The sequence below is a fragment of the Coregonus lavaretus genome (genome assembly GCF_964263955.1).
Source record: "Coregonus lavaretus genome assembly, chromosome: 5".
In the NCBI taxonomy this organism is placed as follows: Eukaryota; Metazoa; Chordata; class Actinopteri; order Salmoniformes; family Salmonidae; genus Coregonus; species Coregonus lavaretus.
Window position 1 is genome coordinate 42,970,075 of NC_139992.1, and position 144,179 is coordinate 43,114,253.

The window sequence follows — 144,179 nt, forward strand, 5'->3', positions numbered from 1 at the left end:
ATTATGGGGAATGTGTTTATTTACTGGTTGTAAACCATTTCCCCTCACCCATCAGCACCTGTGTTTTCACTTGCCACAAACCGCAACTATATAGAACTTTCACAGAGCTATGGTATCCACCTTTTTCAATACAAACAGGAGGTGTGTGTGTGTGTTTGTGTGTGGTTTGTGGAGTATGTAGAGTGTGGGTGAGAGAAGGAGCGATGGAGAGGAGAGAGAAAGAGGGCGCGAGAGGGGGGAGGGAAGGAACGTGTGTGGACATGAAGACTCAGTTAGGGCCGCGGGTCATAGAGAGAGAAAAACATTAGTGATTCAACAGGAATCGGATGACAGATCTACACACATGTACATGTACCTCTTTCACACACACACACACACACACACACACACACACTCACCTTTCACTCACTCACACACCTGTGGTACTGCTGAAAGCTAAGCCCTTCTCCATATCAGAGACGGATCAGTGAGAGGGACATTGATCATACAAGTGTGTGTGTGTGTGTGTGTGTGTGTGTGTGTGTGTGTGTGTGTGTGAGGGAAAAAAGTAGTTGATCCCCTGCTGATTTTGTACGTTTGCCCACTGACAAAGACATGATCAGTCTATAATTTTAATGGTAGGTTTATTTGAACAGTGAGAGACAGAATAACAATAAATAAATCCAGAAAAACGCATGTCAAAAATGTTATAAATTGATTTGCATTTTAATGAGGGAAATAAGTATTTGACCCCTCTACCCCTCTGCAAAACATGACTTAGTACTTGGTCGCAAAACCCTTGTTGGCAATCACAGAGGTCAGACGTTTCTTGTAGTTGGCCACCAGGTTTGCACACATCTTTGTTGCCTTGGCCGTGTGTTTTGGGTCATTGTCATGCTGGAATACCCATCCACAACCCATTTTCAATCCCCTGGCTGAGGGAAGGAGGTTCTCACCCAAGATTTGACAGTACATGGCCCCGTCCACCGTCCCTTTGATGCGGTGAAGTTGTCCTGTCCCCTTAGCAGAAACACCCCCAAAGCATAAAGTTTCCACCTGTTCGACGGTGGGAATGGTGTTCTTGGGGTCATAGGCAGCATTCCTCCTCCTCCAAACATGGCGAGTTGAGTTGATGCCAAAGAGCTTGATTTTGGTCTCATCTGACCACAACACTTTCACCCAGTTCTCCTCTGAATCATTCAGATGTTCATTGGCAAACTTCAGACGGGCCTGTATATGTGCTTTCTTGAGCAGGGGGACCTCGCGGGCGCTGCAGGATTTCAGTCCTTCGCGGCGTAGTGTGTTACCAATTGTTTTCTTGGTGACTATGGTCCCAGCTGCCTTGAGATCATTGACAAGATCCTCCTGTGTAGTTCTGGGCTGATTCCTCACCGTTCTCATGATCATTGCAACTCCACAAGGTGAGATCTTGCATGGAGCCCCAGGCCGAGGGAGATTGACAGTTATTTTGTGTTTCTTTCATTTGCGAATAATCGCACCAACTGTTGTCACCTTATCACCAAGCTGCTTGGTGATGGTCTTGTAGCCCATTCCAGCCTTGCGTAGGTCTACAATCTTGTCCCTGACATCCTTGAAGAGCTCTTTGGTCTTGGCCATGGTGGAGAGTTTGGAATCTGATTGATTGATTGCTTCTGTGGACAGGTGTCTTTTATACAGGTAACAAACTGAGATTAGGAGCACTCCCTTTAGTGTGCTCCTAATCTCAGCTCGTTACCTGTATAAAAGACACCTGGGAGCCAGAAATCTTTCTGATTGAGAGGGGGTCAAATACTTATTTCCCTCATTAAAATGCAAATCAATTTATAACATTTTTGACATGCGTTTTTCTGGATTTTGTTGTTGTTGTTCTGTCTCTCACTGTTCAAATAAACCTACCATTACAATTATAGACTGATCATTTCTTTGTCAGTGGGCAAACGTACAAAATCAGCAGGGGATCAAATACTTTTTTCCCTCACTGTATGTGTGTGGACGTGTTTAACTATTCTTGTGGGGACCAGAAGTCCCCACAAGAATAGTACACAAACAGAAATTTGACCAATTGAGGACATTTTGTTAGTCCCCATGAGGTCAAATGCTATTTCTAGGGGGTTTAGATTTAAGGTTAGAATTAGTGTTAGAGTTAGAATTACGTTAAGGGTTAGGGTTAGGAACTAGGGTTAGGTTTAGGGTTAAGTTTAGGTTTTTGGGTTAAGGTTAGGGTTAAGGTTAGGGTAAGGGTATGAGTACGGGTTAGGGAAAATAGGATTTTGAACGGGACTGAATTGTGTGTCCCCACAAGGTTAGCTGTACAAGAGTGTGTGTGTGTGTGTGAACCCACTCACTGGTTACATGTGCATATTCTTTCATTTTTGTGTTTAGGGATCAACAATCCTCTCTCTCAGTACTCCTTTTCAGGTAGAGTGACGGTTGGCAATGTCTCTTGACTGTATCCACTCATCCTCACATTCACTGTGTCAGGACATTTTCACATGAGGCCAGAGCTGCTGACAGAGTTTGGGAACATTGGGTACATTTGAGTGAGTCAATCCTAGGCTCAGTTTGTGGTTAGCATGTCTTAGACTTAATTCTCAGGGTTCTGGGGTTTAATATTAGACACTCAGTCTGATACCATCTCTATAGCGTGTGCCATCAGCCCCCAATGCCCTCATTAACCAGCATGGAGCCCTACACCTGCATCCCCCCAACACACATACACACACACATAATAATATCTCATGTTTACAACGTATTCTCACGCACAACATGAACATTGATTGACACATCACTGCCATCTTGTGGCATTGATACGTTTTGAAAGCAATTGTTTTTCCAGAAGCAGTGATAGTAGAAAAAAGAAAAAAACTTTGTTCGTGGGTTACTTTATTAGTAGCCTTACTTGTGTAGAAAATATAAATAGGCCATTTGCAGTGCCAAACAGTAGTCTATATGTGATACTCAACACAAGCAGAATGTGCTTAATAGAATGTGAAGGGCTACTTCACTTTTATGTCAAATATTTTCTCTGATTATGTTGTGTTGGCCTGGCTTCATGAATATGACATGACAATATCCTTAACTGAGATGATGTTGCAAAATTGTGCCATCAGTACACTTGTTTGTGTCGGTCCAGGACACGCACAATAGTAGGTTAGAGGTTGCCCCTAACCACTGATACAAAGTCAGATGTTTTCTAATCACCTCAGTGATAACGTTTAGGATTGGAGTACAATAATCTGATCCTAAATCTGATGTTACGAGAGCCTCTACCTTGAGCCAGGCAACAACGACACTTGACGCTACCCTACCGCGGACGGGCTCGAGCCAACACCACGCGACAAGAGTAGATGCAAGATGGCGACCGTTTTAGTATCAGAGGAATAAGTGCGGTGAAGGATAGGTATGGTACTTTTTCCATTTTCGCCATTCTTTACAATTCGTGTCAGTTGTTATGCTGTACACATTCCTGTGAAAACTAACTAGCATGTTTGATAAACAATTAAAACCCTGACGCATTGATCCCTAACGTATTTAGACTTGGCTTGACAAGATTAGCTTGGTTGCTACTAGCCATGTTAGCTAGCTAGCTATGTTACTCACCAAGTTAGCCAACAAACTAGCTAGATACTTTATTATTTTACTAGCGATTATGTTTAGCTATCTTACGTTAGATGTTTGATTTGTGTTTATTTAGAAGATACATACCGCTAGACAGAGAAAGAAAGCACAAGGGCACCTTAGGCGCGCGCACGAGCCTTTGATATCCTCCTCGATAAGTTTACAAGGAGGTTCTTGTCATCAGTAAGGTTAGGCGTGTTATAACTATAGCTAGTTAGTGACATCACGGATAGAAGAAAGAGCTGTTAGTTACCAGTATTTTGGTGACATTGTTAGCTAGGTAATGTTGCTAACTAGATAGCTAGTTTTTAAAGTTGTCTTGCGGGGATAATTTACCATTGTCGGGTGAGTTAACGTTAGTGAAGTGGTAAACACTTTGGGAAAGCTTACTAGCTAAGTTAGCTGGCTTGAAAACACAAATATCGCGCTTTTGTTATCAGTGTTGAATGGGTCAAATGAAGCAGAAGCAAAGCAATGTCCTTGCTAGTAACTGCCCACCAGATCTAGTGTGGATAAAAAAAACTAAACAATGTATCACGAATATCGATGGTCATAAAACCACAATTGCATTGATTAAATCATATTTAAAAACAGTTGGAGTCATGGGGTACAATGTTGACAGACAGACTCAGTCAGGGCATGCCAGCCAGAAACTCCTTCAGTGGTAACAGCTACTTATTTAAATCACAGGAAGGCAGTCTGGAATGGTAAACAAACACTCGTTAGAACTTGGACCTGTGTAGTCAGGGTCAGCCTTATTACATTACATTATAGTCATTTAGCAGACGCTCTTATCCAGAGCGACTTACAGTTAGTGAGTGCATACATTTTTTTTTCATAGTGTTGCTCCTCCTACATAGACTATAGATTGGTTCATGGAGAAGGGTAACTGGTAGCCTCAGATCCCCGAGTTTAGTTTCCCTTCTGATCTTCCTATCCATCTTTCTCCATTCCCTTTCTCCTCTATCCATCTCTTCTTGCCCCTTTCTCTCTGTAAGGCTGCCTGTACACACACAAAGGGTGCTCTACCCTCCCAGCTCAGCCCCCCTTTGTTTGCCAGGCTTAAGTCTCCCTTTGGCCCCATCGGGGGGTGATGATGATGGAGCTGAGACTCTAAAACAGGAATCCCCAACCCCAGCAGTTTTCAAACTGTGCTACGGAAGTGCCTAACCCCCCAGGGTTATGCAAACTGTTTTAAAGGGTACATTAGAGGAAGGAAATCTGTAATGGCAGAAAACCACATCTGATCACCGCAGTCAACATTCAGGATATTGTCCTCTCTTCTTTGACAATAAGAACCCATGTTAGAGAGCTAACTGGTTAAATGTGTGACCACAAATGATTATAAAGACCAGAATGGGTTGTGGGTTTAAAAGGAAGACATAAGGTTTTGGTACAGTTGTTTTCACTGACGGGCATCTTTTAAACAAAGGATCTGTTCATACGATTTGGGTAAGGTCTTTACTGAGAAGAGATTATAGAAGTTTAGAAAGTGTTGTAGAACTGCCTTTCTCACTCAGTCTCTCTCTTTTCTTTCTTCCTCCCCAGATAAAGCCATGCCGTGGGAGCGCCCCGTTTCTGAGCTCGCCATGGTGATCTGAAGCCCCAGTGTGGACGTGTCACACCCACACTCGCCTACCCACAGACACACGGACTGAGCCCCCCAGCAAGTGTGTGCGATGGACAGGTGTAAGCACGTGGGGCGGCTCAGGCTGGCCCCAGACCACTCCATCCTCAACCCCCAGAAGTGGCACTGCGTGGACTGCAACACCACAGAGTCGGTGTGGGCCTGCCTGGGCTGCGCCCACGTTGCGTGCGGCCGCTACATCGAGGAGCACGCCCTGCAGCACTTTCTGCAGCATCGCCACCCGCTGGCCATGGAGGTCAATGAGCTCTATGTCTTCTGCTACCTGTGTGACGACTACGTGCTCAACGACAACGCGACGGGAGACCTCAAGCTGCTGCGCTCCACGCTCAGCGCCATCCAGAGCCAGCGCTACGAGGTCACCACGCGTTCAGGACGAACCTTGAGATTAGCTAGCGCCCCGCCCGACGCCCCCCAGCCCTGTGGCTCCAGCGAACTGCAGCTGAGGGACGAGGACCGCATGTTCACGGCGCTCTGGCACCGCCGCCGGGCGCTGATGGGTCGAGTGTTCCACACCTGGTTCAGCATGACGGAAGGGGGGAAGAGGAGGGAAGAGGAGGACAGGCAGAGAGAGGAGGAGGAGGAGAGGAGGAAGGAGTTGAGGGAGAGAAGGAAGACGTTGAAGAGGCAGCTACAAGAAGAGTTGGAGAGGGCTCCACCCAGGAAGAGCCACCGCCTGAGGAGAGCCAGTCAGAGAGCTGCTGCCGCCGCTGCTGTCACCCCCCGCCCCACACGAACACGCACCCCTCACACACCCCAGACCCCCCTCACCCCCCAACCAAGGACCCAGAGCCCCGCCACTCACCCTCCCAAGAGAATGGGCCGCCCCCCTAAAACCCCCGCGCCCAAACCCGCTCGCTACTCCACCCCCTCTTCCTCCACCAAAGGCAAAACCAGAGCCTCCTCTGCCCAAGCCCGGACAGCCCCCTCCCCGGCCCCCCGCTGTGCGCCCTCCAAACAGGGCGACTCGCCCCTCAAACGGCGGCCCACGGTCACCCCGGGCGTCACTGGCCTGCGTAACCTAGGCAACACGTGCTACATGAACTCCATCCTGCAGGTGCTGAGCCACCTTCACATCTTCAGGGAGTGTTTCCTCCAGCTGGACCTGACACAGGCCCTGGAGCTGCTGGCCTCGGCTGTCCACGGCCAGCTGGTGGTTCCCAGCCCCGGGGGCCCAGTGTCGTCCTCCCCACTGGCCCTAAGGAGAGGCCCCCTGGCTGGCGCTGGGCTAAGCGGGGGGGCCTCCAGGGCCCGAAGCATGGAGCTGATCCAGCCCAAGGAGCCCAGCTCTAAACACATCTCCCTGTGCCACGAGCTGCACACCCTCTTCCAGGTGATGTGGTCGGGCAAGTGGGCGCTGGTGTCGCCCTTCGCCATGCTGCACTCGGTGTGGCAGCTGATCCCAGCCTTCCGGGGATACGCCCAGCAGGATGCCCAGGAGTTCCTGTGTGAACTGCTGGACAAGGTGCAGCATGAGCTGGAGAGCACGGGGACACACACACCGCCCGCTGGTGTGTCAACCGGACAGAGACATCTCATCAAGCAGGTGCTCAGCGTGGTCAACACCATCTTCCATGGACAGCTCCTCAGCCAGGTGAGAAAGAGAGGAACACACTCTCACAAACACACTGATACACAGTACACACTTTTATACTGATATACACACACACTTTTGTGATTCACCAGTCTGGACTAAAATGGATTGAAAAAGGGATTAAAAGGCCTTTACATTTATTAGTAGTGATCTTACTGGAGGTATTTGGATGGGAGCTTTTACTGCATGATGTGTGTGCATGACTGTTACCACATTTTTGTCTTGATAGTAATATATATTTAAAAATAAAAAAAAAAAATATATATATATATATATATATATATATATATATATATATATATATATATATATATATATATATATACACTGCTCAAAAAAATTAAGGGAACACTTAAACAACACAATGTAACTCCAAGTCAATCACACTTCTGTGAAATCAAACTGTCCACTTAGGAAGCAACACTGATTGACAATACATTTCACATGCTGTTGTGCAAATGGAATAGACAACAGGTGGAAATTATAGGCAATTAGCAAGACACCCCAAATAAAGGACTGGTTTTACAGGTGGTGACCACAGACCACTTCTCAGTTCCTATGCTTCCTGGCTGATGTTTTGGTCACTTTTGAATGCTGGCGGTGCTTTCACTCTAGTGGTAGCATGAGACGGAGTCTACAACCCACACAAGTGGCTCAGGTAGTGCAGCTCATCCAGGATGGCACATCAATGCGAGCTGTGGCAAGAAGGTTTGCTGTGTCTGTCAGCGTAGTGTCCAGAGCATGGAGGCGCTACCAGGAGACAGGCCAGTACATCAGGAGATGTGGAGGAGGCCGTAGGAGGGCAACAACCCAGCAGCAGGACTGCTACCTCCGCCTTTGTGCAAGGAGGAGCAGGAGGAGCACTGCCAGAGCCCTGCAAAATGACCTCCAGCAGGCCACAAATGTGCATGTGTCTGCTCAAACGGTCAGAAACAGACTCCATGAGGGTGGTATGAGGGCCCGACGTCCACAGGTGGGGGTTGTGCACAGGTGGGGGTTGTGCTTACAGCCCAACACCGTGCAGGACGTTTGGCATTTGCCAGAGAACACCAAGATTGGCAAATTGCCCTGTGCTCTTCACAGATGAAAGCAGGTTCACACTGAGCACGTGACAGACGTGACAGTCTGGAGACGCCATGGAGAACGTTCTGCTGCCTGCAACACCCTCCAGCATGACCGGTTTGGCGGTGGGTCAGTCATGGTGTGGGGTGGCATTTCTTTGGGGGGCCGCACAGCCCTCCATGTGCTCGCCAGAGGTAGCCTGACTGCCATTAGGTACCGAGATGAGATCCTCAGACCCCTTGTGAGACCATATGCTGGTGCGGTTGGCCCTGGGTTCCTCCTAATGCAAGACAATGCTAGACCTCATGTGGCTGGAGTGTGTCAACAGTTCCTGCAAGAGGAAGGCATTGATGCTATGGACTGGCCCGCCCGTTCCCCAGACCTGAATCCAATTGAGCACATCTGGGACATCATGTCTCGCTCCATCCACAGACTGTCCAGGAGTTGGCGGATGCTTTAGTCCAGGTCTGGGAGGAGATCCCTCAGGAGACCATCTGCCACCTCATCAGGAGCATGCCCAGGCGTTGTAGGGAGGTCATACAGGCACGTGGAGGCCACACACACTACTGAGCCTCATTTTGACTTGTTTTAAGGACATTACATCAAAGTTGGATCAGCCTGTAGTGTGGTTTTCCACTTTAATTTTGAGGCTGACTCCAAATCCAGACCTCCATGGGTTGATAAATTTGATGTCCATTGATAATTTTTGTGTGATTTTGTTGTCAGCACATTCAACTATGTAAAGAAAAAAGTATTTAATAAGATTATTTCATTCATTCAGATCTAGGATGTGTTATTTTAGTGTTCCCTTTATTTTTTTTGAGCAGTGTGTGTGTGTGTATATATACACACACACACACACACACACACAGTGAGGGAAAAAGGTATTTGATCCCCTGCTGATTTTGTACGTTTGCCCACTGACAAAGAAATTATCAGTCTATAATTTTAATGGTAGGTTTATTTGAACAGTGAGAGATAGAATAACAACAAAAAAATCAAGAAAAACACATTTCAAAAATGTTATAAATTGATTTGCATTTTAATGAGGGAAATAAGTATTTGACCCCTCTGCAAAACATTACTTAGTACTTGGTGGCAACACCGTTGTTGGCAATCACAGAGGTCAGACGTTTCTTGTAATTGGCCACCAGGTTTGCACACATCTCAGGAGGGATTTTGTCCCACTCCTCTTTGCAGATATTCTCCAAGTCATTAAGGTTTCGAGGCTGACGTTTGGCAACTCGAACCTTCAGCTCCCTCCACAGATTTTCTATAGGATTAAGGTCTGGAGACTGGGTAGGCCACTCCAGGACCTTAATGTGCGTCTTCTTGAGGCACTCCTTTGTTGCCTTGGCCGTGTGTTTTGGGTCATTGTCATGCTGGAATACCCATCCACAACCCATTTTCAATGCCCTGGCTGAGGGAAGGAGGTTCTTACCCAAGATTTGACGGTACATGGCCCCGTCCATCGTCCCTTTGATGCGGTGAAGTTGTACTGTCCCCTTAGCAGAAAAACACCCCCAAAGCATTATGTTTCCACCTCCATGTTTGATGGTGGGGATGGTGTTCTTGGGGTCATAGGCAGCATTCCTCCTCCTCCAAACACGGCGAGTTGAGTTGATGCCAAAGAGCTCCATTTTGGTCTCATCTGCCCACAACACTTTCACCCAGTTCTCCTCTGAATCATTCAGATGTTCATTGGCAAACTTCAGACGGGCATGTATATGTGCTTTCTTGAGCAGGGGGACCTTGCAGGCGCTGCAGGATTTCAGTCCTTCATGACGTAGTGTGTTACCAATTGTTTTCTTGGTGACTATGGTCCCAGCTGCCTTGAGATCATTGACAAGATCCTCCCGTGTAGTTCTGGCCTGATTCCTCACCGTTCTCATGATCATTGCAACTCCACGAGGTGAGATCTTGCATAGAGCCCCAGGCCGAGGGAGATTGAGAGGTGTTTTGTGTTTCTTTCATGGTCTTGTAGCCCATTCCAGCCTTGTGTAGGTCTACAATCTTGTCCCTGACATCCTTGGAGAGCTCTTTGGTCTTGGCCATGGTGGAGAGTTTGAAATCTGATTGATTGATTGCTTCTGTGGACAGGTGTCTTTTATACAGGTAACAAACTGAGATTAGGAGCACTCCCTTTAAGAGTGTGCTCCTAATCTCAGCTCGTTACCTGTATAAAAGACACCTGGGAGCCAGAAATCCTTCTGATTGAGATGGGGTCAAATACTTATTTCCCTCATTAAAATGCAAATCAATTTATAACATTTTTGACATGCGTTTTTATTGATTTTTGTTGTTGTTATTCTATCTCTCACTGTTCAAATAAACCTCCCATTAAAATTATAGACTGATCATTTCTTTGTCAGTGGGCAAACGTACAAAATCAGCAGGGGATCAAATACTTTTTTCCCTCACTGTGTGTGTATATATATATATATATATATATATATATATATATATATACACAGTACCAGTCAAAGGTTTGGACACACCTACTCAATCAAGGGTTTTTCTTTATTTTTTACTATTTTCTACATTGTAGAATAATAGGGAAGACATCAAAACTATGAAATAACACATATGGAATCATGTAGTAACCAAAAACAGTGTTAAACAAATCAAAATATATTTTAGATTTTTCGAAGTAGCCACCCTTTGCCTTGTTGACAGCTTTGCACACTCCTGGCATTCTCTCAACCAGCTTCATGAGGAATGTTTTTCCAACAGTCTTGAAGGAGTTCCCACATATGCTGAGCACTTGTTGGCTGCTTTTCCTTCACTCTGCGGTCCAACTCATCCCAAACCATCTCAACTGGGTTGAGGTCGGGTGATTGTGGAGGCCAGGTGATCTGATGCAGCACTCAATCACTCTCCTTCTTGGTCAAATAGCCCTTATACAGCCTGGAGGTGTGTTGGGTCATTGTCCTGTTGAAAAACAAATGATTGTCCCACTAAGCGCAAACCAGATGGGATGGTGTATCGCTGCAGAATGCTGTGGTAGCCATGCTGGTTAAGTGTGCCTTGAATTCTAAATATATCACTGACAGTGTCACCAGCAAAGCACCATCACACCTCCTCCTCCATGCTTCACGGTGGGAACCACACATGCAGAGATCATCCGTTCACCTAATCTGCGTCTCACAAGGACACGGCGATTGGAACCAAAAATCTCAAATTTGGACTCATCAGACCAAAGGACAGATTTCCACAGGTCTAATGTCCATTGATCGTGTTTCTTGCCCCAAGCAAGTCTCTTCTTCTTATTGGTGTCCTTTAGTAGTGGTTTATTTGCAGCAATCCGACCATGAAGGCCTGATTCACGCAGTCTCCTCTGAACAGTTGATGTTGAGATGTGTCTGTTATTTGAACTCTGTGAAGCATTTATTTGGGCTGCAATCTGAGGTGCAGTTACCTCTAATTAACTTACCCTCTGCAGCAGAGGTAACTCTGGGTCTTCCTTTCCTGTGGCGGTCCTCATGAGAGCCAGTTTCATCATAGTGCTTGGTATTTTTTGCGACTGCACTTTAAGAAACGTTCAAAGTTCTTGAAATGTTCTGGATTTACTGACCTTCTTGTCTTAAAGTAATGATGCACTGTCGTTTCTCTTTGCTTATTTGAGCTGTTCTTGCAATAATATGGACATGGTCTTTTATCAATTAGGGCCATCTTCTGTATACCTTGTCACAACACAACTGATTGGCTCAAACGCATTACGAAGAAAGAAATTCCACAAATTAACTTTTAACAAGGCACACCTGTTTATTGAAATGCATTCCAGGTGACTACTTCATGAAGCTGGTTGAGAGAATGCCAAGCGTGTGCAAAGCTGTCATCAAGGCAAAGGGTGGTTACTTTGAAGAATCTCAAATATAACATATATTTTAATTGAACACTTTTTTGGTTACTACATGATTCCATATGTGTTATTTCATAGTTTTGATGTCTTCACTATTATTCTACAATGTAGAACATAGTAAAAATAAAGAAAAACCCTTAAATGAGTAGGTGTGTCCAAACTTTTGACTGGTACTGTATATATATATATATATAAAATAATACAATATGCCAAAATGTATCCATCTAAATGTACTGGACCTGAATGCCAAAACATGCAAGAGATAAGTGCTCAAAGTTGACACCTTTTGCATACCCCACCATACCATGAGACATCCATGTCTTCATCACTGGAAACGATAAATGGTTAAGGTTGATATCATTTTAAAGTTTACAAAAAGGGTTGTCAAACAGCTTTATAATTACTTGATTTATTTATTGTTTTGACATTTTTTTACCTTTAACGTCAATTATCTAAAAACGCGTAAACTCTGACTCTTTTCATATTTGCATATGTTGTAGCTTAGACCCTATTTTACCCTAAGCTACAACATATGCAAATATGAAAAGAGTCAGTCAGAGTTTACGTGTTTTTAGATAATAGACGTAAAAGGTTCCAAAAATATATATATTTTTTGTGTGGAAATTATAAAATAGTTTGACACCCTGTTTGTAAGCTTTTAAATGATATCAAACTCAACCGTTTATCTTTTCCAGTGATCCACCCTACAGGGTGGATGTCTCACCCTGTAGGGTGGGGTATGCAAAACTTTGAACACCTTTTATCTCCTAAACGTTTTGACATTGAGGTCCAAAAAGTCAATTTCTGACCACTTCTTCCATGGGCAAACATGTATGGAAAGTTTTGTTTAAATCAAAAGGAATGCTGTCTAAAAGTGATTGAACTCAAATCGATTTACCCAGAAGTGAGTGAGTGTGTGTGTGTGTGTGACTGAACGTGTGTACTTTCTGCTTTGGTCTGTGAAAGAGAGGAGTGTCTTTGAGTTCTCCTCTGAGCACACACCCACACCTGCTCTTGCCTAACAAGGGGGTGAGTGTGTGTGTGTGAAGGGGGACAGTGTTTCTAAAGCTGTGTATCTCAGACAATCCAGTTCCTGTGTGTGTGCTGCTGCATTAGCTAGCTCAGCTGGCTTTGGCTTGCCTTCACACAACTCTCTCTCCCTCTTTCATCCTCTCTTTCTCCCTCCTCTCACTCTATACCCCTTTCTCTTTATCCCTCTTCTCTTCCCCCTCCATCAGGTGACGTGTCTGGCATGTGACCACCGCTCCAACACGGTGGAACCCTTCTGGGACCTATCGCTGGAGTTCCCCGAGCGTTACCACAGCAACAGCCGGGAGAGCGCAGCGCAGGTGTCGTGCCAGCTGACGGAGATGCTGGCCAAGTTCACGGAGACCGAAGCCCTGGAGGGCAACATCTACGCCTGCGACCAGTGCAACAGTGAGTGACAGAGGCAAACATACACAAATGTTCACAGTGAGCACACACAAACACACATTCATTCAATGGTATGATTGTTAGAGGTACAATCATTTTTAACAAAGCAGTTAGTTCTCTCTCTGCATGTCAAACTACCATCCAGTACAATAGTTAGACTGAGTATTCACATTCACACAGCCCTGTCCGGAGTATGTGAGCAGAGTGGAGCATGCCCAATTTGACTGGAGCGTGGAGCGAGTTTCCCAAAGGCTGGAGCGTCGGGCGAGAGTAGCGCTCACTTCACGAGCTCAGGGCATGCCCAGCATGCATTTGTAGTTTACTTGTGTGCTGCTTTAGTTACTGTTATCTAGTATGCTAAGTATTTTCATAAACGTCTTGGGACTCGTCTGAAGTCGGTACAGCCGATCTGCTAACTTCTGTCTGTAGCATCCGAACAGTTTGGGCTACACACTAATATGACCCCTCTGTGCAAAGGTGAGACACTCACGAACACGTCGGTTGTTTTGCTCTTGGATGCACACAGGCCTCACAAGACTCGACTGAAGATCCCCCGGTACCAGTTGAAAAAATGAATGGAAGTATACACTTCAGAACAAACTTCCTTTAGATTTTCTATGGGGGGGGGGACTATCTGTTGTTCCATATAGTGAATCTGTTATTCAATGCGTTTGTATGGGCTAATAGCAGTATGGCCAAATAAAATGTTTCATCAAATAATAAATAAATACAAATGTTTTGATACTTCAAGGGGTCTTAAAATTCCAAATCAAATAGCAAACCTTCTTAAAACAATTCCATATAGCTTAGTAGAACCACACACCCAGCTTAGATAGGGTTTAGACTGTTTAGTGCCACGAATAAGGGTAAATACATGTACAAAAATAAATAAAATAACAAATGTTTCCTGATCTTTCTTATATTGCTCAGATAAAGGACAGACACTTCAGAACAAACTTCCTTTTGATAGTAAAAAATATATACAGTGGGGGAAAAAAGTATTTAGTCAGCCACCAATTGTGCAAGTTCTCCCACTTAAAAAGATGAGAGAGGCCTGTAATTTTCATCATAGGTACACGTCAACTATGACAGACAAAATTAGAAAAAAATTCCAGAAAATCACATTGTAGGATTTATAATGAATTTATTTGCAAATTATGGTGGAAAATAAGTATTTGGTCAATAACAAAAGTTTCTCAATACTTTGTTATATACCCTTTGTTGGCAATGACACAGGTCAAACGTTTTCTGTAAGTCTTCACAAGGTTTTCACACACTGTTGCTGGTATTTTGGCCCATTCCTCCATGCAGATCTCCTCTAGAGCAGTGATGTTTTGGGGCTGTCGCTGGGCAACACAGACTTTCAACTCCCTCCAAAGATTTTCTATGGGGTTGAGATCTGGAGACTGGCTAGGCCACTCCAGGACCTTGAAATGCTTCTTACGAAGCCACACCTTCGTTGCCCGGGCGGTGTGTTTGGGATCATTGTCATGCTGAAAGACCCAGCCACGTTTCATCTTCAATGCCCTTGCTGATGGAAGGAGGTTTTCACTCAAAATCTCACGATACATGGCCCCATTCATTCTTTCCTTTACACGGATCAGTCGTCCTGGTCCCTTTGCAGAAAAACAGCCCCAAAGCATGATGTTTCCACCCCCATGCTTCACAGTAGGTATGGTGTTCTTTGGATGCAACTCAGCATTCTTTGTCCTCCAAACACGACGAGTTGAGTTTTTACCAAAAAGTTATATTTTGGTTTCATCTGACATTCTCCCAATCCTCTTCTGGATCATCCAAATACACTCTAGCAAACTTCAGACGGGCCTGGACATGTACTGGCTTAAGCAGGGGGACACGTCTGGCACTGCAGGATTTGAGTCCCTGGTGGCGTAGTGTGTTACTGATGGTAGGCTTTGTTACTTTGGTCCCAGCTCTCTGTAGGTCATTCACTAGGTCCCCCTGTGTGGTTCTGGGATTTTTGCTCACCGTTCTTGTGATCATTTTGACCCCACGGGGTGAGATCTTGCGTGGAGCCCCAGATCGAGGGAGATTATCAGTGGTCTTGTATGTCTTCCATTTCTTAATAATTGCTCCCACAGTTGATTTCTTCAAACCAAGCTGCTTACCTATTGCAGATTCAGTCTTCCCAGCCTGGTGCAGGTCTACAATTTTGTTTCTGGTGTCCTTTGACAGCTCTTTGGTCTTGGCCATAGTGGAGTTTGGAGTGTGACTGTTTGAGGTTGTGGACATGTGTCTTTTATACTGATAACAAGTTCAAACAGGTGCCATTAATACAGGTAACGAGTGGAGGACAGAGGAGCCTCTTAAAGAAGAAGTTACAGGTCTGTGAGAGCCAGAAATCTTGCTTGTTTGTAGGTGACCAAATACTTATTTTCCACCATAATTTGCAAATAAATTCATTAAAAATCCTACAATGTGATTTTCTGGATTTTTTTTCTCATTTTGTCTGTCATAGTTGACGTGTACTTATGATGAAAATTACAGGCCTCTCTCATCTTTTTAAGTGGGAGAACTTGCACAATTGGTGGCTGACTAAATACTTTTTTTCCCCCACTGTATCTGTTCCATGTAGTGAATATGTTATTCAATGCGTTTGTATGGGCTAATAGCAGTAAGGCCAAAAATAATTTTTCATCAAATAATTTTGTAATATGTAATAGCTATATGATCCTTGGTATTACCTTCTTAAAACAATTCCATATAGCTTAGTAGAACCCCCGCCCCGGCTTAGAAAGGGTTTAGACTTTTAGGGCAATTACATTTTTCGTTCTATTATCTATACAATAGGCCATCATTGATTTTGGCCCAATAGGCCTGACATTTTACCTCTTTCAAGGAGCTTTCTGTTTTGATAGGGTTATTTTACCTAAAATCCTTTAGGCCTACCTACAGAAAAATAAAATAACAACTACGCATCCCTGCCCAGCCTGAGAAGAGTGGCCCGAAGGGTGTTTAGCATCCCCAGTGGCTTTGCAAGCGCTGAGAAGATTCTGGATAAGAGCGTCTGCTAAATGACTAAAATGTAAATGTAAAATGACACACACAACCTTGATACATTTTCATGGAATTTACCTACATCTAATACCCTTTCTCTCTTCTCCTTCCTCCTTGTGGTCCTCTGTAGCTCAGCTGGTAGAGCACGGCGCTTGTAACGCCAAGGTAGTGGGTTCGATCCCCGGGACCACCCATACACAAAAAAACAATGTATGCACGCATGACTGTAAGTCGCTTTGGATAAAAGTGTCTGCTAAATGGCATATTATATTATTATTATATTAAGATAGTATCTGCTTCTGGCCTGCTCTCCAAGCACCATCGCATGAGCCTGAAGCCACAGACTCTGGCCAAACTCATGTTTCTAAAAATGTATTCAAAGGCACTGTAGATGGAGCCTAATAAGGCATTTTTCGTTTAATTTGTAATTAATTCTAAGTAAGTCACAGCCTGTATGTGCAATTTATGGACTATAATGATTTCATACAAAAAAATGTTGTTTAAATGCTGAGTGCTTAATGACCCTGCCAGCCTAGTGATTCGCACTCGCAAATGCTTCTCAATTACTTTTTTTGTGGACTATAGCCTTGAAAGAATTGAAATAATATAGCATTTTCGTTCCTTCTTAGGCTCCCTGTCTGGCTGCTGACCTATTTAGTGTTTATATGCTGTTTAATATGACATGTAGCCTATTTGAAATTATGAGTGCCTTATCCTGTTTATTAAAATATTTCATTCAAATCATATGGTTTGGTTTCAATACTTCAAAACCAAATGGTAGGTCCAGGTAGTCACAAAAATAGATTGGTATTGGTTAAATTGTGATTTTAATGAATGAAGCGAATTTGGAGCTGCAGTTTTTTCCCCTTTGAGCGAGGAGTGTTTTTTAGCAGAGCGGTTGGAAAGGACGTGGAGCGCTGGGGGGTTGCGCTGGGGGGTTGTGCAAGCAGCCCAGTGACATGACATCATCAGCATCACCACCAAAACATCTCAACCCTGCCCTCTTTTATCTCGCTCTTTATTTGTGGGCATTTTATCCCCTCTGGGGGGAGAAGTTATCATTTGATCTTTTTTTTTTTTTTTGGTAGAGCACGGCGCGTGATTTCCACACGCTCAACTCCGCTCACGTACTCTGGCCCTGTCTGAGGGGTCCCTCTACTGTGCAAGTTGAGTTTTACAGTGTGGGTTAACGCTCACTCTTGTCTCTAGGTAAGCGGCGGAGGTTCTCCTCCAAACCCGTCATCTTGACTGAAGCTCAGAAACAGCTGATGGTTCACAAACTGCCTCAGGTCCTGCGCCTGCACCTCAAACGCTTCAGGTACTGACCGCATTATGACCACATAACAACCACACAATGACCATAACACACCCAAGCACCTCAAACACTGCAGGTAACCACTGAGCACATAGCAATTGCTCAAGAACCATAACACAACCATGCATTTGAAACACTCTAGCTGTCTTATTTGGTGATTGGTCTGTTGATGTGTCCTTTGAGTGTTCTGTGGTTGTGATTGGTCGTCAGGTGGTCTGGTAGGAACCACAGGGAGAAGATCGGGGTCCACGTCAGCTTTGACCAGCTCCTCAACATGGAGCCATACTGCTGCAGAGACCCCTCCCCCAAGAGCTCGCCATGCTCCAGTCCCGCCTCCGCCGGCTCCCCGCGCCCAAAACACTTCCTGTACGAGCTGTCCGCTGTGGTGATGCATCATGGGAAGGGCTTCGGCTCCGGCCACTACACTGCCTACTGCTACAACAAAGAAGGAAGTAAGAACATCTCTCACTCACACGCAAAATACATTTTTCTGTAAAAAAAATAAAATAAAATAAAATAAGATGACACGCCTCCTGTAGCTCAGTTGGTAGAGCATGGCGCTTGCAACGCCAGGGTTGTGGGTTCGATTCCCACTGGGGTTCAGTATGAAAAATGTATGCACTCACTAACTGTAAGTCGCTCTGGATAAGAGCGTCTGCTAAATGACTAAAATGTAAATGTAAAATGACACACACAACCTTGATACATTTTCATGGAATTTACCTATATCTAATACCCTTTCTCTCTTCTCCTTCCTCCCTCTCAGGGTTCTGGGTCCACTGTAATGACTCTAAGCTGAACGTGTGTTCTGTGGAGGAGGTGTGTCGCGCCCAGGCCTATATACTCTTCTACACGCAGCGCTTCACTCAGGACAAAGACAGGCCGCTATAGGACCAGGACCCACTGAGCCCCGTCCCGAACCCTCCTCTGTACCTCAGCAGCCCAGTGACATGACATCATCAGCATCACCACCAAAACATCTCAACCCTGCCCTCTTTTATCTCGCTCTTTATTTGTGGGCATTTTATCCCCTCTGGGGGGAGAAGTTATCATTTGATCATTATTTTTCTAAAAGAACAGACAAAGGACACACTCTTTATTTTTTTTGCTTTGTGAATTTCTTGTACATGGTGTTTATATGGGTTTTAAAAGAAAAGGAAAATGTGTTTGATAGTGTACAGGTTTATTTTATCAAGAGTATCAGCCAAGGTGTGCGTTGTATTATAGACACGCCTTTACAGGAGAAGACAGACACAGACTTTGGCCAGGTGTGACTGTGGAAGTTTCCTCTGTCAGTAGTTCAGATTTATTCAGGTGTCAATCTTTCTGCTTGTCTGTGCTCTGTGATTTTATTTTTCTCAATCGATTTGAATCAACTAAAATGTTTCTCACAGCCACTTTAGACAGTTGACTAAGGGATGTCACAGTCAGTCAAATTCTCAACTGGAATGTAGACTGAAACCGGTAATTCCCTCCATAAATAGTCTTTAGAGTTTAACCCCTTTAGTTTCGCCAGAGACTGAAGAGGAAGCGAGACACCTCACTCGCTCCTATTTTCTGGTTCATATACAGTCAATGAACTAAGCAGACCAGACCTAGCTGCTATTACATTGGTGCCTATGGGAGAGCCACCACTTATGTGGACTGTGACAATTTTTTAAAATGGTAAACAGCCTGAGTGGGACATCTTCATTTATCCACCGTCTTTGGTATCGCTCTCTGTAGTAAGTCCGGTCGGTCAGGAAATGGTTCATGATTGACTACTGAACTCAAGCCAAAGCACGAGGGGAAATGTTTAAAAAGTATCTCAGCTTCTCCAAAAACAATTACACAACATTTGCAGGATATATTCTTTGACTGGTTTTGGATAATCTATTTTGTAACCAGTTTCCAAAGGGATGTTTGTTTTTATCTAAATGCTGCCCTCTGTCTTCATAATGTAAATGTCTTTCCTGGTGCTGGTGTTTTTAGGCCTTTTGCCTCCTAACTTTTGATTGGTATCTCTACAGTCACAAGTGTCATAGAAAAGTGCCCTTCATATCAGAACATATCTATTTTTGTATTTCCTTTGCCAGAAGTGAATTTGGTATCAGTTCTTTGTAGCACTGTAAAATGCAGTCCCACGCAGGCCAGCATTTAGAATATTGAATGTATTTTTGTATACTCGGACATGGAGGGTTTTTCACGTTTTTTTATTTTTATAAACACGGCCACTGACTTAAGATTTTTTTTATAGTTTTGTAATTGATCCCTTCCCCCTCTAGTTGTTTGGAATCACCAGCAGGTTAGACAGTGTTGTCTTTAAAGATATCTGACCCGTCTCCTGTGTGTTTGTATACCAGCACTTGTTCACACAATATAGTTGGCTCTGTATTCTTGTGTAAAATAGCCAGACTGATGCAAGTAGATCCTTGCTGTGTGTTCGGCGAAACTGAGTGCGAAAGAAAGATATCTCCATGCTGGTACTAGCTAAACTGCTCTCAACCTAAATGCTGTTAATCTCTCTAGATTCACCTTTTGGGGAGAATTCAAAGCACATTTCCACTTCATCCTTTTTTCTGTCCGATGTTTGTTGGCATTGTGCTCATACTGCCTCAGGTGTGTGTACATTTATGGAAGTGATACTATGCAAATTCTTACCTCAATTTCTAGAGAAATTTACCTCATGAGAATATATTTTCATTTTTCTAAAAAAACACTAGTTTGTCTAATTTTTTTATCCGCACCACAGTGTGTATTAATTCAGGTAAGGTTCATACCATGCTGTATAGTGCTATAGCCCTCACACCTTAATCCCCTTCACATGACTAGTTCAGACAGCCTTACGCACTGCTTCCTCTAAATAGGGTATACGGGATGGCTGCCTCAGCTGAGTGTTCAACTAGAATCAGAGATTTGTATATAATGACGAGATACTCATGTCTCCGCCCTAACAATGGGAGTTGTTGTCCCAAAAGGCGGGAAGGCAGGCGACAAGCTTAGGTCCAAGATAAGCTCATAGAAATGCTTTGGACAGATTTTGGCGAGTGAAATCTCACTTCTTCCTCTGCTAGAATCTACTGGATGCCTGCAAGGTTGCGTAGGAACAGAGGACTCATCCTTCCAACCACCATCAGCCAATTAAGACTATCTTCTCAGTGAAGGAATACAGAGAGCAACATTTTTTATTTCAATAATTTTCTTCTTACAAAAACATTTCCAGGGAATTCAAAATTAAGTGGTACACATAGTGGCAGCAGCCATTTCAAAGATATTTTACAAATATCTAAGAAATAAATACTGGAGGAGCGGAGTGCAGAGTCCCCTCCCTGTAGCGGTATAATGAAGCCAAACATACAGCTATAGATGCATGGCTTTCTTGTCATCGTTCCCACCCAGAACTCAAAAGCGGAAGAATTGTACAATTTCAGGGTTCTGACGAGCAATCGATCCAGCCTACCACCAACCGAGTGACTGGGTCCTGACTGTTACTAATGACCAGAACACTGTAGGGTCAGGCTGAAAGACCGCAGTCTGAACCAGGAACTGTATAGCCGTAAGGGCCAGGAGTTTTTCCTGATCAGGTCACATGAGGAAACACTCCAGGCCCTGGGCATACTTAGAGGGAGAGGAGGGTACTTATTTTGGTAAGGATCTAAATACTGGGGGTTCTAAGCAGTTGAACTGTAACAGTTTATTTGATATTCTATGGCAGGTCTGGCTTCAGAAGATTGCAGAGACCCCACTGTGTCCACAGATCCCTCTAGCAAGGGGGAAAATTACGACTAAGCTTTGTGGTTCAATGTCACCAAAAGAAAAGAGGAAAAAAAGATTCAGCCGCTGCTACGTAAGCCAGTCCCTCCATGCTCGCTCTTAAGTAGCGGTAGAAATGCATTGTGGGGTACCTTACAGCAGCATTTTTCAAAGCCCTTACTGGCTGCTCTGCCAAGGCAGGAGAAAGAAGAGACCAAAGCAAGGTCCTGTATTTAGATGCTGCTTTTCTGTTAGAGTGCAGGCAGATGGTTCAGTGTGTATTCTCTGTATTGGGGGGGGGGGTGAAGGGGGAGGGGTTGTGGTGCGGTTTGAATGAGGTTGGGTTCAGTATTCAATAGTCGTCTCCTCGGCTCACCACCTCCTTGCAGGTGGGCCTAAGCAGGATGGTGTGCTCGAACTGGGCGGTGTAGGAGCCCTTGGTGTCGCAGAGCGGGGGGTAGGGGTCCACGATGCCCAGGTCGCACAGGTTCTTCAGGGCCATCAGGTACTTGCTCTCCCCCAGCCGGTCCAGCCAGCGCCGGCAGAATGCCAGCGTGCCAAAGTTCTCGTTGATCACGTTCAACAGGTGCTTCGCCCGGGGGAGTCTGGGGGGAGGAAGTGAGAGAGAGGGTACAACCTCTGTGGAATAAACAGTCTCACAGCTGCCCAACACAGTCCAGTGTTCACACAGACAACCAACTTACCTGATTGGGACGTGTCCCACATCAAAGTTTTTCATGTAATGAGAACACTCCATGTCATCATGGACCACCCCCTTCCCTGTGCTGCCAAAGGTCTCGATGGCATACACCTCTCCCTCCTGGTGGTGCAAAAGAGGTAATCAGTCAGAAAAGGACACACTTATTGGGGTAGGAAGACATTGCTGCAGTCAACCAAATACACAGGGGCAGGCAATCCTGTGTTATAGAAATTCATTGATCATCGACGACACCAATTCAGGTGTACAGGTATTGCGTTACTGGCTAATTGGACCTGGCACGGTCCTTAAGCACACCATTAACTCAGCATCATTACTCGGTCACCCTCCCACAGCACATCATTACTCAGCATCATTACTCGGTCACCCTCCCACAGCACATCATTACTCAGCATCATTACTCGGTCACCCTCCCACAGCACATCATTACTCTGCAGCCCTTTCTAGCCTCACCATCTCCCTCATTGCTCATCAAACGCTCAATTGTAGCATCAGTAAGAGATACACACCTCCATCCTGGTAGCTTCTCCTCCTTTGACGATGGGGACAGTCTTGCCGGCATGTATCCTGTACTGGCCGATTGAGTGGCCGTTCAGGTTTCGGATTGGCTTCACTGGAAATTATCAAAATTTACATTTGTGAGTGATTATCTTTGATCATAAATTACAACCACAAATTCACTGTGTGTGTGTGTTCAGTAGCTCAGTCAGTACCTTGGTATGTTTTGCCATCAATCTCCACCTCGTACGACTCCATCACTTCCTGAATTCTCTCGCCAACATCACACAGACGCACGTCGATTCCAGCACACTGCAGAATGATGAAGCATGATTGAGATGAGACTGAACATCTGAACTACACTTATGTCAAATTATATCAATGGGCCTCAGAAATGGATGGTGTGTGAATGGATGTCGGACCTTGATTCCAGTATTGGTGGCGTCTCTCACGGCCTCGAGCAGTTTGTCATACTTTGGGTTGAAGGTGACGGTGAAGGCACAGTCAATGATCCGACCTGAAAACACAGTGGGAGTGAGCACAGCATCCTACGGGTCTGAGTGGCTAGTTGATATGTGTTTGTATATGTTTATGTGTCAAGTATGTTTTGATGCGTGTACTGTGGCATGGGTGTACCGTTGATGTGTGTTCCGAAGTCTATCTTGCAGACGTCGTCGTACTGCAGCACGGTGGGGTCTCCGGCGTTAGGGGTGTAGTGAGCTGCACAGTTGTTCAGAGAGCAGCCGGTAGGGAAGGCCAGGCCTGCACTCAGACCATTCTCCTTGATCAACTTCCTAGAACAGTTCTCCAACCGCTCACTGAAACACACACACAGAGAAATTAGTTATACAGAAAGAGATGGGATGAAAGCGCAAGAACGGATGTATGCAAAAGAGAGATGGAATGCAAGGGGAAAAGACTGACAAATAGAAAGAGAATAGGAAGCAACATCTCAGCTGTGATGATGATGAAGGCTCACCAGATGTCGATCATGGTCATGCCAGGTTTGATGAAGCTGCGGACGTGCTGGCGGACCTGTCTGTGGGCCTCAGCAGCCTGTCTGAAGTCGCTCCACACCTCCTCATTGGCCTTGTCCAGAACCCGCTTCTCTTCATTGGTGGTCCTCCACGCCGCGGTACGCCTGCACCAAGGGGAATAAGCAACAAGGTTAGCGGTCAGCGCACACACACACTTCTTCCCATCACTGTGCGTGTGATTCACAAGGAGGAATCAGCAATGAGGTTAGCACACACAAACATTTTGTCATTGCACGACTACCCGGGGGATCAACAACGAAGTTAGTGTATACGCATACATCTTAATCCTGCTCCACCACCCAGGGGAATCAATGCAAGCATGACTAGATGATAAATCAAACTGTGTGTTATAGATCTGTCATTCTCATTGAAAGCAAGTCTAAGAAGCGGTAAATCTGTTCTATGTGCGCTATTTCTATGCTTCCCGGTAAGTTTCGTTTTTGCGTCTTTTACTTTCGGTTTTGTGCACCAGCTTAAAACAGCTGAAAATACAATATTTTTGGTTATGAAAATATATTTCACAGCAGTTTAGATGGTACAATGATTCTCTACACTATACTTGCTTGTTTTGTCACTAACTGAAATTAGGTGAACTTTTAGAATTTTAGCAACCAGGAAATGGCGGCGTGATTTCTGCATAGCACATCTTTAAGAGCCCTTTATGTCAATGAGTTTCACATCAGTGAAGAGATCCAAGGTGAAGAATCACCCTGTCACTTCTGTTTGATAAGCACACTGACTGATGCCAGGCAGCACTGTTTATTTCAGAACAAACTCAAACCTGAAAAGCTCCCTCCCCGGTCTCTCTGGTAGCTACCAGTTTGTGTTGCAGCTGGGACAGGTACAGCATGATGATCAGAGGAGCTGCCACTCTAGTATAACATAGTGCTTGGGAAATAAGAGGCTGGGCACCGCTACCACACTAACCAGGTATGAACCACACACTAAGCCAAGAGTAGGTGTTTGTGAGATTGTGTATGAGTGCGTGTATGAATCTTACCCATCCTGTAATGGGGGGTATTCACATTCCTGACCGATGGGGAAAACTCCACTTGGATACAACTCACAGATGGGCACAGATGGAGGGTCAGTCTGAACTTTGGCTGTGAAAGACAGGAAGAAACAATCAGTCACATAACCGTTCATTACCAGTTCATAAACTAGCTAGAAAGTTTGAGTTGTAATTCCTGAGGTGACACAGCAATATTCTGGGAAAAGCAAAGTGTGCCCATTAGCCTGAGGACCTGAGGGGGGCTGCAGGGTTATGGTAATGCTCCAGAGTGCAGCAGTATGGCAGAGAGCCAGCCAGTCATATCCATCACTAGATCATAGGCTACTCTCCCACTGCACCCTATACATGACCAGACAAAGTGAAAGTCAGAACTCTCAAGTGTCCAAGGAAATAAGACCAACTCACGTCCTTTCTTCTTTTTCTTCTTCTTCTTCTTTTTGCCTGCTGAGTTCTCCCCCTCGTCTCCATCTGAGAGAAATAGGGAGGAATTTGAAGTCATTTGTCACATGTAATGTAACACCAGAGTTTATCAGCTCCCAGCAGGCCATGTATTGGTAGACGTGTAAGTAGTTATGTGTAAGGTCATCTCTGTGCTGGAGATAGACTTACGTCCTTATGGGTCAGACATGGGATGGTTAAGGTTTAGGATTTGACAGATTTGGGTTACGGGGAGCAACGACAGGACTGAACCCAGCTCAGGTGCTCCGCAGCAGGGTGTGAAGAGCCATGGTTGGAGCTCGGCCCATGTGGTTCTAGGTCAGGGGCTGCCTAGTACTAGGCTAGAGTGGAGTACTGTTACGATGTCTTACCATCCTCCATGTCTTCTTCTTTCTCTTTGTCCTCCAGAGCCTGCTTCTCCAGCTGTTGTGTGACTTCAGCCACTCCATCGCCCTCAGCCTCAGTGCCGGCTGCTGCAGTCATAAAACGCAGAGACAGATACACACTGGTGAGCTCATCCTATACATCATACTAACCACGTCATGGCGGCCATGGCAACTACAGCTCCATCACACACAACAGCGAGCATCCAGGAGACACAGGGGAGGGGAAGATGAGAGATGTGTTATGTGCGTGCAAGGGAAGGTACTGTCCAGCGGGGAAGTGATGCTTTTGGACAGTGGACAATGATCCCATCCTGCAAAGTGCATCCCTTAGGTCTGGGACTTGGCAGGAGAGGGGAGAGTATTAACGTCTGTGTATAACCTTGGGTCCAGCACACGCAGCTAAGCCTGATTTACTTATGTAAACACGCTGTAACGAACGAGGGGACATTACAAGCTAAATGTTGTGTATGTCAATTTAAAGGGCAACCATCTGACATCCATTAGAAGAATTCATGCGAGCTGTAGCTAGTTGACGTTGTTACAAGAAGACAGGTTGCTCTAAATAGCACATGCTGAGAGGATAACGTTATGTCAGCAGTAAGTTCGCAGAGTTCAGTGAACATGCTGTCTGAATCAAACAGTTTCTTGACGTTTCATAGCTAGCTAGCCAACAGCGGGCCAATCTTGGTTGTCAATCATGCGTAACTAGTTAGTGTTAAATATATACATTATTATGAAACAGATCATAGTCTGTGATAGTTACAACCTCAAGATCGAAGTCAACCTGTATTCTGGCGTTTACCTTATGTAAGAAAGCTAACGTTAACATGACAGCATTCCACCACACATTATGAAACAAGCAAACTTGGCTTTGAAATTGCTAGCGACTTCTGGCACATGCCAGCAAAGGACTACGAACTAAGCTAGCAAGATATCTAGCTAACTAACTACTACGTTTGTTTGTATGACTACTTCCGTCTGTTTACTGACATTTCGGCCTCGTGGTCGGGTTGACAGAAGTCTCGCCCCATGCTTAGCTATCTAGCTACGGGTGTGTAATGAGAGCGAGGCGTGTTTCATAAGGCCTGGCGCATGTTTCACAAGGCACAATCATCCATACACGGCTCAGCGGTAACTGGCCTGTCCGCAACTCTTACCGGGGGCTACCGACTTCTTCTTCTTCTTTTTCTTCTTCTTCTTGGCTACCTCCTCTTTCTCTTCTGCATCTCCGTTCAGGACCGTCTCCTCTTCGAGCTTCTGCTCCGGTACCTGCTCCTGCACCACATCCGCCATGATTGCAGGCGTTAGTGGAAAAGGAAGCGCGGTGGTTTGTGGGAAACTTGCGGAATCAGCTGAGCGCGTGCTGTGCTCACTCAATGCAAAATTGATGTAGGAATTAATTCATGGATCACCATCACAATTCTCCTAAAATATGTATCTCCAGAGACAAAATATCATACACAGTGAACAGCCCGGATTCAACAAACCTGGTTTATTTGTTATAACAATATGTGAATGTATGTTGTACTATACATCTTAATAACCTTGATTTTTTATTATTACGACTAAGAAAAATATTGGCCGCTAGATGGCAGCATTGTATTAATCTTAGGTAACAAGCTATTTGGAGAAGGGCCCATATTTCCATACATTTATTCCAGGAGCAGGAGCAATTTTATAATCTTCAGTCACCACACAACAAGAACTCTATAGCTACCAGCTTCCAAATTCTCTCAAGAATTGCAGACTCCATGCTCCCTGCCCTTGGCTCCTTCCCTTCCCCGATCTGGGAGAACTGGGAAAGCCAGGTGAGGAAGCAGCAAATCCCCAGTAGTAGGCTTCCATTTCCATTTCCATTTTAGTCATTTAGCAGACGCTCTTATCCAGAGCGACTTAAAGTTAGTGAGTGCATACATTTTCCACCATTCAGTTTCACCATTCCTCTGGAGTCTCTGGACATTAGGAGAGGAAGCCAGTTCAGAGTATTGACATGCAGCCTGCTGCATGTATAAGGATGCTGAGGCTAATTCAATAAAGACATGAAGCCGTGCCTGCCTGCTCCGTGGTCAATGGTTATTTTGGGAGAGAGGAATGAAAGTACAACATTCTAAAATGATTGGACAGCTGGGTTGTTGGAGACACACACTGCTGCTCTGTTCAGTCCCAATGTGGCTTTCACAGTGTGATGATGGACGTTTTTGCTCTGCCCCTAATAATGCCTCCTTCTGTACTTCCATACCAGGGGAAACCATCCTCAGTAAGTATGTCAGACAGCCCTCTCTCTTTCTGTTCTCCTGCAGTCTGAATGGGCTGATTGGTCTTGTGTTTCACAGGGTGGCTGATACTAGAGGGGCTGTCCAAGGGAATGGTGGAACACACTCCCACAGGGGGGGAAAGGGGGACACACTCCCACAGGGGGGGAAAGGGGGACACACTCCCACAGGGGGGGAAAGGGGGGACACACTCCCACAGGGGGGGGAAAGGGGGACACACTCCCATAGGGACACACAAAAGAGCTAAGGTGCTGTTTGGTTTACCTCAGACAGACCCTTGAGGTTTCAGTTTCACACACTAATTGTATTGGACGTTAACATGGGACTATTCACAACAGCTAAATGCATTTAAATGTGTGAGAGGTACGTGTGTGTGTGTCTGTGCGCTGGGTTGGGGTCTTACATGTGGTACAGGGATCACCAGCTGTTCTAGGTCAGACAAATTTGGGACTCCACAAAATATATCAGGTAACCCTCACTACCCTGACCCTCACCCCCTACCACTCCTCTCCTCCCCCTTCCCCCTGGGGTTAGGGTCAGTCTCAGGCAGCTGAGAAAGACAGAAAGAAAGAGACCGATATGAAAAGAGAGACAAAAGACAGTCAGCTCCAGAATAGCATTTTATTTTACAAATTAAATGTAGGAGGGACAGAACTCACTTCAGGAAGGGGACATATGGTGGAGGACTGTAGGGCAAGACAAGGCAAGGCAGACACGGTGAGGGGGAAGGACGGGGAGGGGGGCACCTCAGGGTGATCAGACACCCCCTGACACACACAAGCGGAATCATCAGTGCAGTCAATAAGCACATGCTGTCCTTCGATCATCATCATCATCGATCATCACTCAAATTAATTGTAATCACCGATAGCAGCATTCCAGGACACTCCGTAATAACTGTCCCAAACTCAATCCCCAAATCAATAGAGTTGGATCACATTCTAGTGAGTGAGCGTTATGGAAACACAGATGCCGAGACAGGGGAGAGAGATACAGTGGTACAATCTCCATAGAAACATTTACAGTTATACACAAGACAGAACCAAAACGTTCTGACACAGCAGACCATTCAGATTTGAGATACATGTAGTAGGTATGGAGTTACATACCCCAGCGGAACAGATTTCATAGTAGGTGCAGTAGAGGTGGCATGAGGTAGTACAACACTTTACCTCAATAATCACCCAGTTATCATCCCCTACAGACTCTTCATTGGGGCATCATTGATCCTGTATCCTGCATCAGATGAGCATGAGAGGAGCACTTGACGAGACCATTGGGGAAATAAGCACTGTGAATGTGTTTGGTTCATTAGTGGATGGGGATGAATTTCATTTCACAGCAATCCACTGCCTGACCATATTCATCTCTCAAATAAAAACAACACTCAATATATCAAAATATTTCCAAATCTGGTAGGCTAGTCCATTTTACAAGGTCAACTATGTCCACCCTTCTCTCTGATGTCTCTGTCTGCTCATTGGTTGCTGTTGGTTGAGTGACAGGTGTTTTAGCCAACACATCTTTGCAGTTACAGGGCCATTCCTAGTGAGTTGAAGAGTGCGTATAAGTGCAGACTCAGAGAGGCAGACCAGAAATAAAACAGTGATAATAAAAATAGCTTTCCCCCTGCTCTCTTTGAAATGTACCCCTCCTTCCCCTTTTACAGTGTGGTGTGTGTGTGCAGTAACATCTGTGTGTGTGTGTGTGTGTGTGTGTATAGTAACATCTTACATTCAGCCCACGGTCAGTGATTCAGTACCTGAGCATTCTACCCTGGGCTGTCGGGCACACGTTCAACAGAGCAACCACACATCAGACTCGACTTTTCAATACAGGAGTCATATAGGAAGTGATGTGGTAAAAATAATAATAATGATTTAGCTAATTAGTCTTTTTGAATCAGACACCAATATGCTAAACTGTTAGGCAACGTTGACATATCATGGAAAGGTACTGGTCAATAGTTAGAGAAAATGTATTTGATGCTATAACCAAGTTTCTCTGCCTCTAACAGCTACAGGGGATGGATTAAACTGAACACCTTGTGACGGTGAGGTCAGAGTTTGTGTTGTGGTTCTGGTACCTGAGTAGCACAGGAGAGTGGCCACAGGGGAATTGTGGGTAAAGTATGGACGGATGGGTGGAGGAGTGTAACAGAAAGTGGTGTAGTGCTCTTCTTAAAACTCACAAACACACTCAGACATTGTATACACACAATGCTTTCTCACTCACTCACACGCAGGCACTCACCCAGTCATGCACACACACCGATGAAGACATGACAGAGACCCATGGAGCCAAGGAAACGGAAAGCCGCAATAAATAACCCTGGAGTGGGGTCAGACATAAATACAGGAACCCTGGCTGTCTATCCATATCTGTTCTGTTCAAAGCTCCGTAAAGCAGGAGGGTTTAGGCTCTAGTCCTTCTCAGCTGTCTGTCCATCAGGTAGCGAACGCCTCTCTCCCTCTACCCCTTCTTCTTCTCCGCTGTCTCCAAACGTCTGCTCCTCCATGTTGGCGAAGGTGTGCGAATGTGCCGCCACCTGGGCGGCGAGGGCGGAATTAAAGCTGAGCATCGCCGAGCCGTGTAGTTCCGTCAGCCTGTCCATCACCGTGATGGCGGGAATCCGGGGCTGCAATAGAAGGTCGGGCCCGTTCAGTCCCGCCCCCTCGTCAGGCAGCCCGTCGTATTGGTAGAGCTGCGCCCCGCCTGTCCTATCTGGGACCGAAGCCCCACCTTCACCCTCCTCCCCCTTTTCCTCCGCCTCACCACAGCAGAACTCTGTAAGTGCTTTTTCCTCTGCCTCTGTGAGGGGGCACTCGTCCCTGACCTCGTCTTCCTCCTCGTTGTTCAGCCTGTCCGATAGGTGGTTTCCCTCGGCAACACCTGGTTTGGCCATGCCCACAAGTGTCAGAGTGTCCAATGGGTCGGAGGGAGTCTGAGATTCTGTAGAAGATTCTGCTGACGTTACCCCGGAAACGATAGGCATCACCGCCGCTAGGAGACAAAAGGAAGTAAAACATCATCATTAAATGATCACACCAAATGAGAGAAAGAGAGAGAGAGACAGAGAACTAAAGGAGCGGCAGAGGCAGAGAGGTGCATTGTGGGTAGGAGGAGAGAGACCTTGGTCGTTGAAGAGCAGCTGTTTCCACTTCCTTCTCTCGCCCTCGGACGCCCGCTGGCCCAGCACGGCTTTGAGCTCCGATAGGACACGCCGAGACTCCTCCCTCTCCCGCCGCTGGCGCTCTCGTTCCTCGGGAGACAGCATGTCAACCACCGACCCCGCCCACCCGTTCTCATCCTCTGAGTCCGACACGTACGCTTCCAGCTCCTGGCCAATCAGAGGGCAGGAAAGACCCATTACACATAGACACACAATACAGGCACCTAGTTGTGTGTGTGTATGTGTGTGTAGATCCACAGTGAGGTATGAGGTTCAGTACCTGCTCCTCAGGCACAGGGTCCCTGTCCAGGATGAGGGTGTAGGTTGGGACAGGGGTGCAGGGCACAGGAGGGAGACACTGCTCTGGACCCTCAGGAGTTCCTGAAAGAGACAGGATGAATAGAACACATTACACACACATACAGGTAAGTATACACACACACACACTCAAATGCAGACATACCACTTTATACAATTATCTGTTTGTTTAAACCGTGTTCAGCTCTGTTGAGTCAGTCAACCTGCTCCCTGCTCCCAAAGAGTAGACCTCTACAATGTGCTGAAACAGTCTGTGGTGAAACTAGGTCATTGTTCCCTCCCTCCCATGCAAGCTCTAGTTCTTATCCTATATTTGAAGGAGCCACTTCCTCTCTGACTCTGAATAGTCTCTGTGCTGGGCGGGGGGGGGAGTCCTGACTAAAAATAACCCCTCCACTGTAACCATGGAAACCTGGGGGGGGGTCCAGTATTCAGACCCAACATCAGGTTCTGTCACCTCAACTGGTCAGCTGCGTTAACTACCTAAGCCTAATAAAGGTAGTGTGTGTAACACCTGCAACCTTTCTTCACCTGGGCAGGTGTTAGCTCTCCTCAGCATGCGCTCCACCTGGCCCACGGTGTCCTCCCAGCATCCGGCGCTGGCCTGCATGTGGGGCTGCAGGTGACTGAGACGCTCCTGGATGTCCTGGTAGCCCTCCACAGTCACCTCCACCGCCTCCTTGGTCACCATCAGCTTCTCCAGGTCATCCTCCAGGATAATCATCCTAGTGAGTGGAAGAGGAGATGAGATGAGGGGAGGGTTAGGGGAGGAGGGGTGAGGAGAGGATGGGAGAGGAGGATGGGGTGAGTGGGGTATGGAAAAGGGGCTAAAGGCGTCCGCATGCTTCCCAGCGGAAACAGTTCAGACAAGTTTGTGCATTTATTATGACAACATTGAGACGTTTTTGTTTGTTTTGGACTTTGGTAAGAGTTTTCTTTCCCGGCTGTTCGGGCACACAATTTTTTTTAGAGGCAAGCCGAACTTGATAGCCGAAGTCTACGCACCTTCGTCGGTGATTGGTCAACAGTAGGGATTCTTCAATAGTCTGTTGTTATTCAACGAGAGAAGACTCGTTTTCATGCACATTTCTTCATTGAGAAATACTGCACCAAACATCTTAGTTAGATGTAAAATTGCATGACTAAGATCTCCTCGACAAAAACATCCAAATTAATGACAGATTTCTGACTATTTTGATGAAGTGTATACTGGCTACTGCGTCTCAAAATGGACAAACAGTACTATTGTCGCTTTTTCAAGTTTTTCAAGTGAAGGTCTTTTAAGGGAGTATGCGAACACACTCGTTCATTTCTCGGATAGGCGCCAGCCGAACTGAAACATACTGACGCCTTTAGACTGAGGGGTGAGGAGGGTATGGAGTAACAGGTGTTAGGGTTAGGAGGGTGAGGGTTGACTAAGGGGTTAGGTTTGACTCACTCGTTGAGCAGGGCCCTGAGATGCAGCTGCAGGCTGCGTACAGACGTGTGCAGTGCGTTGAGCTCTCTGCATTTCTGTCGAGCGCGCCCCACCCTGTCCGAGCCCTGCGTCCGGTGCTGCGTCTCAAAGTACCGGTGGAACTCATAGCTACGCTGCAGGTCACCTAGGCAACTGGCCAGGGCACCGTGGAGAGGCTGTGTCACCGTGGCAACAGAGCGATGTATGGGCGGAGGAGGGGTTTCACCTTCGACCCAGTCTTCCCTGGGCTCCTCAAGTCGTCGTGACGACAGTAGCAGGGCCAATCGACGGAAACATTCTGAGCTCTGCCCCACCCACAGCTGGAACAGCACCTGGAGGACAGCAAGCCCACAGGGACAAACAGAGTAGCTAACACAATCACTCTGACAATGCCCTGAACCTATTGTCTGTCATTTCACCATCGACCTGCATCTAAATGATCGCTTCCATCTATCTTTCTTCCTTTCTTTTTCATCATGCTCTTTCCTCCACTGTCTTTATAAAAGCAAGACACTTCTGAATTTCTCACTGACTGACTCACTCACTCACTCACCTTGAGGGCAGGGAGGCTGTAGTCATCGGTGAGCTCCTGTGCCTCCTCGTCAGTCAGGTGCTCTGTCCCCAGGCCCATCCCCAGCTCCTTCAGAGGCACCGCAGACACGTAGTTGGTCACATTGTCAATCTCAGAGTTCAGGGGGTAAGTGGGTACGAGTTAAGGAGCCCATCAGCTCACAGATTGACACTCATATACTAAATGACCCGCCAATTGGTCAAACAGAATATATCCTAACACACATTCACTCAAGGGTAATACCAAAGGGTTACTGGTAGAAATCAATCTTTAGTGCTTGTATTGTTTAATTCCTGCATACGTTTAGTCTGGCAATATCCCTTCTCTATTTGAAAATGAACACCTTATCCTCTCTATCTCTGTGTGTGTGTGTGTGTGTGTGAAGGATATGCTTTGAGCATGTGGCAGGTGGCTCGGCGGGAGGCTCTGAAGGCTGAGCGGAGCGCCCGGTACACCGCCTTCCGCAGGCCAATCAGCTGCTGCCCCCGTGGCCCCGCCCCCAGCCCTGCCCTGCTAAAGGAGCTGGATGCACTCACCCTGTCGAGCAGACTTGACAAGTGAAATGTGATACAACTGTGCAGACGTCCCAGAGAGGCAGGGCAGCACTCGCAACACGACATGCTAACGACATGCTAATAATCCGTTTATGACTAACTGAGACACAACAGGACAGGCTAACAACATATGACACGGTTATGACAAAATACTATCACAAAACAAACAAGACGATAACAGATGGAGACGAATACAGTGACCATGTTGTCCTACCGACAATACTACAGAGACTGAACAGTAAAACAGACGTTAGGGTAGGGAGGAACGGGCTGTGGAACAGGCAGGGACAGGTAAAAAGTGGGCACTGCAGGTAAAGATAACCTAGGATAATAATAGGTACTAGCCTAAGTGCTAACCTTATAGTTGGGTAGATGAAAGTGCTAGTGGGTGAAAGTGGACACTAACGTTGGGGGAGGAGTATAGACTCACAGCAGGATTAGCATGCACACAATATGAGTAGGAAGGTGTGGATGCACACTACCACTATGGATGAAGTAGATAGATAGTAGATCAAATGGTCCACTTACAGGGTGAACCCTCGAGAGATGACCTCTGTTTCCTGTAGTAGTCTCAGGGACTTGCGGGCCAGGCTGGTCAGAGCCTTGCTGTTCAGCACCATGGTCTGCAGCTCGGAGGCCTGGGCGTGTGCTGCCCTCTGCATCCTCCCCTGTCTCCACAGCCCCGCCCCTCGCAGCCACACCCAGCCCATGACTGCAGCACACCACGGGATAACAGCCAGAGACCAGGCCCCGTCAGAGAGAGAGGACAGGCCTAGTAACACTGCAGCCAGGCCCACCAGCATTGCTACGTCCCTGAGAGAGAGAGAGAGAAAGAGAAAGAGAGAGAGAGAGAAAGAGCGAGAGAGAGAGAGAAAACCAAGACAGAAAGAGACGGAATGTTAGTGTCTGCTGTGTGTACATGTGGATATGTATGTGTGTGTGAGACTATGTTAGGATCTGTGTTTGGGGCGTACCATTGCGAGGGTGAGGCGAGGAGGCGCGGGCAGGGCAGGGAGTTGTCTCGTCTGGGTGAGCCGGAGGGCGAGGAGCCAAGGGTGAGCAGGCTGGGGTCTAATAGCTCGATCAGCTCCACATCCTCCTGGAGCAACACATCCTGGTCCAGGATACACCGCACCGCATACTGGCCAAACACACAGTCCTATAGGGAGGGAGAGAGAGAAAGAAAGAGGGATGGAGGGAGGGAGGGAGAGGAAGAGGACACAGAGAGAAAGAATATAAGAACGTGTCTTTGGGATGAAGTCACTTAAGGTTCTATGATTAGTCCCATGGTTTCCATGGTGACCCTTACCAGCTGCTGCTCCAGCCTATGGGCCGAGGCGGCCTGGTGGAACGGGCTCCGCCTCCACAAGGCATCAGCCAATCTCCATAGATGTCCTCCCTGCCAATAACACAGAGGAGAATGGGTCAGGCGGGGAAGAGACTGGAGCTAATAAGGGGAACAGAGTAATCAACCAGACATAATTCTGCAAATGAATAAGTCACACATCCTTCATACGAACAGCAGAAGCAGACAACACTGACTACTACATCTGTGAGAGCAAACTCACTGGGGAATGAGCTCTGGCCATCAACCACAAATTATGCTCATAACAGACACACACACATTCCTAAGAAACATGTTCTTCATTCCAGGGCATATCCCAGGAAACAGGCTCTTTGAGACACCAACAATGAGTGACTGATTGTGTGTGTGTGTGTGTGTCTCGACTTCCCCCCCAACACACAAACACCCTCCATTCCCCCCTAGTTGCTAGTCTGCCAGGCTCCAAGAGGAGATTCACTGTAAACAAACAAAGTAAACAGAATTATATTCTAATCACTAGCAAACAGAGTAATTATGAGCATTCCAACTAAATTGTACAATTTGATATGCTGCTTTTAACCAAACAATTCTCCAAAATGTCTATATTAGAAATCCTGATAATTTAACCACAATAGTGTGAAGACAGAGTGAATTAAAATGCCTACAGCGAGTGACAAAATCTAGTGATCAGAATACCTTAATTTCCTCCCAGTATTTTCTATTACTTGGGAAAGTAGCAGTACTATCCCATACAGTCATTGGTACTATCAGGCAACATCACCACTAAGGCGGCATATTTCAGGTTAGGTCCCAAATGGCAGCCTTTCTCTTTATATAGTGAACTATTTTTGACCCGGGCCTGTAAGGATTCAGTGTTCCAGCCAGCCTACAGTTGCTCATGAAGAAGTTTCCAATAGGTAAAGATCTAGGATCAGCTTACCCTCTCCCAATCCTAACCGTAACCATTATTGTGGAAAATGCAAAACTGAACCAAGATCAGCGTCTAGGGGCAATTTCACCCTTACTATAAATCCAGGCTGGCCTGGGTGTGTTTTCTACCCTGACTGACTGTTATTGGGAGTTTGGGACACAGTGTGTTATTGGCCAGCAGGCTGCAGGGCTATTGATTATGGGTCTGAGCTGTAGGACTGGGCGTTCACGCTACACTGACCGACCAACCAACAACAGCAGGAAGGGAACATGGCATCTAAACCACCCCCCAGAGAGAGGGTAGTGTGTGTGTGTGTGTGTGTGTGTGTGTGTTAGTCATGAGGGGGAGGCGGTGGCCTCAAAAACTCTTGCGAGGGCCATGTAGGCTCTTCCATTCTTTACTACTCACTCATCTCAATCTAATATCCCCTATCCAAACATTAAGGCAGGAGACAGAGACGGGCCACACAGAAAAACACACATACACACGGACAGCGGAATGCAAACACAGTGACACAAACAACCAACACATCACTAGTAAGTACAGTTCATTTCCTGGTCCCGTCTTGCTCCTGCTTTTTAGTATTCTGCTGGCGTCACCCTGGGAAACATTCCCGAGGCTTTGTGCTCCCCGTCTGCCGTGTGAGAGTCAGAGAATGGAAAAAACACTCTGCAAAGACGTGTGTGTGTGTGTGTGAGAGAGACTCAGAGAGATAGAGAGAGAGAGTTAGGGGGAGTGAAAGAGGGAGAGAGGAGGGAGAGGAAGCGAGACTGTGTGACATTATGTATGTTTTCTAAATCTTATGGCCATATTACCATAAAGCAATCCTCAACGCTTGATCTTCTCTCCATCTCACTCTCTTATGACTCCAGGACAAGAAGGAGGAGACTAGGCAGGCTGGCAGTGAAGGTTTTATTGCCAATAAACTTCAACTGACCTTGTCCTGCCTTCTCTCTCGCTCTCTTCAGTTAGCGGTCTCATTTTTGACTTATCTGACATGACACATGCAAAAAGGCAATATGTATTCCCATTGGTAGAGTCAGCAGGCAATTGTGGCACAAAGAGCCTTGTATTCAGATGGCACACTGACAGATTCCCATATTTCTCCCTTTCTCCTCACTAACCTCCTTTGATGTCATACAATGCTCTGGTCTAGTGTGACATCTATTTCTGTAAAATGACAACATCAATGTGCCCCACCTGCCATCAAACGTTTTTGAAATCCTATTTCATTCCCAAATGTGGATGATTTTCACCCCTCTGGTGGCGTTACTCTTTTGAAGAACAGGGGTGACATTTCCACAGATAATAGAAGCATTCTAAAATAGCACTTTAAATTCTACTCCACACTGTAATTCGTTTTGAAAACAACTATTATGTAACTGTAACATGCATTTGTATGGATACTGATGCCACCACTCCACAAATCTCTAGGATGTAGGCCAATGGTTCAGAAAATACTAATTTCACCTTGGGCTGATACACATCTGCTAGCAGACACATTCACCATCACATGCACACACACACATACTTGCACATGTACACACACATTTTCACTACAGATGGCCCATGATGTAACCGTATGTTAAACAGGCCCAGTGTGTGCTAAATAGGAGCAGATAACCAGTGTTGGCCTCTGACTGTCTGGAAATCAAATATACACCAAGCAATCATCCATGTTTACACGCACACACACACACAGTGTGGGTGGCTGTGTTGGCCCTGGCTGCATCTCTATCTGGGCTACAGGAAGTTGGACAAGGAATAACCATATCTTTGCCATTAACCAAAAGGAATCCCCATCCAGTTGACTACTTGACTACTTTAAAATGGTGGATGATGGCAATGCCCAATAGCAATGGCAATGTCCATGTTTAAATGGGTTATATCCATGATGAGTCCTCTATGAAAATAATTCCCAAACGCTCCTCCGAATAACAGGCTCTCGGAGAGGAAGCATGACACGGACGGACGGAAAGTTCCTGGAGGAGGCTAATGTGACATAATTTCCTGTCCTACGAGGAAAGAAATACATAAACAGGAAAAGGAACGCACTCAGAGTCATGTGACCATGGGTTGGCCAGAACCCTGTCCCCCTAAATAGAAACAGGGGTGCGTTCAAGATGTTTCAAACATTGCTTGAGGGCTCTAAATTGTTATTTAAATGTTGCTGAGTATTACTAGCGAAGCAAAGAGTTATGATTGTGCATATGTATATTATAGTACATATCACACAAGCAAGGTCCCACAGAGGCATACACATGTTCACACAAGTAAAAACACAAGGTCGGACAAATACATGTACACACCCTACAGCATGACAGTAGAAGAGTTTAATGCACTTCAGATATCAGTAATCTAATTCAGCCCCAGTGAATCAGAGAGAGAGAGAGAGAGAGAGAGAGAGAGAGAGAGAGAGAGAAAGGAGAGAATGACTTTCTTCCATTCACAGAGTTTCCTAAGCAGGACTAGGAATTCCCCTAAGCACTAATAGAGAAATCTGACCAAATAGACAGAGCATATCCCTGAAATAGGGGACAATAGTGTGTGTATGCAGAACAGACAAATACCTTGCTCTGAATCTGTTGCTCTCTTTCCTCCATGATCACTGTCTTGTCTGTCTGCCGCCAGCCGGGTATGAGTGTGAATGAGTGAGTGTGTGTGTGATATGTTTCATTGTTTGGAATCAATAGCAGATGTAATTACTTTCTGTCTGCCTGCATGAATGTACAGTGAGTTGGTCAAGCACACACACAACACCCCAAGGCTATGCGATCATAGTGGGGGTTCCTTATGGTAGCAGTGAGGGGTGTGTTTGTGGGTGGGGGGGTAACTCACTGTGGGTTTGGAGAGGCTGTCCTGGAGGGAGGCCGCCCCCCCCTTTCCTCCTCCACACTCGTCCTCCTGAGACACCGTGGGACATGCCTCAAAGTCTGTGTGTCCTAGATCCTGCAGGTAGTGGAAGAGCGGAGAGTTCTGGGAAGAGAGAGAGACGGGAAAGTGTGTAAGAGAGAGAGAGAGAGAGAGAGAGAGAGAGAGAGAGAGAGAGAGAGAGAGAAATAGGGTGAAAGGGCAGAAGGAGGATGGGGAGGAGAGAGATTTAGACAAATATCAGCTTTTTGTTCCCGCTCTTCCCAATTCTCTCTTACAGATTTCCCAATACACAGGCAGCTATTCTTGTCTGGAATCATACGCTCATTCTCCACCCTCTCTCCCGTTCATCTTGCCCAACAGTCACTCAGATGACAAGCTAGAAAATGAAATAATATATTCTCTCTGCTCAAATCTTGGTCGCCATGGTCAACTAATTGTTTTACTGTGTGCAGCTGCTTGTTTTCTTTAGATTTTTTGTGTGCTATGGCTTTGGGAAACATGTGTGAGTTAGCTAAGGGCTAAACTTCCCCTGATCAAAAATATGCTCATGTTAAAAGCCTAGATGAGAACAGAGCACCCTATATACAGTGGGGGAAAAAAGTATTTAGTCAGCCACCAATTGTGCAAGTTCTCCCACTTAAAAAGATGAGAGAGGCCTGTAATTTTCATCATAGGTACACGTCAACTATGACAGACAAAATGAGAAAAAAAATTCAGAAAATCACATTGTAGGATTTTTAATGAATTTATTTGCAAATTATGGTGGAAAATAAGTATTTGGTCACCTACAAACAAGCAAGATTTCTGGCTCTCACAGACCTGTAACTTCTTCTTTAAGAGGCTCCTCTGTCCTCCACTCGTTACCTGTATTAATGGCACCTGTTTGAACTTGTTATCAGTATAAAAGACACCTGTCCACAACCTCAAACAGTCACACTCCAAACTCCACTATGGCCAAGACCAAAGAGCTGTCAAAGGACACCAGAAACAAAATTGTAGACCTGCACCAGGCTGGGAAGACTGCATCTGCAATAGGTAAGCAGCTTGGTTTGAGGAAATCAACTGTGGGAGCAATTATTAGGAAATGGAAGACATACAAGACCACTGATAATCTCCCTCGATCTGGGGCTCCACGCAAGATCTCACCCCGTGGGGTCAAAATGATCACAAGAATGGTGAGCAAATATCACAGAACCACACGGGGGGACCTAGTGAATGACCTGCAGAGAGCTGGGACCAAAGTAACAAAGCCTACCATCAGTAACACACTACGCCGCCAGGGACTCAAATCCTGCAGTGCCAGACGTGTCCCCCTGCTTAAGCCAGTACATGTCCAGGCCCATCTGAAGTTTGCTAGAGTGCATTTGGATGATCCAGAAGTGGATTGGGAGAATGTCATATGGTCAGATGAAACCAAAATATAACTTTTTGGTAAAAACTCAACTCGTCGTGTTTGGAGGACAAAGAATGCTGAGTTGCATCCAAAGAACACCATACCTACTGTGAAGCATGGGGGTGGAAACATCATGCTTTGGGGCTGTTTTTCTGCAAAGGGACCAGGACGACTGATCCGTGTAAAGGAAAGAATGAATGGGGCCATGTATCGTGATATTTTGAGTGAAAACCTCCTTCCATCAGCAAGGGCATTGAAGATGAAACGTGGCTGGGTCTTTCAGCATGACAATGATCCCAAACACACCGCCCGGGCAACGAAGGAGTGGCTTCGTAAGAAGCATTTCAAGGTCCTGGAGTGGCCTAGCCAGTCTCCAGATCTCAAGCCCATAGAAAATCTTTGGAGGGAGTTGAAAGTCCGTGTTGCCCAGCGACAGCCCCAAAACATCACCGCTCTAGAGGAGATCTGCATGGAGGAATGGGCCAAAATACCAGCAACAGTGTGTGAAAACCTTGTGAAGACTTACAGAAAACGTTTGACCTGTGTCATTGCCAACAAAGGGCATATAACAAAGTATTGAGAAACTTTTGTTATTGACCAAATACTTATTTTCCACCATAATATGCAAATAAATTCATTAAAAATCCTACAATGTGATTTTCTGGATTTTTTTTCTCATTATGTCTGTCATAGTTGACGTGTACCTATGATGAAAATTACAGGCCTCTCTCATCTTTTTAAGTGGGAGAACCTACACAATTGGTGGCTGACTAAATACTTTTTTTCCCCACTGTATGTGCACTACAGTCCCTAAATCTCCCTCTGGCCCTAAGCATCTTGCCTCTTTCAATCCCCTTTCTTACACCTAATCTGCTCCAAAGTCCATTAGTCCAATCCAGCGACGGAATTAAACACAAACACAATAATCTAAAAACCTTGCATAAAAGAGCGTTCATCACGATCATGTGTTAAAGCTCAGCTTAAAGTGGGACTGACTGGAAGTGTGTGTGTGTCTGTCGCCAGCAGGGATGAGCAAATCACTGTCCTGCATCACAACATCCCAGGTCAGACTCCCACCTCAATCTCCCTACAATAGAGAGATGTGCAGCAGCAAAGTGCGACTTTTTATCTCTAGGATACAGTACTGGCATAACAACAATTTGCCCACAATTAAGAAAAAAGAACCAACATTATGCTCCAATTTTACCAAGGAGACACCTGACCCAATTCCCAACCAGCTGCCGACACTCCTCATCCGTAGCATGAGAGAAAACAAAACATATCCGTGCTTCTACATCTGGATAGCAAGCCATTTGCCTACCTTATAATAATATAATATAATATGCCATTTAGCAGACGCTTTTATCCAAAGCGACTTACAGTCATGCGTGCATACATTTTTTTGTGTATGGGTGGTCCCGGGGATCGAACCCACTACCTTGGCGTTACAAGCGCCGTGCTCTACCAGCTGAGCTACAGAGGACCACTACCTTGATAGAGCCACCTATAATACGTTATCATGATGACACCCCCCGATCCAAGCATGACATGATGGGCTAACCTTACTCACTTGCATGTTCGGACGGTATCGGTGGCGCACATGTTGACACATCAGGCTGTCAGATGTTTCGAACAGCTATTCCCTTCCTACGTCGCATAAAGCACCGACCAGACACACACGCTCCACGCCAGCTATGATGATGAAACAGCACACTGCCCCATGATAAGAAAAGCTACTTAACAGTCAGGTAGGATTGACTAGGCTACACGGCCAATTTTGCTCGGATTTATGTCTCAGCTACGCATAACAACAGGGGTAGCCAAACGTTGCTCATGGCCATGCTAATAAGCTAGCTAACGTTAGCGAGTCAGCTACTATGACAGTCTGGTCGACCACGCCAATTTCAGCACGCAGAATGAATCAGAAAACCTATACAAACTCGGGCTTGATACACTGCACTACGCGTTAATGGAACATATGTGCCTGAATAAAAACAAACCTCAAATACCACATCTTCATCAAACTCCTCAGTCATTGCTCTCCGCCATCGATATCCAACCGTTACGCATTCTGGGATTGTAGTCGTTTGTAAACGACAAGAAGTGAAAAATTAAAGCAGTTGCTAGCGCCTGTTAGCTGCGCAAAACAAACTCCTCGGCAAAACGACACTTCCCACAATCCAAATCGCCCAACCCTTCCTCGCGAACCGCAGTGTTCGAGCGGTAGCGACAGGATCCTCCAGTGGTCAAGCGGGGCAATGCAACGTCCTCAGCCGGGAGCAAGGGAAGGAAACACCACCGTGGACGAAGCACGAAACTCCAGAAAACTGGAAAAAGGGGGCCCAGAGGAAACAGTTTATTCACGTTTCAGTCGGTGATATAAGCGACATTTTGTTTATTTTTTTATGTTGTTTACCTGGTGTTTTTTGAGACTGACTGACAATGGCGCCTGAAAAAGAAAATTCACGAAATTCCATGCCATCCCATTGAAAGCAAGTTTACTCATGGAGTAAGGAAAGGAGCAAGTCGGGAGTCATGAGCACAGGTTTGTTTCCTGGATGGCTAAGTAGTTGCATTTTGTCGACAAAGCAGTTTATTTGAGTGCGTTTGCAGTTACCAAGCAAATCCAGAAAATAAAGTTATGTTACTTTTGCAGCAACATATATTCCCAGCTTTTTCCAGGTTATTACATTGTAATTACTGTTTTTCATAATGATTATGTTACCTCTCCGAAGGCGTTGTAGTGGAAAAGATGAGCCGTTTTCACCCGCTCATGATTTAGATTCCCCAGGTTATTACATTGTAATGACTGTTTTTCATAATGATAACGTTACCTCTCCGAAGGCGTTGTAGTGGCAAAGATTAGCAGTTTTCACCCGCTCATGATTTAGGGAGAACAGTCATTCTGGTTAGAATACTCCAACAAAAGTACATGCAACACAATTGATGCATCAGCCAAATGTGAAGAGAGATAGAGAGCGTGTATGAGAGGGCAGATACATGGAGCTCCTTTGTGTAACATCTGTCCTCCTGTTTTGATGCAGTCAGATGCGCAATGGATTTTTAAAAACTTTCAAACATGGTTATATAACCTAAAGCAGCATTTGTCAACCACGAAACCGACGAAATTTCAATCCGTTGAAGCAAAGGGGATTTGGCACTGATGTTTACAGATTTTTTCCATGAGTAGCTAGAGGGTCATTCAGGCTTCATGCACATCCGCTCGTTGACTCCGCTTCTCGTGGTGTCTCACTCTCCCGGCCAGTCAGGAGCCCTGATCCAGCCCCAGTCGAGCAGAAAACGAGGCCATATCCTTTTGGGCATCTCATTATGGATAACATATAGGACGCACATCTTTCACAACACACATACAGCCAACTTCAAAACAAGTCAGTGCCATGAAATTACTCAGCAACAGACTAGGGCAAGGAGGAAGCATGCAGCGAGGTGACACGGGATTCTACTTGGGTTGGTGCCATTGGAGCTGAGAACACATTTCCTCTACCGAAAATAAACAAGCCAACAAACTCCAGTCAACACCATGGTTCTTTCACAATTCACAGAACCTAGGGTCTAAGGTCTGAAAAAAACAGAAATGTTAATAGGCAAGGACCAAGGTAGAATACTTTTGGGTGATTCCTCACGAAACTATAACAAAACAAAAAAAATACCATGATTGTTGGAATTTTCACGAAATGTAATCCATAGAAGGGTCCTTTGGAGGAAGGATTGTTGACATATATTTGACATTTGTATCTTAAAGCATAATTGAGAAAAAATGAATTGAAGTTGGAATATATATTTTTTTTTTTCTGCTTGTCCTTTAGGACTCCATAATGTTTCATTTGTAGGTGCAACTAAGCAAAAGTTGGTGTCATATGAAGCTTTACCGCATTCACTGTAATATGAGTAGTATTTTGATTTCGATAAAACATTTCTTACATACATTTATGAATATTGAAAAATAGAAACATTCATATTGAAATAGAAACGTTTTGATTTGGCGAATTTTTTCAAAATATTGTTAAACATAATATACTCTACCTTCATATAAAAGTTCCAGAATTGGACCTCTGCTACTTTTATAGTTATGATCCAATTTGTGAATGTGAAAATGGACTCAAAATGGCTACCCTCTGTGATTTGCAGGATGTGCAATGATAGAAGTAAAGGGAGGGCTGTAATTGGATACATTGCCTACTATGCCAATTTCTCTGTATAAAATGGGCCATAACTATAAAACTATCAGTGATCCCACTCTGGAACTTTGATGTGCCCGTAGATAATATTATGTTCAACAATATATTGAAAAATGTGCCAAATCAAACATTTTTTATTTTCAATATTCATGTTTATATTTTGCAATATTCATAAATGTTTGTAAGAAATGTATTATTGAAATCAAAATACTACTCATATTACAGAGCAAGCGGTGAAGCTTCATATAACACCAACTTTTTCTTTGTAACGCCTACATGTGAAACACTATGGAGTCTTAAAGGTGGCCTGGGTAAGGCCAAAATGACTTCAATTAATTATTTCTCAATTATGTTTTAAAATACAAATGGCAAATATACAGTACCAGTCAAAAGTTTGGACACACCTACTCATTCAAGGGTTTTTCTTTATTTGTACTATTTTTTACATTGTAGAATAATAGTGAAGACATCAAAACTATGAAATAACACATATGGAATCATGTAGTAACCAGAAAAGTGTTAAACAAATCAAAATATATTTTATATTTGAGATTCTTCAAATAGCCACCCTTTGCCTTGATGACAGCTTTGCACACTCTTGGCATTCTCTCAACCAGCTTCATGAGGTAGTCACCTGGAATGCATTTCAATTAACAGGTGTGCCTTCTTAAAAGTCTTGAAGGAGTTCCCACATATGCTGAGCAATTGTTGGCTGCTTTTCCTTCACTCTGCCATCCGACTCATCCCAAACCATCTCAATTGGGTTGAAGTCGGGGGATTGTGGAGGCCAGGTCATCTGATGCAGCACTCCATCACTCTCCTTCTTGGTAAAATTGCCCTTACACAGCCTGGAGGTGTGTTGGGTCATTGTCCTGTTGAAAAACAAATGATAGTCCTGCTAAGGCCAAACCAGATGGGATGGCGTATTGCTGCAGAATGCTGTGGTAGCCATGCTGGTTAAGTGTGCCTACAATTCTAAATAAATCACAGACAGTGTCACCAGCAAAGCACCCCCACACCATAACACCTCCTCCTCCATGATTTACGGTGGGAACAACACATGCAGAGATCATCCGTTCACCCACACCGCGTCTCACAAAGACACAGCGGTTGGAACCAAAAATCTCCAATTTGGACTCCAGACCAAAGGACACATTTCCACCGGTCTAATTTCCATTGCTTAGTAGTGGTTTCTTTGCAGCGTTTCGACCATGAAGGCCTGATTCACACAGTCCCCTCTTAACAGTTGATGTTGAGATGTGTCTGTGACTTGAACTCTGTGAAGCATTTATTTGGGCTGCAATTTCTGAGGCTGGTAACTCTAATGAACTTATCCTTTGCAGCAGAGGTAACTCTGGGTCTTCCTTTCCTGTGGCGGTCCTCATGAGAGCCAGTTTCATCATAGCTCTTGATGGTTTTTGCGACTGCATTTGAAGAAACTTTAAAAGTTCTTGAAATGTTCCGTATTGACTGACCTTCATGTCTTAAAGTAATCATGGACTGTCATTTCTCTTTGCTTATTTGAGCTTGTCATAATATGGACTTGGTCTTTTACCAAATAGGTCTATCTTCTGTATACCCCCCCGCCCCTACCTTGTCACAACACAACTGATTGGCTCAAACACATTAAGAAGTAAAGAAATTCCACAAATTAACTTTTAAGAAGGCACACCTGTTAATTGAAATGCATTCCAGGTGACTACCTCATGAAGCTGGTTGAGAGAATGCCAAGAGTGTGCAAAGCTGTCATCAAGGCAAAGGGTGGCTATTTGAAGCATCTCAAATATAAAATATATTCTGATTTGTTTAACACTTTTTTAGTTACTACATGATTCCATATGTGTTATTTCATAGTTTTGATGTCTTCACTATTATTCTACAATGTAAAAAAAAATAAATAGTACAAATAAAGAAAAACCCTTGAATGAGTAGGTGTGTCCAAACTTTTGACTGGTTGTGTATGTCAATAAAACTTCCTCCAAAGGACCCTTCTATGAATTACATTTTGTGAAAAAGAAATAAGTAATCATGGTCTTCTTTTGTTCTAGTTTCGTGAGGGATCCTCCTTTATGGAGAGCTGCCTGTAAAGCTTCTCTGCAACCTCAAAGGATTTGCAGTAGCCAGGCTCTTTCCTCACTTTTAATCAGCAACTGATTTAGGATATAATCCAGGTGTGTGCACTTTCTGGGAAATCAATGGCATTAGCCTAATCATCTGATCTATTAAGTAGGCCCACTAGAACAAAAACAAAGTAAGACATTAAGACTTCTGCCCTCAATTACTTGTGCACCCATATATTAGCGAATCAGTGGATTAACTGTATATTAAGAGAACTCTTGGCAATGGCATAGATGATCATTTACTGTATGTAACATTTGTCTACCACTGACGATTCCTAACACCTTAGGAGGAGAGGTGTGGTGGTGTAGTGTTTCATAACATCATGAGGGTTGTCATTCTTCACCTGATATTGAAGGACCTTCAATGCAGGACCGAGTGTCTCATATTCAATGCAGGGGTCTGTATTCATTATCCAGTTATCCATTTAGTGCAGCTTCAGCCTGTCACAGGCATGTGTGGTGCCCGCTTTGTGACACATTCATACAGTAATTGCATTACACTGCCATCAAAATGTTTTATATGAGGGAGATGTGATGTCGCTAAGGTTATAGTTCTACAGACTGAACACAGTGAACCATTACAGTTGACTGTATTAGTCAGGCTCATGATTGGATATATGAGTACAGGAATCATTTGGTTCTTTCATTCCTTCACTTTCTGACCACTTGCGCCCAACCTTCCTTAGTGAGCTAAAAATCCCATTGACCTCTAGGGGTTGATCCTCTGACCCTTGCCCTGCCCTCTCTTACCCCACCAGCTGTCTGTGTGCTGCTGCTGGCTGGTTGGTATGTGTCGATGAGGTGGTGGGGGGGGGTCAAGGGAGATCCAGGGTAGTGCATGCATTACAGCAGGGCAGTGGAATGCGCTCTGTTTTGCTTTTTGCCTCCTGTTTGTGCCTTTAAGCAGACATAAAGGTTAAAGGGTCACTTCTTTCTTTGCCTCCTATGATGTGTGTTTTCAGCAGCCCCCCTCCCCAGCATTGTCTAATGTCTACTCCTGTCTTCCTCCTCCTCTAATTCTCTACAGGTGTGAAGAAGCCGCCAGTGGCTCCCAAACCCAAACTCTCCCTCTCGGTGAAGCTCTCACCTCCTCCCATCGCCCCCAAACCTGATCTTCTCCTCTCCCAGCCTTCCCAACCCTCCCCCCTCCTTACCCAACCCTCCCCTGCCGCGCTAAAGAGAGCCAAACCCGCTGTGGCGCCCAAACCATGCCTCTCCAAACCCTCCGCCCCTGCAGCCCCGGCTTCTCCCCCACCCCCCAGACCCAGACCCAGAGTACCCCAAACTCCTTCCCGGGAGTGCCGGGGGGCTAGGGATGACAGCCTCTCCTTCCTCAACTCCAGAAACGGGATCCTGTCGCAGCCCATCCTGCGCGACTTGGACTACATCATTCCTACGTGCTCCTGCGGACTCCAGGACTGCTCCCAATGCAAACGACTAGTGAATGGGAACGTTACAGAGGTCGGAAGCGATACACTCGGCTCCTGGCCTAACGGGAATGCCATGGAAAGCACTGGAACGCTGGTAGCCAATCGGCCGGGTAAAACAGAGAATGGAGACAGTGAGAAGAGCGGAGGAGTGACCAACAGCCTCCATCTCAGGTTCAAGGACAAACCCCAGAGACAGGAGGGGAAGAGGGATGGAGAGGGAAACAGGGATGAGGACAAGCTGCAGGGGAACAAAGAGGAGAGACAGAGGAACCAGAAAGGTCAGGGTGGTCAGGAGTATCAGACTGGGTCAGGGGACCAGTCGTGTAATGTTCTTGAGGTGGCAGAGACACTTACACAGACTGAGACTGAGACTAAAGCTCCTAATGCAGAACAGATATACACTGACAGCTGTAATATAGACAGCAATGAGAGCGACACAATTCCCACTCCCCTCATCCTCCCACTGGAAGTCTCCCCCATTCGCACCCCCCCTCAGACAGTCCCCCCCACCCACACCCCCCCTCAGACTGTCCCACCCACCCGCACCCCCCCACAGATTTTACCCCCCATCCTCACCCCCTCCCAGGTGGACAGTAAGCCTGATAGCACCCCCTCCCACACAGACAGCAGTACACAGTGTTCCAGAATATCCAGGCTACCCACTGACCTCTCGGTCCCTGCCGCCCCCAGTAAGCCCCTGCCCGTGCCGCTGCCACGCAAGCCCCGTAAGCCAGCCCTGGGAAGGCAGGACGGCCTGGAGGCCAGCACCCAGGAGGGGGAGACAAAGAACCGCACACAGGAGGGAGAGGTGGGGGAGACTGAGGGGAGTGGGGGGAGATGTCTCACCTCAGAGAAGGAAGAACACATCCAGGGAGTGTATGACAGTCCCTCACCCTCCCAGGACCCTGAAGTTGAAGAGGAGCCTCACCCTGTGCCTCCACCGAGGCAGAAGTCCCTCTCCCCCCGCCTCCACAGAGCCATCCACTGTCCCCCCTGCCCCTCCCTCAACCGAAACACCTCCCACTCTCTGGACCTGCTCTCTCAGCCTGAGCTTAACGCACTGACCTCAGAGAGAAGAGGAGGAGGAGGGGAGGAAGAAGTTGAGGACGGGTACGGAGACTTTGAGCGCTACCCCATCACCCGGAGCCTGCCCAAACAGATCAAGCTGAGCTGCCGCCCGCCCCCCGTCGGCATGACAATGAAGGCCAGCTCGGTGGAAGAGGGCGGGTCACCCAGGGCCCCACCCAGGAAGCCCCAGAGACACAGCCTGCCAGCAGGCGCCCCCCCATCCATCACCCCCCCTCCACCCCCTCCGCACCACGCCAACACCCCCATGAGGGAGCTGCCAGCCACCCCACAGGAGAAACCAGCCTGGCGCTTCCCCAGGCCATTCTTCAGCAGGCAGAGCTCCTCCAGACACAGCAGCGGCGGCAACAGCGGAGGGGCCCACCAAGGGAAAGCAGCTCTGCTGGGGGGGAAACAGAGGGCCCAGTCCTTCTCCTCAGCTGACCTGCTGGCCCGCGCCGACGGCACCAAGAGGAGTCTCTCCTTCCGAAAGCTTCTGGAGCTGCGGCTGTCTGTCAAGATGTTGCCACGGTTACTGGCCAGAAGTGGCCAGTCTCTGCATTGTACCAGCGTGGAGCCGGATGGGGGGGAGAGGACGGTGGACCAGTCCAACGGCAGCGCGGTGGTGTCTGGTGGGGATGGAGAGGGGTTGATGGAGTATGAGAACGTTCCTCTGTATGAGGAGATACCAGAGTACATGAACCTGCCTTTCCTCAGCGCACGGCTGGGCTGGCCACTCACACACAGTCTGGACCCAAGCCAACACAGACACAGTGACTCAGATGTCTATGAGGTGCAGGATCCCTACGAGAGCCACTGCGACTATAAGCGACCCCATTCCATTGACTATGAGAGGTACAGTATGTGTGTGTTTGTGCATGCGAGTGTGTGTGTGTACTGTGTCACAGTGAGACAGAAAGTATTTTAGTATTTAGGCCAGTGTTTTTAGCCCAGGTTGTGCTTGTGTGAGAGTTAGTTTTCACTTTGCAGTCTTAGTCCCACTTTAGTGCTAAAACTATGCATTTACATGGTGGTAAGTACAATGTCAGGTACAATGTAACTACAGTGTGTGTACCATATCCATTATTACACAGTACTTACAACATAGACCAACACGCTGTGTTTGTGTGAGAGTTAGCATTAGCATGCTGTGTTTGTACGAGTGTGAGAGTTAGCATTAGCAGGCTGTGCTTGTACGAGTGTGAGTTAGCTTCAGTGTTGGCCCTCCAAGCTGTGAATAGAGCATTGATGTGCAGCAGGTTCGGCTGTTTTCCTGTGGGTTATTTTCAGTGGCCAGGGCAGGAAATGTCTGAAAATCACAGAAATGCCACACTGCACTCTGAACAGGGAAAATAAACCTCCACCAACCACCAGCCTCTCTCTCTCTCTCCTTCTCCCTCCCACTCTCTTGCTCTCGCTTTCCCATCTCTTCCTGTCCCTCTCCCATATCTCTCCCTTTATCTCCCGTTCCCTCTCTCTCCCGTTCTCTCTCTGCCATCGCTCTCTCCCATCTCTCTTTCGGTTTTTCTCTCTCTCTCATTCTCAGTGAACCCTTTTAGCATGACTAAACGTAATTTAATATTTTGTTTCTGTATTGGACACGAAAATATTTGTGTGTATGGAAACCGTTCAATGAGTGGATGAGTGAATGGACTGGACACGGTCCTTGCTAACAAGAGTCAGGCCTTCCAACTCACTGTAATCACATTCTCATTCAAGTGTTCTTGTGTGTGTGTGTTTACATCATATATCAAAAGGCTTTTGTGTGTGTGCAGTGCACATGCATGCTCAGACCAGTATTTTGCTAAGGCACTCTGGGGCCATGAGGTAAAGGCAGGTCAGAGTCAGATTACAGGACAGGTATAAGGAAGGGCAGGTGAAGGGAAATATTAGACTCAGAGTTCAGCAGTAAAGAGCAGTATGCAACAGTCAGTTACACATATATCTGGTACTCCAGTTGGATAATATTAGTGTTTATCTATCACTGTGTGATTTTTGCCCATGTTTATGTGTGTTTCGTCGTTTGAAAGATGCTTGCGTTTGTGTGTGTGTGCTTGCATGCATGTGTGTATGTGTGTGCCGTTGTGGTTGTTTGAAAGAGTGTGTATGTGTGTCGTGAATCTGTAGTGTTTCCCAAGCATCTGAGCCTGTTTAGTTTATGTAACTAGCCTCAGGCAGTAAACAAGAGGTACTCTGTGCCTGACCCAGTGTGCAGGAAGGCCTGTCTATGGAGTGAGAGAGGAAGAGAAAGAGAGAGTGAAAGGGAAAAGATGGGGGGTAGGGAGGAGAAACAGGGTATAGAGGGAAGAAGGGGAGAGAAGGAGAGAGGGAAAGAGGGATAGCTGAGAGAGAGGGAAAGAGGGATAGCTGAGAGAGAGGGAAAGAGGGATAGCTGAGAGAGAGGGAAAGAGGGATAGCTGAGAGAGAGGGAAAGAGGGATAGCTGAGAAAGAGGGATAGCTGAGAGAGAGGGAAAGAGGGATAGCTGAGAGAGAGGGAAAGAGGGATAGCTGAGAGAGAGGGAAAGAGGGATAGCTGAGAGAGAGGGAAAGAGGGATAGCTGAGAGAGAGGGAAAGAGGGATAGCTGAGAGAGAGGGAAAGAGGAATAGCTGAGAGAGAGGGAAAGAGGGATAGCTGAGAGAGAGGGAAAGAGGGATAGCTGAGAGAGAGGGAAAGAGGGATAGCTGAGAAAGAGGGATAGCTGAGAGAGAGGGAAAGAGGGATAGCTGAGAGAGAGGGAAAGAGGGATAGCTGAGAGAGAGGGAAAGAAGGATAGCTGAGAGAGAGGGAAAGAGGGATAGCTGAGAGAGAGGGAAAGAGGGATAGCTGAGAGAGAGGAAGGGGACAGACAAAGTAGTCAAAATATAGAGAGTGACAGTATCTTATAAGTCCTCCAGATTAGAAAGGAGACAGGACTTTGGGTTTGTTTGGTTCAAAATCCAGCTGTGATAACATCTCCTGGGATAGGCTGTGAAGCCAGGATGAAAACATTAGTGACACAAACATGTTGCTACTTGTGCCACTCAGCAGACAGACCTGTATCAGCTGACTGGTGCACTGCTGCCAGCAGACAGGCTGGCTGTGGAGTCTCCATGGCAACTATGTTTAGCTGAGTACAGCTGTGGACAGAGTATTGACATCCGTGCTTCAGGCTGGTGATCATCTTAGTCCCATGGCTATAGAGACATCATGCCAATTACTGTTCCCATAAAACATTCAAAAGTCCATTCAGAAGTGTGTGTATGTGGTATGCTTGCATGGATATACTGTATGTGTAAGTGCACAGACACTCTGGCTGATAACCATGAGGATAATGTGGTGACCGGGACTTTCTGTTTTGCCTGTAGGGGCTGGCATGGATTGGACGATGCTCACTCTGAGGAGGAAGTCCACAGCTCTGATGAGGATGACAACAGCTCCACCTCCAGCAAGGAACACCTGGAGCTGTCAGAAGAAGACAAACAGGTAGCTGGCTTTCATACACACACACACACACATCCTTATGTGGTTGTTATTAACTGGTGATGGTGACACAATCTGCAACACTGGCTCAGGAGGACCCGCTCGTACGCACACACACACACACAAACGCACACCCCGATACACAGTGGATGTGGCGGCCTTGTCAATAAGCTTATGGTAGAGCTCTTTGGATCTGTTTGCTCTGGTAGGTCCTCCAGCCATGCAGTGAGGCGTGAGTGATAACAGAGGTGATGTTACTGAGCCAGAGTAACGACAGTGATGATAGGTGGTATAACAGGAAGGAAATTGGCAGGCGTAACACGAGTGATAACGACACTATTGGACTGGCGTCATGGGTTCTGGGCCCTGTGTGTAAAACAGGTCTGGCACAGGGCTCTATGGAGGAAAGAAGGGCAGGCGGGGGATATCACACTGTGCCTGCTTGTGATGATGGAGCTGTCATTCTGTGTGAGGGGGGTTAGGGTGTCAGACATAGAGGGTTTAGGGGGCAGAAATAACTCTGAAAATGGCTGATGGCTTTGTCCTGTCTGACCCTGTGCATGATACTCTAAAAGCCTGTGTCTCTAACAAACAAACGCACGAGCACACACACACACACACACACACACACACACAATTAGGAGCAGGAGGCCCCTTCAGTCACGCAAGGGCAAGGCCACTGTCCAAATTAAGACACCGAAATGAGACCGCCTCATTTCCATCCCAGACCTCTCACTAGCAGAGAAGATAGCTGAAGTGGATAGAGAGTAGAGAGGGAAAGAGACGTGTGAAACGGCAGCTCTGCTTTCGGACATCATCTCTGTTGAGTGTCTGTTTAGAAACAGCAAATGGCCAGATGATTGTGCCTATGCATACTATAGCAGAACAGTTGAGATGGTGGGCTGCAGTGACCTGGTACGTGGAAGTATGTCTGCACAGTTTAGAATATGGCTAGCTAGCTTTTTTCATGACATTGACTGAATGCTCTGTTTTTCTCTATCTGACTGACTGTCTGTCTGTCTGTCGTTCCAGCAGGAGGATGAGGTGAAGAGGAAAAAGGTGGTGCACATCGCCCAGGAGATCATGAGCTCCGAGAAAGTGTGAGTACCCGAGACACACACACACACACCCAATCAATGACTTTATCATGAGAATATTCCACAGAGTCGTTCTTTTGCTTAGCGGTGGGTGTCTTGTTTTGTTATATAACGATGTTTTCCACCCGTCTCCTCTCCCTCCAGGTTTGTGGACGTCCTGAAGCTTCTTCACATAGTAAGTATCAGTTAAGCCTCTGAGCTTTTGATGAGGACCATATCTGTGTGTTATCTGTGTGTTCTATGGTGTTACTCAGCAAGCCTTCGACTAGCTGAGCTGTGTTGCCTTTCTCCCCAGTCCCTGAGGCAGCAGTGTTCAGCAGTGGAGTTGTCTCTGATAGCACTGTTGTTGTTGTTGTTGTTGTTGTTGTTGTTCCTGTTAGGTATTACACTTAGCAGGGTCAGTGGCAAACACTGAGACTCTAATTTGAGACTCTAATTTTCTAAATCATAAAGGAAGCTAAGGAGTCAAGCATGTATTGCTAGTTTCAACTTTCAAGTGATGGATTTTTATGGAGTGGAAACATAGGCTAGAGTTGTTTCATTATATTTAACTACCGGCTGTGCTAGCTCGCTACTCCTGCTTGGTGGGAGGAATACCGTCCCTGCTCTCTGCCTGTTGGGGTGAAAAGTGAAGCAGGTAACCGTGACGACAGAGCTGGGTGCTTTGATGTTGGTCTCAGGGGGAGGTGACAGGTGTGTGTGGGAGCTCTGATGAGTCTAGGCTTGTTAACTCACAGTGGTGGTGTTGTGGTGATTACTGTGCTGGTCTGGTATACTGGGCTGTGCCAGGCTGAGGAGGTCAACTGTGCCAGCCAGGCCAAGCTGTCCTGGGCTTGATTTTGCAGCGGAAGGTAGACTGTGTGTTTGTTTTCTGTGTGTTTGTTTTAAAGGAAAAATGATTTAATCCAGCCTTTATTTGTCTCGCACAGCCTCTAAAATCTCTCTAAACTCACTTGAAATTTGTCTGAGATGGCTGCAGGGTCGACATCAGACTGTCAGAAAGGGGAATCCCAGGTACACACACACACACACATACTCAGGGTCAAGTGTCCCCCTGCCTGTCTGCCTTAAGTAGGACCCTCTATGGGATTCATTTTGAATATGGGGCTGGGCATGAGAGAGAGGGAGAGAGATGAGAGATTGGGTGAGAGACACAGTAGAGTGTGGAGAGGGAGACTTAAAGAAAGAAGTCAAATCACATTCTCCAGTCTCCATGGCTGCCCCTGACCACAGAACAGCTGCTTCCTGCAGTGAGAGAGTAGAGGACCCCCAGACTTAGAAATGCTTCGGCTAATCCTGTGTGTGTGTTAGTGTGTGCCTGTTGCTATGCAAAAAGTGTTTATTTTGGTTTCACACTGAAGTCCTCCCCTATAACCTATAGGATGGTTCTCATTTGATATATTGTGTACAATAATGTGATGCATTATATTTTGACTTGACTTTTGACATGTTTTCTAGGGATACATGTTTCGGTCCTTCACACACTGCAGCTGTGCGTGTATCATTGTGGGTGTGGGGCTGTGGTTGTGTGAGAGTGTTCAGCAGGACATTGGGACCCTGCCCTGGTTGTCTCACCACTTCCTTCCACCTGGATGTGTGTGTTGGCTCACTGGGCAGTGTGAGAGTGCTGACTCAGTTGTGTGTGTGTGTGTGTGTGTATGATGCAGTGGGAGGCATGTTTACGAGGTGATAACCAGGTGTTCCTGTGCTGTACTGTGTAACGTCTCTCCCTGCCCTGCAGCTGTGCGTGTGTTAATTAGTCTCCCACCACCCTGTTGTCGCTGTGTCAGTTCCCCTCATTCGTCTGTCAACATTAACCCACTCCCTCCCTGCAGGATTTCCGGGACGCAGTTGCCAAGGCGACGCGTCAGAATGGCAAGCCGGTGGTTGAAGAGCGTATTCTAACCCAGATCCTCTACTATCTGCCCCAACTATACCAGCTCAACCGAGACCTGCTCCGGGAGCTAGAGGAGAGAGTGGCCCACTGGTATGCACGTCATCATTATCAGTCACAGGCCAGCACCAGAGATATAAACCTCAACTGACCATGCCAAGCTGTGGACACCTGAACTCAGACCAGACCACAGATATGAGGTCTAACAATGACCATCTCCCACCCTCTGCCTCTCTTTCCCCTGCCCCTCTCACCGCTCTCTCTCCTGTGTAGGGGGGACCACCAGAGACTGGCAGACATCTTTGTTCAGAAGGGGCCGTACCTGAAGATGTACTCCACCTACATCCGGCAGTTTGACAACAACGTGGCTATGCTGGATGAACAGTGTAGGAAAAACCCTGGCTTCGCCGCTGTGGTCCGGGAGTTTGAGGTAAACAGCTGTGTGTGTCAGAGGAAGTTCCTCTCTGCATAGTTGATGTTAGAGTGGTAGAGTGTGTGTGAGTGTTTAGATGTAACAAGCCATAGTCTGGAGACTACATTAGCGCCAAGGACGTGGAGCTAGATTTGTGTATGTATACTGTATGCAAATTTGATTGACAATTCTCCTGTACTCTGTCCCAGATGAGTCCTCGATGTGCCAGCCTGGCTCTGAAGCACTACCTGCTGAAACCTGTACAGAGAATCCCCCAGTATCAGCTACTGCTCACAGGTACACACACATACACATACACGCACAAGGGGGGGATTGCTGGAAATGCATGAATAAAAAAATGCTGTTCTGAAGAGTCTATAAAGGCCCAATGCACTGATTGTGTGATAAAAAAAAAACTAAAAGTATTTGAGTGTTTACCAGCATTTGTAACTTGAGTCTGATAATTATCTGTACAAAACAGTTAATATGATAATACTTGTGGAATATATAAATACTTGCTTGATAAACAGTACCAGTCAAAAGTTTGGACACACCTACTCATTCAAGGGTTGTTCTTTATTTTTACTATTTTCTACATTGTAGAATAATAGTGAAGACATCAAAACTATGAAATAACACATACGGAATCATGTACTAACCAAAAAAGTGTTTAACAAATCAAAATATATTTTATATTTGAGATTCTTCAAAGTAGCCACCCTTTGCCTTGATGACAGCTTTGCACACTCTTGGCATTCTCTCAACCAGCTTCACCTGCTTTAGTCATTTAGTAGATGCTCTTATCCAGAGCGACTTACAGTTAGTGAGTGCATACATTAATTTTTTTCATAATGGAACCCACTCCCACATATGCTGAGCACTTGTTGGCTGCTTTTCCTTCACTCTGCGGTCCAACTTATCCCAAACCATCTCAATTGGATTGAGGTCGGTGATTGTGGAGGCCAGGTCATCTGATGCAGCACTCCATCACTCCTTCTTGGTCAAATTGCCCTTACACAGCCTGGAGGTGTGTTGGGTCATTGTCCTGTTGAAAAACAAATGATAGGCCCACTAAGCCCAAACCAAATGGGATGGCGTATCGCTGCAGAATGCTGTGGTAGCCATGCTGGTTAAGTGTGCCTTGAATTTTTAATAAATCACAGACAGTGTCAACAGCAAAGCATCCCCACACCATCACACCTCCTCCTCCATGCTTCATGGTGGGAACCACACATGCGGAGATCATCCGTTCACCTACTCTGTGTCTCACAAAGATATTGCGGTTGGAACCACAAATCTCAAATTTGGACTCATCAGACCAAAGGACATATTTCCAACGGTCTAATGTCCATTGCTCGTGTTTCTTGGCCCAAGCAAGTCTCTTCTTATTATTGGTGTCCTTTAGTAGTGGTTTATTTGCAGGAATTCGACCATGAAGGCCTGATTCACACAGTCTCCTCTGAACAGTTGATGTTGAAATTTGTCTGTTACTATTTTTATTTTGTTCCACCTTTATTTAACCAGGTAAGCCAGTTGAGAACAAGTTCTCATTTACAACTGTGACCTGGCCAAGATAAAGCAAAGCAGTGCGATAAAAACAACAACAACACAGAGTTACATATGGAATAAACAAAACGTACAGTCAATAACACAATAGAAAATCTATATACAGTGTGTGCAAATGTAGTAAGTTATGGAGGTAAGGCAATAAATAGGCCATAGTGCAAAATAATTACAATTTAGTATTAACACTGGAATGATAGATGTGCAGAAGATTATGTGCAAATAGAGATACTGGGGTGCAAATGAGTAAAATAAATAACAATGTAAATAACAATATGGGGGTGAGGTAGTTGGGTGGGCTAATTACAGATGGGCTGTGTACAGGTGCAGTGATCGGTAAGCTGCTCTGACAACTGATGCTTAATGTTAGTGAGGGAGATAAGTGTCTCCAGCTTCAGAGATTTTTGCAGTTCATTCCAGTCATTTGCAGCAGAGAACTGGAAGGAATGGCGGCCAAAGGAGGTGTTGGCTTTGGGGATGACCAGTGAGATATACCTGCTGGAGCGCATACTACGGGTGGGTGTTGCTATGGTGACCAATGAGCTAAGATAAGGCAGGGATTTGCCTAGAAGTGATTTATAGATGACCTGGAGCCAGTGGGTTTGGCGACGAATATGTAGTGAGGGCCAGCCAACGAGAGCGTACAGGTCACAATGGTGTGTAGTATATGGGGCTTTGGTGACAAAACGGATGGCACTATGATAGACTACATCCAATTTGCTGAGTAGAGTGTTGGAAGCTATTTTGTAAATGATATCGCCGAAGTCAAGGATCGGAAGGATAGTCAGTTTTACGAGTGAAGGAGGCTTTGTTGCGAAATAGGAAGCCGATTCTAGATTTAACTTTGGATTGGAGATGCTTAATGTGATTCTGGAAGGAGAGTTTACGGTCTAACCAGACACCTAGATATTTGTAGTTGTCGTGTCGATTCGAGTCGGGCAGGCGGGTGCAAGCAGCGTTCGATTGAAGAGCATGCATTTAGTTTTACTAGCGTTTAAGAGCAGTTGGAGGCCACGGAAGGAGTGTTGTATGGCATTGAAGCTCGTTTGGAGGTTTGTTAACACAGTGTCCAATGAAGGGCCAGATGTATACAAAATGGTGTCGTCTGCGTAGAGGTGGATCTGAGAGTCACCAGCATCAAGAGTGACATCATTGATATACACAGAGAATAGAGTCGGCCCGAGAATTGAATCCTGTGGCACCCCCATACTTGAACTCTGTGAAGCATTTATTTGGGCTGCAATCTGAGGTGCAGTTATTCGAATGAACTTATCCTCTGCAGCAGAGGTAACTCTGGGTCTTCCTTTCCTGTGGCGGTCCTCATGAGAGACAGTTTCATCATAGCTCTTGATGGTTTTTGCAACTGCACTTGAAGAAACTTTCGAAGTTCTTGAAATTTATCGGATTGACTGACCTTCATGTCTTAAACTAATAATGGACTGTCGTTTCTCTTTGCTTATTTGAGTTGTTCTTGCCATAATATGGACTTGGTCTTTTACCAAATAGGGCTATCTTCTGCATACCAACCCTACCTTGTCACAACACAACTGATTGGCTCAAACGCATTAAGAAGGAAAGAAATTCCACAAATTAACTTTTAACAAGGCACACCTGTTAATTGAAATTCATTCCAGGTGAATACCTCATGAAACTGGTTGAGAGAATGCCAAGAGTGTGCAAAGCTGTCATCAAGGCAAAGGGTGGCTATTTGAAGAATCTCAAATATAAAATATATTTTGATTTGTTTAACACTTTTTTGGTTACTACATGATTTCATATGTGTTATTTCATAGTTTTGATGTCTTTATTATTATTCTACAATGTAAATAGTAAAAATTATGAAAAACCCTTGAATGAGTAGGTGTGTCCTAACTTATGACTGGTACTGTATGTTTTCCAGTTTCTTGAAATACTTTGCAAATGCAACTTATTTCTATGTGAACCTAAATGGTCTATTCATTCCTTTTACATTTTAGTAGACGCTCTTATCCAGAGCAACTTACGGTAGTGAGTGCATATATTTTAAATTGAACCCACAATCCTGGCATTGCAAGCGCCATGCTCGACCAACTGAGTCACATTATCACATCACATCTTCACAAACCACTTGATGTTTCAATGTACTCAATTCCTGTATTGTGCATTGTTTTTCTTCATGAGATGGAAAGTCTACAGGTACAAACCTAGATGAACAGCCTATGTAAAATACAGTAATGTACATTTACATTAAGTGGTTTGTAAGGATTGTAAATTAATACTACACTAAAAGTGGTTGTTTTCCATGTTATTTGATCAATACAAATATTTAATTTGATGTGGATGTTTTGCCCATAACTTTGCACCTTTTGATGTAAATGTTTGAAGAGGGTTTTGTTATTTCTGGATTCCATTAGAATGACAATCGCAGAGAAAGGGACGGGGCACCAACTCTTACAATTCCAACGATTGAATACTACAAGATACTGTTCTTAATTTTACAACTACCTTTTTCTGCCAAAGCAGAGATGCTTAAAAAATGTTTTTGCCTGTGCTGCAGAGGTCAATATCGGTCCGCTAATACTAACAAAGGCCCAGTGCACTACTTTTGTGAAAAAATAGTTTTTTAAATTTGTATTTATATATATATATTTTTTTTAATTGTATTATTATGATTTTTCAGGGGGTGCTGCAGCACCCTCAGCACCCCTACTTCCGACTGGTATGGTGCTGTGGCATCCCATGGACCCCACTATTCAGTGCACCGGCAGCACTCTGCCACCTAGTGGACACATAGTGTAACAGCAGACACAGTTCTCTACATGTATTTTTTATTTATTTTTATATATATACTGCTTATGTAAAACATACTGTATATAGCATGATTTAGTGTGATCTGGGACTGATGTAACTTCCTGCTCTTCTACAGATTATCTGAAGAACCTTCCTGAGGACTCGTCTGACTACAAAGACACACAGGGTGAGTGGAACAATGTTGATTAGGCTGTGTGTGACAATGTCTGGTGTGATGCCATTCTCTCTCACAGACACTCTCACAGCATGTTAATCATAATGTTGGCTCTTTTGACCTTACAGCTGCTCTGGGCATAGTGAAGGAGGTGGCCAACCATGCCAACGACATCATGAAACAAGGGGTGAGACATCACACCATGTCCATCCACATGAGAATTTGGCCAAAGGCATCCCATGAAATGATCTCTGACCTTGGTCTATCTATCGCTATCTTTCAGGATAACTTTCAAAAGCTGATGCACATTCAGTACAGTCTGAACGGACAGCATGAGATTGTTCAGCCGGGCAGGGTGAGTGTCCAGCACTATGGCACACACACACACACACACACATACACACCTGTGATCTCATCTGTTGTGATCACTTCTTGTCTCCAGGTGTTCCTTAAGGAGGGTACTCTGATGAAGCTGTCCAGGAAGGTCATGCAGCCACGGATGTTCTTCCTGGTGAGTACTGACTGAGGCCCCTGGGGTAGTGGAGGTCTCAGTGTGATACCTGACCCATTACTGTTACAGCTCTGTAGTTGATTTAGAGTCAAGTCTGTAATAGTTCACTTCGAACATAGTCTGTAGACTAGAACATTGCCCCCTAAGTATCTGTATGTTGATGTGGTGTGTGTATCTGTCTCTCTCTCCCTAGTTCAATGACACTCTTCTGTACACCACTCCAGTTCAATCTGGTCAGTATAAACTCAACAGCATGCTCTCTCTGGCAGGCATGAAGGTGAGTACAGACAGGGTTGAACACACACATTGACCCTGGACAATACTCTTCTAAAGTCACATCTAAAACATTTGTCTATTGTGTTCAGGTGAGTAAGCCCAGTCAGGAGGCGTATCAGAATGAACTGAATATTGAGAGTGTGGAGCGTTCCTTCATCCTGTCTGCCAGGTGAGTACCTGCTCACTGATACACCTGAACACCTGAAGGTGCTACCTAACATTACGGACATTCTGATGAGTTAACCTGGGGAATGTTATGGAAGTTTCTGTTATTGTTTCTGCCTGGAAGCTCGGCCACAGAGAGAGATGAGTGGCTGGCGGCCATCGCCACGGCGATAGACGACCACACCAGGAAGAAGATCACCTTCATCTCCAGCCGGAGTCAAGAGGAGGTGAGGCAGTGTGCGTGTTTGTGTGAGTGAGCATGTACCGTGCTTGTAGCATGTGTTGTTCCAAAGTAGCTCATTAGACTGACTGAATATGGTTACACTCCCACTCTTTACCATAGTCAGTATAGTTTTGCTACAGTCCATTTGTAATGGCTGTAATGGTCTCTCTCTGTGTAGGCTGATGGTGTATGTGACAGTGGGGCCCCGCTGGGTTCTAAGGCCCCTATCTGGATCCCAGACCTGAGGGCCACCATGTGTATGGTCTGTACCTGTGAGTTCACCCTCACCTGGAGACGCCACCACTGCCGAGCCTGCGGGAAGGTAAGGAAAGGACATGGGCCCTAATTTACAATGGCTCACCACTGTACTCCATAGTGTGTGTATGTACGTGTGTGTGCATGTGTTTGTGTGTGTGTGTGTGTAGGGGTTTTCTCACTCACTGTGTGTGTATTGCAGGTGGTGTGTCAGACGTGCTCGTCCAATAAGTTCTATCTGGAGTACTTGAAGAACCAGCCGGCTCGTGTGTGTGACCACTGCTTCGTCAAGCTGCAGGAGAACAGTATGCGTCTTTTACATGAATACATATTAAATATTAAAGTATTTTAGCTATTTAAAATATTAAAGAAGGTAAGTAATGATTTAAACCCTATGTTGTTTGTTATTGTAAGTTCACTATGTATGTCAGAGTTTGTAAGTGCTGTGTGTTTGTGTGTTTCCTAGGTGACCGTGTTGCTTCTGGGGCGCTGTCTCCTACTGGCAGATCCGGGGGATTCTCTTTCTCCAGGAAACAGAAGAAGATCCCAGCTGCTCTCAAAGAGGTGTCTGCAAACACAGAGAACTCCTCCATGAGTGGCTACCTACAGAGGTCAAAGGGCAACAAGAAGCAATGGAAGAGGCTATGGTTCGTCATCAAGAACAAAGTCCTGTACACCTACGCCGCCAGCGAGGTAACACACTTACGCCACTCTAGTCACATTTGTGTGTGTATGTATGTGTGTGTGTGTGTGTGTGTGTGTGTGTGTGACATGTGTCTCTCTCTCTCTCTCTCTCCAGGACGTAGCCGCTCTAGAGAGCCAGCCTCTGCTAGGCTTCTTCCTGCGGGAGGAGAAGTGTGGCCCTTTCCAGAAGCTGCAGTTTAAACTGTACCACAAAAACACCCTGTTTTATATCTTCAAGGCTGACGACATCCCCACTGCACAGAGGTAATGGAAGTTCCCTTTGGTTTAGGGATCAATAAAGTATTAACCAGTCAGGAGGGGACCATGCTATAACAGATAACTCTGGAGCGTGGGAGGGGGAAAGCATTCATATAGTTATTTTATGAATATAACGTTTATTGATGAGTTTGTTTGTTTCCCAGGTGCCCTTTCAGTAAAGTTCAATAATGTTGTGTTTCTCAATTTTCTCTCAGATGGATAGAGGCTTTCCAGGAGGCCATGATTCTTTAACACCTTAACCAGTTAGCTCATGTCCTACCCCTGGAGCCAGTTGAAGGACACCTTTTGATCCTTGACCTCTAGACACATGTCAGGGGTCACCAGCTCAGGAATTACTCCCCACACCCGAGCCCTGATGAACCGGTCTGGCTGCCCAGCAGGAGACCCCAGAGTCCCAGTGGTGTGAAGAGCAGACCTCATTGTCAGTGATGTGAAGAGCAGACATCATTGTCTTTCTGATGGAAATATGGACTTTGTGTCAGCTCTACATTACATTCATTCTAAATGTTGGGATCCGTTGAAAATGTGCCCTTGGTCTAGCCTTTCAAACCACCCTGCTGTCAGTGGAGTTCTGAGTTTATGGGCGCATTGAGCCTCACAGGCTGCAGATCTATCTGCTCTGGATCTTAGATGGAACAGTTATGTGTCACAGCTGTCGGTCAAAGGTCATGTCCTGAAGCGTGTGTGTGGGTGTGGAAGTGTTAACAGAATTAATGTCTGTGGACAGCCTGCTACTTTATACAGGGGTTCCCACGGTCCACGAAAAGCCTTGAAAGTCATTAAAAATTATTTGATGTAAATTGCTATTGATTTACATTATCCTTGAAAAGTTAAAGGATTTTGTGATTTTCTTTGGGAAATGTAACATATTGTAAGAAAAGTTTAAACTGTAATATTGATGAATTATGGAAAATGGAATGGTGATTAGAGTGGGAACCTTGCATGATGGGATACCAGTTACAAAGAAGGGTGAGAAAGCAGTGTATTCTCTCTGAATAGGGAAGCTTCTCTGGTGCACTGCAGGGGGTTGGATTCAACTGTGAAAAAACAGGGTGCCACAGAGTGACACAGGAGATGAGCATTTTGCTCCTTAGAAATATAGCAAAATTACAGGGGTCGGTTTATATTGTTGTTCTCTGTTAGGCTTAACTCAGTACATCTACCACATGTATAATGCAGTATACTGGATAAAACTGGAAATGACAAATATTTTACACACAACCTATAGAACAAATGCATTTTTAAAGAGTATTTGTTAGACTCCAACCACAACAGAAGTGGTGCTTGGGTAATATGTAGAATTGGGAGAATAAAATGACCCTTTTTTTTTGTAAAAGTCGAGAGCTAATATTTATATAGAACTGTACATTTCTCACTGTCCATAATTATGTGATTTTAGAAATATGATTTATTTGATAACAGATAGTATCTTTGTCACTTTTGTAAAAAACATGAGAAGTAGCTACCTTTTTTATTGTATGCCATGATGGTTGTAAAAGCACATGTTGTAGTTTGTTTTAAACTGCCACAACAGACTTGTTGGATTCATTAGGATGAATCTTTTAATCCAGGCCTCGTTTGTAAAAAATAAAATAAAAAAATTAAGTGGACAGATTACAAAATAATGTTTGTTTTTTGAGCTAGACATGGAATGGAGAATGAAATGTATCCCTTAGGAAATGCTCCCTAGCAATAAAGTAACATCCAGACAGTGCCTTAAATATTCTCAGTTATCTTGTAATAATATAGATACAGAAAATGGTATTTAATTATGTGGTGCATTGTTTAATTCACTATTCTTTTGAATTAGGATATTCTATTATCACAGTGACTACATTGGCTGGCCATCTGATATTAAACAGTGTAAATATCCATTATGTATTTTCATTGAAACTTGTTTAGAGTTTACATTTTGTACTTCAAATGTACTAATCAGGTTGCAGTACTGCACCATTGTGACAAGTGGCCTTATGGGAAATTAAGTTTATAACACAGAGAAGGATTAGGGATAACTCAAAACAGATAATATTTTATAGTGACTAAATGTCCCTCCATTCTAAAACACAATCACTAGAAAGCCACAGTGTCTCTCGTCTGTAAACAATATATCTGCAGAACTCAGGCACCACTTTTTAATAAAACCTCTGAAAGTGACTTTGCATCTTGACTTAATTTCATGCTTTGATACATCAAGGGATGAGGGAGTTAATAAATCTTTCAGCCTCAGATTACTGTCACTGAGTAATTTTATTGCATAGTACTGATTGATGTGTGGGTGCAGGCATGTCTTTGTGGGTGTGGATCTTTGCATGTGTGTGCATGTGTGTGTGTGTTTGAGGTGTAAGTGTGTGTTTAAGTTTGACACTGATAAAGAAGTCTCCCTCTGCTGTCTTATTTCTGCTTTGAGCTCAGTGATCAAAGCGCTGTGTTGAGGGAGATAAGAGTATTTGAAAATATGACTCATATTTACCCCCAACTCCAACGCCCACTCTCTGTGGGTTTACTCAGCTCTTTTCTTCCTCTGAATAAGATAATTCTGCATATGTACAGTGCCTTCAGAAAGTATTCATACCCCTTAACTTATTTCACATTTTGTTGTGTTACAGCCTGAATTCAAAATTGATTAAATATATTTTTTCTCTCTCATACATCTACACACAATACCCCATAATGACAAAGTGAAAACGTGTGTAGACATTTTTGGAAATGTATTGAAAATGAAATACAGAAATATCTCATTTACATAAGTATTCACACCCCTGAGTCAATACATATTAGAATCACATTTGGCAGCGATTACAGCTGTGAGTCTTTCTGGGTAAGTCTTTAAGAGCTTTGCACACCTATATTGTACAATATTTGCACATTATTCTTTTTAAAATTCTTCAAGCTCTGTCAAGTTGGTTGTTGATCATTGCTAGACAGCCATTTTCAAGACTTTCCATAGATTTTCAAGCTGGTTTAAGTCAAAGCTGTAACTAGGCCACTCTGGAACATTCAATGTCGTATTGGTAAGCAATTTGTCTTTTAGGTTATTGTCCTGCTGAAAGGTGAATTTGTCTCCCAGTTTCTGTTGGAAAACAGACTGAACCAGGTTTTGCTCTAGGATTTTGCCTGTGCCTAACTCTATTCTATTTATTTGTATCTTAAAAAACTCCCTAGTCCTTGCCGCCCCTAGTCCTTGCCGATGACAAGCATACCCATAACATGCTGTAGCCACCACCATGCTTGAAAATGGGTGGTACTCAGTGATGTGTTGTGTTGGATTTTCCCCAAACATAACGCTTTGTATTCAGGACATAAAGTTAATTTATTTTTTGCAGTTTTACTTTAGTGACTTATTGCAAACAGGAGGCATGTTTTGTAATATTTTTATTCTGTACAGGCTTCCTTCTTTTCACTCTTTCATTTAGGTTAGTATTGTGGAGTAACTACAATGTTGTTGATCCATCCTTAGTTTTCTCCTATCACAGCCATTAAACTCTGTAACTGTTTTAAAGTCACCATTGGCCTCATGATGAAATCCCTGAGCAGTTAAACACTATTATTAAACACAGATTGAGTCCATGCAACTTATTATGTGACTTGTTAAGCACATTTTTACTCCTGGACTTAGGCTTGCCATAACAAAGGGGTTGAATACTTATTGACTCAAGACATTTCAGCTTTTCATTTTTAATTAATTTGTAAAAATGTCTACAAACATAATTCCACTTTGACATTGTGGTGTATTGTGTGAAGGCCAGTGACACAAAATCTGTAACACAGCAAAATGTGGAAAAAGTCAAGGGGTGTGAATACTTTCTGAAGGCACTGTATGTAAGTATTTTTTTAAATGTATTACTATTATCCATATTTTAGTAGCATGTTATTATAACTAATTGGTATGTTATTACATTTAGCTTCTAAAGAGACTTGAAACAGGACAGTTAGCTTCTTGAATGTTTCTATAATAGTCATCACATTTAGCTCCCAAGTAAGAGACACTTGAGAAAAGACTGTTAGCATGGTTGCATTATTTTTATTTATTTATTTTATTTACAATAGGTTACCCGGCCTGTCATCAAATTGTTTTCTCAATATTGAGACACTTCAAAATGGACAGTTAGGTGGTAGCATTTTCTTACTACGGTGTTCTATGTCTGTCATCACAGAATAGAAGAGAAACAGTGCTTGAAACTGCTTGAAATGCTGTTCATAGACTACTGCTTGAAACAATGGGCGGAATTGTTGTGGACCAGGGAGCGTTTCAGCACGAATGTATTTACATGTACAACAGTGTCCTATGCCCAAATCAGTCCCGTCTGAAAATGGCCGAGTATATACATGTCGTTCGAAGGGCTTTGGGACAGTTAGGAGGTCACGGTGGTGTGAAAGGCTTATTTGTTCAGTTATTCAGGTTAGTATAAGAGCAATATAACAATTATGTGCTTTGTAATCTATAGAGGTGGTTGTCGTTACTTTCAATGCATTTACTGGAGAGAAATAAGCGTGGTCCCGGTCGACAGGCAACCTGCTAACTAACTTGCCTTTCCTAACTACTGTAGCTGGCTAAATTGGTAAACAAACGGACTCACTGCTCTGTTTAAAAGCTCACGCTCTGTTGAATATTCATTTAAACGAATAAAAAAAGACCAGTGTTTTAACATGGAACTGTTTCAAGGCTACTTGATTGTGTGATCTCTGATCTCTATCCAGTCTGACAAATTAGACATAGTGCTAGTGGATGGGCTAATGGACTAGCTGGCTAGTTATCTTACTTGTGGTGACTGATTTTGTTACAGGGCAAATGATGTGAAAACGGGAGCGCTGATTGGCGTGGACAAGTATGGAAACAAGTACTTTGAGGACACACGCTACTTTTTTGGTAAGGTTAAACAGACCGAAACCTCTGCTCCCATTACCAGTAATGGCCGTAGGCTATGTATTGCAGTGAGGATCATCATATTATCTCTGAATGTAGTTAGCGTAGAACATTTTATATTTTCCATATGGGGTTGATTGGTCAGACTATGGGGAAATCAAGTAATAGAGGTGTGGTAGAGAGGGCTGTTAAAGACCTGTAGTGTACTCAGAGTAACACCTCTCCTCCCCTCCTTGTCAGGTCGTCACCGCTGGGTGATTTACACTACAGAGATGAATGGAAAGAACACCATGTGGGAGGTGGATGGCAGCATGGTGCCCGCTGAATGGTAAATACATCTTACTTAGTTTGACACAGGTAGAGTTGCCTCTATCTCAGTGACTGGGCCATTGCCATGTTGGAGATATTGGCCTTCATAGTAAAATTGCTGACCTAAAGTTATGGATATGGAATTGTAACAGATCTGGGTAGTACTCATTGAGTTGATGTACTGGTGTCTTAATGATGTTTTTACCGTCTAGGAACCTTCTATTGATGAACTAGCCTATTGATGAAATGAGTACCTGATGCTAACTCCCAATCTTATATCTCCTCAGGCATCGCTGGCTGCACTGTATGACAGACAACCCCCCCACCACACACCCCCCTACGCCCAAGAAGTTCCTGGCGGAGGTCCACCAGTTCAACGTGAGTGGTTCGGCCCAAGCATACGTGCCCTACTCCACCACCCGCAAGAAGATCCACGAGTGGGTGCCCCCCAAGGCTCAGTGACCCAGCTGTGACCCGACCTGACTTTCAACCTCTGACCCGTGACCTTGTTCTGTAAATGATGAGTGTGATTTCCTGTGTGTGCATTCACCAGCACATCTTTGCTTCTAAATAAAATCTAATCTATATGGACACTGACTCAGTCTTTGTGTGAAACTATGGGCTGTTATGTCACTAGTGACTAGTTGGCTGACTAATGACCAGCTCTCCACGAGTCTGACAAAAATGTTAGCAACATGAGTTTGTTTGAGAGGTTTTTTAAGACTGACTGAGACTGGCCCATTGCTGAGGGGCAGATTATTAGGTAATATTATTTGCAGTTTCTCTGAGGGTGTTAGTCTGATTTGTGTGTGTGTGTTGCAGACAGCAGGATATTGCTGAGCTGAGAAAAGTCTGCAGTATTTCACATGGGGTTACTAGGAGCATGTCTGTGCTGACTGGCTATCAGATGACCATCACATCAGGGTGATAGTATGGGCAGGGTGTCACATTCACACAGGCAGACAGACACTCACACCCAGCTCCTGTCCCTCTGTCCTCTCAGGGACTCTGCTGCGCTATGAGAGGTGAGTTGACTCTTCTCGGCTTGTGGCCCATTCTGGACTACTGACTGAAGGTAAAAGTTATATCATAGCCATATCCCAATATATAAGCAGTGTTTCTCAATCTAGTACCAATCTGTGAGTTGGGCAGACAATTCTCTACCCCATGGGGGGCCAGTATGAAAATGTATGCACTCACCAACTGTAAGTCGCTCTGGATAAGAGCGTCTGCTAAATGACTAAAATGAATGTGAAGTTAAGACTATAGTTTGACCATCCTTGGTGGTGCAGAAAAGAAATACTGTATTAGTCCCTGGTTAATCTTTTCATATGGCATTTAAGTAGATCTTTGACCATAGCACTGGAAAAAATGCACAGTTTATCTACTTGTAGGTGTCATAATAGCTATTCTACTGTAGTCTGTACCATAGTAAGGACATTCATATTTTCAGAAGCAGCTTGTTTACTCAGGGTTTACCGGTATGCTAACGCTGCCTTTGCTTCCAGCGGTCCGGGCTGTTAGATGAGAAGGTTTACGCTGTCAATGCTATTTGGCCATGGGGTCAGTGAAGAGGAAGAGGATGAGGTCAGTCTCTCTATCCCTTTCTATGGCTGTTTGAATCATTTTTAAATGCCCCCTCACTGAACTGACATTACTTCAGTGGTTACTTCAAGGGAGAGAGGAAGGAAGGATGTGTGTTAAAGGTCCAATGCAGCCTTTTTTATCTCAATATAAAATCAATTCTGGGTAACAATTAAGTACCATACTGTGATTGTTTTCAATTAAAATGGTCAACAACAAAAAATAAGCTTAGTTTTTTATTTATTTTTACAGTAGTTACATAGCAATAATAAAGTAATTTGATATTTTGATATCTAGATAGATAGTACTTATACATTATACATAGTGTTTTCAGTCATAACTATTATAGAACATGAGCTTTTAAACCCACCCCTCAGCAACTCTCAGTCCATCCCACCTATCTCCATAAACCGCCCTCTTATGATTTCCATGTGCCATATATTTTTCAACTGTGCTGTGATGTTTCACATAAATTCTGAACCTGTCTAATCGCATAGTATATACAGATTGTAAGATACATATTTTTACTAAAAGTGTTATTATATTGTTGATTGATTGACAATGGTTTTCCAAATCTCCCAACAGTGCTATTTGGAGGGTTAATTTGAGATAATTGTTGTGATTTTTCAGCCATTCTTGAATCTGTGACCCTAAACATGAAAAATTGCTTCTTAGCAAAGATCAATTTCTCAAGCAAGAATTTTGCTAGCACTCTCTGGGAGTGGTCTGAGTTGGGAGGGGAACATTTTCAGCTAGCTGTTATTGGCAGGGAGGTTTGGAACTATCTTTCTTATTGGTCCAGTAACTAATTTACCAACTGGTGATGTCACCAGGCAGGCCAAAACTGCATCCCACCAAAACATGCTGAAATTTCAGGCGGTCTTTTCAAACAGCTCTTACACTAAAAGGGCATTGTCATAATTTTCACAATTTCACAGTATTATTCCAACCTCATAGTGTGGAAATATATATAAAACACAGGAATATCACGTTTTTGCCTGCACTGGGCCTTTAAATAGTTATTGGAAAGGGGCCACATCATTTTCTCCTTTATGCTTTCTATCACTCTCAGGAAGACCTGTAATGACTGATCCATCCACCTGGGGTCACTGTGTCCCCTGATTTATTCTGCAATTGAAGTCATAGTCGGCATTCCACTCACACCTCAGCTATACCAAAATTCAGTCAAATGAAATTCATGAGCACTTGGCTGTTGTTGAGAAGCTCTTTGTTAATGTGAAATAACATTGCCACAAGTCAGCAGTTCTAGAATGGGACGGGCTATCATTTGGAAGCTAGTCACATAGGCACCAGGAGGGGACCGGGGGACAATCTCTTAATGATCCTGAGTAATCTTTTGGCGCCTTGCGGCAGAGCTTTATCGCCTTGACTGGAAGGTGTTTGAATTGACTAGGGTGTTTAAATGTGTTTCCAACTTGTCGCTCAGTGGGTTGAAGCTCCTGGTGCTAAAGGTCTAAGGGATTAGTATAGAGGGTTTAGGGTTTATCGGAACCTGCTGTAAAGTAACACGAGTCTGCCTTGTTTGGTTGGTTAGGTATAGTGTGTTTAGGATATCAGAGCTGTGTCACTGGTGTTTTAGCTAGTGTCTCTGAGTCATCATTTGTGTAAATGGAGTAAAATGGCATCTGAGTTAAGTGAGAGGACTTGCACTGCCATGGCAATACTTCCTTGTGGCTAATGATAAGGTCAGTGAACACTCAACACATCTCTCACCTTGCTCTCCATTTTCTCTCTGCAAATCTCTCTCTCTCTCTCTCTCTCTCTCTCTCTCTCTCTCTCTCTCTCTCTCTCTCTCTCTCTCTCTCTCTCTCTCTCTCTCTCTCTCTCTATTCCAATCTCTCTATTCCTCTTCGTGTGTGTGTGTGTGTGTGTGTGTGTGTGTATAATGAGGTGGCAGCTGTGTTGGTGGTGATGCCAGCTGGGCACCAGAGGGAATATAGGGGCTCATTTTAGAGCAGATGCATCCCTCTCCCCTCTGCCCCCTGGTACCCTCATCCCTCTTCCCTCATCTCACCACCTGTCTGTCTGTCCATTCTATCTCTTCTGAGCATACTCCCTCTTTTCTTTTCACTCCCTCTGTTTCTGCTTCATTCTCTTTCCTTATCACCCCTATACTCTCCTTCCTCCCCCACTCCTAACTTTGTCTCTTCTGTTGTTCCTTCTCTCCATATCTTATTCATGTCTGTATTCCTCTGGAGATGATATATGATGTGTCTGTTGTATTTCCTGGACAGGGAGACAAGCCTCCCGACGCTGTAGATGTTTAATGGGTGAGAGGGGGCGGGGCGTCAAATCTTTTATTTGTAGGGTTTTCAGGCCTTTAGACTTCCTCTTGAGCACAGTGCTGTAAAAATACCTCTGGCCCTGTTGTGTTCACCTCCACTGTGTGTCTCAGCTCTTAATTGGCTCTGAGAGAGACAGGGAGAAAAGGACACACTGTATGGTTCTCAGAGACAAGTGGGCTTAGCCTTAGTGAATGATAGTTGGGAGGGTATATTTGAATATGTGTGGGAGTGGGAGCAGAGCCCAGTTGCGTTGAGACACACACACATTCACTCACACACACACTCTCACACACACACACACACACACACACACACACACACACACACACACACACACACACACACACACACACACACACACACACACACACACACACACACACACACACACACACAGAGGCCTGGGCCGGCTGTTATCTAGGGCTGTGCAGATTAACGTCTCTGTCTGAACGTATTCACCACTGAGACAGAGCAGGGGGAGAGATTACTTCACTAACTTTACCAATTCTATACTGACAGCAGTATATGGAGGTCCTGTATTCCCTCCCTCCCTCCCTCCCTCCCTCCCTCCCTCCCTCTCCTAACCTGTGGGACATCCCTACTACCTCTCAGCCTGCTGTTCTGGTTGCTGATTGGCCTCAGAGGTAATGAATGATTGCTGTGATGAAGCGTGCCTGGGCGGGCCAAGGAGGGAGGGGGAGGGTGATAAGAATCAGAGACCTCAGGCTGGGGCTGGTTACTGCCTTATAAGGGCGTCTCTCCCAACCCCTCAGGAACTCAGGAACAGGGCAGAACCATGCAGAACAGAACAGTACATAACAGACTGCTGAACGCACCTCAGGACATGACAGAACAAGACAGCAGACTGACAGCAGTTCAGTAGCACCTGGTGCGGAAGGGAACAGTGGCTCAGAGTGTGTGTGTGTGTGTGTGTGTGTGTGTGTGTGTAGGAGTGTATCCTTGGATTTTTAGGGTGTTGGTTAGGGAAGTCCGAGCCGGGCCTTGTGACAGCACATCTTTATCTCCACTGACAGGAAGGAAGGGCTTTCACCAGAGCCAGAGGGAAACCACACACACACTCCTCCCCCAGTGGCTGTTCCTCTAAAAGGCTGCCAGCTCTTTGATGATCACTGAGCGTCTTCTGAAGCTCGTAGGAATGAACTTTGACTTCACACACTCTGACCCTTAACGCTGAGGAAGAGGAGAGATGAAGAAGTACTTCACGACCATCCCACTCATCCACGTCACAGAGGTAGGGTGTGTGTGTGTGTGTGTGTGTGTGTGTGTGTGTGTGTGTGTGTGTGTGTGTGTCTGAGATTGAGACTATATGTCTCAAGGCATTTCAGTCTCCAAGCTATTTCCGGTCTAAATGAAGTCAGAACTGTAGTCGTATGCTGTCAGCTGTGTGTTTATACTGACTGCAGTTCATGCGAAGACTTTGACCTGTACCACATGAGGAGCTGTGTGTGTGTGGCGACATTAGGGTAAACGTAAACAACAGGTAAACGGACGGTAGTGTTACAGAAAAAGAGCAAAGCAGGGAGAGGTTATGTTTGACAGTTTGATGTTGTGGCAGACGTGTTGTGTCCTGCCCCTGTGTGTGGTGTGTTTGTGTGTGTGTGTGTGTGTGTGTGGTGTGTGTGTGTGTGTGTTTGTGTGTGTGTGTGTGTGTGCACACGTATAGTTGTACTATGCTGCTTGCATAATGCCAGAGGGATGTCTTTAAAACCAGTCAGTCATAGATCAGTGATCTGCTTTTAGTTATCCAGACCCCATCATTAACCTCTCTCTCTCTCTCTCTCTCTCTCTCTCTCTCTCTCCTCTCTCTCTCTCTCTCTCCCTCTCCCCGGTGGTACATATACATGTAGTTAGTTATACCTGACGTGGCTCTGTGCCCTACTGTAGCTGGGGTGATCCTGTGTTTGTGTCTCTCTTATTCTTATCTCTCCATCACCATGGACGTCCCATTACAATGATGTTGACTATATGTCTCTGTGTTAGAATGAGATCATATTCCTGGATCCTGTGTGAGTGCTGAGCAGTGCCTCCTGACTGGCCTATGGCTTGTGGTAGTTGTTGTCATTGTGCTGAGATGTGTGTTTGTGTGGATAATGACTCTCTTCCTGTCAGTCTTGCCACCGACCACTAACGAGAAAAAAGAGACAGAGAGGGAGAGAATGAGAGTTATAGTAGAGAGGCAGGTATAAGGTTTGTCAGTAGTAGTCTGGTAATGCTGACCATGGCTATGCTGATGCTGTCTCTCTGTACCATGGAGATATACCATCACCTTTATGTTAGGGCTACATTGGGTTACTTTGTGTGTGTGTGTGTTAGACTAATGTTTAATTCTTTCTATACCCAACCTCTCTAAGTGTGCGTACAGAAACTCTAATAATAGAAGTCCTTAAACTCTTACCTGAATAAATATTAGATGCCATGGAAACGCCTTAGTAACTCGTTGCCTTAGATACGAGGAGCTTGGAGGCCTTGGTCAGTTTTACTGCTCTCTTTGGTGATGTTTATCCCATAGTAGGTGGTGGGTAACTGGAGGACATATCTCTGATGTAGTGTCAACAAGGTCTTATTGTTTTAGCTCGTTAGTGGTGTGTGTGTGTGCCTCCGTGAGATTGTGTTGGGTAAACATTTAGTGCTCGCTTCACCCAGTGCTCACACTCACACACACACGGGGGGGTACTGCATTACACAACCCAGCCAGCCTGCTGTGACCCCCCCCCCCCCCTGCCCCCCACCAGCAGCTGAATTTCACTTCTGGGCTGATGCTGTGTGAGGTTCATCTGGTGAGAATACTAGTCAGCCTTTCTGGTTGTGCTCCTAATTAGAAAACAACCACAAGACTCCAAAACCAGTACATTAGTGATAATTAGCTCTCACCGCACTACCTCACCCGATCCCCGTCATACACTTCAGTCATCACCCCCCACATCCCCTAATGTTCAGTTGATGAAAACACTCTCCGACCTGTCCGTCATGATGTGTTACCATGGGAACAATATCTTTTTTCCAGCCAACGTACTCTGATTACAATTTCACCGCAATTTGGCCATCAGGCGGACAGCCAGCATGCACTCATACATGCACTGTCTGTCACACACACACATACACACAAACACACACACACACTAGTTACACTACACAGTACACACCCATCACAGCCATTGTAGGTCTGACATGAGAGAGAGTGATTGTTACAATGGATAGTCCTGGGCTTGACATGTGTCTCAATGATCACTGATTTGTACGCTCTAACCTTTACGGTCGTATGATGGGAGAGAGAGTGTGTTAGGGTGTGTGTGTGTGTGCGTGCGTGTGCATGCTGGCTGACCGCCTAATTGTGTTGAAATTGGCTGTGTGTGGTGAGTGTATAAAGCAAATTAACCAAATTTGTGAAACTAATTACGTGAAACTGAATGAAAACACTTAATCCCAATAAACCCTTCTAATCTTGCAATTTAAAGTACGAAACAAACACTGCAAACAGGCAACAACATTAGCTACTTTCATTTAATTGTCTCAGGGTGATACTTTCCACCCATTAGTTGCCCTCCTCCTCCCCTTATGTCAACAGAAAAGACAGTTGTATTTGGAACAACCTCTCATATTCCTGCGGGAGGTCTGTTTTAGTGCCAAATCAAAGAAGTTGAACAGAGAATGTGGATGCAGAGCGAAACTCGCTCCATATGGCAACACTGACTCTATTGGCCAGCACCTGACTCAACATTTGTGTGAATGGAGTGAAAATGAAACTAAAATAGCACATCCTTTCTTTCCCTCTCCCTTAATCTCTCTCTGTCTTTTATCTGGTGTGATTACGTGTGTTATTCACAGCTGAGTGTGCTTCCGCTCGCTGACAGGTGAGTGATGATGTCACATCAGGCAGGATGCGTCAGTCTGTTATTATCAATCCATCTCCATCTGACAGTGGCTCTGCTCTTTCTCTCTCTTCCTCTCGCTCTCTTCCCCTCTCTCTTCCTCTGTCTCTCTACTCTCTCTAACACTGCAGCCCTGTCTGCCAACTCTTTATCCTTTCACAGTTCCCCATAGGTCAATAAACACACTCAAAATAGACCTTATAACACTCAAAAAGACTAGTTAGGTCAGAATGCCACCGGCTTGATATTTGGGCTTAGACTTGAGAGTGTGGGAGAGTTGTGTGTGTGTACTGTTCATAGGTATACATGAAAGGGTGTGCTCTGCGTCACTTTGGACCCCCACTAAGAGAGTGACATATCAGATCTCTTTGTGAAAGCTGTTGGAGCCCAAGTGGCCTATAGGAAACCAACCCATGGCCTGTGAGAGCAGTCACATGACTATATGAAAAATGTATGCACTCACTAACTGTAAGTCGCTCTGGATAAGAGCGTCTGCTAAATGACTAAAATGTCAATGTAAAATATAGGTCAGAGGTCACCATAATTAGCACAATTAGGTTGAGTGTTTGCGTTCTTAATGGTAATGGTCAATTCCTCTACTATGCCCTCATCCTCGCTCTCTCTCCCTGCCTCACTTCTTCTTCCTCCTCAATTAAATTCAATTTCAATTTAAGGGCTTTATTGGCATGGGAAACGTATGTTAACATTGCCAAAGCAAGTGAAGTAGATAGTAAACAAAAGTGAAGTAAACAATAAATATTAACAGTAAACATTACACTCAGAAGTTCCAAAATAATAAAGTGTCATGCGTCAGTGTGTAGCGGTAGGACGGAGTCAGGCACAGGACACAGAAATTAGTAAACGACGTACTTTACTTAACAAAAGTAACAGAGCATATCTTCCACACAGGGAAGAAAAAAGTACCAGCTCACAAGAAAGACAGCAAAACAACGAACAATCACGCACAACACCATGAGGAAACCAGAGGGTAAAATAGGGAAACAAATTAACGTGATGGGAATCAGGTGTGTGCAATCAAGGCAAAACAAGTGGAACACAGAAACATAGATCGGTGGCAGCTAGTACTCCGATGACGACGAACGCCGAAGCCTGCCCAAGCAAGGAGGAGGGGCAGCCTCGGCTGAATTCGTGACAGTACCCCCCCCCCTTGACGCGCGGCTCCAGCCGGCCAGGAGGACGCGGAGCAGGGCGAGTCGGATGACGACGGTGGAAATCCCTCAACAGGGAGGGATTGAGGATGTCCCTCCTAGGAACCCAGCACCGTTCCTCCGGACCGTACCCCTCCCACTCCACGAGATACTGCAGGCCCCCCACCCGACGCCTCGAATCCAGGATGGCCCGGACCGAGTACGCCGGTGCCCCCTCGATGTCCAGTGGGGGCGGAGGAACCTCCCGCACCTCAGACTCCTGGAGCGGACCAGCTACCACCGGCCTGAGGAGAGACACATGGAACGAGGGGTTAATACGGTAATCAGGAGGGAGCTGTAACCTATAACATACCTTGTTCAATCTCCTCAGGACTTTAAATGGCCCCACAAACCGCCGACCCAGCTTCCGGCAGGGCAGGCGAAGGGGCAGGTTTCGGGTCAAGAGCCAGACCCGGTCCCCCGGTGCATACTCCGGGGCCTCACTGCAGTGGCGGTCGGCGCTCGCCTTCTGTTGCCTGATAGCCCGTTGCAGGCGTACATGGGCAGCGTTCCAGGTCTCCTCCGACCTCCAAAACCATTCATCCACCGCAGGTGCCTCGAACTGGCTCTGATGCCACGGTGCCAGGACCGGCAGATAACCTAGTACACACTGAAATGGAGACAGGTCAGTAGAGGAGTGGTGGAGGGAGTTTTGGGCCATCTCTGCCCAGGGGATGTACACCGACCAATCCCCTGGCAGGTCCTGGCAATATGACCTCAGAAACCTACCCACATCCTGGTTTACTCCCTCCACCTGCCCATTACTCTCGGGATGAAACCCTGAGGTCAGGCTGATCGAGACCCCCAGATGGTCCATGAACTGGGGACCCCAATCAGACACTATATCCTCAGGTACCCCGTAGTGCCGGAAGACGTGTGTAAACAGGCTCCCTGGACCGCTCCTCTGTGTCATAGAGTCGGGACAGAGCGTCTGCCTTAGCATTCTGGGAACCTGGTCTGTACGAGAGGGTGAAAACAAAACGTGTGAAAAACATGGCCCACCTTGCCTGGCGAGGGTTCAGTCTCCTCGCCGCCCAGATGTACTCCAGATTGCGGTGGTCAGTCCAAATGAGAAAAGGGTGTTTTGCCCCCTCAAGCCAATGTCTCCACGCCTTCAGAGCCTTAACAGCTAACAGCTCCCGGTCCCCCACATCATAGTTTCGCTCCGCCGGGCTGAGCTTCTTCGAAAAAAAGGCACAGGGGCGGAGCTTTGGTGGCGTACCCGAGCGCTGAGACAGTACAGCTCCTATCTCAGCCTCGGACGCGTCCACCTTGACCATGAATGCCAAGGTAGGATCCGGATGAGCCAGCACGGGAGCCGAGGTGAACAGAGCCTTCAGGTGCCCAAAAGCCCTGTCCGCCTCAGCGGACCACTGCAGGCGCACCGGTCCCCCCTTCAGCAAGGAGGTAATGGGAGCCGCTACCTGACCAAAGCCCCGGATAAACCTCCGGTAGTAGTTGGCAAACCCTAAGAATCGCTGCACTTCCTTTACCGTGTTTGGAGTCTGCCAATTACACACGGCTGAAATGCGGTCATTTTCCATCTCCACCCCTGACGCGGACAGGCGGTATCTTAAGAAGGAGACGGACTGTTGAAAGAACAGACATTTCTCAGCCTTGACGTACAGGTCATGTTCCAACAGTCGACCAAGCACCCTGCGCACCATGGACACATGCTCGGCCCATGTAGCGGAGTAGATGAGAATATCATCTATATACACCACTACACCCTGTCCGTGCAGGTCCCTGAAAATCTCATCGACAAAGGATTGGAAGACTGAGGGAGCATTCATCAACCCGTACGGCATGACGAGGTACTCATAGTGCCCAGAGGTGGTACTAAATGCCATCTTCCACTCATCCCCCTCCCGGATATGCACCAGGTTGTACGTGCTCCTGAGATCCAATTTGGTGAAGAAGCGCGCCCCGTGCAATGACTCCGTCATACTCGCAATGAGCGGTAGTGGATAACTGTACTTAACAGTTATCTGATTGAGACCTCGATAGTCAATGCACGGGCGCAACCCTCCATCCTTCTTCTTCACAAAAAAGAAACTCGAGGAAGCAGGGGAAGTGGAAGGCCGAATGTATCCCTGTCCCAGAGATTCGGAGACATGATTCCATAGCCGCCGTTTCCTCCTGTGACAGAGGATACACATGACTCAGAGGAAGTGCAGTGCCCTCCCGGAGATTTATCGCACAATCCCCCTGTCGATGGGGTGGTAATTGAGTCACCTTCCTTTTACAGAAGGCGAGAGCCAAATCGGCATATTCGGGGGGAATGTGCATAGTGGAGACCTGGTTTGGACTCTCCACCGTTGTTGTACCTACGGAAACACCTACACACCTCCCCGAGCACTGACGTGACCATCCCTTGAGAGCCCTCTGTTGCCATGAAATATTGGGGTCATGAGAGGCTAACCAGGGAAGCCCCAACACCACGGGAAACGCAGGAGAATCGATCAGGAAGAGACTGATTCTCTCCTCATGACCCTCCTGCGTTTTCATCCAGAGTGGAGCTGTGACCTCCCTAATCAGGCCTGACCCTAAAGGGCGACTATCTAAAACATGTATAGGGAAGGGCACATCAACAGGACAAATAGGAATCCCTAATCTATGTGCAAATAGACGGTCTATAAAATTCCCAGCTGCGCCTGAATCTACGAGCGCCTTATGCTGGGAATGCGGGGAAAACTCAGGAAATTCGACGTGAACACATGTGAGCAACAGGGAGCTCTGGGTGAGTCGGGTGCCTACTCACCTGGGATGGTCCTCCAGTGCCCTGCCTGCTGCCTCGATTCCCTAAGGACCCTTCCCAGCACCGACCAGCAGTGTGTCATCTGCGGCCACAGTTGGTGCAGGAAACAGCCCCCGTTCCGGTAACCCTTAAATCAGCACCTCCAAGCTCCATCGATGTAGGGTCGGAAGTGCTGGGAGATGGATGGACGGACCCTGATCTGAACGTCCGCGGGTGGCCAACAGGTTATCCAGCCGTATAGATAAGTCCACCAGCTGGTCCAGGTTGAGGGTGGTGTCCCTGCAGGCCAGCTCTCGACGAACGTCCTCCCGTAGGCTGCATGTGTAATGGTCGATCAGGGCCCTCTCATTCCATCCCACGCTGGCTGCCAAGGTCCTGAAGTCCAGTGCGAAGTCCTGTGCGCTCCTCCTCCCCTGTCTGAGGTGGAACAACCGTTCCCCCGCCGCTCTCCCCTCCGGTGGATGATCAAATACCGCCCGGAAGCGGCGGGTGAAATCCTCATAGCGCACCGATACTGCGTCTATACCTCCCCACTCAGCGTTGGCCCACTCGAGCTCTTTCCCCGACAGACAGGAGATGACGGCGGACACGCTCTCGTATCCCGAGGGAGCCGGGTGGATGGTTGCCAGGTAAAACTCCACCTGGAGCAGAAACCCCCGGCACCCGGCAGCTGTTCCATCATATTCCCTCAGGAGCGAGAACCGAATCCCACTGGATCCAGGTGGTGAAGAAGTAGACAGCGATGTGGGGGGATTTGTAGTGGGAAGAGGTGTAGGCAAACCCCCTCTCACCCATCGCTCCATCGACTGTAGTACTCGATCCATGGCTGTGCCGAGAGTCTGTAGCATGGTCGAGTGCTGCTGGATGTGTTCCTCCACTGATACTGGAGGAATGAATGTGCCTGCTGACTCCATTATCGGTGCGTGATTCTGTCATGCGTCAGTGTGTAGCGGTGGGACGGAGTCAGGCGCAGGACACAGAAATTAGTAAACAACGTACTTTACTTAACAAAAGTAACAGAGCATATCTTCCATGCAGGGAAGAAAAAAGTACCAGCTCACAAGAAAGACAGCAAAACAACGAACAATCGCGCACAACACCACGAGGAAACCAGAGGGTAAAATAGGGAAACAAATTAACGTGATGGGAATCAGGTGTGTGCAATCAAGACAAAACAAGTGGAACACAGGGGCCGGGTGGGCATTCCGCCTCGGCGGATCCGGCTCCGGGCGTGACCACAATTTACTCTCCACCTCCCTGTTGTGCCCCTGGTCTGGTCTGGACCTCGGCGCGCTGCTTCCCCTTTCCTTCCTCCCACGAAGTACCAAGCCCTGTCTGGACCCTGGTGTGGGAGACCCCGAACCTGGAGAGGGGCTGACGTCTGGGTCTGGACTGGAACTTGACTGGAGCTGGACCCGACGACGGTGGATTGAACTGCTCTGGCTCCGGAGTGGAGCCGCTGACCGGAGTTGGATCAGGCACCGGTGGAGCGGACTGCTCTGGCTCCGGAGTGGAGCAGCTTACCGGAGCTGAACTAGGCACCGGTGGAGCGGACTGCTCTGGCTCCGGAGTGGATCCGCTGACCGGAGCTGGACTGGACCCCGGTGGAGCGGACTGCTCTGGCTCTGGAGTGGAGCAGCTGACCGGAGCTGGATCAGGCACCGGTGGAGCGGACTGCTCTGGCTCCGGAGTGGAGCCGCTGACCGGAGCTGGACTGGACCCCGGTGAAGCGGATTGCTCTGGCTCCGGAGTGGAGCAGCTGACCGGAGCTGAACTGGGCACCGGTGGAGCGGACTGCTCTGGCTCCGGAGTGGAGCAGCTGACCGGTGCCGGACCAGGCACCGGTGGAACAGGCAAGGGCCGTGCCGGACTGGACACACGCACCACTGGCTTGGTGCGAGGAGCAGCAACAGGTCGGACCGGGCTGGCGACGCGCACCACTGGCTTGGTGCGGGGAGCAGGTACGGGCCGTACCGGACTGGCGACGCGCACCACTGGCCTGGTGCGAGGGACAGGAACAGGCCGTACCGGACTGGCGACGCGCACCACTGGCCTGGTGCGAGGGACAGGAACAGGCCGGGCCGGGCTGGCGATGCGCACCACTGGCTTGGTGCGAGGGGCAGGAACAGGCCGGACCGGGCTGGCGACGCGCACCACTGGCTTGGTGCGAGGGGCAGGAACAGGCCGGGCCGGGCTGGCAACGCGCACCACTGGCTTGGTGCGAGGGGCAGGAACAGGCCGGGCCGGGCTGGCAACGTGCACCACTGGCTTGGTGCGAGGGGCAGGAACAGGCCGGGCCGGGCTGGCAACGCGCACCACTGGCTTGGTGCGAGGGGCAGGAACAGGCCGGACCAGGCTGGCGACGCGCACCACTGGCTTGGTGCGAGGAGCAGGAACAGGCCGGGCCGGGCTGGCGACGCGCACCACTGGCTTGGTGCGAGGAGCAGGAACGGGCCGGACCGGACTGCGAAGGCGGACTGGAGGTCTGGAGCGGAGAGCTGGCACAACCCGTCCCTGGCTGGCTGCCCACTTTCGCACTACACATGCGGGGCACTGGCACAGGACACACTGGGCTGTGCACGCGCACTGGTGATACAGCTCGTAGAACAGGCGCAGGATATGCGGGACCGAGGAGGCGTACTGGAGACCAGGAGCGTTGAGCCGGCACACCCCGTCCTGGCTGAATGCCCATCTTCGCACGACACGTGCGTGGTGCTAGCACAGGACGTACAGGACTGTGCCGGCACACTGGCGACACAGTACGTAGCTCCGCATAACACAGAGCCTTCCCAGTCACACGCTTCCTTGCGTGAGTACGGGGAGTTGACTCTGCTCTAACACTAGGCTCCGCCAACCACCCTTTTAGCCCCCCCAAAAACATTTATTGGGGCTGTCTCTCGGGCTTCTTCCTCGGCCGGCACCTTCTGCGTTGCCGCTGCTCCTCTCTATACCACGCCTCTCTATACCACTGTCTCCTCCCAAGGACGGCGATCCATCCCGGCCTGAATCTCCTCCCATGTCCAGGAACCCTTTCCTTCCAGGATCTCCTCCCATGTCCAGGCTGTCTGCTCCTGGACACGCTGCTTGGTCCTCATTTGGTGGGATCTTCTGTCACGATCGGTGACGAACGAGAAGGACCAAGGCGCAGCGTGATATGCATACATGTTTATTAACGAATAAACACAACGACAAAACAATAAACAAACGATATGTGAAGTCCAAGGCAGCACAACACAACATACCTTAACACAGAACAAGATCCCACAACCCACTAGTGCCAATAGGCTGCCTAAGTATGGTCCCCAATCAGAGACAACGAGCGACAGCTGCCTCTGATTGGGAACCACACCGGCCAACATAGAAATAGACATACTAGAATATCAACATAGAAATATACAACATAGAACATACACACCCTGACTCAACATATACGAGTCCCCTGAGTCAGGGCGTGACAGTCATGCACAAGTAGATGTCCTAACCGACTTGCCAAAACTATAGTTTGTTAACAAGAAATTTGTGGGTGGTTGAAAAACGAGTTTTAATGACTCCAACCTAAGTGTATGTAAACTTCCAACTTCAACTGTATGTGTCTCTAATATGATCATACGTTTGGCAGGAGGTTAGGAAGTGCAGCTCAGTTTCCACCTCATTTTATGGGCAGTGTGCACATAGCCTGTCTTCTCTTGAGAGCCAGGTCTGCCTACGGCGGCCTTTCTCAATAGCAAGGATATGCTCACTGAGTCTGTACATAGTCAAAGCTTTCCTTAAGTTTGGGTCAGTCACAGTGGTCATGTATTCTGCCACTGTGTACTCTCTGTTTAGGGCCAAATAGCATTCTAGTTTGCTCAGTTTTTTTGTTAATTCTTTCCAATGCGTCAAGTAATTCTATTTTTGTTTTTTCATGATTTGGTTGGGTCTAATTGTGTTGTTGTCCTGGGGATCTGTGGGGTCTGTTTGTGTTTGTGAACAGAGCCCCAGGACCAGCTTGCTTAAGGGTCTCTTCTCCAAGTTCATCTCTCTGTAGGTGATGGCTTTGTTATGGAAGGTTTGGTAATCGCTTCCTTTTTGTCACGATCGTTGAACGGAGTAGACCAAGGCGCAGCGTTGAAGGCAAACATACTTTATTATCCAAAGTGATAACACGAACAAAACAATAAACGAATAACGTGACGTCCTAGGTTAAACAACCAACATGGAACAAACCAAAAGGAACAAGATCCCACAACTACTGTGGGTAAACTGGCTGCTTAAGTATGGCTCTCAATCAGAGACAACAAGCAACAGCTGATTCTCGTTGCCTCTGATTGAGAACCATACTGGCCAACATAGAAAACACAACTCTAGAATACCGACATAGAACAAGAACACATAGAATCTACACACCCTGGCTCAACATATAGAGTCCCGAGAGCCAGGGTGTGACAGTACCCCGCCCCAAAGGCGCGGACTGCGACCGTGCCTCAACCTAAACCAAACAGGGGAGGGCTGGGTGGGCATTCCTCCTCGGAGGCGGTTCCGGCTCCGGGCTTGCCCACCACCCTCCAATAATCCCCCCGTAGCGCCCCTGGTCCGGTCTGGCCCCGCTGGCTGGAGCTGGACTGGACATCGTAGGAGCGGATTGCTTAAGCTCCGGTGTGGAGCAGCTGACTGGTACCTGACCAGGCACCGGTGACCCAGGCATGGGTTGTGCCGGACTGACGACGCGCACCCCTGGCTTGGTGCGTGGAGCAGGAACGGGCCGGACCGGGCTGACGATGCGCACCCCTGGCTTGGTGCGTGGAGCAGCAACGGGCCGGACCGGGCTGACGATGCGCACCCCTGGCTTGGTGCGTGGAGCAGGAACGGGCCGGACCGGGCTGACGATGCGCACCCCTGGCTTGGTGCGTGGAGCAGCAACGGGCCGGACCGGGCTGACGATGCGCACCCCTGGCTTGGTGCGTGGAGCAGCAACGGGCCGGACCGGGCTGACGATGCGCACCCCTGGCTTGGTGCGTGGAGCAGCAACGGGCCGGACCGGGCTGACGATGCGCACCCCTGGCTTGGTGCGTGGAGCCGGAACGGGCCGTACCGGGCTGACAATGCGCACCCCTGGCTTGGTGCGTGGAGCAGCAACGGGCCGGACCGGGCTGACGATGCGCACCCCTGGCTTGGTGCGTGGGGCAGGAACGGGCCTTACCGGGCTGACGACTCGCACCCCTGGCTTAGTGCGAGTGGCAGGAACAGGCCGGGCCGGGCTGGCGACGCGCACCGTAGGCTTGGTGCGAAGGGCAGGAACAGGCCGGGCCGGGCTGGCGACGCGCACCGTAGGGTTGGTGCGAGGGTCAGGAACAGGCTGGGCCGGGCTGGCGACGCGCACCGTAGGCTTATTGCGAGTGGCAGGAACAGGCCGGGCCGGGCTGGCGACGCGCACCGTAGGCTTGGTGCGAGTGGCAGGAACAGGCCGGGCCGGGCTGGCGACGCGCACCGTAGGCTTGGTGCGAGTGGCAGGAACAGACCGGGCCGGGCTGGCGATGCGCACCGTTAGCTTGGTGCGGGGAGCAGGAACAGGCCGGGCTGGGCTGGCGATGCGCACCGTAGGCTTGGTGCGAAGGGCAGGAACAGGCCGGGCTGGGCTGGCGATGCGCACCGTAGGCTTGGTGCGAAGGGCAGGAACAGGCCGGGCCGGGCTGGCGACGCGCACCGTAGGCTTGGTGCGAGGGGCAGGAACAGGCCGGGCCGGGCTGGCGACGCACACCGTAGGCTTGGTGCGAGTGGCAGGAACAGGCCGGGCTGGGCTGGCGACGCGCACCGGAGGCTTGGTGCGAGGGGCAGGAACAGGCCGGGCCGGGCTGGCGACGCACACCGTAGGCTTGGTGCGAGTGGCAGGAACAGGCCGGGCTGGGCTGGCGACGCGCACCGGAGGCTTGGTGCGAGGAGCAGGAACAGGCCGGGCCGGGCTGTGGAGACGGATAGGAGGCCTGGAGTGAAGAGCTGCCACAACCCGTCCTGGCTGAATGCCTACCTTCACACACTCCATGTGAGGCATCAGCACAGGACGTACAGGGCTGTGTACCCGTACTGGCATAACAGCACGTGACACTGGCGCAGGATATCCGGGACCGAGGAGAGGCACTGGAGGCCACGAGCGCTGAGCCGGCACACTCCGTCCTGGCTGCATGCCCACCTTCGCACGACACGTGCAGGGTGCTCGCACAGGACGTACCGGACTATGCCGGACCACTCGTGGCACAGTACGCAGCTCCGCATACCCCGGAACCTGCCCAGTCTCATGCTGCCATGCCTGAGTACGGGGAGTTGGCTCTGCTCTCCATCCAGGCTCCGCCAACCTGCCTTCTGGCCCCCCAAACCCGGTGGCCTCCTCTCCTAATCTCCCAATTCGCCCTGTGGCAGCCTCCTGCTGCCCAGTCGCCCATGCCGTGTGCCCCCCCCTAAAATTTTTTTGGGGTTGCCTCTCGTCCGTCCGACGACGACACTGTTGACGCCGTTGCTCCTCTCTCGCCAGGGCCTTAACCTTAGCCCATGGCCCTTTTCCCCCAAGCATGTCCTCCCAGGACCACAATTGGCCCACCTGGGCCATCGCCAACCTCTCCAGCTCCTTACCCGGCGCTTCCTCCCATGTCCAGGCTGCCTGCTGCTGGACACGCTGCTTGGTCCTGGTATGGTGGGATCTTCTGTCACGATCGTTAGAGTGGAGTAGACCAAGGCGCAGCGTTGAAGGCAAACATACTTTATTATCCAAAGTGATAACACGAACAAAACAATAAACGAATAACGTGACGTCCTAGGTTAAACAACCAACACGGAACAAACCAAAAGGAACAAGATCCCACAACTACTGTGGGTAAACTGGCTGCTTAAGTATGGCTCCCAATCAGAGACAACAAGCAACAGCTGATACTCGTTGCCTCTGATTGAGAACCATACTGGCCAACATAGAAAACACAACTCTAGAATACCGACATAGAACAAGAACACATAGAATCTACACACCCTGGCTCAACATATAGAGTCCCCAGAGCCAGGGTGTGACACTTTTAAGTGGTTATAGAATTTAACGGCTCTTTTCTGGATTTTGATAATTAGCTGGTATCGGCCTAATTCTGCTCTGCATGCATTATTTTGTGTTTTTCGTTGTGCACAGAGGATCTTTTTTCAGAATTCTGCATGCAGAGTCTCAATTTGGTGTTTGTTCCATTTTGTGAATTATTGGTTGGTGTGCGGACCCCAGACCTCACAACCATAAAGGGCAATGGGTTCTATAACTGATTCAAGTATTTTTAGGTATGTCGAATTTTATGTTCCTTTTGATGGCATAGAAGGCCCTTCTTGCCTTGTCTCTCAGATCGTTCACAGCTTTGTGGAAGTTACCTGTGGCGCTGATGTTTAGGCCGAGTTATGTATAGTTTTTTGTGTGCTCTAGGGCAACGGTGTCTAGATATAAATTGTATTTGTGGTCCTGGCAACTTGACCTTTTTTGGAACACCATTCTTTTTTGTCTTACTGAGATTTACTTTCAGGGCCCAGGTCTGACAGAATCTGTGCAGAAGATCTAGGTGCTGCTGTAGGCCCTCCTTGGTAGGTGACAGAAGCACCAGATCATCAGCAAACAGTAGACATTTGACTTCAGATTCTAGTAGGGTGAGGCCGGGTGCTGCAAACTGTTCTAGTGCCCTCGTCAATTCGTTGATATATATGTTAAAGAGGGTGGGGCTTAAACTGCATCCCTGTCTCAGCCCACGGCCCTGTGGAAAGAAATGTGTGTGTTTTTTGCCATTTTTAACCGCACACTTGTTGTTTGTGTACATGGATTTTATAATGTCGTATATTTTTCCCCCAACCCCACTTTCCATCAATTTGTATAGCAGACCCTCATGCCAAATTGAGTCAAAAGCTTTTTTGAAATCAACAAAGCATGAGAAGACTTTGCCTTTGTTTTGGTTTATTTGTTTGTCTATTAGGGTGTGCAGGGTGAATACGTGGTCTGTCGTATGGTAATTTGGTAAAAAGCCAATTTGACACGTGCTCAGTACTTTGTTTTCACTGAGGAAATGAACTAGTCTGATGTTAATGATAATGCAGAGGATGTTCCCAAGGTTGCTGTTGACGCATATCCCACGATAGTTATTGGGGTCAAATTTGTCTCCACTTTTGTGGATTGGGGTGATCAGTCCTTGGTTCCAAATATTGGGGAAGATGCCAGAGCTAAGGATGATGTTAAAGAGTTTAAGTATAGCCAAGTGGAATTTGTGGTCTGTATATTTTATCATTTAATTGGCCTTTTTGGGTTGGAGTGGTTGTATTTTGTCTCTCTCTCTCTCTCTCGCTCTCTCTCTCTCTCTCTCTCTCTCTCTCTCTCTTTATCTGGCGGTTGTATCTGTGGTTAATCAGGTATATTCTCTCTTTAATGACATTCTGCCACACAGTCCAGTTAGATTTACAGCTGAGGTTGAGTACTACCGCCCTCCTACCATCACCCACCTCTACCAGTCACTCCCCCCAGCCCTGTATTCATATGCCACATTTTTTGCCTGCTGTGCTGGGACAAAAGTGACCGTGGGGGTGGGAGGGATTAGTGGGTTGTGGATGGGTCTCTTGATCCACCATTTCACTCTGGGTCTGAATAGAACAGGATGGGAGGAGTAGAGGAGGGGGACAGGGGGGCAAAGAGGGGTGTTTTGTTGGGGGCATGGGGAGGGGCAGTAAGTCTTTCTCAACGGCCTGATGTCTGGAGAGAGAGAGAGAGAGCTTTGGAGGGAGAAGAGAGTGATTTAAGGGGTATGCAGAATGATGCATAAGGGTTTGAGAGAGATGAGGTTGTTTTTATTCTGGACAGAACTAGGGAGTAGGATTAGGTCATCCCAAAAACCAGTTCAACCACACTGCCCCAATTACCAAGAGACAAGGACCGTGTGTGTGTGTTGTTCACTCTGCATTTACATTTTTAGTCATTTAGCAGACGCTCTTATCCAGAGCGACTTACAGTTAGTGAATACATTTTTTTTTTTTTTATACTGGCCCCCCGTGGGAATCAAACCCACAACCATGGCGTTGCAAACGCCATGCTTTATCAACTGAGCTACATCCCTGCCGGCCATTCCCTCCCTTCCCGTCCATTCCCTCCCCTACCCTGGACGACGCTGGGCCAATTGTGCGCCGCCCATGAGTCTCCCGGTCGCGGCCGGCTGCGACAGAGCCTGGATTCGAACCAGGATCTCTAGTGGCACAGTTAGCACTGCGATGCAGTGCCTTAGACCACTGCGCCACTCAGGATACTGAATCCTTTCAGAGTACCCGCGTTGCTGCGTCGAGATGGCTCAGAGATTAGGGAAGCTGTCACACAGACTGTCACAAACACTGTCACACTCACTGTCTGTCACACATGCTCCATACACACACTGGTACACACAGGACTGAAACAGGGAATACAGATTCACACTTTCTGTTCACATATGTACATACAGTATAGTGATCTGTCCCCCTATTATCCGATTACGCTTACCACATCACCAGTCTGGACATATAGGCCTTAACACTGCTAGAGGAGCAGTAGTGCACTGTGTGTGTGTGTGTGTGTGTGTGTGTGTGTGTGTGTGTGTGTGTGTGTGTGTGTGTGTGTGTGTGTGTGTGTGTGTGTGTGTGTGTGTGTGTGTGTGTGTGTGTGACAGAGACCCACACAGTGTTTGTGTGACAGAGACCCAGACAGTGTGTGACCTGATCTGGCCCTGGCATGTCTCTGAGTCACACAGGAAGGAGAAGGGACAGAGTTCCTCAGAGCAGTCTGTTCTTATGCCTTACCAGAGGGAATCGTCTGTTTGTTTAAATTTCCTTGTTCTTCGTAAGATTATAACATGATCACACACGTACAAACACACACACTCCTGTGTTCAGAGGGCAGCTTTGGGGTCAGTTATGAGCTAGTATGACTCTTATAGAGGCATCATTTAGGATCCCACCAAAACATTCCAGATCTCTACATCAACATTCCATTACTCCACCTCAATATTACGTTCCGGAACTATTTGGGAAGGTAGAGGTCAGATTGGGGTGACGTCTGGGACAGAGACAGGAAGTGGCGCAGGAAGTGTAGAACAAACACAACGTCAGGGTGAAGTGAAACAATGGCAGCGTTGCGATAAACAGTAACGGGCACGCACGCACACACACACACACACACACACACACCAGATGAACTATAGCCCACTGTCTCTCTATGCAAAGTCAATATTAATAAACTTGTCAACCTTATCTTTCAGAGTAATTGGATTATCAGCTCAAAGGAGCTGAACTATCAAGCGAGACCACTAGTGGCATTTAGATAAGATATTGCTGAAAAGGAGAGTGTGTGTATTTCATGTTTCATGGCTGGTGAAGTTATGATTAGTGCTCTGATCAAAGTGGGTTAAATAAGCAGACTGTGTGTGAGTGCGTGCATGTGTGTGTTTGCGTGCATGTGCAGCATGCATGCGTGCATCCGTTGTCACGCCCTGGCTCTGGGGACTCTTATATGTTGAGCCAGGGTGTATAGGGTCTATGTTTTGTGTTCTATGTTCAGTTTCTAGTTCATGTGTTTTCTAGGTTGGCCGGGGTGGTTCTCAATCAGAGGCAACGAGAATCAGCTGTTGCTTGTTGTCTCTGATTGGGAACCATACTTAGGCAGCCTGTTGTGCACTTGTGTTTTGTGGGATCTTGTTCCGTGTTGGTTTGTGTTGTTAACCGAGGACTTCACGTTTCGTTTGGTTGTTTTGTATTTTGTATCGTGTTGCCAGTACACTATTAAAAAGATGTACGCATATCACGCTGCGCCTTGGTCCACTTTTCATGACGATCGTGACATCCGTGTTTGTTGTAAAGCTATTCTCTCTGGGCACACGTCCTGCTCCAAGCCAAATCAATACAGCCAAACACCAATTTAGACCCAATTAACATTCCATACCTCATTATAAAACAAACACTTTTAATAACTAATCAACAGGCCTACATAGGTGGTAATGGACTAGAAGAGGATTAGTTAAATGGTCTGATCAAAGCAGCGAGATCTGTCCCTAATCTCAAAACACCCTCTAGTTCTCTGACCTTATTTATACTAATAATACTACTACTAATAATTTGGTGGGTGCTTATATATGTCCTATTTCAAGTAAAAGTGTGTATTATACACGTGTGAATTAGAAATGTGTTTTTTGCATATCCTAACTCCCCCTGAGACACCCTTGGAGAGTGTGGTCACGGCCAGGGTCTGCCATTATTAACGGTGACCCTGGAGCAATTAGGGTTACGTGCCTTGCTCAAGGGTACAACAGCAGATTTGTCACCTTGTCGGCTCGGGGATTTGAACTAGCCGCTAGGATACCTGCCGCCCCAATAAGTATATTTTGTGTTTCTAGCATGGAATGAACCAGATAGAAGGAAGCAATATGGTTGAAGCTCCCATAAACACATTTGAGGACTTGATAGAGCCATCACTATGTTGTTTACCTGGCTTCTTCAGATCTGCCAACAGTAAAGGGGCTTGGTGGAACCGGGCTAGGGGCTGTTTTCAGGCTGTGTTGTGAGTGAGAAGGTAAAGAAGACATGATGACTACTCTCATGATAGAATTGACCCATTGTCACTATGTACTGTCCTGGCTGCAGCATTTCCGATACGCAACATGTAAATAACTTATTAATGATTCACCCCCAAAAATTAATCAACATATTCTCCCTTCTCTAATTGACTCCATGTCTAATTAATGAGTTACTCCAGAGCCAGATTCGATCTGATCCCATTTTGGCACCCATGCCACCCCTCTCTGTGCACACCGTGCCCTCTGTGCCAGGTGATGTTCTCTCCCTCCAAGCTGATTCATTCAGTCTCGGAATGTCTACCTGTCACTGGCCCAGTTGTTATGGCGATGAATGGCTGTGTGACTCATTCAGTATTCTTTCTTTCTCTCTCTCTCTTTCCATTGGCTCTCATTGTGCCAGCCCAGCGCTTAACTAGACACATCTGACTCCACAGGCACTTTGGGAGTTTAGGTGTGTGTGTGTGTGTGTGTTACTCACACTTTTAAGCAGTACCTTCACACATTCATTCAGTCTATGAAAGTGTAATCCGATCGTCATTATCTGTCTGCCTCAAATCAATTAATACATTTTATTTTATATATTCCCTCCTTGGCTACCATTTTCATATACTGTGTGTGTGTGTGTGTGTGTGTGTTTGTGTGTATGTGTGTACATAGGCCTATGTGTTATTCACAACCGACATCCACCTTTATACAGTGTGCAGTGCAATGCAGTGCAATCAACATTATCTCTCTGCCTCAAATCAATGAATGGGTTTCCATCCATATTGCCTCCTTGGCTTTTGGTTCACTGCCATTTCCACTTCCAATATGTAGGCCTATTTGCATATGTGCATATGTGTGTGTCTGCTTACTGTTCAGGTATGATCAGGTATGTTATAGCTGGTTTACCTTGTGAAGGCGACGTGGTGGTCTGACAGGTGGGAGACTGCAAATGAATAAGCTGAGGATGAAATGTCCTGTTCTGTTTATGGACAGTAAAATAACAACAACCTCCTGGGCCTGGGTCACGCGACACAGCAACTGGACTAGTCAGCTAGCCGGCAGTACAGTGGGCTGCCAACTGTATCTTTAAAAATGGATGACACAACACAATAGATTTTCTTATTGAATTATTTATGGGGACCTTTATCCTTGGAGACAATGGTGGGGTATCCACTACCTCTTCTAAAGGGTGACATGCTTAGGCCAAGGCTACCTCACTTAACTTGCTATAGAAATGCTCTATTTTTATCACACATCTTACCAAGCCTACATGCATGCAGTGAAGCACCTGCATGGGGCATTGTTGAGGCTTCTGTGGAAAGATGTGCCAGTCACAGACAGGTGCAGGCACGCTGATGATATCAGGTATCTGGGAGGTCATAAGGCCACTGTGCCCTGGACAGTGCTAAATGGAAATATCGCATTCGGTGGAAAATGACCCTGAACTTCATTGTATCAGAGTGTAGTGCTATATTCATTCGACTTGCCATTAGTAAAATGTTAAGTCGTCCTATGGGCAGCAACATGTGTTTGGGAAGACTGACATTTGATGCCTTTTTATTTATTTTTATTTTATTTCACCTTTATTTAACCAGGTAAGCCAGTTGAGAACAAGTTCTCATTTACAACTGCGACCTGGCCAAGATAAAGCAAGCAGTGCGATAAAAACAACAACACAGAGTTACATATGGGGTAAAACAAAACAAAGTAAAAAATACAACAGAAAAAATATATATACAGTGTGTGCAAATGTAGCAAGTTATGGAGGTAAGGCAATAAATAGGCTATAGTGCAAAATAATTACAATTAGTATTAACACTGGAATGATAGATGTGCAAGAGATGATGTGCAAATAGAGATACTGGGGTACAAATGAGCAAAATAAATAACAATATAGGGATGAGGTAGTTGGGCGGGCTAATTTCAGATGGGCTGTGTACAGGTGCAGTGATCGGTAAGGTGCTCTGACAACTGATGCTTAAAGTTAGTGAGGGAGATAAGTGTCTCCAGCTTCAGAGATTTTTGCAATTTGTTCCAGTCATTGGCAGCAGAGAACTGGAAGGAATGGCGGCCAAAGGAGGTGTTGGCTTTGGGGATGACCAGTGAGATATACCTGCTGGAGCGCATACTACGGGTGGGTGTTGCTATGGTGACCAATGAGCTATGATAAGGCGGGGATTTGCCTAGCAGTGATTTATAGATGGCCTGGAGCCAGTGGGTTTGGCGACGAATATGTAGTGAGGACCAGCCAACAAGAGCGTACAGGTCACAGTGGTGGGTAGTATATGGGGCTTTGGAGACAAAACGGATGGCACTGTGATAGACTACATCCAATTTGCTGAGTAGAGTGTTGGAGGCTATTTTGTAAATGACATCGCCGAAGTCAAGGATCGGTAGGATAGTCAGTTTTACGAGGGCATGTTTGGCAGCATGAGTGAAGGAGGCTTTGTTGCGAAATAGGAAACCGATTCTAGATTTAACTTTAGATTGGAGATTCTTAATGTGAGTCTGGAAGGAGAGTTTACAGTCTAACCAGACACCTAGGTATTTGTAGTTGTCCACATACTCTAGGTCAGACCCGTCGAGAGTAGTGATTCTAATCGGGTGGGCGGGTGCAAGCAGCGTTCGGTTGAAGAGCATGCATTTAGTTTTACTAGTGTTTAAGAGCAGTTGGAGGCTACTGAAGGAGTGTTGTATGGCATTGAAGCTCGTTTGGAGGTTTGTTAACACAGTGTCCAATGAAGGGCCAGATGTATACAAAATGGTGTTGTCTGCGTAGAGGTGGATCTGAGAGTCACCAGCAGCAAGAGCGACATCATTGATATACACAGAGAAAAGAGTCGGCCCAAGAATTGAACCCTGTGGCACCCCCATAGAGACTGCCATAGGTCCAGACAACAGGCCCTCCGATTTGACACATTGAACTCTATCTGAGAAGTAGTTGGTGAACCAGGCGTGGCAGTCATTTGAGAAACCAAGGCTATTTAGTCTGCCAATAAGAATGCGGTGGTTGACAGAGTCGAAAGCCTTGGCCAGGTCAATGAAAACGGCTATACAGTACTGTCTATTATCGATCGCGGTTATAATATTGTTTAGGACCTTGAGCGTGGCTGAAGTGCACCCATGACCAGCTCGGAAACCGGATTGCATAGCGGAGAAGGTACGGTGGGATTCGAAATGGTCGGTGATCTGTTTGTTAACTTGGCTTTCAAAAACTTTTGAAAGGCAGGGCAGGATGGATATGGGTCTGTAACAGTTTGGATCTAGAGTGTCACCCCCTTTGAAGAAGGGGATGACCGCGGCAGCTTTCCAATCTCTGGGGATCTCAGACGTTACAAAAGAGAGGTTGAACAGGCTAGTAATAGGGGTTGCGACAATTTCGGCGGCTAGTTTTAGAAAGAAAGGGTCCAGATTGTCTAGCCCAGATGATTTGTAGGGGTCCAGATTTTGCAGCTCTTTCAGAACATCAGCTGTCTGGATTTGTGTGAAGGAGAAGGGGGGGGGGGGGGGGGGGGGGCATGGGCAAGTTGCAGCGGAGGGTGCAGAGCTGGTGGCCGGGGTAGTGGTAGCCAGGTGGAAAGCATGGCCAGCCGTAGCAAAATATTCATATTTCTAATCTTGGATGGTTGTTTATTTCAACATAGGCAACACAACTCTAAACTCTCAACCAACTCAACTCTGGCTACAGTCCCCCAAAATATTTTTGATAAATTAGTAGTGGGAGGAGTCTATTCGCTTCGCACTGTGTCCTGTGCTTCCGGAGCGTATTACCGCAGGAGACGCTGATCACCTAATAGCAGTGGTGAGTGAGAGCTCTCCGACCGGGACGGCGTGAGCACGATGGACAGTTTGTAACTTTGTTTTTGAAGGGGAACGTCAAGTCCACATTCACGGACCAAACTACGGGACTATGCCCAGTGCCGATACCGCTGTGGATAAAAGTTTATCAGAAGTAGAGAGATATCACATCTGCGGCGAAATGGTAAATATGCCCTCCTGGTTGCTTCACATCTTCGGTGAAATGACAGCGACTTGCATGTCTAAAACGTTAGCTAACGTATCTGACTGCGTCTGTCGAGCTAACGTTAGCCAACATTTGGCACGTTTGACATTTAGTAGCCTACTATCACTTCTTCGTGGCGGTTGTAGTGGACAATATCCGCAATATGTATCGTCTATGTTGTTAGCTAGAGGAGCAACAACCAGTTGTCTCTATGCGAATTATCCCAACTAACCGTAGCTAACTAAATATTTGGGCTATACAGCTTATCCGTGACTGATAGTCGAATTCGGAACCGTTCCAGTGTTGTGGCGACTTGATTTGGAAATTATGTTCACGATATCCATTACATCATATGAGACAGTGTAGTTTAATTGCAAAAGGACATGTTTAGGAATATTTTCAGATAATTTCATAGTTACAGGCTGTTTGTAAATTGTGGTCATTTCGTTATTGCTTTAGATTTAAAAAAATCTAGCCAACACATGTCTAACTGAATTTGTTATTTATACACTCAGTGTTTGAATCTGTTGTTTTGACAGCGAGGTATAAACCGGTTAGGCAAGGATTTGTACTGCTGGGCAGGTGTTCCATTGAGGGCAACTGCAGCTCGTTTCACAAACCACATAATTATTGCGTGCGACCCCTCTGTCAAGTGCTCGTGCATGAACACAACAGTTGAACAAAATTACGAAGTAGGTTCTTGTCATTCGGGGCCTTTACCCCAGAGGTTTTGTCGGGAGCAAATTTGCTGCCAGATGTTTGTGGTGGACGTGGTCCCTAAACGCTTTGCTTTATATTGCCATTTCCACACTATGTAGTTTGCCACGGTATAGTTGTTTTGTCTCTGGTGTTTGTGTTAATTCTTAACTGTAATTTTGTGGGTGAGATACATTGAGGAGTTATACTTATAGCACAAACAAAAACACTGATAGCTGATTCCCATACCATGACCCATTTAGGGGATAGACTATGCAAAACTAAACTGTCTAAATCTAGCTATTTATCCCAGTTTACGACAAACCAATGAATGAATGTATGAAAGAGTGAAATGTAAAGAAGGATATGTACTCAGGGGTCTAGCTGTTCTTCAGCTATATATCCCTTATAGAGGGTAGACATAGGGGTAAGGATGCAGATTTTGTGATGGAACACTTGGAGGAGAGTGAAGGGAAGGCCGGGTGATGGCACTGGCAGGTTGCACATATTCCATCTGACCGTGGAAACCCTTGGTCAGTAACGGCCACTGGAGTGGAAAGGAGCGTTTGGGGACTCCCGGGCTCTCGCCAGCCATCCATTAGTTAATTAGCGTGGCTGGAGTGTGGCGGCTTGTCCGTGAGTCCCAGGGACGGGAGAGCCCTGGCTGGAACCGACAACAGAGCAGGGAGAGAAGAGGAGAGCGGCTGAGAGCCAGAAAATGGACTTTTCACTTCACCCTCCCCTCCCTAGTACACATGCCCCATATTTTGACAGGTAGTTGACATCCCACTAGCAGGGATGTAAACAAATTTGTGCACAAAATGTGAGAGAAATAAGCTTTTTGTGCTTATGGAAAATTTCTGGGATCTTTTATTTCTGCTCATGAAACATTGGACCAACACTTTACGTGTTGTTTTATATTTTTGTTCAGTATATTTTGTCTGCCACCAATTAAAAATCATAAATGGCTTAAAATTACTAATATAAATCATGAAATGTATCAGCTTTACTTACGGTCAAGAGGGTTGACCACTATGCCGCATAAAATTCAAGATAGTTGGGAACAGATTTTCGATGTCCCAATACCGTGCATCGGGATTATGAACTGATATACAGTACAAAACAAAATTGATGCATTCATTCGTTATTTTCAATTTAAGATATTATACACAATTCTCGCTACTAACAGAATGCTCAGTATATGTGGTATTCAACAGTCAGAGCGGTGCAGACTCTGCCATGCGGAAACAGAATCAGTAGAGCATCTCTTTTGGTACTGTCCATCGGTGGTCCAGGAATGGTTGTTATGCCATAATATCAGGGTGTGGATGGACCTGCAAACTGTATTGCTGGGGGATTTGAAGGACCACAGTCAGTCAATAGGAAATATAATTGTGCTCTTGGGTAAAATGTTTATTTTCGGGGCAATTTCAGCAGAAATGTTGCAGATGGGGAGGTTCAAGTCCTTAGTGAGACACCATGGGAGAATGTAGGGATGTATTGTGAGAGGAAATGGTAAAATGACGATTGACTAGGAAATATGGGTTGATCTGTGGCTGTCTGAAGGGTGCAATTGATGAGGGTTGGAATAAATATAACACAAATGAACAGTATAAATGTTTGAGGTCCTCCAATCAGGGCTGAGGATGGGATTATTGTATGTTTTGCTATTTATGTTTTGTGTTTTGGTTTCACGCTGTGATTGGTGTGTGTGTGCAGGTGGTTATGGGTGCACTCGCTTCCATGCCGCCCAGGTGCCGGGCATGGTTCTTCCCGCCCTTGGAAAATTCCTTTGGGCCGGGGCCTTGCAGGTGTCTCGGGGCGGGTGGGGGTGAGCGCACCCATTGACCAGTGCACCGACGGTGGGAGCAGCCATTCGTATTGTCATTGTATTGTTGTTTTTAAAGAAAAATATATATAGTAAAAAAAAAAAAAAAAGATTTAAAAAAGATGTATAAAATCAGGGCAATAGTTCTACAATAGGTGATTAAATGAGCCAACCTCAATGCAACAAGCGCTTGTGTTCTGATTGTTGCAGTTGTTTCCCAGGGCATCATGCTACATACAGACACTGTTTCAGTCTGGATGCGTACAGTATTCATGTCTACAATAAGCCTGCCTTATCTGACCACCTCAATCAGAGAGCACACATACCTCCTGCTACTGTCCAATCACCAATCACCACAAATCAATAACATTTGCTTGGGCTTACCTCTGGGAGAGGGGTAGAGAGAGGGAGGGAGGGAGGGTGAGGAAAGGCCTCAATGTATTGAATTATGGGTCCCAAGGCTCTGAGACGCTCCATTGGGCATTATGGTGAGATGTATTCTAGCTGCTGTCATTCCCTTCTGTTGTCAGGGCAACCACAGGAGTCTCACCCTTTCCCCACCCCCCAATCTTATACAGGCTTTGCCGCCAATATCTCTCTTTCTATGCTCCCCGTTCTCTCCCTCTCTCTTTCTTCTCTTCTCTCCTGCTCTCTCTCTGATGTCTCTGTGCATGAATGGTGCTCAAAGGCATTTACTCACTTTGGGGGTGTTGCTCTAAAGCTTCTTTCTCTTTTTATCCTGTCTCTGTACGAGATCAAGTGTTCTCTCTCTCTCTCTCTCTCTCTCTCTTTATCCTGTCTCTGTGTGAGTTCCACTGTTCTCTCTCTTTCTGTGTGTATACCGTATTCATGGACTCGCCCTGAGTTGTGTGAGTTGGTGGGTAGGATATGGGTTATCCATGGTCTATCGGCTAGAATCTTTCTGGGAATGAGGACAGAGTTATAGCCATCAACCCAAGAGAGAGCGAGAGCTTGTGTTGTGTGTGTGTCCTCAGGCAGAGTGGCATGTTGGAGCAGGAGGAGGAAGAGATGAAGAGGGAATCTAGTCCGAGCAAACGGGTTTGATTTAATAGACTAAAGTAGCTACCAGCTAGCGGCCTCTCTCCTCTCCTCTCGATACGATAGTCAGAAGACTTGGCTGAAGCTATACAGATCTGAGACCAGGTTAGCAGAATACTAGTTGGCACATCTTTTGAGGAATTTCTCTTTATCCCTCTATCTTCCCTTCTCTGTGTGTGTGTTGGATTACGGATTGAGTGTGAGTTAAATCTACAGTGGACAGACACTCACTGACAAACCAACAGCGATGCCGGGTATAGTGAGTAACACAGCCTCGGATTAACACACACACACACACTCACTCATCAAAGGGATTTTCTGTATCACAGAGCTGTCTTAACGTGTTATATCACAGGCTCAGAGATGACAGGATTTTTTTAGTAAATGATTATGAAACAGATCTCTACCTGTAGAAGCTTATGTGATGATGCAAATTGTTGCCGGCCATAATATCGACTCAAGTAATGGCCAGTGTACTATGGCCATGCAGCCCAGCTGTCACATTATAAAGATCTTAACACTCTCTAGTCTGCTGACTGCATGTGGTGTCTGTACGCGTGCACACACAGCCTATTCACACCAGTGGAGGCTGCTGAGGGGAGAATGGCTCATAATAATGTCTGGAATGGAGTAAATGGAATGGTATCAAAAACATGGTTTTCATGTGTTCGATACCATTCCATTCACTCCATTCCAGCCATTATTATGAGCCGTCCTCCCCTCAGCAACCTCCACTGACACACACAGGAATACAGCTGGTTCATTCAGCGAGCTACTTCCTCTAGATTAGAGTGTGAGTGTGAACTCTACTCTACCTACACACACATTGTTACAGTACTATTCAGTTACGGTACCTTTCAGTTACGGTACCTTTCAGTTACGGTACCTTTCAGTTACGGTACCTTTCAGTTATGGTACCTTTCAGTTACAGTACTATTAAGTTATGGTACAGTGGGGAAAAAAGTATTTAGTCAGCCACCAATTGTGCAAGTTCTCCCACTTAAAAAGATGAGAGGCCTGTAATTTTCATCATAGGTACAATCCTGAAAATCACATTGTAGGATTTTTAATGAATTTATTTGCAAATTATGGTGGGAAATAAGAATTTGGTCAATAACAAAAGTTTCTCAATACTTTGTTATATACCCTTTGTTGGCAATGACACAGGTCAAACGTTTTCTGTAAGTCTTCACAAGGTTTCCACACACTGTTGCTGGTATTTTGGCCCATTCCTCCATGCAGATCTCCTCTAGAGCAGTGGTGTTTTGGGGCTGTCGCTGGGCAACACAGACTTTCAACTCCCTCCAAAGATTTCCTATGGGGTTGAGATCTGGAGACTGGCTAGGCCACTCCAGGACCTTGAAATGCTTCTTACGAAGCCACTCCTTCGTTGCCCGGGCGGTGTGTTTGGGATCATTGTCATGCTGAAAGACCCAGCCACGTTTCATCTTCAATGCCCTTGCTGATGGAAGGAGGTTTTCACTCAAAATCTCACGATACATGGCCCCATTCATTCTTTCCTTTACACGGATCAGTCGTCCTGGTCCCTTTGCAGAAAAACAGCCCCAAAGCATGATGTTTCCACCCCCATGCTTCACAGTAGGTATGGTGTTCTTTGGATGCAACTCAGCATTCTTTGTCCTCCAAACACGACGAGTTGAGTTTTTACCAAAAAGTTATATTTTGGTTTCATCTGACCATATGACATTCTCCCAATCCTCTTCTGGAACATCCAAATGCACTCTAGCAAACTTCAGACGGGCCTGGACATGTACTGGCTTAAGCATGGGGACACGTCTGGCACTGCAGGATTTGAGTCCCTGGCGGCGTAGTGTGTTACTGATGGTAGGCTTTGTTACTTTGGTCCCAGCTCTCTGCAGGTCATTCACTAGGTCCCCCCGTGTGGTTCTGGGATTTTTGCTCACCGTTCTTATGATCATTTTGTCCCCACGGAGTGAGATCTTGCGTGGAGCCCCAGAACGAGGGAGATTATCAGTGGTCTTGTATGTCTTCCAATTCCTAAAAATTGCTCCCACAGTTGATTTCTTCAAACCAAGCTGCTTACCTATTGCAGATTCAGTCTTCCCAGCCTGGTACAGGTCTACAATTTTGTTTCTGGTGTCCTTTGACAGCTCTTTGGTCTTGGCCATAGTGGAGTTTGGAGTGTGACTGTTTGAGGTTATGGACAGGTGTCTTTTATACTGATAACAAGTTCAAACAGGTGCCATTAATACAGGTAACGAGTGGAGGACAGAGGAGCCTCTTAAAGAAGAAGTTACAGGTCTCTGAGAGCCAGAAATCTTGCTTGTTTGTAGGTGACCAAATACTTATTTTCCACCATAATTTGCAAATAAATTCATTAAAAATCCTACAATGTGATTTTCTGGATTTTTTTCCCCTCATTTTGTCTGTCATAGTTGACGTGTACCTATGATGAAAATTACAGGCCTCTCTCATCTTTTTAAGTGGGAGAACTTGCACAATTGGTGGCTGACTAAATACTTTTTTCCCCACTGTACCTTTCAGTTATGGTACCTTTCAGTTATGGTACCTTTCAGTTACAGTACCATTCAGTTATGGTACCTTTCAGTTACAGTACTATTCAGTTACAGTACCATTTAGTTACGGTACCTTTCAGTTACAGTACTATTCAGTTACAGTACCATTTAGTTACGGTACCTTTCAGTTACAGTACCATTTAGTTACAGTACCATGCACACACACTTGTCTGTTAACTGAAGTGTTCCTAGAAAGTCCAGACCAGCAGACTGGACACGCTCACAGATTGAGTTAACTAGATCAGTCTAGATTACGTAACACACAGGGGGGTGGCGTGTGTGTGTGTGTTAAAGAGAGCAAGCTAGATCAATTATCTGCCCATTGGTTCCACTGACACATTTCAGATGTGGACGCCTAGTCGGTAGACTGCTTTCATAAGAGCTCTGGCACGTGTGTGTTCTGTGACTACAGCTCAGCGTTCAACACCATAGTGCCCTCAAAGCTCATCACTAAGCTAAGGACCCTGGGACTATACACCTCCCTCTGCAACTGGATCCTGGACTACCTGACGGGCCGCCCCCAGGTGGTAAGGGTAGGTAACAACACATCTGCCACGCTGATCCTCAACACGGGGGCCCCTCGGGTGCGTGCTCAGTCCCCTCCTGTACTCCCTGTTCACCCATGACTGCATGGCCAGGCACGACTCCAACACCATCATTAAGTTTGCCGACGACACAACAGTGGTAGGCCTGATCACCGACAACGATGAGACAGCTTTTAGGGAGAAGGTCAGAGACCTGGCAGTGTGGTGCCAGGATAACAACCTCTCCCTCAACGTGATCAAGACAAAGGAGATGATCGTGGACTACAGGAAAAGGAGGGCCGAGCACGCCCCCATTCTCATCGACGGGGCTGTAGTGGAGCAGGTTGAGAGCTTCAAGTTCCTAGGTGTCCACATCACCAACGAACTGTCATGGTCAAAACACACCAAGAAAGTCGTGAAGAGGGCACGACAAAGCCTATTCCCCTTCAGGAGACTGAAAAGATTTGGCATGGGTCCTCAGATCTTCAAAAAGTTCTACAGCTGCACCATCGAGAGCATCCTGACTGGTTGCATCACCGCCTGGTATGGCAACTGCTTGGGCTCCGACCGCAAGGCACTACAGAGGGTAGTGCGTACGGCCCAGTACATCAATGTGGCCAAACTTCCTGCCATCCAGGACCTCTATACCAGGCAGTGTCAGAGGAAGGCCCTAGAAATTGCCATAGACTGTTCTGCAAATTGCCATAGACTGTTCTGCATTGTTGGTTAATGACTTGTAAGTAAGCATTTCACTGTAAGGTCTACACCTGTTGTATCCGGCACATGTGACAATAACATTTCATTTGATTTGATTTGACTGCCATGTGCTGTGCAGTACGATGTGTTCTTAATCAGAACTCCAAAGATGGAGGGTCTGTGTTGTGTGAGATGTGGAATGCAGCTGTGCTACTACCTGTCTCTCTCTTTCTCTCTCTCCCTCTTTCTTCAACTTTCTCTCTCCCACTCTCTCTCTTTCTCCAAAACCAGGATAGCGAACACACTTGTGTGTGTGAGGAGTTTGAGTGAGTAGTGTGTGTGTGTGTGTTGGCTGCTCAAGCGGCTGATGAGAATATCAGTATAACCCCCAGACCTCTGGGTTCTCTCCCACTCTGATTACCCCCCCGGAGAGTTAACACATATTACAACAGGATTACACTGTTACACTTCAACTCTTCTCCCTCTCTCTTTCTATCTAGCCCTCTTTCTTTTATTTTCTTTCTTTTATTTTCTTTCTTTTATTTTCTTTCTTTTATTTTCTTTCTTTGTTTCTTTGTTTCTTTGTTTCTTTGTTTCTTTGTTTCTTTCTTTGTTTGTTTCTTTGTTTGTTTCTTTCTTTCTTTCTTTCTTTCTTTCTTTCTTTCTTTCTTTCTTTCTTTCTTTCTTTATCCTCATCCATCTATCACGACAGGAATCAATTATTTATATATACACCCAACAAGAACAATTACCAGACAGTCTCGGACTGTCAATGATTCAGCGCTTAAAAAAAGATCCACATCAAAACATTTTTATGTAATATATTTCATGTCTTTTTGGTAGCACTGTAGTTTTCAAAGTCTCATCTCTTTAACCCAAATCCCTTTGTTTGAATCCCACCAATATCATTGTGACGTTCTTCCTCCCAGGCTCTGGTGTGCTGGTTTAGAGAGAGTGTGCTGCAGTCTGATGTGGGTCAGAATGGATAGCCTATTCATCTCAGAGTGGTGTGCGAGTATTCATAAATTCTATGGGAACAAAATACATTTGAATGCAGAATGGTTGATGTATTATTTAATGTTAAGTCCTATCTGGGTTAGATCAGCCAGGCTATAGGCTATAACCCACATAATACAAACAGGTCAAGACTGCCTCTTCACTCATCCACTGACTCTCACCCTGTCTTTCTTTACAACTCTCCATCCATCTCTCTAATTTTACTCAATCATCAGCTCATTTAGACACACACACGCACACTTATCCGTGGCCTTTTTAGACCTATACAGTGCCTTCAGAAAGTATTCACACCCCTTGACTTTTTCAATATTTTGTTGTGTTACAAGGTGAGATAAAAATAGATTTAATTGTAATTTATTGTCAACGATCTACAGAAAATACTCTGCTCCCGCTGGCGTGGAATCGTCCTTCTACTGATAGGACAGATCCATACTAGCTGGGCCTAGGCCTATCAAATGGGTTTGACAAGCTGAACTAGCCTACATCCTAGTACCACCTCCTGGCCATGAATTTCACACAAACTGATGCCTCTTTTAGAACTCTTCATCTCCAGACAGTAAGTTTGTTTCTGGCTTCTGTTCTGATTTGTGTTTAGTTTTTATGAAACGATCCAGTACATCAATACCAGTGTGTGTTGTCCCTCAGGCGAGGTCATACTGTGATTTCCTGCACTAAGATGTTGTTCAGATGTGTGTGTGTGTGAGACTGTGGGAAACACACTGAGCTGAGTAGCTCTGGCCTACATGGAACACACAACACTACAACTAACAAACTATCTCTCTCCAGGCAGTGTGTGTGCCTCGTGTTGTTGTGTTGCGGTGAGAGATGCATTATTTTTCAGCTGTGTATTTAGACAGAGTAGAGAGGGCACAGGCTCGTGTGTGTGTGTGTGCGCCCATCTGCACAACAAATGTGAAATTGTAATCTGACTGGCTTTAATACCAGTCTGGTGTAGAGGACAAATACTGACCTGAGTTCAGCCCTGGCCCGGGGACAGTCATTTGTGGCATATGGTGTGTGTGTGTGTCATGTGGTGTGTGTGTCTCTTCCCTTTCTCAGTTTCCACCCTGTACGTGTTTGGAATACTGACTATGAGACACCACAAAAATGTTAGTGACCATTCTTCAATCCCCCCATCTCCCAGATTAGATGAGGTGGGCAGGATGCCTCCCGAGTGGCGCAGTGGTCTAAGGCACTGCATCGCAGTGCTAGCTGTGCCACTAGAGATCCTGGTTCGAATCCAGGCTCTGTCGTAGCTGGCCGCGACCGGGAGACCCATGGGGCGGCGCACAATTGGCCCAGCGTCGTCCAGGGTAGGGGAGGGAATGGCCGGCAGGGGATGCTGGTAGAGCATGGCGTTTGCAACGCCAGGGTTGTGGGTTCGATTCCCACGGGGGGGGGGGGCCAGTATGAAAAAATATAAAAATATAATGTATGCACTCACTAACTGTAAGTCGCTCTGGATAAGAGCGTCTGCTAAATGACTAAAATGTAAATGTAAATGTATGTGGTGTGTATGTGTCTGTGTGTGATCGATTGGGCAGACGACATCGCTTGCTGTCCCTCATCCCTCAGGCCTGTTGTGGTCATGTAAGGGTCAGCTAATTCTCCGGCCACGCTGACTCGAGGATGTGGGTGTAGGTTCTGAACCAGGCAGAATAGCCTAGCTACTGACTGGTGGGGCCATCTGTGCCCTGGGCCTGACTGCATAAGGCCCTGCTACAGGATAGCGTTTGTCTGGGGTTGGAGACCTAGTTAACTGGCACTCAGAGAGAGCGAGTGGGAAATGACAGAGAGAGAGGGGTGGATAATCTGAGGATGGAGAGTGTGGATAATCTGAGGATGGAGAGGAGAAGGGGGGGGTGGGGAATCTGAGGATGGAGGGGGGGGGGGGGATCTGAGGATGGAGAGGAGGAGGGGGGGTGGGGAATCTGAGGATGGAGAAAAGAGCGAGAGAGAGGGGTGGGGAATCTGAGGATTGGGCGGGGTGGGGAATCTGAGGAGAGAGAGGTGGGGAATCTGACAATGGAGGGAGAGAGAGAGAGGGGTGGGGAATCTGAGGATGGGGTGGGGAATCTGAGGATGGGGTGGGGAATCTGAGGATGGAGAGGAGAGAGAGGTGGGGAATCTGACAATGGAGGGAGAGAGAGAGAGAGGGGTGGGGAATCTGAGGATGGAGAGGAGAGAGAGAGATGGGTGGGGAATCTGACAATGGAGGGAGAGAGGGTTGGGGAATCTGAGGATGGGGTGAGGTGGGGAATCTGGGGATGGGGAGAGGTGGGGAATCTGAGGATGGAGAGGAGAGAGAGAGGGGGTGGGGAATCTGAGGATGTAGAGGGAGAGAATCTGAGGATGGAGATAGGGAATCTGAGGATGGAGAGGAGAGAGAGAGAGGGGTGGGGAATCTGAGGATGGAGAGGAGAGAGAGAGAGAGAGGGGTGGGGAATCTGAGGATGGAGAGGAGAGAGAGAGAGAGAGAGGGGGTTGGGAATCTGAGGATGGAGAGAGAGAATCTGAGGATGGAGAGAGGGAATCTGAGGATGGAGAGAGGGAATCTGAGGATGGAGAGAGAGAGGTGGGGAATCTGAGGATGGAGAGGAGAGGAGAGGGAGAGAGAGGTGGGGAATCTGAGGATGAGCGTGAGAGGGGGTGGGGAATCTGAGGATGGGGAGAGGTGGGGAATCTGAGGATGGAGAGGAGAGAGAGAGGTGGGGAATCTGAGGATGGAGAGGAGAGAGAGAGGTGGGGAATCTGAGGATGGAGAGGAGAGAGGGAGAGGTGGAATCTGAGGATGGAGAGAGGTGGGGAATCTGAGGATGGTGAGAGAGAATCTGAGGATGGAGAGAGAGAGAATCTGAGGATGGAGAGAGAGGGAATCTGAGGATGGAGAGAGAGGGAATCTGAGGATGGAGAGAGAGGGAATCTGAGGATGGAGAGAGGTGGGGAATCTGAGGATGGAGAGGAGAGGGGGGGGGAATCTGAGGATGGTGAGAGAGAGAATCTGAGGATGGAGAGGAGGAGGGGGGGTGGGGAATCTGAGGATGGAGAAAAGAGAGAGAGAGAGGGGTGGGGAATCTGAGGATGGGGCGGGGTGGGGAATCTGAGGATGGAGGGAGAGAGAGAGAGGGGTGGGGAATCTGAGGATGGAGAGGAGAGAGAGAGAGATGGGTGGGGAATCTGACAATGGAGGGAGAGAGGGGTGGGGAATCTGAGGATGGGGCGGGGTGGGGAATCTGAGGAGAGAGAGGTGGGGAATCTGACAATGGAGGGAGAGAGAGAGAGGGGTGGGGAATCTGAGGATGGAGAGGAGAGAGAGAGAGATGGGTGGGGAATCTGACAATGGAGGGAGAGAGGGGTGGGGAATCTGAGGATGGGGCGGGGTGGGGAATCTGAGGATGGAGAAAAGAGAGAGAGAGGGGTGGGGAATCTGAGGATGGGGCGGGGTGGGGAATCTGAGGATGGAGGGAGAGAGAGAGAGGGGTGGGGAATCTGAGGATGGAGAGGAGAGAGAGAGAGATGGGTGGGGAATCTGACAATGGAGGGAGAGAGGGGTGGGGAATCTGAGGATGGGGCGGGGTGGGGAATCTGAGGAGAGAGAGGTGGGGAATCTGACAATGGAGGGAGAGAGAGAGAGGGGTGGGGAATCTGAGGATGGAGAGGAGAGAGAGAGAGATGGGTGGGGAATCTGACAATGGAGGGAGAGAGGGGTGGGGAATCTGAGGATGGGGCGGGGTGGGGAATCTGAGGATGGAGAAAAGAGAGAGAGAGGGGTGGGGAATCTGAGGATGGGGCGGGGTGGGGAATCTGAGGATGGAGAGGAGAGAGAGGTGGGGAATCTGACAATGGAGGGAGAGAGAGAGGGGTGGGGAATCTGAGGATGGAGAGGAGAGAGAGAGATGGGTGGGGAATCTGACAATGGAGGGAGAGAGGGGTGGGGAATCTGAGGATGGGGCGGGGTGGGGAATCTGAGGATGGAGAGAGGGGTGGGGAATCTGAGGATGGGGTGGGGTGGGGAATCTGAGGATGGAGAGAGGGGTGGGGAATCTGAGGATGGGGCGAGGTGGGGAATCTGGGGATGGGGCGAGGTGGGGAATCTGGGGATGGAGAGGAGCGAGGGGTGGGGAATCTGAGGATGGAGAGGAGCGAGGGGTGGGGAATCTGAGGATGGAGAGGGGTGGGGAATCTGAGGATGAGAGGGAGAGAGGGGGAATCTGAGGATGGAGAGGAGAGAGAGAGGGGGTGGGGAATCTGAGGATGTAGAGAGAGAGAATCTGAGGATGGAGAGAGAGAGAGGGGTGGGGAATCTGAGGATGGAGAGAGAGAGAGGGGGGGTTGGGAATCTGAGGATGGAGAGAGAGAATCTGAGGATGGAGAGAGGGAATCTGAGGATGGAGAGAGGGAATCTGAGGATGGAGAGAGAGAGGTGGGGAATCTGAGGATGGAGAGAGAGAGAGGGGTGGGGAATCTGAGGATGGAGAGGAGAGGGAGAGAGAGGTGGGGAATCTGAGGATGAGCGTGAGAGGGGGTGGGGAATCTGAGGATGGGGAGAGGTGGGGAATCTGAGGATGGAGAGGAGAGAGAGAGGTGGGGAATCTGAGGATGGAGAGGAGAGAGGGAGAGGTGGAATCTGAGGATGGAGAGAGGTGGGGAATCTGAGGATGGTGAGAGAGAATATGAGGATGGAGAGAGAGGGAATCTGAGGATGGAGAGAGGGAATCTGAGGATGGAGAGAGAGGGAATCTGAGGATGGAGAGAGAGGGAATCTGAGGATGGAGAGAGCGAGAGGGGTGGGGAATCTGAGGATGGAGAGAGAGAGGGAGAGAGGGAATCTGAGGATAGAGAGAGAGAGAGAGAGGGGTGGGTAATCTGAGGATGGAGAGAGAGAGGGAATCTGAGGATGGAGAGAGAGAGGGGTGGGGAATCTGAGGATGGAGAGAGGGAATCTGAGGATGGAGAGAGAGGGAATCTGAGGATGGAGAGAGAGGGAATCTGAGGATGGAGAGAGCGAGAGGGGTGGGGAATCTGAGGATGGAGAGAGAGAGGGAGAGAGGGAATCTGAGGATAGAGAGAGAGAGAGAGAGGGGTGGGTAATCTGAGGATGGAGAGAGAGAGGGAATCTGAGGATGGAGAGAGAGAGGGGTGGGGAATCTGAGGATGGAGAGAGAGAGGGGTGGGGAATCTGAGGATGGAGAGGAGAGAGAGAGAGGGGGGGTTGGGAATCTGAGGATGGAGAGAGAGAATCTGAGGATGGAGAGAGGGAATCTGAGGATGGAGAGAGGGAATCTGAGGATGGAGAGAGAGGTGGGGAATCTGAGGATGGAGAGAGAGAGAGGGGTGGGGAATCTGAGGATGGAGAGGAGAGGAGAGGGAGAGAGAGAGAGAGTGGTGGGGAATCTGAGGATGGAGAGGAGAGAGAGGGGTCGGGAATCTGAGGAGAGCGAGATGGGTGGGGAATCTGAGGATGGAGAGAGAGAGGGGTGGGGAATCTGAGGATAGAGAGGAAGGGAAGAGGGAGACAGGCTGTGTATGTGTGAGTGAGTATGGTGTAATTGGAAGTGTGTGTGTGTGTGTGAGTGGTGCAAAATGTGTGAACCAGTAGGCTAAAGCTGCTGTTGCCTGCTTTATTAATCTCATCAGTTACTGTTGGACATGATAAGGGGCCCTGACTCTGCCCTATAAATTATAGATGAGGACAACTTGCTATGACTGCTGCCTTGTGTGTGTGTGTTGGCTATATGGTTGCTGGCTGCCAAGGGAACAGTGTAGTTATATATTCAGGGTACAGACAGTCCAGTTGTACTACAGGCATCAGGTTGGTTTATTATGTAATCATCCTCTGTCCCTGTAGTTAAGTCAAAGCTGTTTCTGTATCAGAGGCTGCGCCTGTAAACCCAGAGGCTACAAACTGCCCTATCCACTCAGTAGAGACATTACATTCTGCAGAGAGAGGAGACTTGGAGGAGCTCTCTGTTTCATGCATATTTTGTCCTCGATCCTCCTATCCAGTTATTTTTCTCAAGGCCATACTGGGGAATGGGTTAGAGGGCGCACAGACTGACACGTGCACACCGCCACACACGAATGTGCGCATGCAGGCACACGTGCACACACACGCACACACACACACACACATACAAACACAGAGACAGTCCTAGAAATGGAGCTTGTGTTTACATTACAAGAGATGAGATTATGATGACAGTGTATTACAGTGTGATAAAATAATTACCACTCAATAAAATGATCAATATCTAACTAACTATACGTTGCTATGAGATTGTTTACCATAAACCTTGCTGAGCTCATATTGTTGTATCATACATGCATGAGTCATTTACTGTAGTGTAAATTCAATTGAATTCTCTCTGAAGTGACATTCTCAATATCTGACATGTTTCTCTCTCTCTCTCTCTGTGTGTGTGTGTGTCTCTCTGTCGCTTTCTCTGTCTGTCTGTCTCTCTGTGTGTCCAGGCGGAGCGCGGTGGCGATGGAAACAATGTCCTCAGCCTCCCGGTGCCGATGCGGCGGGGGGGCTCAGAGTCCAACCTGGTGACTGACCGAGGCGAGGGAGGCGTGGGCCTGGACTTCACTAAGGGCCGACTGGCTATCGACAGCCTGCAGCAGAAGATCCTCAAGGTGAGTGAGTGTGTGTGTTGCGGGGGGGGGGTGTATTGTGTGTGTGTTTCTTGCATGTCCCTGTGTGTGTGTGTGTGTGTGTGCAAGAGAAAGAGAGAGCGAGAGCTTGGGCCCATCTGTGTGTTAGTCTCTGTGTTGACTGGTTGATCTCCCCCAAGGTGACAGAGCAGATCAAGGTGGAACAGACAGCCAGGGACCAGAACGTGGCAGAGTACCTCAAACTGGTCAACAACGCTGACAAGCAGCAGGTGGCACGCATACGTCAGGTCAGTCCAATTACATCCCACTTATTTGTTGTTTTATGATGCTACATAACTGCATCTACCAAGTGCTCTGAATGTTTATAAGCCACTTTTAAAAGAAAATGTATCAATTATAGTATTACCTTTCATTTAACCTTTTGCCTCTCCTGTGGTCTGCCAGGTGTTTGAGAAAAAGAACCAGAAGTCTGCCCACAGCATCGCCCACCTGCAGAGGAAGCTGGAGCAGTACCACCGCCGCATGAAGGAGGAGGCCAACGGGGCCAAGCACCTGTCCAGGGAGGCCCGGGGGGAGGGGGGCAAGGAGGGCAAGGAGGGCCAGAAGGACGGTAGCCTGCGGGACATCAGCTCGGCCAGCGTGCGCCACCCGGCAATGGACAAAGTCAAGACCATCGGCCCCGGGGTCTCCCTCTCGCCCCCCTTCTTCTTCAACAAGTCGCGGGAGTTCGCCAACCTCATCCGCAACAAGTTCGGCAGCGCCGACAACATCGCCCACATGAAGAGCTCCATGGAGATGGGGGCGGGGCTCCAGGCGGAAGGCGGAGCCGGGGCACGGGCGCTGAGCGGCAGCGCCACCACGATTGCCAAGGCCAAGTACCCCAGCGACGACGAATGTTCCACGGGGACCTCTGTGTCGGCCGACTCCAACGGGAACCCGGCGGGCGGGTCGGGGTTGGGGTCAGGGGGCGGTACGGGAAGGTCGGACTCTCAGGGGAGGCTGGGGGAGGTGCTGGAGGAGGTCAGGGAGATTAGGGAGGCCCAGGTACAGCTGGCCGAGGACATGGAGTCACTAAAAAGCCAGTTCAAGAGAGACTACAGCTTCATCACACAGACGCTGCAGGAGGAGAGATACAGGTTGGTGCAGACAATGATGCACACACACATACACACACACACAAATCACTACAGAAAGCAAACACACTCACCCTCATTTCAGGGTCTAAAAGACCCCAATCTTTCAGACACTTCTCCCCATGAGTCTTCCTCCGTACAGACGTACCAACAACATCCTCCGTACAGACGTACCAACAACATCCTCCATACAGACGTACCAACAACATCCTCCGTACAGACGTACCAACAACATCCTCCGTACAGACGTACCAACAACATCCTCCGTACAGACGTACCAACAACATCCTCCGTACAGACGTACCAACAACATCCTCCGTACAGACGTACCAACAACATCCTCCGTACAGACGTACCAACAACATCCTCCGTACAGACGTACCAACAACATCCTCCGTACAGACGTACCAACAACATCCTCCGTACAGACGTACCAACAGCTGAAGAGGACAATAACTTTCTAGCTGTTTCACTTTATGCTTTTCTAGGCCTACTTCACTATTTCCACCTTAAACCATAATCTTGTTTCAGAGAATACCAATATAAAATTGTTGACTGTTGATACTGTCAATTTAGGGCTGATTTATCAACACGCTTATGTAGATAATGCTTCACACACAACAAAAATACAGAGAACACACACATTGGTGAAGGACAAGATGGACACACGTTTGCTTTGGAAATGAAGCTGTGTATTCAGTAATAAGACTTATCATTCTCTCTCCCCTTCACTCTCTCGCTCTCTCCCCCCTCCCTCTTGCCCTACTAGGTTTGAGCGGTTAGAGGACCAGTTAAATGACCTGACAGAGTTGCACCAGCATGAGACCAGTAACCTGAAGCAGGAGCTGGCCAGCATCGAGGAGAAGGTGGCCTACCAGGCCTACGAGAGAGCTAGGGACATCCAGGTATGTACACAAACACAAACACAGATCAACAAACATGCCCTCTACAAACATGCCCCCTACACATCTATCTAAGCTGTATATAGTCAGTAACTTTATCTAAGCCTGTGTGTCAAATGTTAACTGAATGCGTGTGTGTTTCTGTGTTTACAGGAGGCTCTGGAGTCGTGTCAGACGCGTGTCTCTAAGCTGGAGCTCCAGCAGCAGCAGCAGCAGACGGTACAAGTGGAGAACACAGATGTCAAGGTGCTGCTGGGAAAATGCATCAACATCATGCTGGCCATCGTCACGGTGATCCTGGTGTGCGTTTCCACGGCGGCCAAGTTCACCGCTCCCCTCCTGCGGAGCCGCGTGCACCTGGCACTCACCTGCGTGGGTTTGTCCCTACTGGCGGTCATCTGGAAGAACTGGGAGCACCTGCAGTGTGCTCTGGAACGCATGCTCCTCCCACACTGAGCTAGACTCCTCCCATGTTAAGCTAGGCTCCACCCAAACTGAGTTAGTTCCCCTCACTCTGTGGGATTGGCACCACCCACACTGAGCTTGGGACTTTGGAACTGTGTGACGTTGTCATAGCGATAGATTAAATGGGCGGGGTTTACAATGTAGCCTTACACCCCACCACCCTCCCGTCTCTCATCCTCTCTCACTTGTCAACAAATGGCTGAATGTCCTTTGGAGTTTGGGAGGAGCTCCTTGAGGGAAATTGTGTTTCTAAACGATGCCAGTGTGCCACTACAGTAGTAATGGACAAATTACAGGAAAGCAAGACATCTGGGACTGACCAATCAGATGGTGGCTACAGAGGAAGCAGCACCAGTCACATACAGGTTTATTGCGGACACTGATCTTTGTGTGGTTGCCAATCTCAATAGGACATTGAACTGCACTATGCAGGTGGTAAGATTATTTATAAACTTTATAGTGAAAAGAGGGTTCCCCCGAATGGTTCCCTGTCTTTTGCTGAGTCGTACTTACGTCACTTTTATTACACTAACACACTGACAGTATTAAAAACTAATTCTCACTGAAGACCTCTGGCTCTGATCCACACACAGTCTCACTCCCACCCCCCAAGCCACTATGATACACATTGATCCACACACACACTGAGAGGAATGTCACTTGTGTGGGTATGTCTGTGTACGTACGGGGGGAGGGGGTGTTCTCCATGTTAGAGCGCGTTGTCTGTGTGTACCTGTATTGTACTGTACTGTCAAGTGATGAAATGTTTTTTAATTGAAAAAAAAAGAAGATACAAAAGGGATAAAATGTTTTTTTTTATGTTTAAGTGTAATACACACAGAATGGATATCTGTGTCTTGGTCTGTTTTAGTGTGTGTGTGCCCGTGAAGGGTGGTTCATTTCTACAAAGGAATGGTTATGAACTGCAGGACTGCCTCTTGTTTCTGTGTACTGGAGAAATGGTGACTTATGTACTTTATATAGTCTATTAACAGATGTAGTAGAACTGCCACGGGTCTAGTCTATAAGGGTGATGTGCGCTCTCTCCCATAGGAAATACAGTGGGGAAAAAAGTATTTAGTCAGCCACCAATTGTGCAAGTTCTCCCACTTAAAAAGATGAGAGAGGCCTGTAATTTTCATCATAGGTACACATCAACTATGACAGACAAAATGAGAAAAAGCATTGCTAACTGTGTGAGCAATGTCCTCTGGCAGTCTTTGATGGATCTGGGGAGAGGTAACCTCTGACGTGATACACACAAACCTAATTTGTGATTCGTCCTTTAATATTGATGATAATGTCATTTTTGTAAAATACGAATTAAGCTCTGTTCAGAGTGGGCTGAACAAAGGAATGTACTTATACCAAATGGTTCAGACAGATTTGAACACTACATTTTATGCGTTTTCTCTGAAATGTTTATTTTTAGCCTTTTTACAATGAGAACAGAACAAAATGAACATTCTAAATGCCTTTGATGCTATCGTCTGATTGGACAGAGATGGGGGGGAGTGAACAATGCAGCTCTGGCTCCACCCACTCTGTAAGCTACTTATCACTGTGATGATTATGATGATGATAGGGGCCAGGCCTGATGCCTTTTCAATGCAGCTTCTGTGTTAAACCTGATATTTTCTGTGCTTTGGTCTCTGTCTCTTTAAAAAGCCAAATGTGGGTTGGTTCTATGTGGCTGGCCGGGACCTTGAGTAATATAGTATGTCACGTCCTGAACCATTGATATTTACACTGTCCATTGGTTACTCAGAGTTCTGGCTCTATCCCAATTTCTGAATCTATTCCCTGTCTCTGTGTCTGGAGTGAGAGCCATATCCCAGGACTATAATTCCAGTGTCTAGATTCCGGTATGTTCCTCGGAGTAGCATTGCACGTTGTTGGGTTTAATCTGGTTGTGGTTTTCCATAACACACTTTTTAAAATGAGAACAAAATAAATCCTCTTTGTTTTCTAGAAACATAGTCTTTTTTTAAATCATAGAGCTCCTCTCATCTTATCCTCTGAAGATTCATCAGAGTATTTCTACCCTGAACTGATCCCTTGATCCGGTCATCAATTATACATGATCTACTAGAGATCATGATGCAAGGAGGGAAGGCTCTGCACAGAAGGTGGCCGCGGGAAGATGTTTTGGTTTGGGGGTGCTGTTGACAGGGGTGGGAGGGGGTGGGAGTATTTTCCTCTGCTCATACAGTGCTGTCGACAGGAGTAATAAATTACAAATGTTGGAACTTTTTAAAGTTTTATTTATATATATATATATATATATATATATATACACACACACACACACACAGTGGGGGGAAAAAAGTATTTAGTCAGCCACCAATTTTGCAAGTTCTCCCACTTAAAAAGATGAGAGAGGCCTGTAATTTTCATCATAGGTACACGTCAACTATGACAGACAAAATGAGAAAAAGAAATCCAGAAAATCACATTGTAGGATTTTTAATACATTTATTTGCAAATTATGGTGGAAAATAAGTATTTGGTCAATAACAAAAGTTTCTCAATACTTTGTTATATACCCTTTGTTGGCAATGACACAGGTCAAACGTTTTCTGTAAGTCTTCACAAGGTTTTCACACACTGTTGCTGGTATTTTGGCCCATTCCTCCATGCAGATCTCCTCTAGAGCAGTGATGTTTTGGGGCTGTCGCTGGGCAACACAGACTTTCAACTCCCTTCAAAGATTTTCTATGGGGTTGAGATCTGGAGACTGGCTAGGCCACTCCAGGACCTTGAAATGCTTCTTACGAAGCCACTCCTTCGTTGCCCGGGCGGTGTGTTTGGGATCATTGTCATGCTGAAAGACCTAGCCACGTTTCATCTTCAATGCCCTTGCTGATGGAAGGAGGTTTTCACTCAAAATCTCACAATACATGGCCCCATTCATTCTTTCCTTTACACGGATCAGTCGTCCTGGTCCCTTTGCAGAAAAACAGCCCCAAAGCATGATGTTTCCACCCCCATGCTTCACAGTAGGTATGGTGTTCTTTGGATGCAACTCAGCATTCTTTGTCCTCCAAACACGACGAGTTGAGTTTTTACCAAAAAGTTATATTTTGGTTTCATCTGACCATATGACATTCTCCCAATCCTCTTCTGGATCATCCAAATGCACTCTAGCAAACTTCAGACGGGCCTGGACATGTACTGGCTTAAGTAGGGGGACACGTCTGGCACTGCAGGATTTGAGGCCCTGGCGGCGTAGTGTGTTACTGATGGTAGGCTTTGTTACTTTGGTCCCAGCTCTCTGCAGGTCATTCACTAGGTCCCCCCGTGTGGTTCTGGGATTTTTGCTCACCGTGATCACTTGTGATCATTTTGACCCCACGGGGTGAGATCTTGCGTGGAGCCCCAGATCGAGGGAGTTTATCAGTGGTCTTGTATGTCTTCCATTTCCTAATAATTGCTCCCACAGTTGATTTCTTCAAACCAAGCCGCTTACCTATTGCAGATTCAGTCTTCCCAGCCTGGTGCATGTCTACAATTTTGTTTCTGGTGTCCTTTGACAGCTCTTTGGTCTTGGCCATAGTGGAGTTTGGAGTGTGACTGTTTGAGGTTGTGGACAGGTGTCTTTTATACTGATAACAAGTTCAAACAGGTGCCATTAATACAGGTAATGAGTGGAGGACAGATGAGCCTCTTAAAGAAGAAGTTACAGGTCTGTGAGAGCCAGAAATCTTGCTTGTTTGTAGGTGACCAAATACTTATTTTCCACCATATTTTGCAAATAAATTCATAAAAAATGCTACAATGTGATTTTCTGGATTTTTTTTCTAAATTTGTCTGTCATAGTTGATGTGTACCTATGATGAAAATTACAGGCCTCTCTCATCTTTTTAAGTTGGAGAACTTGCACAATTGGTGGCTGACTAAATACTTTTTTTCCCCACTGTATATACACAGAGCATTCGGAAAGTATTCAGACCCCTTGACTTTTCCAAAATTTTGTTACGTTACAACCTTATTCTAAAATGGATATATATATATTTATTTTTCATCAAGCTACACACAATACCCCATAATGACAAAGAGAGAGAAAAAAAAGTATTCCTCATTTACATAAATATTCAGACCCTTTCCTATGAGACTCGAAATTGAGCTCAGGTGCAACCTGTTTCCATTGATCATCATTGAGATGTTTCTACAACTTGATTGGAGTCCACCTGTGGTAAATTATATTGATTGGACATTATTTGGAAAGGCACACACCTGTCTATATAAGGTCTCACAGTTGACAGTGCATGTCAGAGAAAAAACCAAGCCATAAGGTCGAAGGAATTGTACGTAGAGCGCCGAGACAGGATTGTGGCGAGACACAGATCTGGGGAAGGGTACCAAAAAACGTCTGCAGCATTGAAGGTCCCCAAAAACACAGTGGCCTCCATCATTCTTAAATGGAAGAAGTTTGGAACCACCAAGACACTTCCTAGAGCTAGCCGCCCGGCCAAACTGAGCAATCGGGGGAGAAGGGCCTTGGTCAGGGAGGTGACCAAGAACCCGATGGTCACTCTGACAGAGCTTAGCAGTTCCTCTGTGGAGATGGAAGAACCTTCCAGAATGACAACCATCTCTGCAGCACTCCACCAATCAGGCCTTTTATGGCAGAGTGGCCAGATGGAAGCCACTCCTCAGTAAAAGGCACATGACAGCCCGCTTGGAGTTTGCCAAAAGGCACCTAAAGACTATCAGACCATGAGAAACAACATTCTCTGGTCTGATGAAACAAAGATTGAACTCTTTGGCCTGAATGCCAAGCGTCACATCTGGAGGAAACCTGGCACCATCCCTACGGTGAAGCATGGTGGTGGCAGCATCATTCTGTAGGGATGTTTTTCAGCGGCAGGGACTGGGAGACTAGCCAGGATCGAGGGAAAGATTAACGGAGGAAAGTACAGAGGTCCAGATTTCAGACTGGGGCGAGGGTTCACTTTCCAACAGGACAACGACCCTAAGCACACAGCCAAGACAACGCAGGAGTGGCTTCGGGACAAGTCTGAATGTCCTTGAGTGGCCCAACCAGAGCCCGGACTTGAACCCGATCGAACATCTCTGGAGAGACCTGAAAATAGCTGTGCAGCGACGCTCCCCATCCAACCTGACAGAGCTTGAGAGGATCTGCAGAGAAGAAGGGAAGAAACTACCCAAATACAGGTGTGCCAAGCTTGTAGTGTCATCCCCAAGAAGACTTGAGGCTGTAATCGCTGCCAAAGGTGCTTCAACAAAGTACTGAGTAAAGGGTCTGACTACGTAAATGTGATATTTCCGTTTTTATTTTTAATAAATTTGCTAACATTTCTAACAACCTGTTTTTGCTTTGTCATTATGGGGTGTGGTGTGTGTAAGGTACTCCTGAGTGGCGCAGTGGTCTAAGGCACTGCATCGCAGTGCTAACTGTGCCACTAGAGATCCTGGTTCGAATCCAGGCTCTGTCGCAGCCGGCCGCGACCGGGAGACTCATGGGCGGCGCACAATTGGCCCAGCGTCGTCCAGGGTAGGGGAGGGAATGGCCGACAGGGATGTAGCTCAGTTGATAGAGCATGGCGTTTGCAACGCCAGGGTTGTGGGTTTGATTCCCACGGGGGGCCAGTATAAAAAAAAAAAATGCATTCACTAACTGTAAGTCGCTCTGGATAGGAGCGTCTGCTAAATGACGTAAATGTATTGGGAACAATTTAATCCATTTTAGAATAAGGCTGTAACGTAACAAAATGTGGCAAAAGTCAAGGGGTCTGAATACTTTCCGAATGCACTGCATATTTGTAGATTTATCAGGGGGTGCTGCAGCACCCCTGCTTCCCGTGGCTATGTGTATGTTATCACATAAACTAAAAACCCAGGTATTTAAAACAGTCTACACTCAGGAAGAAATAAAAATTGGTCTATAGTATCTCTGGCTTATGAACCAAATAGCACTGTACACCATTTTGCAACAAAACACTGGTCTGAATGATATTGTGACCAAGCAGTGACCAGTGGCATGCGTTTAGCTTAAATCTACAGTGACATTAATAATGTGAACATGTTGTATTGCACAATTTGCACACACTGAGGGTGTTCAAACTCTTTTGGGCATAATTTAATGTTTTATCCAATTCCCCTGTGCTAACTTCATTATTTAGCTTTTACTCCAGTGCGTTTTGAAGTGCCCCGTTTCTGCCAACTCACATCAACCAGCTGGCACCAGCACCAAGGTCTGGGAACTGGGAGCTTCATTAAAGGCCAAGTGCAGTCAGAAATGAGATTTTCCTGTGTTTTATATATTTCCACACTATGAAGTTGGTATAAAACCGTGCAATTGGGAAAAAGATGATAATGCACATTTGGTGTTAGAGCTGTTTAAAAAGACTGGCTGTTTTGGTGGGATGGAGTTTTGGCCAGTTGGTTAATAGACCAATAAGAAAGAGTTCCAAACCTCACTGGCATTAACAGCTGAATTTTAAGTTTTTCCCTCCCCAATCACACCACTCCCAGACAATCCTAGCAAAATTATTGCTTGAGAAACTTCTCTTTACCAATAAGCTTTTTTTGTTTCTATTTGACCATTTTAATTTAAAACAATTACAGTAATGTACTTACTGTATGCACACATGACTGTAAGTCGCTTTGGATAAAAGCATCTGCTAAATGGCATATTATTATTTATTATTAATTGTTACCCAGAAATGATTTGAAATTGAGATAAATACGGCTGCATTGGACCTTTAAAACCATCTGCACTGTGCCACTGCTGCTGAAAGTGTGTATGTGCTACCACTTAGTGGTGAGTTTACAGTAATGCAGCAGAATTAGGGTGCAATTCAACAACATAACCCCAGGGGGAAGTAAACACTTTGATAGTCGTATCCTAGCGGGGATTTCATGCTGTATACACATGCTGTACCTTTCCCAAATTTAACTCAGACCTGCATAATTATACTGAACAAAAATATAAACGCAACATGTAAAGTGTTGGTCCCATGTTTCATGAGCTGAAATAAAAGATCCCAGAAATTTTCCATATGCACAAAAAGCTTATTTCTCTCAAATGTTGTGCACAAATTTGTTTACATCCCTGTTAGTGAGCATTTCTCTGTAGCCAAGATAATCCATCCACCTGACAGGTGTGGCATATCAAGAAGCTGATTAAACAGCATGATCATTACACAGGTTCACCTTGTGCTGGGGACAATAAAAGGCCACTCTAAAATGTGCAATTTTGTCACACAACACAAGACACAGATGCCTCAAGTTTTAAAGGAACGTGCAATTGGCATGCCTACTGCAGGAATGTCCACCAGAGCTGTTGCCAGATAATTTAATGTTAATTTCTCTACCATAAGCCACCTCCAAAGTTGCTTTAGATAATTTGGCAGTACGCCCAACCGGCCTCACAACCACAGACCACGTATAACCACACCAGCCCAGGCCCTCCACCTCTGGCTTCTTCACTTGCGGGATCGTCTGAGACCAGCCACCCGGACAACTGATGAAACTGAGGAGTATTTCTATCTGTAATAAAGCCATTTTGTGGGGAAAAACTCATCTAATTTGCTGGGCCTGGTTCTCCAGTGATGACTGGGCAGGGGCACAGCCATGGGTGGGCCTGGGAGGGCATAGGCCCACCCACTTGGGAGCCAGGCCCACCCATGGCTGTGCCCCTGCCCAGTCATGTGAAATCCATAGATTAGGGCCTAATGAATTTATTTCAATTGATTCATATCCTTATATGAACTGTAACTCAGTAAAATCGTTGAAATTGTTGCATGTTGCATTTATATTTTTGTTCAGTGTAGATCAGTATGTCTTATCTGTGTAGGCCTACAACCATTGCGTTCTAATGTAGACTTGTACAGTGCACACACCTATGAATAGGTTCCATGCAAAGGCAAAAGTTACTCACCTATTTGCATCAATGATGTATATCATGAATTTGCAGAGATGATGTATTTTTTATTTTCGTGTTTCTTTCATCACTGAGGAAGGCTAGGTCAAAGAATAGCCAAGTACCTCAACTCCATCACGGAGTTAAGCGGCGACTAGAGTTTTTTTTTATGAACCTCCGACTCCTTCCACTCGCTATGCAGTCGATACTTTAAAAAAGTACATTCTTAAACCCTTACAGGGTACTATGTTTGTCCTCTGTTGCATGCCTTTCTTTGTTTGCTGAAACTTTTTTTTATAAAATGTTAATCAAATGCAACCTCAATGAGATTCAATTGGCACATGGACATTCACGCTGAGTTGACATCTTAGAGCAATTGCAATGAGGAAACGGTGGTTGTATTTGATTAACGTTTTATTAAAAAGCATGGATTTCTTCAAACAAAGAAAGGCATGCAACAACAGAGGACAAACATACAGTGGGGAAAAAAAGTATTTAGTCAGCCACCAATTGTGCAAGTTCTCCCACTTAAAAAGATGAGAGAGGCCTGTAATTTTCATCATAGGTACACATCAACTATGACAGACAAATTTAGAAAAAAAATCCAGAAAATCACATTGTAGGATTTTTAATGAATTTATTTGCAAATTATGGTGGAAAATAAGTGTTTGGTCACCTACAAACAAGCAAGATTTCTGTCTCTCACAGACCTGTAACTTCTTCTTTAAGAGGCTCCTCTGTCCTCCACTTGTTACCTGTATTAATGGCACCTGTTTGAACTTGTTATCAGTATAAAAGACACCTGTCCACAACCTCAAACAGTCACACTCCAAACTCCACTATGGCCAAGACCAAAGAGCTGTCAAAGGACACCAGAAACAAAATTGTAGACCTTCACCAGGCTGGGAAGACTGAATCTGCAATAGGTAAGCAGCTTGGTTTGAAGAAATCAACTGTGGGAGCAATTATTAGAAAATGGAAGACATACAAGACCACTGATAATCTCCCTTGATCTGGGGCTCCACGCAAGATCTCACCCTGTGGGGTCAAAATGATCACAAGAACGGTGAGCAAAAATCCCAGAACCACAAGGGGGGACCTAGTGAATGACCTGCAGAGAGCTGGGACCAAAGTAACAAAGCCTACCATCAGTAACACACTACGCCGCCAGGGACTCAAATCCTGCAGTACCAGACGTGTCCCCCTACTTAAGCCAGTACATGTCCAGGCCCGTCTGAAGTTTGCTAGAGTGCATTTGGATGATGCAGAAGAGGATTGGGAGAATGTCATATGGTCAGATGAAACCAAAATAGAACTTTTTGGTAAAAACTCAACTCGTCGTGTTTGGAGGACTCGTCGTCTTTGCATCCAAAGAACACCATACCTACTGTGAAGCATGGGGGTGGAAACATCATGCTTTGGGGCTGTTTTTCTGCAAAGGGACCAGGACGACTGATCCGTGTAAAGGAAAGAATGAATGGGGCCATGTATCGTGAGATTTTGAGTGAAAACCTCCTTCCATCAGCAAGGGCATTGAAGATGAAACGTGGCTGGGTCTTTCAGCATGACAATGATCCCAAACACACCGCCCGGGCAACGAAGGAGTGGCTTCGTAAGAAGCATTTCAAGGTCCTGGAGTGGCCTACCCAGTCTCCAGATCTCAACCCCATAGAAAATCTTTGGAGGGAGTTGAAAGTCTGTGTTGCCCAGTGACAGCCCCAAAACATCACTGCTCTAGAGGAGATCTGCATGGAGGAATGGGCCAAAATACCAGCAACAGTGTGTAAAAACCTTGTGAAGACTTACAGAAAACGTTTGACCCGTGTCATTGCCAACAAAGGGTATATAACAAAGTATTGAGAAACTTTTGTTATTGACCAAATACTTATTTTCCACCATAATTTGCCAATAAATTCATAAAAAATCCTACAATGTGATTTTCTGGATTTTTTTTTCTTATTTTGTCTGTCATAGTTGACGTGTACCTATGATGAAAATTACAGGCCTCTCTCATCTTTTTAAGTGGGAGAACTTGCACAATTGGTGGCTGACTAAATACTTTTTTCCCCCACTGTAGGTACAGGGTAAGGGTTTAAGAATTTATATTTTTGAAGCATGGACTGCATAGAGACTCGAAGGAGTCAGAGGTTCATTTGAAAACCTCTAGTCTGCACTCAACTCCCTGGAAGAGTTTGCCGACGACACAACAGTGGTAGGCCTGATCACTGACAACGATGAGACAGCCTATAGGGAGGAGGTCAGAGACCTGGTCGTGTGGTGCCAGGATAACAACCTCTCCCTCAACGTGATCAAGACAAAGGAGATGATTGTGGACTACAGGAAAAAGAAGAGGACCGAGCACGCCCCCATTCTCATCGACGGGCTATAGTGGAGCAGGTTGAGAGCTTCAAGTTCCTTGGTGTCCACATCACCAACAAACTATCATGGTCCAAACACAGCAAGACAGTCGTGAAGAGGGCATGACAAAGCCTATTCCCTCTCAGGAGACTTGGCATGGGTCCTCAGATCCTCAAAAAGTTATACAGCTGCTCCATCGAGAGCATCCTGACTGGTTGCATCACTGCCTGGTATGGCAACTGCTCGGCCTCCAACTGCAAGGCACTACAGAGGGTAGTGCGTACGGCCCAGTACATCACTGGGGCCAAGCTTCCTGCCATCCAGGACCTATATACCAGGCGGTGTCAGAGGAAGGCCCTAAAAATTGTGAAAGACTCCAACCACCCTAGTCATAGACTGTTCCCTAGTCATAGACTGTTCTCTCTGCTACCGCATGGCAAGTGGTACCAGAGCGCCAAGTCTAGGTCCAAAAGGCTTCTTAACAGCTTCTACCCCCAAGCCATAAGACTCCTGAACAGGTAATCAAATGGCCACCCAGACTATTTGCATTGTTTTTAATCATTTTGAAAGCTCACCCAACTCGGAATTCCAACTCGGGACTCTTCCTAAAGCTCTGACCTGAAGATCACTAACATCATGATTTGACCTCGTTTTTTCCCAAGTTCCCAGTTGTCTTGAAAGCAACATAAACTGGCGGCCAGACCTTGAACATTTGTTCATGCTGAAGATGCCTGAGCTCGAAAGTTTTACAAGTAATTTGACCTTATTGGGGAGTTTTGGAATATTCCGATTTGAGTCCGATTTCATTGACAAAATGTATACACTTATTTGCCCCAAACAACAATTTATTTTATATCTCGGTGTTCAACGGAAACAAACCTATTATTAATAAAAATGAAAGTTAGATGCTGCAAACCTCAAGGATTTGATGATGGTTTAAATTATTTACACCTGTGTACATTTGATCTATTAGGGGACTGCAATAATAGTTGTGGAAGGTAAGCATAAATATCTATGCTGTACAGTTTTGTGTCCAAATTAATTTCAATTAATTGTTATTCTAACATGTATTTTATGCCCTCCATGACCACTTTAGAGGGGGTCCAAAATAGGGGAGGGTTGTCTAAATTTTTTATCGCTTTGGGGAGGGTTGTGTGGTTTTTGATTCGGAAACGGGATGGTAGTGCTTTTTCCCCCCGGGTTTACATTCGCCCTTTTGAAGGTTTTACTACAACATTTCTTGCAACCTAGACAAATGTTCTCATCTGCTTGCATGCGCTTCGGCCTTCCCTATATCAAAGTGTTTTGGTACTTCCCTTATGCACTACGCCTTTACGCGCGCTAACTATACTACACAGGTCATTATAGTCTATCCTGCCCTCTATCCACCATTCATAGTGACAATAGTGGTAGGATGGATCGTTTGTCCAGATCTGCAATATGCTAACTAACAGTCATAGGAATCATGAATTCATTCAAAGCTGCACCAATTTTCAAAATAAGCAGAAAGGCCATGGTGCGTCATTGCGCATGAAAAAAACAGTGAAGACTCGAGACACCCAGTTCAAAACGTTCCCCTATTGTTCTTGTTGTGGGGCAATGCAATGATCCTACCTAGACTAGCCTACAATACCACCTTGCAATGAATAATTCCATTATTGTTTTCAAGTGACCACCCAACTTTCGTTTTTGCCTTAAAGTTGCACTATGCAGAAATCGCTCTGCTATTTCCTGGTTGCTAAAACTCTAATAGTTGGCCTAATTTCAGTTTACGTGACAAAATAAGATAGTATAGTGTAGAGAATATATTTTCCTTAACCAAATATATTGTTGTTTCAGCTGTTTGAAGCTGGTGTACAAAACCGAAAGTAAAAAATACAAAACCAAAACTTAAGAATGGGAAGCATAGAAATAGCGCACATAGAACAGATCTACTGCTTCTTAGATTTGCGTTCAAGTAGAATGATAGATCTATAACTCATATTTCTATGTGAATTTGGTCGGGTCGCCCAAAAAGTTACATATTGCCACTTTAGGTAACCATCTGTCTTATGTAACTATACCAAACGCAACATATCATACGGATTTACATTTACTATGTTACGTCTAGTCTATGAGACCAGGTTGAAAGTGGTAAACACTGGGCACATCACATCATTTAAATGTGGAAAATTTGATAATATTTGTTTGAGATGTTGATTGATGAGATTACAACCTACATTCACTCAGTCAAAAAGACAGCCAAAAGTTAGTTGAATTCCCGATGTGTTATCATTATGCTTTCAACCATCTAAAAGCACAACCAAATTCTAATGAAAAAACAATGTCCGATTTTTGGTTTAGTTGTCACCTAAATGTGTTATCACTGCGCTTCAACAATTTAAAAGCACAGCAAAGTTCAAATGGGAAAACAATGTCAGATATTTTGTATATTTATACAACAACTTATTGTGTTATCACTGCACTTTATCTTATAGCACAATCAAATGATCTGGATTGTAGTTGAGATTACATTAAAAGTACGTACACTATGCATAGGACATGTGGTCAATGCTGTTTGAGATTTTTTATTGGAACAATTGTGAAGCTCTCCACAGACCTGCAATCTTTGCATGCTATATTATCTTGCACATGCACTCTTTCTATTACTACATAAGAGGACATTATAGTTAAAGGAACCTCAATGTGGCCATGGATGTGTTATTCTTTAGGCTATATACTCTATTCAAAAAGTAATATTTAATTATGTTTGGTTAACAATGCAACCAAATATCAACATTTACAGGAGATACAGCTTGGATAGTTTAATATGTGCCACTGGCTCTTCTTTAACTTGTATTTTTGGTTGAGTTGGAGACGTGAATCCAACATATTTGTTAACTTGTCACAAGGCTATTTACTATATTGAAAAAGTGATATTGAACTGTGTTTTGTTGTCAACGCAACCAAATATCAACATTTGAAGGAGATGTATCTTCTGCTTGGATAGTTCAATCTGTGCCAATGACTTAGTGTCTTAAATTCCAGTTTGTCTACAAATGTATAATTGATATGTTGGATTCATGTCTCCATCTCAACCAAAAATCTAAGTTAAAGAATAGGACTAACTCAAATCAAATCAAACTTTTGCTATAAGAGATTTATTTACAGAGAAATTCAGTTGAGCAATTCCTGTTCACAAATCAGTGCAACAAAATGTAAAGTGTGACCTAGGTTATTCTGAATTGTTGAATGAATCCCACATATTCTCAACCATTTGAGAGAAATCACTCTTATGGGATAGGCTTTTTCACACAGCCTCGTCATTATTAGTTTCACGATCTATCTTTTTTCTTTCTACAGTCTAGCCAACTATGGAAGGTTTGTTTCAATCTGGTATTTAAAAATATATATTGTGATGTCACGAGAGGCTGTGTCCTGGAGGGACGTTACATCCCCCTGAGATGGCTGCAAACCCAGACAGCTATGGCTCCATCTGCTGGTATGGTCGGGAACTCCACCCCTCTATGGCCAATCTTCCCACGCAGCTGAAACAAATGAGGAGCTGATGAGCTGAAGGTTTGTGAAGGGAAGAGACACACTGAGAGTGAGTGTGTGGGTTGTGAAGAAACACAGTCTCCAACCTGGGCTCTCTGGAGGACAAGAGTGCTGCACGTCCACTTCCATGAGGAATATAAGGATTTGGAGATACTTACCTTTGGGAAATACTCACCTTTGGATATATTCGCCTGTGGAAATACGGGAGAGACATTTGGAAGGACTTTTTGCTGGGTTGGCCACTAGCTGCAACGTGGACTACAGTAAGGCTGGGGAAAAGTTATCTGAGCGAGTGAGAATTATGATTTTGGATGTGGAAGAGACATCCCTGAACTGTTAACCCTTAAAGAGCCACAAGAGAACAGAATTTTGTAATATTTTCGTTAGTTTCCCAAGACCTTTAATAAAATCCTTGTTTTGTTTGAACCTTGTCTCCTTGCACTACTTGAGCAATCCCGCTGAAAGCTGTGTAGCCTCTCGTGACGTCACAGATGGTGGAGAATACGGGCAAGCTCAAGCGTTAATAGTGCATGTCAGAGGAGGATACCGAAGGTTTGATCACCCAGTTTTCCAAGTTGGCCGTAGGATCCCCGCCGACTGAAATGGAGGACATATTGAAAGCCCTTGTTGCTGGCCAGCAAGCCCAGATGCAAGCAAACGTGGCTCTCTTGGAGGAGCAAAAGAAAGCCAACCTTCTGAAGGCAGAGGAATTGCAGTTGCAGAGACAGATGGTTGTCCAAAATACCCGCCCAATAAAGGCAAGTGACTTTATATCTAAGATGGGAGCTACCGATGACATTGAGGCATACCTGCATGCATTTGAGGCCACGGCCACTAGGGAAGCCTGGCCCAAGCAACAGTGGGTTGGTCTGTTAGCCCCCTTCCTAACCGGGGAATCGCTGAATGCTGTCCGGGACCTGGGCCCTGACCAGGTTACTGACTATGATGCCCTGAAGTCTGAGATCCTCAGCAGATATGGACTCACAAAGTTTGGTATGGCCCAGCGCTTTCACAGCTGGACCTTCCAACCAGACCAACCTCCTCGGGCGCAGATGCATGAACTTGTCCGAATCGCAAGGAAATGGCTGGATCCGCAGAGGAATACAGCAGCGGCGGTGGTGGAGGCCGTTGTGGTGGATCGTTACCTACGCGCCCTGCCTTATGAGGCAAAACGGTTCATCAGTCAACAGGCCTTGACCACGGCTGATCTGACCGTGGAAGCTGTGGAAAAGTACCAGGCCACAGCGGAGATGCTGAATGCTTCCCGGAAAGACCCCAGGAGTGCGGCCCCACCACAAATGGGAAGAACCCGTCCAAAGGACCCCAAGGTCTCGAACCCAGCCACGTCAGGACTTATCCCGGCTCCAGGGGGAGCCAGAAACCAGGCGGGTCCAAGAAGAGTACACCAGGAGGGGGAAACTCGACAGTGTTACCGGTGTGGGGAGATGGGACATATCTCCTGGCAGTGTGGGAAACCAGCCGATGAACCTATGCCCACTGCGGAGTCCTCCAGCTCAGCACCCACACACCGTTTTGCCTCGCTCTTGGGAGTCGTAGATGGCGGCCCAGATCGACCCCCCACCTGCTCGGTAACTGTGAATCACCATGATGTGGAGGCCTTACTAGATTCTGGTAGCCGGGCCACCCTGGTGCGTAAGGATTTGGTGGGCCCAACGTGTCTGACCCCGGGGAAAGTCCTCCCAGTTTCCTGTGTCCATGGAGACACCAGAGAATACCCCATTACTGAACTTACAATGACCAGCACACGGGGAACCATACACACGACGGCGGGGGTGGTTGATTCCCTCCCCGTCCCTGTCCTAATTGGACGAGACTGCCCAGCCTTTTACCCACTCTGGAGAGAGTCTCAGGAGAGGATAACCCGAGTACCTCGGAAACGGAGAGGCTCTGATAGGGATGGCAGGTGCCCAGACCGACACAGAGACTGGTCCGGATACGGGAGAAGAGAACGCAGCCCAGGAAAGTGCTCCGTTCTCCAGGGAAGAAGACGTCCCAGGCACCCAAGAGCTTCCCCCTCTCACAGGCCAGTATGGGCTGGCAAGCACCACGGCAATGCGGACGCCCTCTCCCGGCGTGATGCCTTCTTCGCTGCCTTTACCCCGACGAGGACGTCGGTCCCGAGGAGGGGGATGTGTGATGTCACGAGAGGCTGTGTCCTGGAGGGACGTTACATCCCCCTGAGATGGCTGCAAACCCAGACAGCTATGGCTCCATCTGCTGGTATGGTCGGGAACTCCACCCCTCTATGGCCAATCTTCCCACGCAGCTGAAACAAATGAGGAGCTGATGAGCTGAAGGTTTGTGAAGGGAAGAGACACACTGAGAGTGAGTGTGTGGGTTGTGAAGAAACACAGTCTCCAACCTGGGCTCTCTGGAGGACAAGAGTGCTGCACGTCCACTTCCATGAGGAATATAAGGATTTGGAGATACTTACCTTTGGGAAATACTCACCTTTGGATATATTCGCCTGTGGAAATACGGGAGAGACATTTGGAAGGACTTTTTGCTGGGTTGGCCACTAGCTGCAACGTGGACTACAGTAAGGCTGGGGAAAAGTTATCTGAGCGAGTGAGAATTATGATTTTGGATGTGGAAGAGACATCCCTGAACTGTTAACCCTTAAAGAGCCACAAGAGAACAGAATTTTGTAATATTTTCGTTAGTTTCCCAAGACCTTTAATAAAATCCTTGTTTTGTTTGAACCTTGTCTCCTTGCACTACTTGAGCAATCCCGCTGAAAGCTGTGTAGCCTCTCGTGACGTCACAATATATATATTTTTACTAATCTCACTTCTGCACAAAGTGTCTCACTGTGATTAGTAGGTTCCCAAATGGCCTCAAAATTGTCAATTTCTGTATTTCTCTCATCTGAAATGGTATGATTGTGAAACAGACTTCCTATTTTCTAGTAATTGTCATGTGAGTGGCAGAATGAGACAGAAATGTTGTAATAGTTTAGCTGTGAATGCCACCCTCCAGAGTTGTTCTGATACTCTCACTGTAAGTTTTTAACATATTTATAAACTTGATATTAAAAGTGCAAATATGAAAATATATGTTGACTTATACTTGTTTATACATACTGTACAAAAAAAACAGAGCAATTCAGTGATCTCTAATTGTCAAAAAAAAAAAGTACATAGCAAAAAAATAACCAAACTGCCCGTCTTAACTTTGCCAGAGACCACCTGGACAAACCAAAATCAACCAAATATCAACATTACATTTACGTCATTTAGCAGACGCTCTTATCCAGAGCGACTTACAGGAGCAATTAGGGTTAAGTGCCTTGCTCAAGGGCACATCGACAGATTTTTCACCTAGTCGGCTCGGGGATTAGAACCAGCGACCTTTCGGTTACTGGCACTACGCTCTTAACCACTAAGCTACCTGCCGCCCCACATTTGAAGGAGATGTATCTTCTGCTTGGATAGTTCCATCTGTGCCACTGACTTAGTCTGGCTTTAATTCCAGTTTGTCTACAAATTAATAACTGATATGTTGGATTCACATCTCCATCTCAAACAAAAATCTAAGTTAAAGAATTGGACTAAATCAAATCAAACTTTAAATGCACTTTAAATTAAGTTTGATTTGATTTAGTCATATTATTTAACTTTGATTTTTGGTTGAGATGGAGATGTGAACAACATATGAACTATTAACTTTGAAATCAACCAAAGCTTAAAACCCTAGCGCTATATTTATTGTATATTTTTAGTTGAATCCTGGGTTGAATTTAAACAATAGCTTTTGATGACTTCGCAAATGCTATAGCCTAAATAGTATCATTAATGATATACAGTTGAAGTCGGAAGTTTACATACACTTAAAACTCGTTTTCCAACCACTCCACACATTTCTTGTTAACAAACTATAGTTTTGGCATGTCGGTTAGGACATCTACTTTGTGCGTGACACAAGTAATTTTTCCAACAATTGTTTACAGACAGATTATTTCACTTATAATTCACTGTATCACAATACCAGTGGGTCAGAAGTTGACATACACTAAGTTGACTGTGTCTTTAAACAGCTTGGAAAATTCCAGAAAATGATGTCATGGCTTTAGAAGCTTCTGATAGGCTAATTGACATCATTTGAGTCAATTGGAGGTGTACCTGTGGATGTATTTCAAGGCATACCTTCAAACTCAGTGCCTCTTTGCTTGACATCATGGGAAAATCAAAATAAATCAGCCAAGACCTCAGAAAAAAATGGTAGACCTCCACAAGTCTGGTTCATCATTGGGAGCAATTTCTAAACGCCTGAAGGTACCATGTTCATCTGTACAAACAATAGTACGCAAGTATAAACACCATGGGACCACGCAGTCGTCATACCGCTCAGGAAGGAGACGTGTTCTGTCTCCTAAAGATGAACGTACTTTGGTGCGAAAAGTGCAATTAAATCCCAGAACAACAGCAAAGGACCTTGTGAAGATGCTGGAGGAAACAGGTGCTGGAGGAATCTATATCCACAGTAAAACGAGTCCTATATCGACATAACCTGAAAGGCCGCTCAGCAAGGAAGAAGCCACTGCTCCAAAACCGCCATAAAATAGCCAGACTACGGTTTGCAACTGCACATGGGGACAAAGATTGTACTGTTTGGAGAAATGTCCTCTGGTCTGATGAAACAAATATAGAACTGTTTGGCCATAATGACCATTATTATGTTTGGAGGAAAAAGGGGGTCACTTGCAAGCCGAAGAACACTATCCCAACCGTGAAGCACGGTGGTGGCAGCATCATGCTGTGGGGGTGCTTTGCTGCAGGAGGGACTGGTGCACTTCACAAAATAGATGGCATCATGAGGAAGGAAAATGATGTGGATATATTGAAGCAACATCTCAAAACATCAGTCAGGAAGTTAAAGCTTGGTCGTAAATGGGTCTTCCAAATGGACAATGACCCCAAGCATACTTCCAAAGTTGTGGCAAAATGGCTTAAGGACAACAAAGTCAAGGTATTGGAGTGACAATCACAAAGCCCTGACCTCAATCCTATAGAAAATGTGTGGGCAGAACTGAAAAAGCGTGTGTGAGCAAGGAGGCCTACAAACCTGACTCAGTTACACCAGCTCTGTCAGGTTGAATGGGCCAAAATTCACCCAACTTATTGTAGCTCAGTTGGTAGAGCATGGCGCTTGCAACGCAAGGGTTGTGGGTTTGTTTCCCACGGGGGGGCAGTATGAAAAATGTATGTACTCACTAATTGTAAGTCGCTCTGGATAAGAGCGTCTGCTAAATGACTAAAATGTAAATTGGATCACTAAAAAATACAACTTAAAAAAAAAAAAAATTGTGGAAGGCTACCCGAAACGTTTGACCCAAGTTAAACAATTTAAAGGCAATGGTACCAAATACTAATTGAGTGTATGTAAACTTCTGATCCACTGGGAATGTGATGAAAGAAATAAAAGCTGAAAGAAATAATTCTTTCCACTATTATTCTGACATTTCACATTCTTAAAATAAAGTGGTGATCCTAACTGACCTAAGACAGGGATTTTTTACTAGGATTAAATGTCAGGAATTGTGAAAAACAGAGTTTAAATGTATTTGGCTAAGGTGTATGTAAACTTCCGACTTCAACCGTATGATTCATAAAGTATGGTTACATTTCATTTGCTCTGTTAAATCTTCTCTGTGAAATGACTTCGATAGTGAATCTATTTAATTTTGTGTAACATGCTCAATAATCATTCTCACGATTGCACATTGGTAGTAGTCAGTGTCAAAGATCAAAGCTAAGCAGGGCTGGGCTTGGTTAAAACCCTGGATGAGAAACCAAATAGTAGATATATTAATTCTCTAGTAGGAAGTGCTGCCCAGTCTATAGTTTTTTCTTATAGTGGATAAAACGTTGAAGATCTAACGTTGTTTCAAAGGTACAAATTCAACATATTTTATGTTGAACATTGGTTACCATGATGACATAATCCTGTGGTTGAAATGTCACCCTCAAAACAATAGTTTTTATGACTTTTTGCAAATCCAATGTATTTTAAACATAGATTCATAGATGTCACAATACTTTGACAAATTACATTGAAACAACGTTGATTCAACCAATTTGTACCCAGTGGGTGTGCTTTGCTTATTGGTTGTGGTGCATTGGCACGAAAACCAGTTGGTGGAATATTTGTTGCATATATAATTACAGTGCTGCTTGAAAGTAAGTGAACCCTACAGGGCTGGTCATTATTTTGCTATAAAATATTAAACTAAACATATAAAATCCTTATCTAAACCCCAATTCGTAATAAAGACATTCAAAGTAAATGACAGAAACAAAAGAATATGATATATTTTAATTGTTTATTTAACAAAAACTCAGATTTGATGTGTGCAAAAGAATGTGACCCCCTTCAGTCAATAGCTTGTGGCACCTCCATTAGCAGCAATAACTTGGACTAAACGTCTCCTATAGCCAGTAATCAGTCTCTGACATCTGTTTTGAAGGATTTTTGCCCACTCCTCCTTACAGAACTCTGCCAATTGAATGAAGTTTGAGGGGTGTCTGGCATGAACTGCCCGCTTCAGGTCCTGCCACAGCATCTCGATTGGATTTAGGGCAGGACTTTGACTTGGCTAATCCAAAACACAAATCTTCTTTCTCCTGAGCCATTCTTTGGCAGATTTGCTTGAATGCTTTAGGTCGTTGTCTTGTTGGAAGACCCATTTTCGGCCCAGCTTTAGCTCCTTGACTGATGGCCTGAAGTTCTGTTCAAGAATCTCCTGGTATACCTCAGAATTCATGGTTCCCTTAATGATGTGGAGTCATCCAGGTCCAGAGGAGGAAAAGCAGCCCCAGATCTTGACATTCCCACCACCATGCTAGACTGTTGGGATAAGGTTATTTTGGTGGTAGGCAGTGTTGGGTTTTCGCCAAACATAGCGGTGTTGATTGTGACCAAAAAGGTCATTTTTGGACTCATCGGTCCAGAGAATGGACTTCCAGAAACCCTCAGGTTTGTCCAGGTGGTCTCTGGCAAAGTTAAGACGGGCAGTTTGGTTATTTTTTGACAGCAGAGGCTTCTTCCTAGCAACCCTCCCATGAATGGCATTTCAATTCAGTGTTCTTCTTATTGTTGAAGCATGCAGTTACCTGAGATGCAGCAAGGGAGGTCTGCAAATCTCTAGATGTTATGTTTGGGTTGGCTTTTACCTGATTTATTATTGTTCTTGGGGATATTTTGGAAGGGCGTCCACTTCTAGGCCGAGTTGCTGTCATGTTAAATGCTCACCATTTGTAAATGATTTGCCTCACAGTGGACTGATGGAGCTCAAATATTTTTGAGATGATTTTATAGCCTTCCCCAGGCTGATGTGCTCTCACTACCCTCATCCTGATGTCCTCTGAGATATCCTTTCCTCTCGGCATGGTATGCTTTGCATTCACCTGGATGGGTAACACCAAACTGACCAGGTTTCTTATCTCTATTTATCAGAGTCCCGCCCAAACTATTTCCTAACAATCTCTCCTTTGATTGGTTCATTTGGTAGCTAATTATTTACCCACCTGATTCTACTTATCTACTTGATTTAACCAATGCAACTTGGGGTTCACTTATTTTTGCACCTACACTAATTCCTTTTTAATTTAGTTTTTCTACTACACACATGATTTCCTCTACACAAACATATGGTTTTGGTAAATATAAACCTGTTATGTCAGATCAAAAAGACTGGTTCTGATTAAATAAAGATTTAATGGTAAAAATGGAAAAAATCTGTAATTGCACAAGGGGTTCACAAACTTTCAAGCAGCACTGTATATCATAAACATTTGGAAAATCAGATTTCCATCTAGCTGATCATTGTCTGCAGCCGGTTCTGATCGTAGTGTAGGTCTAATGAAACGGGCAGGGAGGGTTAGCTCGTCCGTGGTGGTCGGCGAACCCTCAACCTTCTGGCCCGTAGCCATCGACCGTGCCACAGAAGCATGCTGAAGTGGCAAAGTTGATATGAACGTTTATAAACACAGGGTCTCTACAGTTATTGGTGGTCGTAAACATTATTTTGAGTTAATTCTATAAGAGGAGAGGGTGCTAACTTTTTTTGCAGTTCAAGGGGAGGGTCGTGTGAAAACATAACATTGGGGAGGGGGGTGCATTTTTTAAATGACACCTCAAGTTGTTTGTTTGTTTGTTAACCGTGAGTAATGAGATCTGGCTGTTCTTTGTCAAGGGCCACTGCAAACAAAGATGTAAAGTTAAAGAGGGAGAGTGTTGCTGGGATGTTTAACTTTCCCACGTTTGCTTTGGCAGAACACCTGAGATCAGGGGAACTTCTTGCCCCGTTTTTACTCAGACAGAATCCAGGATAGCTGGCTTGATATGAGTTTATCTAGATCTAAAGGTTGTCAGTAGATACACAATACAATATCCTCCTCATAGGACAACATACAAACATGTACAGCCACAATAATGGACTATGTTGTTCTTTGTTTGTTAAACCTTTCAAAGCAACACTAGAAGCCTAGCATCGATTTTGTGAATTGAGGCCATGGCAAGATATTCTGTTATCCTTCTGGCTAACAAGAGTCTCTCATGACAGACTGTTACATAAATGCAACGTCTGTTATGAAAATGTAACGTCTGTTATATAAACCTAAAGTCTGTTCAGATTAATGCTGGAGAATCCACTATAAAAGGCCTTACAATTGGGAAGTGAAGAATGGTCAGACTTGGTCGGCTCTGCCAGAAAACAAAGCGATCTAGAGAGACTGTGACCCTTCTAAGATACACAGGTACAGTATGTTGTTATGTCATATTTGAAGATAGACTCAGCGATATGACGTAGATGCACAAAGTGAACAGCATAGTGGGTCAATTTCCGCAATAACTAAGAGCGTTGAAGCGCAAGACTCAACCTCCCGCCGGTTTGGTCCCGTGGCTACCACGCTGTAACAGCGTGAAGCGAACCCGTGCACATGCGCAGATACAGTGAGGGAAAAAAGTATTTGATCCCCTGCTGATTTTGTACGTTTGCCCACTGACAAAGAAATGATCAGTCTATAATTTTAATGTTAGGTTTATTTGAACAGTGAGATACAGAATAACAACAAAAAAATCCAGAAAAACGCATGTTAAAAATGCTATAAATTGATTTGCATTTTAATGAGGGAAATAAGTATTTGACCCCTCTGCAAAACATTACTTAGTACTTGGTGGCAAAACCCTTGTTGGCAATCACAGAACCTTCAGCTCCCTCCACAGATTTTCTTTGGGATTAAGGTCTGGAGACTGGCTAGGCCACTCCAGGACCTTAATGTGCTTCTTCTTGAGCCACTCCTTTGTTGCCTTGGCCGTGTGTTTTGGGTCATTGTCATGCTGGAATACCTATCCACGACCAATTTTCAATGCCCTGGCTGAGGGAAGGAGGTTCTCACCCAAGATTTGACGGTACATGGCCCCGTCCATCGTCCCTTTGATGCTGTGAAGTTGTCCTGTCCCCTTAGCAGAAAAACACAACCAAGGCAAAATGTTTCCACCTCCATGTTTGACGGTGGGGATTGTGTTCTTGGGGTCATAGGCAGCATTCCTCCTCCTCCAAACACGGTGAATTTAGTTGATGCCAAAGAGCTCCATTTTAGTCTCATCTGACTACAACACTTTCACCCAGTTCTCCTCTGAATCATTCAGATGTTCATTGGCAAACTTCAGACGGGCATGTATATGTGCTTTCTTGAGCAGGGGGACCTTGCGGGCGCTGCAGGATTTCAGTCCTTCATGGCGTAGTGTGTTACCAATTGTTTTCTTGGTGACTATTGTCCCAGCTTTCTTGAGATCATTGACAAGATCCTCCCGTGTAGTTCTGGGCTGATTCCTCACCGTTCCCATGATCATTGCAACTCCACGAGGTCAGATCTTGCATGGAGCCCCAGGCAGAGGGAGATTGACAGTTATTTTGTGTTTCTTCCATTTGCGAATAATCGCACCAACTGTTGTCACCTTCTCACCAAGCTGCTTGGCGATGGTCTTGTAGCCCATTCCAGCCTTGTGTAGGTCTACAATCTTGTCCCTGACATCCTTGGAGAGCTATTTGGTCTTGGCCATGGTGGAGAGTTTGGAATCTGATTGATTGATTGCTTCTGTGGACAGGTGTCTTTTATACAGGTAACAAACTGAGATTAGGAGCACTCCCTTTAAGAGTGTGCTCCTAATCTCAGCTCGTTACCTGTATAAAAGACACCTGGGAGCCAGAAATCTTTCTGATTGAGAGGGGGTCAAATACTTATTTCCCTCATTAAAATGCAAATCAATTTATAACATTTTTGACATGCGTTTTTCTGGATTTTTTTGTTGTTATTCTGTCTCTCACTGTTCAAATAAACCTCCCATTAAAATTATAGACTGATAATTTCTTTGTCAGTGGGCAAACGTACAAAATCAGCAGGGGATCAAATACTTTTTTCCCTCACTGTATAGTGCTGTGTGTGACTGTCTTGCATATCAATATCTGAGGTGTTGCTCGTGGCAACATCATTTGGCTGAGTCTACCTTTAACTAAAAAAAGTATGTCAAACTGTGAATAAGGTACAATATACCTGTTTTTTTTTACCATTAACATTTTGTTATGCCTTCACAGTGAGGGATCTGAGCGTTTGCGTTTCGACTCCATGACCCGTGGATTCAGTGACGTTCACCGTCTCTCCTCAGTTTCCTCTGTGACCCAGCCCACATACGTACTCACCACAGAGTGGGCATGGTTCTGGGAGGACGAGTACGGCCAATGGGTCCAGTACGCATCCATCGTAAGTGGTGTGAAACACTCAAACAGGCTGATGAGTTACAAGGACCAACAAATTTGGTGTTGGAGAGAGTAAACTGTTATTATTTTCTATAAATCACTTAAAGAGATGCACAGATTATCATCCATCACCAGTGAAGACCTTGAGAAAAGGTACCAGGAGGATCAAAGTGCTGTGGTGAAGTTCACTGCAGGCCAGCAGTCTTATGAGCTGAGTTTCAGAGGTAACACATCTCAAACTCTTGAAAACAGCTCTCATGTGCAACCTACTGTAATAACAATAATATATTTTGGTTATAAGTGCTTAGCACAAGTTACAGTTAGGGTCAAAAAGGCTACTCTTATACACCCCTCCAATTCCATTACTAAAATCAGCCGCAGGTAGCCTAGATATTAGCGATGTGGAACATTAGCTGTAAGGATGCTGGTTCAAATAGTTATTCTTGTAATTACAGATATGACGCAAAAAAAAAAAACATATGGCACTATAAGGATGGTCAGACGACGTCCTGTCTTTGTTTCAACTGCAGACACTCAAGCTACCAGAAGCAGGTAATATATGAAAGGGAATTGACTGAGGATGGGTACTATGTTCTGTATCGAACCAGGCTATGATGAAACTGGCTCTCATGAGGACCTCCACAGGAATGGAAGACCCAGAGTTACGTTCATTAGAGGATAAGTTCATTAGAGTTACCAGCCTCAGAAATTGCAACCCAGATAAATTCTTCACAGAGTTCAAGTAACAGACACGTCTCAACATCAACTGTTCAGAGGAGACTGTGTGAATCAGGCCTTCACAATTCCCTGACATCAACCCAATTGAGATGGTTTGGGTTGAGTTGGACTGCAGAGTGAAGGAAATGCAGCCAACAAGTGCTCAGCATATGTGGGAACTCCTTCAAGACTGCTGGAAAAGCATTCCAGGTGAAGCTGGTTGAGAGAATCCCAAGCGTGTGCAAAGCTGTCATCAAGGCAAAGAGTGGCTATTTGAAGAATCGCAAATATAAAATATATTTTTAATTAACACTTTCTTGGTCACTACATGATTCCATATGTGTTATTTCATTGTTTTGATGTCTTCACTATTATTCTACAATGTAGAAAATAGTAAAAATTAAGAAAAACCCTTGAATGAGTAGGTGTGTCCAAACTAATGACTGGTACCGTAGCCTAGGTATTCAATTGAGCTACTTATTTTCTATGTGTTGTATGTCATGTTCTTTTTTATATTTATCCTCAGGACAAATGGACCATTCAACCCCTCTCAGAATTTCAGAGCTGTTCCTGGATATTGGGACAAGTCTGCCATACCTGACCTTGGATACAAGGTCAATTGTTTACATGTGGTTATACTGCTTAGGCTTACAGGAAGGTTACTGTTTAACATTTTGTTTCAGCAGTGACAACCATTTTGTTTTCCCCTCCTGCAGACAGTCACTCTTCTGAGTTCTGACAGGGACTATCAGAAGGTCCAGAGACTTTTCAACAAGACCATGAGGGGCTTCCAAATCACCAGCATCGAGAGGGTCCAAAACAGGGACCTCTTGGAAGTCTTCCAGTGGTATGTTAACATCAACTCTCACACACAATCCTAGCATGTTACTTCCAAAATGCTAAGTAAACTCTGGCTCGAACAAGATTATGGGGAAGCAGCTAATGTTTTTATCCTGTTTTTTTAGGACAAGAGATTTTATGAAGAAAAACTATGGAGGTAAAAACAGCAAGGAGCTACATCTCTTCCATGGTAACGGACCAAAACACGTAGACGCCATTTGCAGAGAGAACTTCGACTGGAGGCTGTGTGGAACCAACGGAACTGTGTATGGCGAAGGTACCTCATGTTAACCAATTGTCAGAAGTGTAATCAGATTTTAGAAGCAGTTATGATCTCATTATAGTCTGTCATTTTGTTTTACTGATGATCTTCTCTGTTTGTTTTAGGGAGTTACTTTGCCAGGGATGCCAAGTACTCACACAGCTACACCAGCCACTCAGGTGTGAGGTCAATGTTTGCTTGTCGGGTGCTTGTTGGTGACTACACACGGGGGAACTCGGACCTCCATCGTCCCCCTCCAAAAGGCGAGGGAAACCCCACTTCCTATGACAGCTGTATGGACAATGTCCTGGACCCGTCCATATATGTGGTGTTTGAAAAGCATCGGGTATACCTGGAGTTCCTCATCAGATATGATGATATTGTCATGCTCTGGTCCTCTTCGGCTCCAGCTTCACCCAAAAGTGTCTCTATCCAATCATCTTCCATTGTCCAATACCCAACATCCAACCGGATTCAAGCAGCAGCTGCTGCTACGCTGTCAAACTCTCGAGTTCCATTGACTTCCACTTTGAGTCCATCTCAAGCTGCCACCACTACCTCTAATCCAACCGATTCTCTTCCCCGTTCACGTCTCCCAAAACCTGCCTGAACGCCCATTGGGATTGAGTCAATCTGCAGTCCTCATGAAGCCAGTTCCAAGTTCTCAATTGGTGGATACCACCCTAGGCCAAGCTAATTGGTCTTACACTCCCTCATTCAGCAACCTCTTTCATAAACTCATTACCCCAGCCAGCACCCCCTCTCGTACACTCACTACCCCAGCCAGTACCCCCTCTCCTACGCTCACTACCCCAGCCAGTACCCCTTCTCGTACACCCACTACCCCAGCCAGTACCCCCTCTCGTACACTCACTGCCCCAGCCAGTACCCCTTCTTGTACAATCACTACCCCAGCCAGTATCCCCTCTCGTACACCCACTACCCCAGCCAGTACCCCCTCTCGTACACCCACTACCCCAGCCAGTACCCCCTCTCGTACACCCACTACCCCAGCCAGTACACCCTCTCGTACACCCACTACCCCAGCCAGTACCCCCTCTTATACACTCACTACCCCAGCCAGTACCCCCTCTCCTACACCCATTACCACAGCCAGTACCCCCTCTCGTACACTCAATACCCTAGCCAGTACCCCCTCTCCTACGCTCACTACCCCAGCCAGTACCCCTTCTCGTACACCCACTAGGCCACCCAGCATCCCCTTTCGCACACTCACTAGGCTACCCAGCATCCCCTCTCGCACACTCACTAGGCTACCAAACAACCCCTTTCTCACACTCACTACCACTGCCAACACCACTTCTTGCACACTTTCCCGTTCAACTGACACACCCTCTCAGGGTCACACCTTCTCAGGAAGAGCTACTCCCACTCTCTCTGCCAGCAGTACCTCTCACCCACTATCCCATTCTTCCTCATTGAGCACACCTTATCACCAGTGGCGGCTCCTGAAAAAATTCTCAGGAGGGGCAATTTTTCTGATGATTTAGGTGACCTACACACATTTTAAAAAAGATATGTCCAGCAACAACATGAAGACAGGGGCAGCATATAAGTCAATACCAGAAGCATTTATTGACTGATCTGGGGAGATGGATTCCAGTTTCTGTGACAGATTATAAATAATCTCTGATGCCTTTGTTATATTAGCTTTTGGTTGAATGTACTGTCGTAGTAAATATATAATGTTATAGCTTGGTCTGACTAAAATCTTGTGCATGACCCATTTTGTGTTGGGCGTTTGTTTCTGTTCCTATCCTATAACAATGGACAAAAGAGTCCTATCTTGTCAGCCTTGTCAGCAGGTGGCCAAGGAGTGGTGATCCTAGCTGACCTAAGACAGGACACTTTTACTTTACTCGCGTGCACGAACGAGTCCGTGCACGCGATTCCAGATATCTTTACCTCTGAATAAACTGCCTTTATTATACCATATCCACCCTGTCCAAAGTCTCTACTTGGTCTCAGTTCTCCAGTAAACTTGTGATTATCAACAGTACACAACGGTAACAAACAATTGGGGGAACTCACGGGGCAGATAGTAACCACTTAAAAGGAAGCGATTCCCAAACCTTCCATAACAAAGCCATCACCTACAGAGAGATGAACTTGGAGAAGAGTCCCCTAAGTAAGCTTGTCCTGGGCCTCTGTTCACAAACACAAACAGACCCCACACAGCCCCAGGACAACAACAACAACAACAACAACAACAACAACAACAACACAATTAGACCCAACCAAATCATGAGAAAACAAAAAGAGAATTACTTGACACATTGGAAAGAACAAACAAAAAAACAGAGCAAACTAGAATGCTATTTGGCCCTAAACAGAGAGTACACAGTGGCAGAATACCTGACCACTGTGACTGACCCAAACTTAAGGAAAGCTTTGACTATGTACAGACTCAGTGACCATAGCCTTGCTATTGAGAAAGGCCGCCGTAGGCAGACCTGGCTCTCAAGAGAAGACAGGCTATGTGCACACTGCCCACAAAATGAGGTGGAAACTGAGCTGCACTTCCTAACCTCCTGCCAAATGTATGACCATATTAGAGACACATATTTCCCTCAGATTACAGCGATCCACAAAGAATTCGAAAACAAACCCAATTTTGATAAACTCCCTTATCTACTGGGTGAAAAACCACAGTGTGCCATCACAGCTGCAAGATTTGTGACCTGTTGCCACAAGAAAAGGGCAACCAGTGAAGAACAAACACCATTGTAAATACAACCCATATTTATGTTTATTTATTTTCCCATTTGTACTTTAACTATTTGCACATTGTAACAACACTGTATATATACATAATATGACATTTGAAATGTCTTTATTCTTTTGAAACTTCTGAGTGTAATGTTTACTGTTAATATTTATTGTTTATTTCACTTTTGTTTACTATCTACTTCCCTTGCTTTGGCAATGTTAACACACGTTTCCCATGCCAATAAAGCCCTTAAATTGAATTGAATTGATAGTAAGGTCGCAATGACACAGAAAGCAGTTCAATGTCGGGGTACAGAGTCGCTCTCTTACCAGGATCGCGGTCCGCTCTGACCAGGGTGAAGGTGGCCGGCTCCACTTCTCTGTCCGGGACTCTGTCATCCAGCCAAGTCTCCCAGCTGTATTGGGATTACAGCTGCCTGCAGCGTTTTCATTATTTAGTCCGTTCGTAGCGGGTATGTACACGATCAACAAGATCAGTCCAAAACCGAAAGATCAGTTCAAAGCAGAATGTTTGCAGAATGTTTGTAAACTAAGTCTACAAATTAAAAACATAAAATAACGCCACACTGCAGGTCACAACAGAGACGCTGCTAGCCGCCATTGTCTTAGTTACGTTCATGGTTACGTCACGTATGACGAAAGCGCGTAAGTGCATGCCCACAGACACCCATAGAGAATGTATTGAAAGCTTTGAAATTTGAAAAAAATAGATTTTACATGACAGGCTATGAGAGACTTCTGGGCGATTTTCAACTTGACTGAAATCGCCCCAAAAACGGGCGGGGCCATTTGAAGCACGACTTTAGCCTGATTTGATATTTAGTGGCTGGCAGATCAGACGTGAACACTGATAACTACTGTTGCCGTGATATAATTGATTAGAAAAAAATTCCCTTCCTTTTCCCGTTTGGCAGTGCGTCGCCCATATCGCCCTATTGAACACACCGCCCATGCTTATCACACACTTTCTCACTCATCATACACCCCCACTTACACAGACTCTTCCACACTCTCGGGGCCTCCCCACTCCACATCTAACACTACTTCTGACACATCTTCTACTACTATCACATCATCTAGAGTGCAGGAGTTAATTGAACGATTTGGTGGTCAAATATCAACCTGGTGACAATTTGAAGTGTTTAGAAAGAAAGTGTTCAAATTCTGAATGACAAATATGCATTGTTGGTGTTTAAAATCCTTGCAACTCTTACAGCAAACAAGAATTATGTTCAACTAGAAAAAAGGAATATGATGAGCATGTTTCCTTTACTGTGGGACTTCTGGTCTGCTGACACATTTTGTAAAGGAATTGGGGTGCAATTCAGCAACATAACCCCTAGAGGGAAGCAAACCCCTTAAAATAAGTAGCACTAACGTTACAATTTTATTTTAGGCAGTGGTGGGTTCAGAAACTACTATGACTGTTTACACAGGCAGCCCAATTCTGATTATTTTGCCACTTATTGCTCTTTTGACCAATCAGATCAGAATTGGGATGCCTGTGTAACTGCTGCCAAAGGGTACAGTAAGCAACCTTGGTCCTGTGGTGCATAAGGTATGTATGAAGGTTATAGTTTTGTTAAATCACGGCATCACACTCATAATTATTTTTATTTTTTTAGTAATTTTAGCAGACGCTCTTATCCAGAGCGACTTACAGTTAGTGAGTGCATACATTTTTCATACTTGCACCCCCTGGGAATTGAACCCACAACCATGGCATTGCAAGCGCCATGCTCTACCAACTGAGCTACACGGGACTCATCACTTGTCACTGAGCTTGGTGTAGAAACTATCAGCCCAATCCACTGATTAGGCGATCCAAGTGGCACCACAGTGGCTGGTTTGATTGAAAGCGTTATCTGGCTCCAGAGGTAGTTATACTCTACGTGTATCTACAATTAGGTTGAGGGATTCTTCCATGTAATGATTTTAATATGTTCCAAATGTGTACATGTCCAGAGTAGACACAAGGTGCCATGCAAAGGCTGTGTTACAATAATATAAAATGCATTTTAAATATGTAGATGTTCATTTATTTAATCACACTTACGCAGAACAAAACAATCCTTAATGATGCAGTTTTGATTCTTATGTGGTCAAACTATAAAATTAATACAGTTAATTGAGCTACAAAGGACACATTTCAATTTCAAAATAAAACCATGAATTAGCTTACAAAGGGGAAACGTTCCAATCTCCAATCATTCACAGTAAGGTTATTATATTGTCTCACAATTAGGATAGGATATTTAACCTGAAAACCAAAATTATAAATACAATTTA

The 144,179-nt window shown here is 45.9% G+C and overlaps 5 protein-coding genes and 1 pseudogene across 7 annotated transcripts; 4 read left to right on the forward strand and 2 right to left on the reverse strand.

Moving 5' to 3' along the window:
- The first annotated feature begins 3,296 nt into the window (after window positions 1-3,296).
- LOC311129448 (ubiquitin carboxyl-terminal hydrolase 44-like) lies at window positions 3,297-20,213 on the forward strand. Its single transcript, XM_084161733.1, has 6 exons — window positions 3,297-3,379; window positions 5,146-6,836; window positions 12,999-13,197; window positions 17,419-17,527; window positions 17,735-17,976; window positions 18,291-20,213. Exons 2-6 carry the CDS (start codon window positions 5,277-5,279, stop codon window positions 18,413-18,415), a joined length of 2,235 nt encoding a protein of 744 aa, XP_084017859.1. The 5' UTR covers window positions 3,297-3,379; window positions 5,146-5,276; the 3' UTR covers window positions 18,416-20,213.
- A 457-nt stretch (window positions 20,214-20,670) lies between these two features.
- On the reverse strand, window positions 20,671-26,760 carry LOC311129449 (methionine aminopeptidase 2-like; annotated as a pseudogene). Its single transcript, XR_014615324.1, has 11 exons — window positions 26,503-26,760; window positions 25,331-25,432; window positions 24,927-24,989; window positions 24,510-24,612; window positions 23,452-23,613; window positions 23,109-23,290; window positions 22,895-22,989; window positions 22,688-22,784; window positions 22,484-22,587; window positions 21,961-22,076; window positions 20,671-21,861 (listed from the first exon to the last, which is right to left on the reverse strand). The product of XR_014615324.1 is annotated as a methionine aminopeptidase 2-like (transcript).
- Window positions 26,761-28,226: 1,466 nt separating this feature from the next.
- Window positions 28,227-42,313, reverse strand: LOC311129608 (vezatin-like). Its single transcript, XM_084161949.1, has 12 exons — window positions 42,212-42,313; window positions 38,783-38,920; window positions 34,999-35,088; window positions 34,664-34,848; window positions 34,218-34,502; window positions 33,526-33,672; window positions 33,118-33,265; window positions 32,547-32,896; window positions 31,640-31,833; window positions 31,071-31,171; window positions 30,751-30,958; window positions 28,227-30,621 (listed from the first exon to the last, which is right to left on the reverse strand). Exons 1-12 carry the CDS (start codon window positions 42,245-42,247, stop codon window positions 30,041-30,043), a joined length of 2,463 nt encoding a protein of 820 aa, XP_084018075.1. The 5' UTR covers window positions 42,248-42,313; the 3' UTR covers window positions 28,227-30,040.
- Window positions 42,314-47,550: 5,237 nt separating this feature from the next.
- LOC311129264 (FYVE, RhoGEF and PH domain-containing protein 6-like) lies at window positions 47,551-65,009 on the forward strand (the record flags this gene model as incomplete). The annotated part of the gene is made up of 19 exons (XM_084161556.1): window positions 47,551-49,880; window positions 52,373-52,490; window positions 53,520-53,587; window positions 53,729-53,759; window positions 55,420-55,571; window positions 55,752-55,908; window positions 56,100-56,187; window positions 60,359-60,409; window positions 60,526-60,584; window positions 60,681-60,752; window positions 60,840-60,908; window positions 61,102-61,185; window positions 61,274-61,353; window positions 61,474-61,576; window positions 61,751-61,894; window positions 62,030-62,132; window positions 62,294-62,520; window positions 62,627-62,775; window positions 62,985-65,009. Coding segments are annotated over 19 exons (4,122 nt in total), but the record flags the coding sequence as incomplete, so codon positions are not given.
- A 2,075-nt stretch (window positions 65,010-67,084) lies between these two features.
- Window positions 67,085-68,554, forward strand: LOC311129180 (NADH dehydrogenase [ubiquinone] 1 alpha subcomplex subunit 12-like). Its single transcript, XM_084161493.1, has 4 exons — window positions 67,085-67,189; window positions 67,575-67,657; window positions 67,895-67,982; window positions 68,251-68,554. The coding sequence occupies exons 1-4, from the start codon at window positions 67,101-67,103 to the stop codon at window positions 68,423-68,425; spliced, it is 435 nt and encodes a 144-aa protein (XP_084017619.1). The 5' UTR covers window positions 67,085-67,100; the 3' UTR covers window positions 68,426-68,554.
- Window positions 68,555-72,941: 4,387 nt separating this feature from the next.
- LOC311129150 (transmembrane and coiled-coil domain protein 3-like) lies at window positions 72,942-114,998 on the forward strand. Of its 2 annotated transcripts, none has more exons than XM_084161451.1 (6): window positions 72,942-73,105; window positions 110,114-110,278; window positions 110,437-110,544; window positions 110,702-111,393; window positions 112,160-112,295; window positions 112,446-114,998. In XM_084161451.1, exons 1-6 carry the CDS (start codon window positions 73,061-73,063, stop codon window positions 112,746-112,748), a joined length of 1,449 nt encoding a protein of 482 aa, XP_084017577.1. In that variant the 5' UTR covers window positions 72,942-73,060; the 3' UTR covers window positions 112,749-114,998. The 2 variants fall into 2 exon arrangements, with proteins under 2 accessions (XP_084017577.1, XP_084017576.1); XM_084161450.1 differs by lacking the exon at window positions 72,942-73,105 and adding an exon at window positions 95,031-95,243.
- Window positions 114,999-144,179: the final 29,181 nt, after the last annotated feature.

Bases quoted from the DNA above. Each gene is read 5' to 3' on its own strand.
- LOC311129180 (XM_084161493.1), top strand. From the start codon at position 67,101: ATGGCCGAGTATATACATGTCGTTCGAAGGGCTTTGGGACAGTTAGGA. The intron at 67,190-67,574 runs GTTAGTATAAGA...ATTTTGTTACAG, and splicing joins TTATTTGTTCAGTTATTCAG to GGCAAATGATGTGAAAACGG. The intron at 67,658-67,894 runs GTAAGGTTAAAC...CCTCCTTGTCAG, and splicing joins GGACACACGCTACTTTTTTG to GTCGTCACCGCTGGGTGATT.
- LOC311129608 (XM_084161949.1), bottom strand. From the start codon at position 42,247: ATGACTGAGGAGTTTGATGAAGATGTGGTATTTGAG. The intron at 38,921-42,211 runs GTTTGTTTTTAT...CTCTCTTCCCAG, and splicing joins ATGAAGATGTGGTATTTGAG to AACTCTCCGCTCTTCCACTA. The intron at 35,089-38,782 runs GTGAGTTACCCC...TGTTATTGGCAG, and splicing joins ACAGCCTCTCCAAACCCACA to GGAGGACATCTATGGAGATT.
- LOC311129448 (XM_084161733.1), top strand. From the start codon at position 5,277: ATGGACAGGTGTAAGCACGTGGGGCGGCTCAGGCTGGCCCCAGACCAC. The intron at 17,528-17,734 runs GTACTGACCGCA...ATTGGTCGTCAG, and splicing joins CTGCACCTCAAACGCTTCAG to GTGGTCTGGTAGGAACCACA. The intron at 17,977-18,290 runs GTAAGAACATCT...CCTCCCTCTCAG, and splicing joins CTGCTACAACAAAGAAGGAA to GGTTCTGGGTCCACTGTAAT.
- LOC311129150 (XM_084161450.1), top strand. From the start codon at position 95,172: ATGCCCAGTGCCGATACCGCTGTGGATAAAAGTTTATCAGAAGTAGAG. The intron at 95,244-110,113 runs GTAAATATGCCC...CTGTGTGTCCAG, and splicing joins ATCACATCTGCGGCGAAATG to GCGGAGCGCGGTGGCGATGG. The intron at 110,545-110,701 runs GTCAGTCCAATT...GTGGTCTGCCAG, and splicing joins AGGTGGCACGCATACGTCAG to GTGTTTGAGAAAAAGAACCA.